Below are 144,179 nucleotides of genomic sequence, written 5' to 3' on the forward strand. Positions count from 1 at the left end.
CTCAATCAGTCTTTGTCATTCTTAGCTTGGGAGAAAGCTAAAGACTTTTTTTTACCCATTGTCAGAACTTTTAAACCACTGTGCATGGCCAGGAATCAAACCCATGCTTCTGCAGCAACCCACCACGGCAGCTGGGCTCTTAACCCACAATGCCACAGCGGGAACTCCAGAAAGCTAGTGACTTTTACAAGGTATAAGAGGAAGATCATGGGCTCTGGAGCCACACAAGCCTGTGTATGACTCAGTTAGCTCTGTGATTCCTCTCTGGTTACTTCTCCATCTCTAAAATCTGGATAAGCATCCATACGGAGTGAGGTAAGTCAGAAAGAGAAAGACAAATACCACATGATATCTTATATCTGGAATCTAATATATGGCACAAATGAACCTTTCCACAGAAAAGAAAATCATGGACTTGGAGAATAGACTTGTGGTTGCCAAGGAGGAGGGGGAGGGAGTGGGATGGGTGGGGTGCCTGGGGTTAATAGATGCAGACTCTTGCCTTTGGAATGGATTAGCAATGAGATCCTGCTGTGTAGCACTGGGAACTATGTCTGGTGGCTTATGATGGAGCATGATAATGTGAGAAGAAAGAATGTATACATGTATGTGTGACTGGGTCACCTTGCTGTACAGTAGAAAATTGACAGAACACTGTAAACCAGCTATAATGGGGAAAAATCATTATATATTATAAAAAAATAAAAGATTAAAAATAAGTAGATTAATTAATTAGAAAAATATTCCTATATACTCTTCAGTGAGGTAATAGATGTAAAGCTTCAGGCACAAGATAGACATTCCAATAAATGTTAGTTTCTCTTCACTGGAAAAGCCATAGAATAAATGGAAGAGGGGGGAAATGGGGACAATAATAGGGACATGGTTTTATAGGATGCTGTGCACATTATGGATTAGCGGAGGAGTGGCTTGGAGCCAACTCGCAAGGTAGGACTTCCTTCCTTGATGGTGCTCTTCCTTCCCCGCCATACCCTTGGGTGTCCTTGTGCTGGCCACTGTCCTGCAAGTGAGACAAGGAATTAGAACCGGTGAATGTTCTCCCTATCTTCAGGACCCTCAGGAATCTGCCTAGACAATCTCCCAGGATCGGACACTGCGTGAGTGTCCCTGGGCTTGCTTCGTTGCCCACCTGCATGCCTCCGTGAGATGGTGTCCGCTGTCAAGGTCATCACCTCAGCCTCTAGAGTCAGACAGATTTGGGTTATGGTTCCTGCCTGGACACACTGATATGTAACCCAGAGGAAGTTATGTAATTACAACTGAAAAATAGAAATGACGATAGCCCCTTTCACAGAGGGTAGAGGTGAAAAGCTAAGAAAATGGACTGGGAGTCCCAGTGGCTGGTCTTCCCTAACTGCTAGATCAAAGCTGACTCCGATGGTTTTGAGAATCATCAATTTCTCTGTCGAAGGGCAGATATGGGGCTGTGGCTGATGCTCACGTGGTTGGGTGGGAGGAATCCCCGTAGGTGCCTTCCTCTGTTTTTCTAAGAAAGAGGGAGGAAGATGGGCAGCACATCCAGTGTGAAGGCATCTGGAGCTTGACCCACGCTGAGTGGCTGCATGAGCATAGAGACCTTCTACTGGCTTTAGCTATGAGCTCACATTAACTTACCAGGCAGTGGAATGTCACGCACAGAGAAAGAAAACTGGCTCCGGAAAGACCTGGCCCCCTTCTTAGCCCTTGCCCTTATTCTCTGTGGAATTTTGGGCCAATTGTTTTACCTCTGGGAACCCCCGTTTTCTTATCTGCAAAGTAGAATCATAATATTTCCCTGTGAAGCTTATTCATAGGTAAATACGACTGTGGACAGAACCAACGGCAGAGGCTTTTGTTTATTTCAATCCATCAACAAATATGTATTATGCTCCCACTCTGTGCCAGGCATCATGCTATGCTCTTTGAGAAACAGCAGGGAAGAAGTCCCCTGCTCTCGTCGGATTTGAAATTACTAGATGTAATAAATAAGTTCGGAGTATGTGAAAGTGTCCTCTTCTCCTTTCATCACTTGATATGGGAATGCTTTATAATTTTTGTGACTTTGGCCCCTTAAAGTCTATAGTCTGACCTCTAGGTTAATTTCAAGTTCAGGGTGCCTTATGCAAGCAGATTATTTTAAAGCCAGGAAGTCAAAACTGCGGTTTCTAGCTTGAGGGAGTTCTGAAGTGGGAGGAGGCACAGAGAGTGTTGCAAAGAGGGTTCTTTTGTGGGAGCACTTGGGAAGCTTCCAAATTTCCAGTAAGAAATGAATTCACCTTTATTGAAAGAAGGAAATAGTACTTTCCCCACAAAGGAGGAAGAAGTGGCTGTCTTCTCTGGTTTTGCTTACCTGCACTCCCTCTCTGGCTGGAGGGTGTCTAGGTGAGGAACAAAAGTGAGCAACATGGGTCTAGCCCTAGAGAACTTCCTAGGTAAAAGAAAACAGAAGGTGGAAAAGTGTGTCCTACTGCAAGGAATGAACAAGAATCCAAAAGAGGGCACGTGGCATGGCACATGTTGTGTGCAGTATGGGTCGGAGGTTAGAGCGAAGAGCTGGACTAGTACTTCTTGTACCTAAATTCCAAACATGGCAGAGATGGCTGGAGGTCACTACCCCTCTGTCTGCCCTCTGTATTTCCCAGAGTCCCCTGCGGTTAAGTTGGCGCTCATGTCACCAAGATCTGGCCAGTGACAGATTCCATTCCTGAGGCACTAGCTCCTGTTCTCAACCTTGAGGATTCAGCAGGAAACACAGCCGATGTACATTTCTGCCCTCATGGTGCTTATGTGTTCTGGCAGTGTGGGGCAGACAAGACACATACACCATGAGCGAACAAGTAAAATATAGAAAATGTATGAATCCATAAAATATGTAGTTCATGTATAATTTACTAAATATATATAAACATGAATGTTTATAACTAATTGCCCAAAGAGAAATAAAATGATACATATGTTATACACATGCTATATATATGCGTGTGTGAATATATGTTACAAAAGATAATGACATCTGCTAATCCAAAAATAAGAGCGATAAGAAGGAGCATAAGCACTGGGAGAACAGCTTTAAAGAGGACGTCCGTGGAGTTCCCATCGTGGCGCAGCAGAAACTAATCCAACTAGGAAACACTGGGTTGCGGGTTCGATCCCTGGCCTCTCTCAGTGGGTTAAGGATCTGGTGTTGCCATGAGCTGTGGTGTAGTTTGCAGACATGTCTTAGATCCTTTGTTGCTGTGGCTCTGGTGTAGGCCAGCGGCTGTAGCTCCTGTTAGATCCCTAGCCTTGGAACCTCCATATTCTGTGGGTACAGCCCTAAAAAGCAATAAATAAATAAATAAATAGATAATAAAAAAATGAAGAGGGTGTCCATGAAGCCTTGTAGGGAAAGTGAAATCCAAGGTGCAGGATTGAGAGGGCACTGGCTGTGCAGATAACTGAGGAAAGACCGTTCCATGGTTTTCATGGATGCAGGGTAGCTGGTGGCCAGGGCAGAGGGTATAATATAAAGAGGGAAGAGGCCAGCAGCGGGGGAGGGCACAAATCTGGGCCCCCTGTGGCCTCCAGGGCCACTTCAAGGGTACTGTTTGTAGTCAGAGGGGAACGGGGAAGTCATCTCAGGAGGACTGAGCTACGACCTATCTCGTGTAACCTGAGCATCACTCAGGCTGCTGCTTTGAGGACACACTGAAAGGAGCTTGAGGGCAGAAGCAGAGAGACCAGTGCGGAGGCTTTTCCAGTGTGTCAGTTGATCGATAAGGCTGAGTGGACTGGGGGGTGGGAGTGGAGGTGGGGGGTGGGGGGCGACATGATCAGATCTGGATGTGTTTTGAAGGTAAAGCCGGTAGGATTTGCGGATGAACAAAATGTGAGGAGTGAGAACAGGAAAGAGGCAAGGGTGGCTCAGAAGCTTTGGCCCGAGCGGGGGAAGCAGGGCGTTCGTGTCCCTGAGACGGGAAAGATTAGAGGAGGAGGATGCCCTCCGGGACATTAAGGACTCAAGTTATGGATCCAGCGTTTTGGGTGAAGGTGCCCAGAGAATATGAACACTCCGAAGTCAGCAGCGACGGAGGTCATTCAATACTTGAAATAGTGCCTGCAGGCCTAAGACTGAATGGGCTCCCTTTTCTCATCTTTCTTCATTCAAGGTGGTTGAATCCCATGTGCCATGCTGGAAAGGCAATGAGTCAGCTTGAAGAACAGGAATGTGTAACTTGACAATGACCTTTGAGGCAGCCCACCTCTTGGGGGAAATTGTCTGAACTTCCCAGCAGAACCCAGAGTGTGAAAACAAACATGCAGAGACCAGAACCAAAAGACTCTGTAGGGATTTTATGAAGTGAAAAAAATCAGATAAATTATTTACTAGATCGGTAACCACAAGCGGAAGGTACACCTTGGTGTCCTGCTATGGGCATGCATAATAATAGGCATGAATGTTGCTGATGATTCACCCACTATCCCAATCACAGGTCACCAGGAAACTTGGAGGCTATTTTAATGCCCATCTTAGTTCTGAGGTACTTCCAGTAAAATGAAACAGAATTCCTTCTGCACTGAAAGCTGAAAGCCACTTGAAAGGTTAACATAGAAACCACACCAGGAAATGCATGCATAGGTCAGGCAGAATATATAAATGAATTTAAACGGCCAGGTGGTGGAGGTCATGACAGGGTGTTGGGGCCGAGAGTGAATGCTCAGCTGAGTGTTAATAGGCAGAAATAGAGCCCCAATTTCTGCAAATTTTCAAGAGTCTGGATATCTGGATTTTATGTAGAAATGATTTCAGTATGGGCATGTGGTTTATTTTACTAAGTACTGTGTACATGAAGCAAAGCCCATCTTCTGTCTAGTTGGAACTCATTGGAAACACATTCTTCTCTCGCTGGTTGCCTGTTTCTGCACAAACATTCACTGAGGAACTACTGTGTTCTTGGTGGATACAAGTGAAACAGAACTGCTTGTGGAGTGATTGATTCCCGCCTGGTTGGGGAGGGGACTGATCAACCTCTGGTAGGATGCTCTGGGTCTGTGAAAGATGGGAGGAAAAACTATCTTTGTAGGAACAAGCTCCTCAGGACTTCATGGGGGACGTGGGATTTACACTAAACCAGACTTGAGAGATGAAGGAATTGGCAAGGTCTTAGAAGTCAGCCAAACTGTTGCTTTTGATTAGTTTATTTTATTATTATTATTTTTTTGGTGTTAAAGTGGAGTTGATTTACAATGTTGTGCCAATTTCTGCTCTACAGCAAAGTGACCCAGGCACACACAGATATACATTCTTTACAAATACTATCTTCCATCATGTTCTATCCCAAGATATTGGATATAGCTCATGTGCTATACAGTAGGATCTCATTGCTTATATCCATTCTAAATGTTTGCATCTACTAATCCCAAACTCCCAGCCCATTCCACTGCCTCTCTGCTCCCTCTTGGTAACCCCACGTTTGTTCTCCATGTCTGCGTGAGTTTTGTAGGTAAGTTCATTTGTGCCATATTTTAGATTCCATATGTAAGTAATATATGGCTTTTGCCTTTGTCTTTCTGAGTTATTTCACTTAGTATGAGGATTTCTAGTTGCATCCATGTTGCTGCGAATAGCATTATTTCATTCTTTTTTATGGCTGAGTAGTATTCCATTGTATGCATGTACACCTGTTCTTAATCCATTCATCTGTTGATGGGCATTTAGGTTGTTTCCATGCCTCGGCTATTGTGAATGGTGCTGCAATGAATATAGTGGTGCATGGGTCTTTTTTATAACCACTATGGAAAACAGTATGGAGGTTCCTTAGAAAAGTAAATATAGAAGTACCTTATGATCCAGCAGCCCCACTGCTAGGCATATATCCAGACAAAATGGTTAATTTATTCTTAATGACTAAATTGTAGTAATCTATTGTTAATGAGAGTAGCCGTTATGAATAATGCTATTATGAACCAATGTGTATGAACTTAGATATAGACATTTTCTTTTTTTCTTGGGTCTATACCTAGAAGGGAATTGTTGGGTGGTATGGTAACTATGTTTAATAGTTTGAGGAACTGCCAAATGATTTTCAAAGTAGCTGCACTGTTTTACATTCCCAGCAGCATTCTATGAGGGTTCCAGTTCCTCCAGATCCATACCAACACTTGTTACCATGTCTTATTGACTATAGTTAGCCATTGGGTGTGTAGTGGTATTTATTGACTTGATTAGCATCTTTAGTAATTGTTGACCTAAAACAAAAAAGACTGCCAATTATTTCTGAAGCAAAAATGGCTTTATTCAGGATCAGCAAAGAATTGCACCATGGGACCTGCAAACATGGTAAGCCACATGTAAGTTCCCTGCAACAAGGAGAGGAAAACTCATCTAAAGTGTGAAGAAGGAAGGTGGGAGGCCAGTAGCAAAGTGTGCATTAGAGGAATTGAGAGTTTGAACTAGAGTGGCTTTTCATTGGCTGAGCTATGACAGTCTCTTATTGGCTGAGCTCTTGCCAGGCCAGAAGAAAATCTTTTTCCTTTCTGCTGGGCTTTGCTATCCCTGTAGCCTGGGAGAGCGCCATCTCCTGGCCTCTTGACTCTATTTTAATTGAGGTTTCTGTATTCATTTTTACATGACATAATGTAAATAATATTTTCATGTAGTTACTGGATATTTGTACATACTCTTTGGAGAAGTAACTGTGTCCTTTCCCATTTTAAAATTCTCTCTCTTTTTTTTTTTTTGGTCTTTTCCTTATTGAGTTATAGGAGTTTTTTGGGTTTTGTTTGTGTTTGTTTTTGGGGGGTTGCACATGTGGCATGCAGATATTCCTGGGCCACGGATGAACTTGAGCCACAGTAGCGACATTGCCAAATCCTTAACCACTAGACCACCAGGCATTCTTCATATATTTTACTTAAGAATTCCTTATCAGACATGGCTTATAAATATTCTCTTCCATTCTGTAGGTCATCTTTTTGCTTCTTGACGGTATTATTTGAACACTTAAAAACACAAGTTTTTAATTTTGATACACAAATTGTTTCTTTATTTACTGCTCTTGTTTTTGGTGTAGTATCTAAAACATCATAGCTTAACTTAAAGTCATAAGGAGTTAGACTTTCACTTTAGTCTAATAATTTTATGGTTGTGGCCCTTTCATTTAGGCTTATAATTAATTTTGCATTAATTTTTGGGCGTGTTGTGAGGTATTAGTCTAACTTTATTCCTTCGCATGTGTCCTAGAAATATCATTGAAAAGATTGTTCTTTCTTCATTAATTTTTTGTACCTATGTTGAAAATCAATTAAGTGTAAATGTATGGATTTATTTTTGGATTCCCAACTCCATTCCATTGTACTATATGTTTATCCTAAGCCTGCACTACACTGTATAGATTACCTTAGCTTTGTATTAAGTTTTCAAATCAGAAATTGTTAATCCTCCAACTTTGTGGGTTTTTTTGTTTGTTTGTTTTGTTTTGTTTTTTGTGGCTGCACCTGCTGCCTATGGAAGTTCCCAGGCTAGGGGTCGAATCAGAGCTGCAGCTGCTGGCCCACACCACAGCCACAGCAAGGCTGCATATAAGCCACATCTGCAACATATACCACAGTTTTACAGCATTTCTGCATCCTTAACCCACTGAGTGAGGCCAGGGGTAGAACCCACATCCTCACAGACACTATGTGAGTGCTTAACCCACTGAGCCACAATGGGAACGTCCAACTTTGTTCTTTAAGTTTGCTTTCTCTATTCTTATTATCTTGTAATTTCATATGAATTTTAGGGTAGGCTTGTCAATGTCTCCAGGAAAAAACAAAAACAAAAAAATAAGGCAGCTGAGATTGTGATAGAAATTGTATTGAATATATAGACCACATTAGGAGTATTGCCATTTTAACAATATTCAGTCTTCTGTTTCATGACAATGGATGTTCTTTCATTGATTAAACTATTCTTTAATTTCTTTCAAATTTTTTTAGATGTGGTTGTTAGTACCTAAGTCTTACACACAAGGTTCAATTTGTACCTAAGTGTTTTATTATTTTCGATGCTGTTGTGAATTGAATTGTTTTCTTTATTTGGGGAATGATCATTGTTAATGTGAAGAAATACAGTTAATGCGTGTATACCAGTCTTGTATCCTGCAGCTTTTGTGATGTTGTTTACTAGTTCTGATACTGTTTTCAGCAATTTTGTAGGATTTTTCCATACACAAGCTTTTGTCATCTATAAGTAACGATCATTTTAGTTTTTCCTTTCAAATTTGGGTGCCATCTATAAGTAACGATCATTTTAGTTTTTCCTTTCAAATTTGGGTGCCACACTTTTTATATTTTTGATTCATTACCCTAGCCATAACCTCTGCATGATGTTGGACCGATGAAAGCAGGCATACTTATTTTTGTCTTATTTCACATCTTAAGGGGAACATATTCAGTCTCTCCCCATTAAATATGATGTTATTTGAGGGTTTTTCTTAGATACCATTGAGTAAATTCCCTTCTCTTCCTGGTTGGTTGAGTGTTTTTATCATGAAAGGGGTATCTAATTGCTCAGCATCCGTTATTAACAAAGGATAATGTTCTTTATAGTCACTTTATCTTTTCTTCCAGGGTTAGTGAGTAATAATTGACATAACAGCACTGTATGAATTTAAGGTCTACGGCATAATGATTTGACTTACATACATCATGAAATAATGACCGCAGTGAATTTAGTGAACATCCTTCATTTCATATAGATACAAGACAAAATAAATAGGAAAAATATGTTTTTCCTTGTGATGAGCATTCTTAAGATTTAGTCTCAACTTTTGTATATAACATACAGCAATGATAATTATACATAACATGTTGTTTATTACATATAAGGACCTGTTACTAATTTACCTTATAACAGGAATTTTATACTTTCGGACTGCCTTTATCGAAATCCCCTTCCCCAAACCCCTGTCTCTGGTAACAACAAATCTGCCCTCCTTTTATAGGAGCTTTATTGTTTGTTTTCAAAGTATAATTGATATACAATGCTATGTTGGTTTCTGTTCTCCATTTCAAATTGATCACCACAGTGAGTCTAGTTATCCTGTCCCTGTGCACAAATATTGCCTAATTATTGATTACATTTACCACATTGTGCATTTCATACCCATGACTCACTAGCCACTTTAGACTTTAAGAATTTTAGTAGAAATAATACTGATAATTCCTGTAACAAATACCAGTTGCATGTCCTGATTCTTTTTCCCAGTTGCATTCCTCTCATCATCCCCTGGACCAGAAACAGCATACCATGAATTTGTTGCATTGCTCCCTGCTCATATCTCTATATTGTCACATTGTATGTACACGAACAGAATATATAGTGTTTTTGCCTGTATTTTGATGTTTATAATGTAGCATATCATTGCACGCAACATTTAATTTTCTATCCATTATCATATATTTGTATATCTTCTAGGCTGATACAAAGAGGGATTAAGTCCTGTATAGTTTTCTCTTACATGAATATTCTTTTTTTTTTGTCTTCTGTCTTTTGTCTTTTTAGGGCTGTGGTTCCCAGGCTAGGGGTCTAATTGGAGCTGTTGCTGCCAGCTTACATCAGAGCCACAGCAATGACAGATCCCAGCCGTGTCTGTGACCTACACCGCAATTCACGGCAACACCGGATCCTTAACTCACTGAGAGAGGCCAGGGATTGAACGTGCAACCTCATGCTCTCTAGTCAGATTCTTTTCCGCTGCACCACAGCAGGAACTCCCATGAATATTCTTTATTTTATTTATTTATATCCCCACTGACGGGCATTCAGCTTTCACTCTTGTTGCTTTTAGAAGCAAAGTTGCAGCAATCTTTTGGTCTATGTCATTTTATGCATATGAGATGAGTTTCTAGAATATATATGCGGATGAGGAAAAATAGAATTTGTGAAGACTGTGTATTTTCAAACTTACTAAATATTACCAGATTATTCTCAAAAGTGTTTGTACAATTTTGCCCTTTGCATGAGAATGCTCTTTTCACACTCCTTTACCTGAACCTGGAGTTGCAAGACTGACATCTTGGAAGATGTGCCTTAGAGGTGCTCATGATCTAGAGAGTTAGAAATTTCTGCTCTGATGGAAATTTTCTTAATCGACACTAAGATAGTAGGCACTAGTCACACATGCTATTGAGCCATGGAGATGTGGGACTGAAGAAGAGCCTTTTTAGTTTTAATTTAAATTTAACTAGGAGTTCCCATTGTGGCTCAGTGGTAACAAACACGACTAGTAACCACGAGGATGCGGGTTTGATCCCTGGCCTCGCTCAGTGGGTTAAGGATCCGGCGGTGCTGTGAGCTATGGTATAAGTCACAGACTCGGCTTGGATCTGGCATTGATGTGGCTGTGGCATAGGCTGGCAGTTTCAGCTACGATTCAGTCCCTAGCCTGGGAATTTCCATATGCCACTGGTGTAGCCCTAAAAGGACAAAAAAGGAAAAAATTAAATTTAACTTTAAGTATGTATAGCCACATGAAGTTAGGGGGAGCCAGATTGGATGGCAGAACTATAGATGGAAAGAAAAGATCTCCCAGCACCAGTAATAGCTGACAAGTGTTGACTGGGACACACATTAAAAGCTGCAAATGTTTGGAGGGAGGAGAGATGGCTGTAGGGATTTGGAGGTAATTGGGAAGGTGGGGTTTGTAGTAGAAGTAAGGTTTGTATTGGGAGAGAAGTCCTGGCAAACCAGTCTAGTGGGGAGGTGAGTTATTATTAAAAATGACAGTTATAGCAACAATATGCAATATGTGTAATAGTTTGTAGTACAAGATTAAGTGAAAAAAATTTTTAAAAATTGTTGTTATATTTAAAAACTTCTAAGATGTTTAATACAGAGCAAGAATTACACACACACACACACACACACACACACACACACACACATATATACATACAGGTGATGTGTTAGAATGGAGACTTTAAAAATTACTGTTTATTATCTTCAAACAGTCTTTGATTCTCTATAATAGTTTCTTCTTTTTTAAAGATTAGTTGTTTCGTGGCATTATAAGAACAAATCATTTAACAAAACGTTAAGAACAAGATTTATCCATAGTAATAAGTTCATTTTCTTGAGTTGAAAAAATCTAAACTTAATCTAAACTTGAACAGCAGAACTTCTACATGGAGAGTCACACAAGTGGAGAGGTTGCTGAAAATTCTTGACTCCAAATGTCTCCTTCAGCAAAATCTTCTTATGGCACATTATGGATTGATTATTCTAAGCTACATGCTGTGATCTTAGTCAATACAAAGCTTGAATTATTTGGGAAACAGGTTTTGTTCTTACAGGAGCAGAAGACAGCCTCTTGTTCTCTTCCAAGTAAAAAGACAAACAAACAAACAAACAAACAAAAACTTTTAAAAACAAAACAGAAACATCTGATAGAAAACATTCACATTATGGTTTTACTTTAACTTTTCCCTTCTCCTTCGTTTTTGCATATTCAAAGGGAAGTGGAGATTTGGTGCAAAATTCCAGTTGACTTGAGGAAAAATAGACTCAATTCCTTGATGGTTTTAGTGGAAATGTTTTGGGCCTCCAGCTGTTGTTTTGATTAATCAAAAAAAAAAAAAAACCGAGAGAGAGAGAATGGATTTTTAAATTAAAATCTCAAACTTGCAGAAAAATTGTAAATGTAGAAGAAAGAACTTTGACTGAATGCTATTGACCTGATGTGTCATTCCCCTGAATACTTAGTATTTGTTTCCTCTAAACAGGAATATTCTTCTACATAACCGTTAATAATGTCATCAAAAGCAGGAAAGTAACCTTGATACATTATTAACATCTATTCCTCAAATTTCATTCAAGTTTTTCAAATGTCCCAATAATGTTCTTTTTAGTGAGAGGGTACAATTCAGAATCACATGTTACCCCTAGAATAATTCATTCTTTCCTAAAAGTTCATGCTCTTGACACTTTTGAAGATTGCAGGCCAGTTATTTTTAGTCTGCCTCAATTTGGCTTTGTCTAGTATTGCTTCATGTTAGTTTCACATTGCACATTTTTTAGCAGGTGCATCTCAGAACTGATGTTGTGTTTTTCTCACTTCGTCTGTGACAGCTTGCATTCTTCGAGATGGCTCCGTAGAGATCCTCGCCCCAGATGCTGTTTTTTTTTATTGTTGTTGTTGTTGTTTAACTTCTAATGCCATGTTTGTTTGTTTTTATTGAAGTATAGCTGATTTACAAAGTATAGTGTTAGTGTCAGGTGTATAGCATAATGATTCGGTTATATATATATTATATATTGTTAGTTATATGATGTATATAACAGCACAATAATTCTGTTATATATATTATATATATATAATATATTCAGTTATATTATATATGAAACTGAATTCTCTCTCCAAATATATATGGAACTCTCTCTCCACATATATATTCTTTTTCAGATTCTTTTCCCTTATAATTTATTGCAAATATTGCACAGTTTCCTGACCTTGTTGGTTATCTCTTTTATTAGTTTGTATCTATCAATTTGTATGTGTTAATTTAATAATAATTTATTCCTCCCTTCCCTTTCCCCTTTGGTAACCATAAGAACCAGAGGTTTGTTTTCTGTGTCTGTCAGTCTATTTCTGTTATGTAAATAAGTTCATTTATATTGTTATTTCCTTTTTTTTAAGATTCTATGTATAAGTGATATCATATGGCATGTGTCCTTCTCTATCTGGCTTTCTCTAACAATTTGCTGTTGAATCTTCTCCTGAGAGGCAGAATTAAGTCCTCTTTCCTTCTTTCCTTGGTATGTAGGCCTGGGTCAGTGAAGGGGCTGATATGTATCTTCTGAAATTATTAGGTCATAAAAAGCACTTCAGCTTCCTGTTAGTCAGATGGGGTTGTTCGCTCTTGGAACTTGGTCTCCATGCTCTGGGGAAGCAGACAGACCATACCCAGTGGCCATGTGTGGGTGTTCTGTCTGAAAGCCACAGGTAAGATGCCAGCTGGCAGTGAGCTTTCAGTTCCAATGTCTCAATAATGTCCTTTATAGTCAAGGAAGTCTTCACTTAATTCCAGCCTTCTGCTTTTGAATCATCTCCAACCTTCCTTTGTTCTCTGCTGAAGCTTCAGACATAATGGAACAGAGTCAAGTCATGGCTCCAAAGCTCTCTTCTGGGCCCTCATGGCTCTGCCCGACTGGGTCTGGATGCCAGTGCTGTTCCGCCCCACCTCATGGCTTTGGGGTTGAAGAGTTTGGAAAAGGAAAGGGAAGGGAAGAAGCTGAGAAACAAAAATTGGGAGTTGATAAGTCATATTCATATTCTGGCATTGGCATCTATAAAAAGTCATCCTTGGCTTCCTGCTAAACCAGACCTCCTCTGTACAGTGCAGCTGATGATGGCAGTGACTCCCACGTGAGGCTGGTGGGAATTCTGCATCCTAGCATCTGCCCTTTCCTCGCCCTACACTCCCACCTACACTTCCACCTACGCTGACACTGATAGACCTGCTCCTAGAAGGCAGGAGGTTTTTATTTATCTCTGTATACCTTGTGCCTAGCTCATCTTAAGCATTCTATAAATTGCATATAAGGAAAGAGTCAATTGTATTTAAAAATCTTTACGGAGTTCCCGTCGTGGCGCAGTGGTTAATGAATCCGACTAGGAACCATGAGGTTGCGGGTTCGGTCCCTGCCCTTGCTCAGTGGGTTAACGACCCGGCGTTGCCGTGAGCTGTGGTGTAGGTTTCAGACGTGGCTCGGATCCCGCGTTGCTGTGGCTCTGGCGTAGGTCAGTGGCTACAGCTCCGATTCAACCCCTAGCCTGGGAACCTCCATATGCCGCGGGAGTGGCCCAATAAAAGGCAAAACGTCAAAAAACAAAATCTTTACAAATTGTAATATGCCATAGAAGCGACAGCCATGACTAAGGAATAAAGATTTTTAACTCTCTGAAAGTTTCGAGTATTTATTAACATATGGTATTAATTATAAACTTATTTTTGAAACTTAACATGACTTGTAACACGATTCCTTATATATGACAGGTGCTCAATAAATGTGAATAATTGGATAAATGGATGTAGGAATGGATAAGTAAATGATAAGTGGATGTTTATAAAAGAGGATATTCTGGGCTGATTTAATTTTTTTTAGACCTTGTCCAGTTGGAAACCCCTAAGAGTTTCATAGGAATTAAATGCTGAAAGTACTTGGCCAGCCACACAGCATAGAACTACTGAGAGATTTGGCAATTCTTTAGTTGAATGGATTGTTTAGATGTCATAAATGTAGAGTTTAGACTCAGAACGATTACTTAGGATGAGAAACCAAATGTGATTATTATATTGGTAATATGTGCAACTGTTTTGAAATATATTACAGGAAAAAGTCCAAATTTCCAAGCATGGTGTTCAAAGTGCTTCCCTGTCTGGTTACAACTTATATCTCCAGCTTCATCTGGCTTTTCCTATTTTGTCCCTTCCCTTCGATTTTATATGTGGTTAAGAGTTGAACATTTCTCTTTTCTTGGTATTTGTCTTCTGTTGCAAAGTGGAGAGAATAACTTTCCTGAATCTCTTATTGCTGAGACTCAAATGATACAAAACATAACAATCTGTAAATGTAATTTCATCTATTAAATATTTACTGATTATCTAATGCATGCTGTAAACTGCTGAGCACTGGGGATAAATACCTTGTAACCCCCATCCTCACAGTGAAATGAGGAACCAAAGCATCTGAATGATCATTCCCAATAAAATGCTGTAAGTGCTCTCAATCTGCGCTGTAGATATTGTTGACACACAGTTGGTTGTTATTTTATTCAACAAGCATTTAGTGAGGGCCCACTAGGAGCTCCTCTAGTTGCTGATCTTAACATAGTACAAAAGATGCAGTCTCTGTTTTTCATAGAATTTATTTATTTTAGTACCCTGACCAGACAATAAATAAACAAGGGATAAATGAGGCAGTGGTACTTGGAGACAAATGCTACAAAGAAAAATAAAGAACAGCAAAGGGACAGTCTATGGACCACTTTGCTTGTCTTAGGGCAGAATGGCTTCTTTGAGAAGGAAATCTTTGAGAATCAGAGACTTGTAGATCATAAGGAAGAGGCAGAAAGGACAAGGATCGATAAGGTCCCGAGGCAAGAAAGTGCTCGTGAATTACAGGAACAGCTGTAAGTCCAGTAATCAGAATAGACTGAATGGGGAATGTGATATTAAACGGAAGTTGGGGATGCTGGTGGGGTCCTAACCATGTATGACCTTGTGTATACGGATAAAACTTAAATTCTGTTCACAGTGTGAGTGAGGGTTGTTTATTAGAGTTTGGAGTAGGGAGAGTGATCTAATTCCTCTAAATGATCTAATTTATCTATTAAAATAAAAACATAGAAAAAGTGATTCCATTACAAATATATATTAATAACCTGTAATGGAAAAGAATCTAAAGAGAATATCCGTATTTTTTTTTCAGATAGTTTTCCATTTTAGGTTATTGCAATATATTCACTATCCTTCCCTGTGCTATTCAGTTGATCCTTGTTGTTTGTTTATTTTATATATAGTGCTATGTATCTGCTAATCCAAATTCCTAATTTAACCCTCCCCTCCTTTCCCCTTTGGTAACTTAAGTTTGTTTACTGTGTCTGTGAGCTTATTTCTGTTTAGCAAATAAGTTCTTTTGATCATATTTTTTAGATTCCCCTTATATGTGATATCATATGATATTTGCCTTTGTCTGACATACTTCACTTAGTATAATAACCTCTAGGTCCGTCCATGTTGTTGCAAAAGCCATCTTTTCATTCTTTTTTATGGCCGAGTAATATTCCATGTGTGTGTGTGCATGTGTATTTGTGTGCATGTGTGTCTGTTGATGGACATTTAGTTTCTTCTACACATTGTAAATCAACTATACTTCAATTTAAAAAATTAAAACAAATACATTTAAAATAATAAAAGAAAATATAAACAGGAGAAGAGCAAGAATGGAAGACATTGTTTTGCTAGTGGTGAAGTTGTTGAGAAGTGGTCCAGTTCAGAGTGTGTGCTGTCAGTAACTGGAGAGACTGGCTACTTGATTCAATGTAGGAGTTAAGAAAAGCAATCAAGGTTTTTGACCGGATTAATTTGCCGTCAGGTAGGTACTTGAAGATATGGGTGTGGAACTTGGGTATCTGTCTGGGCTAAAGACAAAAATATGATAATTATGGGCACATATATGATATTTAAAAGTATGGGACTGCTTACTTAGGAAGAGTGTATGGTTAGACAAGAGGGTAGGGGCAAGGGCCGAGTCCAGAACACACCAGTATTTACAGGTGGTGGAGGAGGAGCGGACAGCAAATTAGTCTGGAGAGAACAGACTGCTTTCTCAGAAGACAGGAGAAAATCAAGAGACCGTGGTTTCCGAGCACCAAGTGAGTATGTGTTTCAGGAAAGATGAGTGATCAAGCACGTCTCTTTCTCCTGAGATTCTAAGACGAGGATTGAGTTTGCACCAGGCTCTGCTAGCCTGGGGGTTGCTGATCACTCTGAAAACTACGGTTTCATTGTAGTGGTGAGAATGAAATTCTCATTAAAGTGGATTCAAGAGTTCCCATCATGGCACAGTGGAAACGAATCAGACTAGTAACCATGAGGTTGTGGGTTCGATCCCTGGCCTCGTTCAGTGGCTTAAGGATCTGGTGTTACCATAAGCTGTGGTGTAGGTTGCAGATGTGGTTTGAATCCTGCATTGCTGTGGCTGTGGAATAGGCTGGCAGCAGTAGCTCCGATTAGACCCTTAGTCTGGGAACCCCCATATGCCTTGGGTGTAGCCACTAAAGGCAAAAAAGTAAAAACTTTTTTTAAAAAGTGGATTCGAAACGAAGTAGAAGGTGAGGAAGAGGTAAAAGTGAGGCTGGGCAGGTGAGTCCCTGGCTCGGGTCATTGGATCCATCAACAGCTGTACTGGAATCAACAAAAATGGTGACCAGGAGGAACGATGGTGAGAAAGATGGTGACCACATGTCACACTCTTCAAGGAGTGAAGAAGAATGACTGGCTTACAGCTGATACCTTCCACCAAGAGAGGCAGGGTTAATCTAATCTAATAACATGCATATCAGGGGAGCTCTGGTGGATGTTTTGACAGACAGGAAGAGTGACAACTTAAAGCAGTACGAGAAGTGAAAAGAACATCTATTCTACATTTGTGCCTTGCGGAACATGGGCTGTTGGAGAAAAAAAAAAGGAAAAAAAAAAAAAGCTATTACTTTTGTGACCTGCAAGGGAAGCTCAGGACAATAGGTGCAGTAAGAGCCCATGAATCCAGGGGCAACCAGAGAGGGCTTCATGGAAGAGGTGATTCTTTTCTTTCTTTCTTTCTTTCTTTTTTTTTTTTTTTTGTCTTTTGTCTTTTTAGGGCTGCACCCACGGCATGTGGAGGTTCCCAGGTTAGGGGTCTAACCGGAGCTGTAGCTGCCGGCCTACACCACAGCCACAGCAATGCCAGATCCGAGCCGCATCTGTCACTATACCACAGCTCACGGCAACGCCAGATCCTTAATCCCCTGAGCAGCGAGGCCAAGGATCGAACTTGCAACCTCGTGGTTCCTAGTTGGATTCGTTTCTGCTACACCACGATGGGAACTCGGAGGAGGTGATTCTTGAAGTAAACATTGAAGGGTAGATAGGGGCTTGTCAGGCAGGTGACAGAGGAAGGGCACTTCATGGGAAGAAAAGCAGGTGAATAAACTCTGGACTGATATACAACAGAGGGTGTTTCAGTCTATCAGCAGTTTACCCTGTGTAAAGAATTTAGAACATGATGGAAGATAGTATGAGACAAAGAATGTATATACATGTATTTCTGGGTCACTACGTCATACAGTGGAAATTGACACAACTCTGTAAATCAACCAGACTTTAATAAAAGTAAAATAAAAATTAAAAAAGACTTAACTAAGACAAAACCATAAATAAGGATTGGAATACAGACTATACAGCCATGCAGGTAGATAAGAGGCCTTTAAACACACTTTGAGAAGTATTTAAGGTATAAAGTACTATTTTTGCAGGATTCATGTCTGTAAATACTAGATAGTAAGTAACTGGATTTTAATAATTAAGTCAGTGAATAAATCCAGCTCATATCAAGCAAGCCCATACTACTTGCTAGGCCCAGAATCATAGGCACACGCTAACATGTGTGCTTCTAGCACCAAGCCCAGGGTAGGTGTTGCCAGCATTCCGACCTCACAGGGGTGGAAGCAGACACAGGGACAGCACTTCTTTTGCCCACATTTCTGCAAGGAGTAAATTGTGGACATGGGCTGTCAACTCAGTGATGCTGACCATAGCTATTTTCTTTTGTGTGTGTGTTTGTTTGTTTTTTTAAGGGCTGCACCTGCAGCATATGGAAGTTCCCAGGTTTAGGGGTTGAATCAATCCCATCATGACGGCAATGCCAGATTCTTAACCCACTGAGTGATGCCAGGGATCGAACCCTCATCCTCACAGATACAATGTTGGGTCCTTAACCTGCTGAACCACATTGGGAACTCCTAAGGCTGGGTTTTATCTGCTTTGGAGCATGAATGGGTCAGTAGTAAATTGATGTTAAAAGCATTTTCAACTAGAAATGGAAAGATCCTGGTTCCAGTTTTAAGTGTTTTGTCGTTGTTGCTGTTGTTTTGTTTTGCTTTTCTTTATACGGCTGTACCTGCAGCATTTGGAAGTTCCTGAGCTAGGCATAGAATCTGAGCCACAGCTGAGGCCTACACCACAGCCACAGCAACACTGGATCCAAGCCACATCTGCAACCTATACTGCAGCTTGGGGATCCTTTACTAACTGAGCAAGGCCAGGGATTGAACCCGTATCCTCACAAACACTGTGTCAGGTCCTTAACCCAGTGAGCCACAACAGGAACTCCTGAATTTATGTGTTTTACTCACAAGCATGAAGGTGGTACTTGCCCCCCTCAAGAAATCAGGAAATGAGTGCATTCATCCTAGGCTAGCATTTCCAGTACTTAGTCTGTGGAACAGGAATGGACCCTTGAGATGCTACCAGGTCTTTGCTGAAAACTATTCCAAAGTCAAATAGTTTGGAGAGACAGCATTCTCTATCCCATTCTTAGATATTCACAGTGTTCCTGAGGGTGTTAAAGGCTCTGAGAAGTTCTGCTGCAAAGAAGCCAGTTTACCTTTAATCCAGTGCTACTCAAACATGTGTGTTCTTATCATTTACTATTAGGAAAATCAGTTGTCAAACCAACAGAAATGAACGAGGGATCTATAGTGTGATCGATATGAGGCACTTGTAGGAGGGAAGGAAAATGAGCAATAGAGAAATGCTGACAGTGGCTCTTGAATTCAGAGGAGAGAAACTGACCATTGCCTAGAATTTGCTATTGTGTATCAGACACCTTACATATGTAGCCTTAATTCATGGGAATGTCAAACTGGTTGATGAATGTTCTCGTCCTTATTTAGAAACAGGCTCAAGGGGGTCAAGGGGCATGTCTGAGGTTGTCTCTCTCCCAACGTGGAAGAGAGGACCTTGTCACCTGAGACTCTTGGCTACAAAAGCCAGGCTTTGGCCACTCTATCATGGTGACTCTCCACAAGTGGTCATGGAAACAACATTCATAATTACAATAATCTCTCCCCTTTCTGTATACCAGGGGTCAGCAATCTTTTTCTACAAAGGGCCAGATGGCAAATATTTTAGACACAAGGTCTCTGTTACAGCTGCTCCACGCTGCCCCGGTGGTACGAAAGCAGCCATCGGTAAAAGGAAAGTGAGTGGGCGTGGCTGTGTTCCAATGAAGACCCTTTGTGAAAATAGGTGGCTGGTCAGATTTTTTCCATGGGCTGTAGTTTGTTGACCTTGGATAGAACGTTTGCAGATCGTAAAGCGCTCAGGCCATGAGTTTATATAAGCTTCCCAGTCACTGTAGAAAGAAGGCACCGTTATTCCTTTTGATAGATCAAGGGATCGTGGGGACAAACATACATCTAGACCACAGTGCCTCGGTCTTGAGAGATAGATGGAATTCTAAGTGGTAAATAGGATAACACTCAAGGTTAAGGCCCAAGGGTGATGTGCACTTCATAACTACCGCGTTCCTTGGAATTTTCTTGGCTGTGACAGTGTTAATAAATGTGATGACACAAATGACATGTTAAAACTTTCATAGGAGAACTGAATACCTCCATGACGTTTTTTTGAGGGGTGGGGAACACCTGCAGCCTATGGAAGTTCCCAGGCTAGGGGTCGAGTTGGAGCTACAGCTGCCAGCTTACACCACAGCCACAGCAATGCAGGATCTGAATCACATCTTTGACCTGCACCACAGCTCAGGGCAAGGCCAGATCCTTGACCCACTGAGTGAGGCCAGGGATGGAACCCACATCCTCGTGGATCCTAGTCAGGTTCATTGCTGCTGAGCCATGATGGGAACTCCCCTCCATGGGCATTTTATTTCTAAAGCACTTTCTAAATACCTCCAGATCTTTTCTGTAGGCAAAAGGGATGCATACTTTGAGAAATAATTAAATCTCTCTCATTCAAATGACTTTTTTTTTTTTTGTAGCATTAATGTTTTGCATGGGTTTTCAGACCACAGTCTTAGTGTTTTTGAATATGACTCACCACTTAAAAAAATGATACCAATGAAATTAGTTACAAAACAGAAATAGGCCTATAGACATAGAAAACAAAGGGATGGTTACCAAAGTGGAAAGCAGGGGAGGGATAAAATTGGAAGTTGGGATTAAAATATACAGAATACTGTATATAAAAATAGATAACCAACAAGGACCTACTGTATAGCAGAGGAAACTGCACTCAATATCTTGTAATAGTCTAAACGGAAAAAAAATCTTAAAAAGTGTGTGTGTGTGTGTGTGTTTAATAGAACAACTTTGCTGTACATCTGAAATTGACAAAATATTGGAAATTGACTATGTTTCAGTTAAACTTTTTTTTGGCTTGGCTTTTTATTCCCACTACAGTATCTTTCCAAAAGCAGAGTTTTTAATTTTAGTGAAGTTCAGTTTATCAATTTTTCTTTCTTTCTTTTTTTTTTTTTTTTTTTTTTTGCTTTTTAGGGCTAGGGGTCTAATCGGAGCTAAAGCAACCGGCCTACACCACAGCCACAGCACATGGGATCTGAGCCACGTCTGTGACCTACACCCAAGTTCCCAGCAATGCTGGATCCTTATCCCACTGAGCAAGGCCAGGGATCAAACCCGCATCCTCATGGATACTAGTTGGGTTTGGTAACCTCTGAGTCACAACAGGAACTCCTCAATTAAATTTTTAAATAGCTAATCCAGCATAAAAAGGAGTCATCAAAATAATAAACAATAGAATCATTTAATAGGGTAACTCTTCACTTGAACCTTAGGTGTCTTCTAGTTGCCCCTATCTTGAGGTTAGTTGAGAGAACAAGATGTTAGTAAAAGCATTTTTACACTTGGGGGAATATTTTAGTTCTTCACTCCAAAAGCACATTACTTTGATGTGCACATTTAACGCACATAGTAATATTTCCTCTAGGGACCTAAGTTTGTGTGTGGGGGGTGGGGGTGTCTGTGTTAGAATAAGGAGTTATGACAGTAGGTCGAAGATACACAAAATCCTTATATAATGAAGAAGATAGATAACAAAAATTCTAAGCACCAAAAATATGAACCCCAAATCCTAGTAACACTTGAGCCGTTCTGGTCAAATACAAATCATCTCTCTAAATAGGACCTACCCTTTTCAATATCCGTAATCACTATTTTCCTCCAAGATTTACTTGAGGCTGAATTTATCCTGTTTTAGACATGACCAGTTCCTTTAGATAGAATTCCACAGAATGTGTTTGTTGTTAGAAATGTCTGTGTGGAAAATGAACCCCCTCGCAGATAGATATTGATGAGCTTTTGATGGAAGGTTGTCTTGGCCTTTCAACAAAACTCTGGCATCTGTGTCTCCACCAACCCATAGGGCAGCTGTCCCCCACAGTGGCTATTGACCACTTGAATTGTAGCTGCTTCAGACTAAGATGTGATGTAAGTATGAAAAAAACACATTGGATTTAGAAAACTTAGTACACAGAATATGAAATATCTTATTTGTAACTTTTACACTGATTACATGTTGAAATGGTGACATTTTGAGTCTGTTGGATTTTAGAAATCCACTTGTTTTCACTTTTTTTTAGAAAAATGTGTCTGCTAGTAAATTTAAAACCACATGTGTGGCTTGCATTTTATATTTCTATTGGACGCTGCAGGTTTAGACCAATTGCTGCTTCAAGGAGCTCACGGTCCCGCTGGGAGAAGGCTTTTTAATATGTGAAAAAGCTAATGAGTATGGCTATGCGTGGACATATACCAAGCTGCATGTAATATTTTTGGGGAGGGGGCAATTTTTTTTTTGGTCTTTTTAAAAAAAATTACAGTAGAGTTGATTTACAATGTTTCTTCAATCTCTGTTGTGCAGCAAAGTGACCCAGCCACCAGAGTTCCCCGTACTGTACAGTAGGACCCCATTGCCCATCCATGCAAAACGTAACAGTTCGCATCCACCAACAGCAAACTCCTCATCCATCTGCCCACCCCGGCAACCACAAGCTAAAAGACATCTTCGACCCAATGAAGGTTAGGATTACAAAGCACTAGAAAATGCATTCTTTTGTTTGTTTTATTTTTTCGCCAAAGTTTTCAAGATTCCTCTATTTTCTATGCAGAAAGCTAGTGTTATTTGCCTTTCTCTCTGATATACTCTTAGGATAATCATAACAATTCTAGCGATTTAAAATATTTTAAAAATATCTGCTAAGTACTTATCACTGGAAAAGGCACTTGACCTTCAATGTCTTATTCTAAATGAAAATTGTAAACTCCTCTGTTAGAAGTCATAACTCCTTGAGATTTGGATGCTGTTTTGTGACATAGAAGGCCCTAGAAATAATTAATTATAGTGCTTAGTTAATATTTGTTGGCTAGACAGATGAATGAATAGTATATATAAACAAGCTTCTCAAACTTGGAGGCATGTATAATGGAATGATTGTGTGTGTGTGTTGTGGGAGCGGGGGTTACTCCACAACCTGCCTGGGAAACACAAGATCAAGGGCAAGAGATACCCACATTTTTCTGGAAAGCATAAATTTTACCTAATGGTAGGTGATTTAAAAGAAGAGCCAGTCAAAATCAAAAGGCAATATCAAAAGAAAAATGGAAGTGGTGTAGGGGAGACTGTTAAAATCTCATAAATTTTTAAGACAGAACAAATAAGGAGAGCTTCAAAGGAATGCCCTCTTCTTTGCAGACTTTTCAAGGCTAAATTCTCAGCCTGTGACACCTTCACTCCTCATCCACCAGCTGGTTCCCATTCATGCTTCAGTGGAAGTGTTTGCCTGGAACTGCCCAAAGGGAGATGTTACCATCCTTATTACTAGAAAACCGACTGGTGGCAGGCACGGCAGGGAGCCTGGGCTCCGGCCACGATAGCCCACACTCCATGGGGCTTATCAAGAGAGCAGTGACCAAAGCCTCTTCTTTAGGGGGTGTGATGGGATAGAGAGTTAATTTCTACATTTCTGCTGCAAAGGCAATAACAATCACCTTGATGTCATGGTGCAAAACCCTGAATCGCCAAGACTGATCTTAAATTCCCAATATTCTCACATTCTTCTTTTGAGAGCCTCGCCATCTCCCTAGGCACCACCAAGATGCCCTCCTGAGAGAATGTTCTCCTTTTCATTCAAGTGTCATCTCGTATGTGTGTCTTGTAAAAAAACCTAGGGTCAGCTGTTTGGTTCAGCGAGAGGAAGATATATAAGTTAATTTCCCTCAGCGGTGGCCATGGGGGGGCTTTAGCACTCCTGGCTTCTTTTCCTTCCCGACTCCTTCTTCTCTGTGGGAGGAGGGGCTGCCTCTCTGGCAGGCGAGTGTGGCAGAAGGTGCTTAGTAATCACACAGAGCCCACCCTCCACATGCATGCTGGTCTGCTCCCAGTCATGACGTGCAGGTGAAGGCTGGACTGGCCCTTCTGTGCCCGTGGCTGTGTGCATCTGTCTAGTTCAGGGAGAAGCGTTAGCGAGCTCCCCTGGCTGCTGCTCTGAGTCCATGTCCTCCAACCCTGGCTTAAGAAGCAATAAAGCATTCCATTGTATATACCTACCACCTCTTCTTAATCCACTCGTCTGTTGATGGACATTTAGGTTGTTTCCATGTCTTGGTTGTGAATAGTGCTGCAGTGAACATAGGGGTGCATGGATCTTTCTGAAGTATAGTTTTGTCTGGATCTACAAAAGAGAAACAGATCCTCAGTCATAAAGAACAGAAATGGTTCCCAAGTAGGGGGGATGGACTGGGATGTGGGGGTTAGTAGATGCTAACTATTATATTTAGAATGGATAAACAAGAAGGTTCTACTCCAGAGCACAGAGAACTATATCCAATGTCCTGGCACATCCTCTGATGGAAAAGAATATTAGAAAGGAATATATAGATATGGATATATATATTGCTGAGCCATTTCGCTCTACAGGAGAAATGGTCACAACCATGGTAAATCAGTAAAAAATAATAATAATAATTACATGGTTTAAAAAATGTCTTACCATGGAATTTGTCACAGTTTCCTAGTATATTTAGTTGTTTAAAATAGTTGTCTATCAATATATACATATTTTTAAAAAAACGGAAGAAGCGATAAGGTGGATTATTTGGACTTTTGTCTGATTCCTGTGTATTTCCCATGCTTATCTCCCAGCTCAGGAAGGAGAGAGGGATTGGCAGTGGTGAGCTGGCTTCCAGGTCTCCAGCGGAGATGGCGTCAGGGAGCAGCAAAGAGGAGGGAAGAGAGAATCGTAAATCAGAAAACTGGGTTCACGACAAACCCCTACTTTGCTTCTGCCTGAGGCCTTTGGCTACTGTTTTTCTGGCCTCTTTTGTGGCAGGGGTGTCCTTGGGACTGCCAGCTGGAACACACCCAAGTTTCCATGGAGCCCCGGTCTCTAGGTCAGAACTACTAGGCTGCTCTTCCAGATGGAATTTTCTGTCATGGGTTTGATTTGCCCACATGATTCACACCAGGAAGGAGCACCCCTCCTGCAGAAATCACATCCATGTGGCAGGAGCGGGTGGGGGAAACCCACAAGGTGATTACTGCAAGAGGCTTTGGCTTGGACCAAAGCAAAGACAGAGACAGGGACAGAGACAAGTGAGAGTCTTTCTATCTCTTAAAAGATCACCTTGAAGCTATCTTGAAATGGTGCTTTTGTGCCCACTTTTCTTCTCTTCCCACCAAAATGAATCACCAAGCCTTTTAAAGTAAAAAGTTTGATGTTAGTGCCAGGAGGAGAAGGGAGCAAAGACCGGAGACTTGTATTTAAAATGGAGTGGCTTGAGGGAGTTCCCATCATGGCTCAGTAGTTGATGAACCTGACTAGGAACGATGAGGTTGTGGGTTCGATCCCTGGCCTTGCTCAGTGGGTTAAGGATCCAGCATTGCCGTGAGCTGTGGCGTAGATTGCAGACGCCTCGTATCCCACGTTGCTCTGGCTGTGCTGTAGGCCGGCGGCTACAGCTCCGATTCGACCCCTAGCCTGGGAACCTCCATAAGCTGCAGGAGCGGCCCTGGAAAAGATGAACATAAACAAATAAATAAATAAAATGGAGTGGCTTGAAGGGCATCCCGCTATCCACTCTGTGAAAACCTTAAGGGCCATAAGCATTGGTTTTATTATCTTACATTTTGCAAAACCCTCAGTGGTTAGAAACCGTTTCTAAGATTATGGGTCCGTGGTGGAGAGATAAATGTACACAAGCAGAAGTACAGACCCATTGGCTAGCAGCCACCGTATGATAACAGGGGAGGACGACTTGATACTGTGTGAATGGAGCCTTCAGAAGGTTACTGGAGACCATCAGCATTGGCTCAGTCTTGGGTAGTAGCCTGACCTGAGGTTCCTCCAAGAGGACAGTCAGGGCCAACAAAGGAATTAGGTCACCTAGTTCCAAACTGAAGCCTCCTCGATGTTGCATCTCTGCCAATCATACTTCCAAAAGAAACTAAAATGTAGAGGTCATACTTTGCATTAAGCTTTCTACTGAGTTTCCGTATTTTTTAGCATGATGCTGAAAATCATTTTGCAATTCTTGATGATGATATTTGTATAATTTAATGTTCAGCTAAAGATTTCGGCGAAGTATGAATGCATAAAAAGTTCAGCAAATGAACATGGAAGATGTAAACAAATCTTAACTTGAAAATAATCAGGTTAGAGAATCTCTTTACTGGTACATTTTGTTCATTTACTAGAAGTCTTTTATTAAGTGCAGTCACAATTTCTATTTGGATATAAATGATGCCCTTACATCTAAGGATTCAAATAGAATTTATGAAATGGGTAATGTTCCAAATTATGGCATTAAACTATCAGAAGAACATGTGCCTTGATTTTTCTGCAAAACTCCCCTCTATTGATCACATTCTCTTCTTGTCTATCATTCCATTTTTCCTCCTTTTTAAAATCATTCTGCAGTAAAATGGACTTATTTAGGTGTACAGTTCTCTATATTTTAACACATGTATAGATTTATTTAATCACCAGCAAATCAGAATTCAAAATAATTCTATCATCTGGAGAACTGCTGTTGCCCTTTTAGAGTCACTGTCTCCCATCCCCTAGTATCCAGCAACCACTGACCTGTCCCTCTCTCTTATTTTCTAGGTTGACAACTAGTATGAGTTGTGTCTAAAAAGTCTATTCACAACAGTCTGGAAGGAAAGGATATAAACTAGAAATCCACATCACGAAACTCCTAAAACAGGTTAATTTTGCAAATCTTCGACCAGCTTTTCTCGACTGGATATGCCCTTTCCCTGTTTCTCCCAAGGATACTCCTAGTGCCATTCTAGGTGTGCTGGAGAGCGGTTACTTTACTATGTATGATGGATGACTCAGGTTGTCAGGGCTTACTTCCCTTGCAGAGCCAACGGCAAGAACCCGCAAGAGTCATTATTAAACAGTTAGGAACTTAACCTAAAATAATTCTTTGCAGGTCTAATATGCAGGCAAAGATTTATATAAAAGGAGCTTCATGGAAGACTTTAAAGTGGAAAGAACCCACATGTCCAACAAAAGGGCAGGGCATGCCGTTAGTAAAAGATGATACTTACAGATGATAAAATAATTTGCGCCTATTAAAATAAAGTCTTAAAATATCACATGGGATAAAATGTGCTCACGATATACTGTGAAGTGAAGGATGCATGTAGTTTCATGGAGTAAAAGCAGCAGCACTGTCTGTGCATGAGAAATGTATGGATAGCGGTCATCCTCTAAGAGGGGGCTTATGCTTATTATTCTGTTTTTTATATCATTCGTTTATTTTCAAATGTTATGTAATGAACCATTGTTATCTTCATTATCAGGGAGAAATTAATAAGTAACATTCTGTCATTTTTGAGTATTCCCATGGGTATGTAAAGGTCTCTTTAACGTGTTGACTTGTCTAGTTGTCAGCCACCACTTAGTCAACTGGATGCTAATCCAGCTGTTGCTATGAAGGTATTTTGTAGATGTGATTAACGTCCATAATCACTTGAGTTTAAGTAAGAGACGTTTCCCTTAATTTGAATGGGTCTCACTAAATCAGTCCATGGGTCTTAAGAGCAAGGCTGAGGCTTCCCTGAAGAAGAAATTCTACTTGTAGGGTATCTCCAACTCCTGCCTGAATGTTCCAGCCTGCCCTGGTCACCTGTCCTACAGATTTTGGACTTGGTTAGCCTGCCCCAACAATCACATGAGCCTAGTCCCTGCAATAAATGATCTCCTAGTATATATTTCTCCTACTGCATTCCTTGCAGTAAATAATATTCTAGTATATATTTCTCCAACTGCTTCTGATTGTCTGGTTGCACCCTGACTGATATAATGGTTTAGGGAGTGTGCCAAGCATTCGACATGCAATCACTTGGGTGTTATATACTATTATTCCCTGTGGTGTTTGGAGTTCCCCCAGGAGTTTCCCCTGAGGAGACAAGTAGTTTATTGAAAAGGTGATCCCAGGAAGTACAAATGGGGAGAGGGGAAGGAAGACATGGAAAGGAAGTCAAGCAAGTTAGCCCTGTGGGCAGCTAGATAATGCAGCTGGGGAATTCTGGAATACAGGGGAAATTGCTTCAGAGTTATTTCAGGGGTACGTGTGAATGACGACACTTATCCACCAACTCTCCAGCCCTTGTTGGTAAGGAGGCTCCTGGGGACATTCACTCCGCTGCACTCAGGGCTTGCTCTGCCCCTGAGTTCATAAACTCCTAGCTCAGAACAAAAGACCCAGTTGCAATGAGGGTCTCTGTAGGTCTTCTTCCTTAAGGGCAGAGGATGAACAGAAGTGTTCGAGGAGGGGGGCGGTGGTTGATGACACCTCCTGCATTCTCCCCATCTTTACAGATGAGGAAACAGACCGAGCATTAATTAATTTCCATAAAGTAAACTAGTTGGACTCAAAATAGATCTGTCTTCAGTATTTAGAACATATAACCAATAATAAGAAAAATTCAGTGCCCACAGTAACACCCAGTCCTGCAGAGAGTCAGATCAGCCATGACTGCTCATTTTTTGGGTCCTACTAATTTTTAGGAGAGTGGGCAATGCCTGCTTTCCCTTCAAATTAACTTGGTTTCTTATACTTTTGAGTCTTCAGCTTCTCTCCTCCTTGCTGAACACTTCAGGGTGTGCCTTGAGCATCTCAGCAGAGGTAGGAGATGCCTGAACTTCAAGTGTGGCCATCTGGGTTATGCTTCCCAGTGAGGAGCTGAGAAGATGTTGCACATATTTTATTGTTCTTTCCACTTACCAAGAAGTTGATTTTGCCGTGATTTTTCTCTAACATTAAGCTCAGGTCCATCATTCTGATAATGTCTAAGCAGATCTTTCATCACTTCCTGAGACATTTGCAGTACTTTTCTGAGTAATGCGTAAGGTACTATGTGGAAGGAAAGCGCTGAAGAGAAAGGAGATGACATTTATTACAGATCTACTGTGTGATCTGCACTGGGTGATGCACCTTAAGTATTTAGTCTTACTTAATAAGCTGAGTTTTGTCATTTCCATTATATAAGTAGAGGATTGGAAATTAGGGAGCTAGCACCTGCAGATAACAAGTGGCTGAGCTGAGATTCAAACCCACGACATTAACCTTCACTGCAAATCTTTCTATCAAAGCCACATAGTGCCTGTCCCAAAGGGATTTGATGACAGATGACAAACCAAGTTATATAAGACATACAAAACAATAGGGAAGGTGCCAGAAAGGTGAATTGTGTCATTGCCACAGGAATAATTCAAGCAAGATGTGTCATGGGTTTTCAACTAAGAAGTCTCAGGAATATCTTTGTAAAGAAAATGGAATTTAATCAGTGCCTATGAAGAAATTGAGCAAGATACATTTGGGCCAAGAGTGAGTGTGCAGCTGAGCCATGGTGGAGGCTTTTTTTTTCTTTTTCTTTTCTTTTTTTTTTGGGGGGGGGGTGGTGGTTCCAGGTGTGTGCACCGCCTTCTTGCCTTGTGGAGGTGTAATCCCAGCTCACATGGTGGTTCTTCTGTGAAGCTTTCTCTGATCTCCTAACAGAATTAGTATTGTTTCACCTGTGTTCCCAGAACATTCTCCCATAACTTGCAGCACAATAGTTCAGTGTGAGGGCTTTGAGGCTGAGGCAAATTTCCCAGATTGAAATCCAGACCCTCTCTCTTCCTAGCTGTGACCTTGGATGATTTGTCTAATAAATTCATGCTCCATTTTTCTCATATGAAAAGTGGATGATGATGATATTTGCTTCATAGGGATGTTATAAAGTTAGAATTTCTGTCTATCTATCTATCTATCTATCTATCTATCTATCTATCTATCTATCTACTGATCATCTATCTACCTAAACTTGGACCCGAGCTTGGCATAATCCTCTAGAGCAGTGGTTCCCCAGCTGGAAATGATTTTGTCTGTCAGCAGGCATTTGACAGATATTTTTGGAGACACTTTCAGTTGTCACAATGGGGAAGGGTTTTATTGTCATCTAGTGATTAGCAGCAAGAGATGCTGCTCAAGGGAACATCCTGAAATGTGCAGGAGAGCTCCTTTCCCACTCCCTCAACAAGGAATAACACGTTTGGTCCCAAATGTTACTGACAATGAGTTTGAGAGACACTGTCGTAAATGGTGGGTTGTGTAAACCAGGAGGATGCTGGCTGTATAGACATCTCCGCAGTCATAGCACCTCTTGGAGGACTTCAGCGATGTCTATTAAACAGATTTCCAGGAACTTGGCTATCCGCTGTCAGGGTGGCTGAGTAAAGCCACGAGCCACAGCGGAGGCAACAATCAAGCCTCTCATCACTCACTCTGATGATAACAAGGATCCCGATCAGAGCAGAGGCAGACTCTCCCTATTTTGTTTCTGCCCCCATGGAACAGCTCTCAGTCCAGATCAGGTGGATTGGCATGGATGGAGGCTTGTCTCACTGCAGGGAAAGCCCAGAACAAATGGCTCCTACAGTTTATGGACCAGAAGGTCAGGGAAGAGGTAGAAAAGGGGCAGCGGTTGGGGGCAGGTAGCTAAGAGTAGAAAAGCAATGAGCACAGAGTCAGAGTGGGGGCAAGCGTCTTCAAGCTTTCCCTCTCCTTCTCCATGAAGGAGATTTTGACAGACATGCTTGAATGGAACCCTGGCCCAAGGCCTGAGATGAAGATCTGGGAATTCAAATATGCAAAACGCCTAAAAGACGGACCCACATCTTTGGCTCCAACCTCACACTGCACCAGTTGTGCTCTATGTCTGATGTGGCGAGGGCAGCTTTCCTTTCTAAGACCTGCCAGGTAAAGCCTTTAGAATTGCATTTATTGTTTATATTTGTAGGGACTTTATTTTTTTTCCAGTTTTATTGAGGTCTGATTGACCAATAAAAGTTGAATATATTTAAGGTGCACAATGTGATGTTTTGATACACATATATATTGTGAAATGATACACAGTCAAGTTAAGGTATCCATCCCTCATATAGTTATTTTTTCTCTTTTGGTGACATCAGTTAAGGCTCACTCTCTCAGCATATTTCAAGTATGCGCTACAGTATTACCAACCAGAGCTGCTGTGCTGTGAGTCCAGACCTTGCCCATCCTCCATATCTGAAATTTTGTACACTTTTATCAACACTTCCCCATTTTCCCCTGGTAACCACCATTCAACTTTCCGCTCCTATGAGTTTAACAGCTTTATTGTTTATTTAATTTTTTTTTTTTTTTTTAGGGTTGCACCTGCGGCATATGGAAATTCCTGGGTTAGGGCTGGAACTGGAGCTGCAGCTGCAGGCCTTGACCGCAGCTACCACTGCGTCAGATCTGATTTGCATCTGTGACCTACGCTTCAGCTTATGGCAGCACCAGATCCAGGAATCAAACCTGCATCCTCAGGGACACTAGTCAGGTCCTTAACCCACTGAGCTACAACAGGAACTCTTAGTTTAACATTTTTTAGATTCCACATATAAGTGAGATGGGGTAGTATTTACTTTTGGTGTTTGGCTTATTTCACTTAGCATAATATTGTTGCAAATAACAAGGTTTGCCCTCAGCTAGCTTAGTCCAAAGAGCCCTTAAAATCAAAAGTTTTTGCCTGGGAGTTAAATTCCCTATGAATAAATTAATTCATGAGTAGAATTATGTATCTTGGAGGGCAATAAATGTAAACAAAGTATATATGAATAGGTATATACTTCCACCGAGCCTTCACAAATGGTAATAGCCAGTCTTTGTGGGTTTGTTAATTATTTTGGATAATACGAGGATAAAGCAATCAGCATACATTTTTACCATTACTATAAAATTTTCAAGCCAAACACTTTTATGCTTTTACCTGACCTAAGTTAGCACAGCAGGCTCATTTGAGACTGACTGTAGCAAAGGGGCCACCCATACCCACTTTTAGGGGGTAGAGTTTAATTATTTGTAACTAAACTCAAGCCTAGTAAGAACGCTGTATTAGTGTGAAAACACTAAAATAAAAATTTTGAAAGCTATAAACACCTTTTGAGGAGAGACTGCAGAGTTTAAGAGCGGGACTCTGGAGTTAGACTGGCCCAATGGGACTCTGATAACAGAGGCTTTGATATCTAAGCTGTGTGAAGATCTCTTGGCTTCCCTGTGTCTAATTTTTCTCACCTATAAAATGGGGATAATGATGATGATGATGATGATGATGATGATATGGCAGTTTGTGAAGATTCTATGTGTTAATGTCTTAGGAGAATAACTCACATAGCGTAAGCTCTATGCAAATGTTGACCCTTCTGAGATTGCTGTCATGTCCAGGAAGACTTCTGGCTGGAAGCCACTGTCAGGCTGAGACCTGAAGGTAAGGAAGTTAGTCTGGCAAAGCAGAGTGATGGACAGGCCAGGTACAGAGAGTGCAAGGTGCTTAGAACTTGCGACAAGAAAATGAATCCATAGGTTGGCTGTAGATTTCTGTGATGGGAGGGGAGGAGCCTGAGAAGAAGAGGGGTGATAAATCTTGTCTGTCAGAAGACTGTTCAGGATTCTCCCGGAAATTAGTACATGGTTACTAAGAGGGTCATGACCTTCCTGACTTTCTCTCACCTGCTCTGAACGCCCCAGGCTCTACCACTACAGCTGTACACTCGCTATTTGACACAAGCCTGCTTCCTCTCTTATCACTTGCAGCTTCTCTCCTCTGACAAAACTCAAATCTGCACCCCTGGTTACTTCTGCCACTAGCTACAAACATGTAGCTTTTTCCGTGCTATTTTGAGGCTGCTGTCCTAGGGATGCAACATGTAAGCCTTGGGGCAGGGGAAAATGAAGGCGTTCAGAGCTTCTCTGCACTAAAATATATATGTGGTTCTTCTTACACATGATTCAGAATTAAACTTTATTATTTTGAATTTTTGAAATAAAAAATAAATGCCAGGAGTTCCCATTGTGGCTCAGTGGTAACAAACTCGACTAGTATCCCTGAGGACACGGGTTCCATCCCTGGCTTTGCTGAGTGGGTTAGGGATCTGGCATTGCTCTGAGCTGTGGTATAGTTCTCAGATATGGCTAAGATCCCGAGTGGCTGTGGCTGTGGTGTAGGCTGGCAGCTACAGCTCCGATTCAACCCTTAGCCTGGGAACCTCCACATGCCTTTGGTGCAGCCCTGAAAAAAGCAAAAAAAGAAAAAAAAAAAATATATATATAAATGTCCACAGTTCTGGATAAGTTTATTTTTTATATTTATGTGTTTGATTACTTTTATTAAGATATAATTGACATATAATACTGTAGGTTTAAGGTATATCTGTCAATTTGATATACATTTATATGTATATAATGCCTATAATTGTATATAAATATATATTCATAGAATGAGCAATGTGGTGTTAGCTGACGCCTCTAACAAGTCACATAATTATAATCTCTTTTTTGTGGTCCGATCAGTTAAGATCTAGCCTCTTAGGCAATTTGAGGTTTATAACTCAGTATTGTTAGCAATAAGCACTCTGCTGGGCAGGTGATCTTCAGCTCTTAGTCATCTTCTAGTTGCAAGTTCATAACCTTGAAAGACATCCCCCCGACTCCCCACTCCCCACTCCCTAGCCCCTGGTGACTCCTTCCATGCACTCTGTGTTTCTATGACTTGGACTATTTATTTGTTTATTTATTTAGGGCCGCACCTGAGGGCATATGGAGATTTCCAGGTTAGGGGTCAAATCAGAGCTGTAGCTGCCGGCCCACACCACAGTCACAGCAGCACCAGATCCTTAACCCAGGAAGCGAGGCCAGGGATGGAACCCATATCCTCACGAATACTAGTTGGGTTCGTAACCCACGGAGCCACAACAGGAACTCCTTGGCCTTTTTTTTTTTTTTTTTTTTAATTTTTAAATTGTCCTTGTTGGCTGCCTCAGGGCATACGGAGTTCCTGGGCCAAGGGTCAGCTCCAGCAGTGGCAATGATGGGTCCTTTAAGCCAGTGTGCCAAGCCTGGGATCGAACCTGCGTCCAGGTGCTACAGAGATATCACCTATCACATTGTGTCACAGTGGGACCTCTGATTGGACTTTTTTAGATTCCACATACCTTATAGTATTCAATTTTGACTTATTTCACTTAATATAATGCCCTCAAGGCTCATTAAGGAAAAAAAACCACAAGCAAATGGAAAGATGTCCACTGTTCATGAATCTAGAAAAGATTATTGACCTTGAATTCCTATCCTCTCTTGTGCCTGTTTTGCTTGTTCCTTAAGCATGTATTTAGTTTTAACTGATAGAAAAATCCAGCCAGACTTTAAGAGTTTTTTTTTGGCCATACATGCGGAAGTTCCTGGTCCAGGGTTAGAACCTGTGCCAACAGCAGCAACCCAAGCCACTGCATTGAAGTGCTGGACTTAATCTTCTGTGCCAGAAAGGAACTCATATATATATATATATATATATATATATATATATATATATATATACACACACACACACATATATATATATATATTTTTTTTTTTTGGCCACCCCATATGGAAGTTCCTGGGCTAGGGATCAAATCCAAGCCTCAGCTGTGACCAAAACCATAGCTGTAGCAATGCCATATCCCTTTAATGATTTTTAAAATTCACCTCAAAAAGGTAATTGGACACTCCAGTCTCCAGCAGAGGAGCTTGTGGGTTGTATCTTGCAGAGTCGGTGGAAATGCAGTAGCAGAGGATGTGACGTGGAGTGAAGTATGACTCGCAGATATAATAAAGAGTATTATCCAATGGTCCCCACACACCTGGCAGCCTCTGCACCCGGATCGCCGACTTCCTGGGTGTTACCATAGCAATTGTCAACAGCCAGTCCTTCCATGTGTGTCCAGGGTCCCATCACCAAGTCAAGAAGATGCTCCAGAACTTCTCCGTTCTACAGAGTTGAATGGTCGCTCCATCCCTTCCACTCCCATCAGTGCATCTCATCTTCAAAACAAAGCAAAACCAAACCAGACCAAACCATTCTCCCGGCCATATTCTCCCCTAAGCGATACCAGCCGTTTTCCCTTTGCAGTGAAATCACTTGAGCACGTTGTCCTTACTTCCTGTGACAGTGCCTCTTCTCTTCCTCAGACTTCGCCTCACCCCTCCATCCTCCCGACGCCCTCAGCACCAGAACTGACCCAGTGATCGGTTCACGGTACTCATCTCTTTGACCTCTGAGCACCATTTGACAAAATCTCTCCCTCTTGCTGGAACATCTTATCTCACGTGGCCTCCGTCAGCCTTTCCTGGTTTCACTTCTGTCTCCCATAACTGTTCTTCCAGAGTTTACTTTGCTGAGGTCTCCCCCTCAACCGGTGGATCCTGCTCGTGGGTCCGTTCTTAAACAGGGTTCCTCCCTTCCCCATGCACTCCCCTGTTGCCCCCATCCAGTCTGATGGCTTTGAATGCCACCCGGATGTTTACGGTGATGACTTGTTTAAGCCCAGCCCCCAAGTCTAGACTCGTACATCCAACTGCCTACCTGGGACTTCTGCTTGGAGGTCTAATTGCCAGTGCATACTGATCATTACCACACCGGACCCCTGGTCTCTCCTTGGTGACTTGCAGTCTTCCGCATCTCAGCTGATGGCAGGTTCACCCTTCTCAGCCCAGTCTTCATGCCATTGCTTAGATCATTTCTCTCATATCCCACGTTTAAACCCCTGGGGGATGCTTTTGATCCTGTTGTCAAAAATACTTATATAAGCTATATGTAAAATATTATGTATTACATTACATAATTATATATGTATAAACATATAAGATAATGTATACATAACACACACACACACAAACGTCTAGAATCTGGTCCTCCCCTCCCCTCCATCCCACCCATTTTGAGTCACCATGCCCTCTTGCCAGAACTACTCTAATCGCCTCCTAACTGGTCCTCTTGCCTTTTTGTTCATCGTACTTCATTAATTTCATTTCATAGCCTGCCCCCCTACAGGTTATTCTCAACACTGCCAGAGGGATGCTTTTCACGATGACATCAACTCACTGTGGAAAACCCTCCAGTGGCCCCTCATTTTACGCAGAATAAAAGCCAGAGCCTTTACAGTGTCCAAAACTCTACATGACCTGACTTTCTTTGCTTTTCTGATCATATCTTCCTGCTATTTTTTTCACTGACTTGCTCCAGCCTCGTTGGCCTCGATGTTCCCCAAACTCACCAGGCAGTTTCTCATCTTTGCCTTATATCTTCCCACTGCTTGCACTGCACTGGGCCGAGGTATCCTCAGAGCTACATTCTCTCCCTTCCTAGTCTTGGCTCAAATGCCTCTTCTAGTGATCCTCCCGATCCCCTGTTTAAAATTGCATCTCCTGTCCTATTACCCAAACCAGCACCCCCTGCTCTCAGGACTCCTGTGGTGGCTGAGTAAAATCTCCCCAGAGGCTTATCATTGAGGGACTTTCAGGGAAGTGCTTCTTACCCAATGATTCTGCAAGAAAGTGTTTGCTGTCTTCAAACCCACTTTGGGGTATGGGGTATAGGATGACAAATTCAACAGCTTTTAGCTCATGCAAAAGGAATACGATGGCTGGGGAGCTCTTCGTACCTGTGAAGCGCTATCTAAATGCCTCATAATAACGATATTCAGAGCTGAGCATCCTTTTAAGAGCAGTTACTCTCCTCTTCCATTTCTCTCCCATCGTGTTACTCCTGAGTGGAAAAAATAAATAAAACCAAAACGTTAACTATCCACCAGAGAACAGGGTGTACAGCCTGCTGGTTGAAGAGAAAGATTGCTTTCAGGGGGTGGCAGGGCTGCCTCACTTTATAAACAGGCAGACATCTAAGGTTCACGTTTTTTCCTACCAGATTTCATCCTGGTAAAGCTTTCGACAATTTTCTACAAAGTAACTATTTCCGAACAATATATTAAATGCAAAGCCATGCAAGCTCTATCATCTACAGTCTTTTCCCTTTCTTACACGTAAATGGAATCACTTGAGATTTCATAGCCGAAAAATGACATGTATGTGTGTTGTGGCGTGTGTATGTGTGGGGTGTGTGTGTGTGTGTGTGTACCATTGACTTTTCAATCAATCGCCACCCTTCTCTTCATCTTACAGTCACCGTCATTGCGAGCTGATGAGGTCTTTAGGGGCTATTTTGTTCAACCCTACTTATTACAGAGGTGAGAAAATTGCCCTGAGCCATTAAATGACTTGCATAAGTTGATACAATGAATTCAAGGCAGTGTCAGTAGGTAGTCAACCACAGTCTCTTCCATATGAAAACCTTTTTTTTTTCTTTTTGCCTTTTCTAGGGCCACTCCCACGGCATATGGAGGTTCCCAGGCTAGGGGTCTAATCAGAGCAGTAGCCGCCGGCCTATGCCAGAGCCACAGCAACGTGGGATCCGAACTGCGTCTGCGACCTACGCCACTGCTCACGGCAACACCGGATCCTTAACCCACTGAGCAAGGCCAGGGATCAAACCTGCAACCTCATGGTTCCGAGTCGGATTTGTTAACCACTGAGCCGCGACTGGAACTCCAACATGAAAACATTTTAAGGTCCCTACCTTATCAGGTCTTTTGAGAAAAGGCTGGTGGGTTGTCTTATGACAGTCTCTTTGAAACAATGGCTGTGCCAAAGGGATAAATTGGTGGTAGAAACTGGCTTGAGTTCTGCTGCGGCTACACAATGCAGGAGTCAGGTCAGCATTCCACCCTCTGTGGCCATTGATCGCCGGTGTGGCTGGCTGCAGTTTTTTCCATCGCTGTCATTCTAAAAAGTCAACTGTTGTTCTAAGATTGCGTATTTGCCTGTGCTGGCTCTGTAGGATCTTATTCCTGATTAAAGGGCCTGTTGCTGCCAATTCTCAGGGAAGGCGGCTGGGACCAAAGGCTTGATAATCATTTTTTTTTTATGCATCAAAGAAGGCACAAGACTCTTGAAACCATAATCATTTCTATAAACATAGACAAGCCGTAAATTGTGATGGATACAAATTAAACTATGTTCCTCAGTAATTATATTTTAGAGATTGTGCACCACATACCCAAACACAATTTTAAACTCAGAAAACTGTAATTGCATGTTTAGTGCCTAGTGCTCTTTGTAGGTTTTGCTTTGCATGAGTTATTCTAAGGAAATTGACTTCCTGGGCACATCACAAGAAGGTTCATTAGGCCATTGGCATGACTTCCCTATATTCTTATTATTCACATCATGTCAATCATATTCTTCTGGAGGGGGAGGCAGGGCTTCAAGCCTTCGTGATACAGAATAACCACAGCCTCTCCAATGTCTCTCTAATCTGTTTACTTGTCTCTCTCATCACTGCCACTAACATTGTTGAGCCCTCCCGTATCTCCTTCCTGGAAGATTGTCACTGCCTCCAGTTGGTCCCCATGTCTGCCGTCTCATTCTTTATAGTGCTTTTATAGTAAAGTCAAATGGCTATGACCTTGAGTAAAAAAAATTACATCACAGCCTTACACACACACTCACACACCAGACAGAAAAGTTTCACATGGTGGTACTTATGGCTATAGCTTCCTCAGGGACTGCAAAGGCTTTTCTAAAAGTTTGGTAAGAGCATCAGAACACCTACAGAGACATCTGTGTGACAGCAAACAAGGTTGTGTATTGTGGTTTGAGATTCCTCAAAATCAGAGCCCTGCATTTCCTGCTGTGGCACAATGGAATTGATGGTGTCTCTGCTGCAGCAGAGTCATGGGTTCAATCCCTGGCCTGGTGCAATGGATTAAGGACCCAATGTCTCTGCAGCTATGGCTTAGGTCTCAATTCCAGCTTGGATCCAAATCCATGGCCTGAGAATTCCATATGCCTTGGGGTAAGAATTCCATATTCAAAAGAAACAAAGAAAGAAGGAGGGAAGGAAGAAAGAAAGCAGAGAGAAAGATAGATCAGAGTCCTAAACAAGGATTTGGGTCCTCCATGTATTTGGAAAATGGTCCCAGGAATCAAAAATGGGGGAAAATGAGGAAGTCAAAGAAGGAAGGGAGGAAGTTACATTAGTAAGCAGGTAAGAGCCATGGAATAGCACGACTCAATCTTGCTTGTAGCATCTGAGAACCTGGAACCCAAACCCTATAATCTAATGAGTTTGGTACATTTATTCCAGTAGCTCATCTTCCAAGCATTAACAGATTCTCCTGAGGATACTACCACCTCCCTCCTTCCATACTTCTTTTTGCTCCTTTGTGCTTAAAAGAAAATCACCTTGGTTACAGAAATAGCTCTCAGCTAAAAGCTGTAGGCTCAGAGCCACGGAGTTGCAGGTCCTCAAAGAGGGAAGATGCCCCCAGGAGGAAAACTCATCCTACAACCACAGGTGAGCACAGGCGGGCTAAGCAATGTGGGACTGGACATCAACCGTGTTGGTTACAGCATGGAAGCCATATTATCACAGCATCTGCCTTTCGGTCTATGGTGAGCTTCCACTCATAACCTGCAGAGGAAAAATGAACAAAGTTTTTCTGGATGCTTGACCCCAATTCCAAAATCATTTCTTGCTTAGCTTCTTTTGCTAAATACATAGTGAGTTGAGGCCATTTCAGACTTGGCATGTAGCCTGACTTTACTGCTGTCCAGTATCACCACTCTGATTTTCCTTTTTTTAAAAAAAAACCAGTAACTCCACTCTCCTCTACACTTCCTACTCAAGCTGTACTGAACTGGCTTCCTCGCCTAAATGTTCTGTCATGTCTCCAGCTTCTGATTTTTGCACCTGATTTTCCTTCTGCTTAGAATGTTCTTTCCTTCTCTTCTGCTAACTCCTGATAATCTTTTAGGTTTCAGCTCAAATAACATTTCCTCCAGGAAGCCTTCTTTGATTGCTCAGGTATGAATGAGTTTTCTCTCCCAGGCACTACTATAGTTTCCTGTATCTCTCCCATCATATTACTATCTGTTGGGCTCTGTTTAAATTGCTCATATCCTTGTTTGCCTGAAATACATTATGCTTGCACCATGACAGTAGCGGCCCCATTTATCTTACTTTTCACTGTCATTTCAGCACCCAAGACAGCTTATGTCTTGAGCAAGCTCAGTAAATACATAATAAATGAATAAATGAATCCTCAAGCCCTAGCTCTATACCCAGATGGGTGCACAGTATTTATTTAACAAATAAATACAAGGAACAGAGAAAGGACCCATACCTTTGAAGAAAGGAAGCTAGCAGGGATTCCACATTGAGATCAGCTCTATGATCACATATGTAGACACCAGAAAGCAGGGAGCTGTGATGTGTTCAATACATATTTGTTAGACTAGTAAAGAGGTTTGCCAAGGGAAATAATGAAAGGTTCGATTTTCTGTGTAGGCTGGAAACACATTATGGAGAGCTTTAAGTTCTGGGCAAAATTGTTGGACTGTGTTTTATACAAGTGGATGCGTCATCAGGGAGAATGGCTACTTGTCTTCAGGACGTGGTCCAAACTCATTGGGAGGCTGTGATGAGTCCTGCACGAACTGACGCCTGCTTTCCTCTCCCCCTCCCTTCCTTCCACTCCCCCTGCAGCACTTGACCATCAACACCCCTTTCCCGCTCAGTAACACCCACACGCCCACCCACCCCACGGATGAGTCTGTGACTCACATGAAATTACCTGAGCTGCTTTTGCACTTTCTGGTGACTATCCGTTAATACAGGTCGACCCTAGAAGGGGGTTAGTGGACAAAAAGGACAAATGGATTCAAGAGATGTGAGGGAAATACTAAAAAGTTGTCAAAACACAAAAGAGACCCTTTATTTTGCCTTTGGGAAATCTCCCTTCTTGGGCTGTAATTTCAGGGCTTCGTGGTACACCCATCTCTTTGCATCAGGTAGCACCCCAACTGAACATCAGAAGAAGCAGGAGAGCCTGGAGGGACCCTTGCTGAGTCCTCAGAGGACACCCTCTGCTGCAAAGCTGTTAGCTGAGCTGGCACACTCTGCGGAACAGATGAGCTTTTAAAAGATTCAAGTTTGGTTCAAAATTCACAACTCGTGAGTTCCAAATGGTGCTAAATTTGGCTGAATGCATCTTCCCCGAGCCGTGTGCCACCGAGCAAGACTTAGTGACTTCATCGAGTTAGAAAAACAAAGAGTCGTTATTGCTGCTCTGCAGAAATAAACTTGATGAGGACAAAAGGAGTGCATTGCAAATACGACAGCAGCAGACCCTTAATTTTGTGTATTTTCCACTCAAACAGCTTTCTCTGGCATCAACAACAAAGCCATTCGCTGAAAGAACACCGCCAGTTACAGGCTTACTTATAAGCAAAGTGGCACTAAGTGAGTTATCTTTCAGCTTTGTTGAACAAGCAAATTATATAGTAAATTAAATCACATTTTACTGTTCAGTTGGTGTGGTGCAAATTAAGACGTGCACTTTGATTCAACCTTGCTTCTCCTGCATATTTCATAGCCTGGATGCTCCAGTGTCAACACAGGATCATTTAGCAGAGGACTTGCGTCGATTCTGTTTCTTTGTTGTGTTTACGAGTTCATTGCAAGCAGCCCACTTGGAATAGTGTTGGCCTGATACCAAAATGCCATGCTTTGTTTGTACGGAATCTTTAGCTTCTGGTTAATTATTTAAGTGAATGATGTCTTCTTCCCTCTTTTGTGTGTGTGTGTGTGTGTGTGTGTGTCTTCCAAGAGACCAAACCAAAGTCTCCACACATGTACATGCATTATGGCTAAATCTAAAGGGTTATAAAAAGAAAGAATTCCTAGAGACAAGGAACTGATCTCCAGGGAAGTAGGCTAGCTAGATTCCTTCTGGCAATGTGATGGAAGGAAAAGTGATGATTCCCTGAGTGGGACAGACTTGGCTTGGAGTCTTGAGCAACACTTCAAGCCATGTGAAACTTGGCGTGTTCTTTGCCTTGAGGTTCCTTTCTTTAAAGGAGGTTATGGATGTTGCATGAAATGACGTATGTTCCAAATTCAGTGCAAAACAGGTGACCGAGAAATTCCACCGCTCCTCTCTCACCACGATCTTGTCTTAATGATGGCTTGAAGATTTGGAAACACCTGCTTTTGAGGGTCTTTCTTCTTCTCAGAATGCAGTCTGTTCCAGAACAGCAGGTGTAGTTCAATGGGCGTTATTATGACAAACAGAAGAAAGCAAAAGAAAAGATAACTGTTATTCCAGGCTTGTCAGCCTGAGGCCTAATGACACTCTTTATATATATATTTTTCAGTGAAAAGGTCACTTGGGTCAACCCACATTTTGACACTTCTGACAAATGGGTCAGTGGAGATGGGAACGTTACTTTATTTGAATGGATGTGTGGCAACATAAGTCTGCAACAAAACTGCTGCGCCAGGACGCTCTGTCACAAAAATAAGAACGAACTGACAAAACCTCGAACACCCGCTAGGTACAGCCAGACCCACTTGAGCGCTGTAGTCACCCTGATTTTTCTAAGTGTCCCACTTCTGGTGATTGGGAAAGACATTTAACTCCCTCCTCGAGTCTCTATATTTTGCAAACCATTTTCCTAGAGGTCAGCCTCTGCTACTTGAAATTTTTTTTAGGAAAAAAAAAATCTCCAGTATTCCTGGGTTTAGCTCCTGTTAAAGGATATGCCTTAGGCTTTATTTCATATTTTATTAGGTTACACAACATTATGTTTTTATTCTTTTTCAAGTCTCTTAACTTTTCTGAACTTGCTTTTCTTAGGTCGAAAAGAAAGCTGTTGAACGAGGTTTTCTGTGGCAAGAGACATCCAGTTAAAAGTGTCAAAGAGGAAAAGACAGGTTCCACATTTCCTTCCATATTTCGTTTCACATAGATTGAATCACTGCCAATGTTGAAAAAGCCTGCCTGTTCAGAGAAAGGGCACCCAGTAAAATTGTCAACATTTAACCATGTCACAGGCCTACGGACATGGGGATGCATGTGATTGGACCTGTGATATGGGTTGAATGTTTGTCATGGATGGTGGGGTGCCAGCATAGCCTTCAAACCTCACATGGCTTGGCAAGGTATACATATGCCAAAATTCACTCCAATAACCTTCCTTCTAAATATCTCCGTTCCGTCCATTCCTCTCTATTTCTGCCAGCCTTTAATCCAACCATGACGATGATCCCTCGGCCAGTCTGCTGTCATCTCCTTGGACCCTTTGTTAGTGGATTATACACAACCTGAGGAAGTTACAGGCTCTACATCTGATCCTGTAGCCTTTAAAAAAAAAATTCTGTATCCCTGTATCATCTTTCCTGTGTTGGAGGAAAAGTGCCAAAGCTCCTTGAACTGGTCCTCAACGGTCTCTCTCTGACATCTACCCACTCTGCAAGGCTCATTTCGTACCTCGATCCAAACTCCAGCCATGCTGGCCTTCCAGATCTCTGCCCTCTCCATGTTCTTTCCTGATGCGAAGTTCCTTCTAAATGCTAACTCTATGGGCCAAGTAAGGGAAATCTCCTCTGTCTCCTCTGCCATCCTCATTTCCAAATGAGGAAATTTCCTCTGTCTCCTCATCAATCTCATTCCCATCCATGTTTAGGGACTCAGCCCAGACTGTTCTTTGCCCGGGTACCATTTTTGAACTCTTGGACTGGGTCAGAACCCACATGTAGAAGGTCTTTTGGAACAATATACTTTTTATGTAGCATTTGCCCTGTTTCTTCTTCCCTTATCTAGGTAGCTATTTAATGAGGATCTATGTCACTCTTAAGCTCTATGAAGGCAAACTCAGGTGTGAGTTTGCCCTCAGTTGTATCTCAGCAGTCAGTGGCATGTGCACATCGCTCTCAGCAAGTATCTGCCGAAAGACGGATTAATGCACGAGGGTTGGAGAATAGAAAGAGAAAGAGGCACCACTGTGGTTCGGACGGGCACTGCAGCTGCCAGCCTACACAACAGCCACAGCTTTGACCCACTGAGAAAGGCCAGGGATCGAACCTGCATCCTCACAAGCACTATGTCAGGTTCCTAACCCACTGAACCACAAGGGGAACTTCCCCTTTCAGCTTTTCAATCTGATCGTTGTATCAATTCAAAATTTCATATTTTTATTTAGTTTTCCATTATCTCATTCTTATCTTATTGAATACATACTCTATGCCTGGAACTTCAAGCCTTAATTGGGGGTTATATTGCTTTTTGAATAATAGGTAGGAGTGCAAGACCTCTACCCTATAACCAGAATACAGCTTACTTTCCTCTGGTTCACCTCTGCCAGGTCTAATCAAAGCAACTTGTGCTTTGGGGATGCTCAAGACACTTTGTATTCATTTGAATGATGGTAACAACGACATTAAACATTATTGGCATTTAGCAAAAGTAAAATACTTGTTAGGCATTTTGCATATATTATGTTAGTTACACAAACGTCTATTGGGTAGCTACTGTCTTCTGGATATTGAGCACTATAGACTGAATGTCTGTACCCACCCCCCACCCCAATATATGTGGAAGCCCTAATCCTCAATGTGATGGTATTTGGAGGTGGGGCCTCCAGAAGGGTTTAGGTTCTAAGGTGGATCTTCCATGATTGGGATGAACGCCCTTATATGAAAAGATAATAGAAAGATGATTCCTCTCTCTACCATATAAGGATACAGCAGGAATGCAGCCTTCTGCAAACCAGGAAAGGGATGCTCATCAGGAGCCCAGTTGGCTGGTACCTTGATTTTGGACTTCCCAGCCTCCAGAACTTTTAGAAACAAATGGTGTTGTTTAAGCCACCCAGTCTCTGGTACTTTTTTTTACAGCAGCTTGAGCTGACCAAGACACTGGTCTTGCCATAATTAACACAACACAGAAGATGTACGCAAGGATTTTAATGGTTGCTAATGAGCTGATGGTCTGGTTTTACTCCTACGACAAGGCAGGGATATACATTTTGCCATCCCTCATCCCCAGCCCTTTGCTCATGACAGAACTGAGGCTCAGAGAAGTAAAACCTGTGGAATCAGGTCCCATAGGAATACATGACTGATCTGAGGTTTCGGTTCACATGTCCCTAACTGCAAAGTTCTTCTGTGTCAGGTTGCCTTATTTGGTCATTCATTCATCCACTTATTCATCTTTATGCCAATTCTATTCCTGCAGAAATTGATATTGCTTGTCATTTTTTCTCCCGTGTCAGTCAAACAGAGGAAAGTAGAGTAACAGAGAGGGTAACCAACCATTCCATTTTGCCTGGGTCTGAGGGATTTCCTGTTACATGTAAACCTTGTGCTAAAACCAGGAAAGTCCCAGACAAACCAAGACAACAAAAAATATGGGAGAACAAGGAGAAATGGGGAAGTAGAAAACTCAAGTGTTCCAGAGCAAAAGCGACTCGGAGTGCTTTCCTATAGCACACCTTAAAATAAATTTTATCCTGAAGGGCATAAGAAGGTTTTGTAATGTTATCAGTAGTATATCTATAGCCGAACATTCATCAAACTCAAAAGAGGAAATTGTTTCTTGCTCATGGGGAAATTCTAATTTATTGCCGTGGATGCTATTAACAGCAACAGAGGAAGAACCTCCCTTCCTCATTCCCATCCTGAGTCTACCTGGCTACTCTGAGGTCTAAGAATGCAGAGACGGATAGAACATATCGTTGTTGTTTCTGTGCTATTGCGAGGATAGACTGAAGGAGGGGGACTTGAGATTAAAAAAAAAAACAGAGGAAAGCTATTAAATAATAATATTTCAACATTTTACCAAAAAAACACAACTATTCCTTCATTCGATCTTCCCTACTTTCTTAGATACCATGATCTCAGTGCTATGAATACAGCATTAAGACATACCCCTGGACCCAAGTGCAGACCAAGGGATAGGAGAATTTAATGAATAATTACAAATTAGAGTGGTAGGTGCTAAAACAGAATCAGTGTTTATGGAGCAATTCCTATATTCAGAGCTCTGCATATTACATAATGCACAGCCTAACGCTGGTCCTAGAGGAATTGAAGTTAGCTGGGAAACAGCTTTATTTTCTTGTATGAAACAGAGAATGACACGCAACCATAAATAGTGAATAAATCAAGGTCCAGGACTTGTGTGTGAAATCAATGTATATCACACCGCATGTATCTGTATGAGTATGTGTGAGTGTCTTTCTTTGGAAGTATCAGGAAAGTATCCCTCAGGCTGGATGGTCCAGTAATGAAGTCAATGATTTCCTAAAGGGAGCTTAGAAGTTGGGAAGATTCCAGGCTTGGAAGGTCAGGACTCACCAGTGATTGTTTCAGATGTCATCCTATTTCAGCTTCCGCCTCAGGTTGGTTCTCCTCATGGTTACAACATAGCTGCCATTTCTACCTGTTCCAGGAAAAAGAGACTCTCTTCTGTAAGTTTCTGAAAGCTACCATAACATAGGACAGACAGTCCAGTAGGTGGTTTTTACAAAACATAAGTGTATTGTGTCAGCAGGGTCAGGCGCCTTCTGAAATTGATAGGAGAACCCTTCCTGGCCTTTTGCTTTCTTCTAATGGTGTCCCAGGAATTTTGGTGTCCCTTGGCTTGCAGCCACATAACTTCAACCTCTGCCATCTTTGAGACCTGGTGACCTCCCTTGGGGCCATTTCTTCACATGTCTATCTTCCAAGAAGGACACCAGTTATATGGGATTCAGGGTTCACCTTCCTCCAGTATGACCCTATCTTAACTAATTACATCTGAAGGACCCTATTTCCAAATAAAGGCATATTCTGAGGTCACTGGGGTGGGGACTTTAACGTGTCCTTTGGGGAGCATGATTCAACCAGTAGCATTTTCAACTCTAGAACATGCATTCTTCCCTTCCATTTGATGAGGTTATTAGATCAGTAATGCTCACCAAGGAGTATGATGCATCCACAGCTTCAGGTTAATTGGGATCCACCTCTGAAACTGTAGATGGCAGAAGCTTTGAATAATACAGGGTTCTGTTAGAAAGGAAAAGGAGAAGAGGGAAATGGATGTTGAATAGATAATCAGAGTTATTATAATACATAAAATAATGTATATATGTATGAAAGTATAATTTGTTATAATAAGTGGATTTTGAGGAAAGTGCCAAAAGACTTGAAAGTCATTAGGAATAAAGGAAATGAACAATTACCAGGGTATGTGTCAAACTATGTGCTACACATTTACACATGTGTTAGGATTTAATTCTGCAAAAGCCCTGTGAGGCAGATGCAATATTTATCTTTTTTACTTACAAATAATTCAGGGCTTTAAGAGGCAAATGTCTTCTCTAAGTAACCTGCATAGATAGTCAGTGTCAAAATCAGGATTAGAACTCATGGTTATTGTATTGTCTTTTTTAAAACTTAATCTCATTAGAGTATTGTGGACTTACACTTTTGTATTAGTTTCAGGTACAGGCAAAATGAATCAGTTATAAATATATCCATTATTTTTTCCTCAATACGTTACTATAAACTATTGAGTAGATATTCTTCTGCTATATAGTAGGTTCTTATTAATCATGTTTTATACAGCAGTGTGTATATAGTATTCTCACCATCCCAAATCTTTCCTCTCCTCAAAGGTTTCACCTGTGGTAACCATTAGGTTGGTTTTGACATCTGTGAATTTTTCTGTTGTATAAATAAGTTCTTTTGTATCATTTTTATTAGATTCCACATATAAGTGACATCATAGGATATTTGTCATTCTCTAACTTCCTTTGTTCAATGTGATAATCTCTAGGTCCATCCATGTTGCCGGAAGTATATTCTTTTCTTCTTTTTTATGGCTGACTAATATTCCATTGTATGTGTGTACCTCATCTGCTTTATCCATTCCTCTGTTGATGGGCATTTAGGTTGCTTCCATGTCTTGGCTATTGTACATAGCGCTGCAATGAACACTGGGGTGCATGTATCTTTTTGGATTGTGGTTTTCTCTGGATAGATACCCAGGAGTGCAGTTGCTGAATCACGATGGCCTTTGTTCTGTGATGCCTCGCAATGCAGTAAAAGGAATGTTTGAATTTTCGGTGGACTTGGAGTGATTTTGCTTTTACTTTTCATTTTACTTTTAAATCAACTATATGTGGAAAAGAGGGAATAGAAATATGAAGTGTCTCTATTCTTTCCCGCATTTGGGATAACTGGGCTCAGAGGCTACATCAGTCAAGAACTGTGAAATGTCTGAGATTTTACTCTACTTGCAAATGACCAAGTTAGTCGGCCACAGTTTCATGGAAACTTACAGAAGACACACAACTCCTGAGTCAGAGGCAAAAAAGATGCTGTGTTAGGCACAGCAATTCCAATAGCCAGGGTAACATTTTTCCACTTGCTTCCTTAGCTCCATTTCCCAAACGGTGACAGGATGAGAGGAAATTGCTGCCTGACTAGATGATAGACTGTGTTCTAGAAAAGAAACCTTGGGTTTGGAAAACCTCTGTTTAAAAACAGAGGGAACTATTAGAAACTCTGATCAATCTTTGTTATAGAAAATGATATCATTTTTACTCCTTGGGCCAGTAAACAGATGAAGACACTATCTTTCATCCAAGGCTGTTTTTATACAAATAGCCGTGAAATGATAGTCTGGAACAAAAGTACTATTCATGCCTTTGCTCAGAAGATGTTCAGAAATGTGAAAAACCCAGGGACGATGTCACCCAATGGATTAGGTCTTCCTGGATTTTTTTTTTTTTGTCGTCATATAATGTGTTTACTTTTGGAAGTCTAATAACCCCATGGCAAGTTCATGTCCTCCAAATCTTTCTAGTACATCTAATAGGGAGTGATGTCTTGATTTTGCTTAGTGACCAGAAAAGCTTTCCCAGGACCTTTGATATGTAGTTGTTTGAATTAAAAATCAATATGCTGTTACCTTTTTAATTTTTTGTATAAAAATGTGTCTATCAAAACACTGAAGCATGCTACTTTCCCCTTGTATTCAAAAAGCTAAAGTGGCGATAAGTCCACAAATAACAAGTGCTGGAGGGGATGTGGAGAAAAGGGAACCCTCCCTCACTGTTGGTGGGAATGTAAGCTGGTACAGCCACTATGGAGAACAGTATGGAGGTACCTTAGAAATCTATACATAGAACTACCATATGACCCAGCAATCCCACTCTTGGGCATATATCCAGACAAAAATTTCCTTGAAAAAGACACATGCACCCGCATGTTCATTGCAGCAATATTCACAATAGCCAAGACATGGAAACAACCCAAATGTCCATTGACAGATGATTGGATTAGGAAGATGTGGTACATATACACAATGGAATACTACTCAGCCATAAAAAAACGACATAATGCCATTTACAGCAACACAGATGGAACTAGAGACTCTGATACTGAGTAAAATAAGTCAGAAAGGGAATGACAAATACCACATGATATCACTTATAACTGGAATCTAACATACAGCACAAATGAACATTTCCACAGAAAATAAAATCATAGACTTGGAGAATAGACTTGTGGCTGCCCGGGGGGGAGAGGGAGGGAGTGGGAGGGATCAGGAATTTGGGGTTTGCTCTTGGAATGTATTTACAATGAGATCCTACTGTGTAGCATTGAGAACTATGTCTGGATACTTACATCGCAACATAACAATGGGAGGAAAAAGTATGTACACATGTATATGTAACTTGGTCCCCATGCTGTACAGTGGGGGAAAAAAAAAAAAAGCTAAAGTGGGAGTTCCCATCATGGCTCAGCAGTTAACAAACCCTACTAGTAACCATGAGGTTGCGGGTTCTATCCCTAGCCTCGATCAGTGGGTTAAGGATCCAGCCCTGCCATGAGCTGTGGTGTAGATTGCAGATGCGGCTCACACCCTGTGTTGCAGTGGCTCAGGTGTAGGTCGGCAGCTGTAGCTCTGATTAGACCCCTAGCCTGGGAACCTCCATATGCCACAAGTGTGGCCCCAAAAAGACAAAAAAAAAAAAGCTAAAGTGTCACTGTAATGAATGTGTTGGTCTTTCTTCTGGCACGTAATTGATGTCTATGGGTTGAAAGAATGAATAAATGAATGGATGAACTGATGACTCCTCGCTCACAACTGAATCTAATTCAGTGTTTTCCCTCAGGTTGAGTTTTTTCCAGCTACCTTGAATCTTTATACATTATATCACGTGTGAGGCAATTTCCTTTAGTAAATTTAGTAATCTTTGTAATTTTAAATTTAGGGAATATGATAATTAGGAAAATTTAGTAATTCGACTTTAGTATAAACAATGTAATGTATATGCGTATGCCCAAATTAGCTGTAATCTACACTCGGTGGCAGTGAAATTGCTGTGGAACTGGATCAGGAACAAAGAGCAGATAGCCGTGATTTACAAGGGCTTCACATATCATTATCAACATTTATACAGAAGAATCCAGTAATTAGCATGAGATAAGGCAGGAATGATTTTTCATTGGTAAACTGAGTCATGTTCAAAATGTAAAACTGACTAGAAAGGCATTATGAGCTGCAGTGTCCTTGTATACACGAGGGCTAAAATTCCAGCAGCCCAGCAACTTCACGGTGAGTCATCTTCATAACATTTCTGCCACCCAGTGCCCTTGGCACTTCCATATATCGAAGGCCTGTCTTGCTTGATGTGACCAGAGAGAGGGTTCAATCCTCTTTCAAATCATTGATTCATTAACTTCTGAATAATCTCTCTCTCCTTTTTTTTTTTTTTAAAGTGCCTATTACTTTACCTAAATAGACCAAGTGAGGGCTGCATAAAAAGATGTTGGGCCACTTTTTTGCCTCACTAATAATTTTTCTTTTTTTTGTCTTCTTAGCATTGCACCTACAGCATATGGAAATTCCTAGGCTAGGGTCAACTTGGAGCTGCAGTTGCCCGCCTACACCACAGCCATAGCAGCACAGGATCTGAGCCGCATCTGAGACCTACCCCACAGCTTATGGGAAAGCCAGATCCTTAACCCACTGAGAAAGGCCAGGGATCGAACCCACATCCTCATGGATACTAGCCAGATTCGTTCCCCCTGAGCCACAACGGGAAGTCCTCCTTAGTGATAAGTTTTTTAATGTTTCGAGGAATTTATCTAAAGTTTATTTCTATTGTAACATACTTCATCGTTGTCACAATGTTAAGAAGGGGATATATATCTCCCACCTCTTTCTAACTGCAGGGGGCTACTATCACTTAGCACATTTACATATTTAGCAATATTTGCTCTCGAATTAGGATAATCACTAAATGGGACATTTGCAATTACATCTCCATTCAGTCTCTCTCTCTCTCTGCCATTCATATGATGCTAGCCAAATTGTTCCCATGCCACTCGTGTATACACAGGCTTAAGGAATACTGGACTTTAACCATTCTCATGGACATGTATCTATAAAGTTCTGGCAAGAGCGTCCTGCCGACTACAAAGCAACTAGAGGAAGATTTCTATTTGTCCTTCCAAGCTCCTCTCTCTGGACTACTGCTATTTTGTTTTCTTTCTGATAGTTATACATTCATTCATTTACTTTTCCCCAAATATTTTAATGTCCTGTATAAAATAAACATACAAGTCCAGGAATATAAGAGCTGACTCTGGAGTAATAAAGAAGATATATTTGAGACACATGCATGCACACACACAGAAAGAGAAATGGAAATAGTACTAGACATAGACAGATTCAGAGACTAAGAAGGAAGAATAATTACCCAACAGTAGGCTACCATTTGTTTGCCATATATAGTTTACGTCATTGTTTTCAGTCAGGAAAAAAAAAAAAAATTCCCATCTTAAGAGAATGATCTTCCAGCTCTACCCCTAGCCTGGCGTTATCTTGAAATTTGTGTAACATACCAAAGATGACGTCTGAAGCCTCAAGGACTAGCCTATAGTTTTGAGATACTTGCTTATTTTACAGGTTCCAAATAATTTTCCAGTTTAAAACTTAAACTCAGCAAGCTATGGTTTTTAAGAGACACCTAGAGCAAAACAAGATTTTAGAAGAGGGACAAGGGGAGTTCCCGCCATGGCTCAGCAGAAACAAATCTGACTAGCATCCATGAGGATGCGTGTTTGATCCTTGGCCTTGCTCGGTGAGTTAGGGATCCGGTTTGCCATGAGCTGCGGTGTAGGTCGCAGATGCAGCTTGGATCCTGCATTGCTGTGGCTGTGGTGTAGGCCATCAGGTACAGCTCTGATTAGATCCCTAGCTGGGGAACTAGGGCCTAAAAAGACAAACAAATAAAAATAAACTAAAAAAAATAAAAGATAGACAAAACCCATTTGCCAATAAATCTCCAGGGCCGGATTATCTATCAGCAAAGCCACACCTCCTGCTTGTCCCTGAGACCCCATGATCCAGCTTGAAAATTGCAGCCCCTTACTTGGTCTCTCTAGAGCCTTCATTTGCCTCTTGGAGGCCTGATGTCTTCTTGTAACCTCGTCCTGACTGCTGGGCATTCACGGCCAACTGCCGAAGAAGGCAGCACACATAAGTGGGGATTCCGTTGGAGTGGATGTATGTAGGAGACAATTTTTTTGAGATTTCCCTGATTTATAGGAGGTCAAATGGGTGACTGGCATTTTTCTGGAATAGTCTCCAAATCTATATCTTCACTCAGCTTCTGCTCTTGAGAAATGGTGAGATTTGGAGCAATGATCTATTCTGCCAAATTTTATTGAGCACTCAGATGCCAGACCTTATGTTTCTGAAACTCAAGAAACATAGAGCTATAGACTTGAAAAGATCTGGTCGTGCTACTTCTGGTTTAAAATGGCAGTCGATGGGAATATTTACTTCTTTTGCCTCTTTTTGAAATTTATTATCTATAGCAACAAAAATTGAGAACTGAAGCCAGTAAGAGACATGACCCCTACCTCAAAATAATCTTGTGAAGAATACGTGCCCAACATAGAAATGTGTAGACATGCTGTAAACTGACATTAGCCGTCTCAAGCTTTGGGCAGAGTATTGATTTCTTTCAAAATAAGTTTAGAATTGGTGTATGCACGCTGCAGTATGTGAAATGACTGGTCAGTGGAGACCTGCTATATAGCACAGGGACCTCTACCCAATATTGTGTGATAACCTATATGGGAAGAGAATTTGAAAAACTGTGAATGCGTGTACATGCGTAGCTGGATCTCTTTGTTGTACAGCAGAAATGATCACAGCTTTGTAAATCAATTATACTTCAATAAAACTTTAAAAATGGAAAACAAAGAAGCAAAAAACAAAATGCGTGTCACAGTCTTGAAAGGCCTGTCCAAGGAATCTGTGATTAGACTAATGAGATGGAAAAGGATCAGGACACCAAGGAGGAAATGGAAATATTGTAATTGAAGCCAAATCTCATTGTGGAGATTAATAAGAGAGGTGTCTTGGATGGTGGGAGACATATCCACACCCCACCCACACTCAATCACACACACACACAGACACACACACACACACACACACCCCACATCATTATTGTTTAAGACCATCAGGGGTAAATGAACCACGGACACTCTTGTACGCACTCATGTTTATTTAAATCTCTTGAACTGCAAATGGTTTTATATGTGTAAGATTGAACCAAAAAAGCCATATTACTATGATCTGAATGTTCGTGACCCCCGCCCCCAAATCAGATGTTGAAATTCTAATGCCCAATGTGGTAGTATTAGGAGGGGGGGCTTTGGAGGTGCTTAGGTCACAAGGGTAGAGATGAGGGAGTGGGATTTGTGCTCTTGGAAAAGAGGCCCCACAGAGCCCCTTGTCCCTTCCACCTGTAAGGACGCAAGGGGACATCTTTGGCCAGGAAGGGGGTCCTCACTCCGTAACACAGGCGCCCTGATCTCAGACCTGCAGAATTGTGAGAAATAAACGTGTATTATTTATAAGACCCCAGGTTATGGTATTTTGTTATAGCAGCCCAAGTGAAGTAAAAAAAATATGAAACAGAGACTATATGTATCCTACAAAGCCTAAACTATTTACTATCTCTACATTAAAGTTGCTAACTCCTAATCTATTAGCCAAGGCACACTGACGAAGGTATGTCTAGTCTGAATGAGAGGAAAAGGAGCAATAATTCTAGAGTCCCAACACAAGACTTATAATTAGGGGGGATTTATCTAAAGAAAGAACATGACTAGAGACGTAATCAAACAGGCTAAGGAAATTACAGAAAATGAAGTGGAAAATAGCTGTGCTAAATATTAGCGAAAACATTACAGACCAGGAAATTAAGCAAAGATTAACATATATATTATTATAAACATATTATTTAGGAGTTCCCCTTATGGCTCAGTATGTTAAGAACACGACACAGTGTCTTTGAGGATGTGGATTCCATCCCTGGCCTTGCTCCGTGGGTAAAGGACCCAGTGTTGCCACAAGCTGCAGCATAGGTCTCAGAGGTGGCTTGGATCTGGTGTCGTTGTGGCTGTAATGCAGACCTGAAGATGTGGCTCTGATTCAACCCCTAGCCTGGCGTGGCCCTAAAAAGAAAAAACAAATACATATATACATATATTATTTAGCACTTTTTATATTTACTAATTCATGTAATTCTCACAACAACCCTATGAAGTTGGTACTAATATTATTCTTCTTTGGCAGATGCGGGAAGCTGAGGCACAGTGAGGTTGAGTACTTCTCCAAGGTCATCTGTTGAGTAAGTAAAGAATCACAGGCATGACCCCATTCTCTAAATCACTCCATGATATGGCCTAGAATAATGACAAAAATATCCAATTATAGACTAAATTAAAAAAACTATTTAAAGGTTATGATCAACACATCGAAAAGGATCCCTGTATCTTCGATTTGCCCAAGGGGATAGATCCGGGATAGATAAAGGAACCTGTGTGGTCAAATCATCTGGCCGACCTCAAACTCTTAAACAATTTTGAATGTTAGAGGCTGGTAGCCTGTATACATGAAATGAAGAAAAGAAACTGCATCCCCATTGAGAACTATGTCTAGATACTCATTGCAACAGAACAAAGGTTGGGGAAAAAAAATGTATACACGTAAGGATAACTTGATCCCCTTGCTGTACAGTGGGAAAAAAATAAATTAAAAAAGAAAAAAAGAAAATTGACAGAACACTGTAAACCAGCTGTAATGAGAAAATAAAATCATTATATATATATATATATATATATATATATATATATAAAGAAACTGCATCCCCATAATTTTTCAAGAATAAAGGCAACAGGGAGTTCCCATCGTGGCGCAGTGGAAACGGATCTGACTGAAAACCATGATGTTGCAGGTTCGATCCCTGGCCTTGCCCAGTGGGTTGGGGATTTGGCATTGCCATGAGCTGTGGCATTGCCGTGAGCTGTGGTGTAGGTCGCAGACACATCTCAGATCTGGCATTGCTGTGGCAGTGGCATAGGCTGGCAGCTGTAGCTCAAATTAGACCCCTAGCCTGGGAACCTCCATGTGCCACAGGTGCGGCCCTAAAAAAAAAAAAAAAAAAAAGCGAATAAAGGCAACAGACAGACGATCTCAATCATTAAAAAAAATAAGGACTATAAGGCCTGTGTCCCCCCTTGTTGAAAAATACTTGATGACAACATCTGGTCAAACAAGAGACATTTCAATGCAGAACCCTCCAAAGATCACATGACCAAGGACTGCTGGTGAAATAAAATTCATTTGAATGGAAAACTCTGTCTAAACACAAATGAGAATGTCGGATACAGGAGAGCATGTCAATTGTTTAGACCTCATGAATGTAAAAATAGCATAACTAATAGAGTTCAGAAAATCTTACTGTTATAAGAAGCAGGAACAATTTGAAGTTAAAATACAGTAAAAATACCACATTAGTTTGCCAAGACTTCTATAGCAATATACCACACCCTGGGTGGCTTGAACAATGGACATTTATTTTCTCACAGTTTTAGAGGCTGGTAGCTTAAGATTAGGGTGTCGGCAAGTTTGATTACTTCTGAGGCCTCTCTCCTTGGCTGGCAGACACCTTCTTGCTATGTCTTCATTGGTCTCTCCTCTGTGTACATTCTCCCTGGTAGGTTCAAATTTCCTTTTCTTAGAACGACACCAGTCAGCTTGAATTAGGGCCCTTCCTAAAGGCCTAATTTTAATGTAATCGCTTCTTTAGGAGTCCCGTCTCCAAATAGAATCACATTCTGAGGTACCATGGATAAGGGTTTCGACGGATAAATTTTGAGCTGACGCAATTTAGCCCATTACAAATATTCTATTCTCTTATACAACTACAATTTATTTTATTTAGATACATTAGAATACATAAAGATACACAGGTGCATATATATATATATATATGTAACTATAGATTTTATATATATACATATATATTTATACACACATATATTTAAAACAATGTGATCATCCAGGAATTATAAATAGTTAATATACAAAAAACTTTCTAAAATTTAAGGATTCCTTTAGTTTCATGAATTTATTTATATTTTACTAAATACAGGTAAGTTAAAAATAAAAATTTCATTAGAATATAATTAGGTGATATAAACATCATTTTTGACAAAATTATTTTTTCACCCTTGTTTCTACAGCATGCATAGAGAGGTGGCTAAAATCATGTTCACTACTTGTTGATGGAGAGTATCTTCAAAACAACTACGTTTGCGCTATTTGGGAAGATTTGGGGTTGCCATTTTTACTATGTTTGCTTGAGCTTTTATTCTGAGAAAAACGACATTATAATAAAAGCAATGGTGTGTCTAAGAGGTATCTTAAGGACATAGACTATTGAGAAAGCAAAAAAAAAAAAAATCACAGTTTTCCTTGGATAGTCAGAGTGGGCTTTCTTGTGGAAATTAATCAGATTTGGATATTAAGAGTTGAGTAGGAATCGTGGAAGGAGGAAATCTTAGGCTAAATAATTCCATTTTTCTAGGCCAAAAAAAAAAAAAAAACCTCGAACATCATACTTTTTGGGATGTAGATGACCTGCTCAGTATATTCAGAAAGGTGCTGGAAGTTGATGTTAGAAAGTTTGCATATGCTACCGTAAGGAGTTTGCATTTCTGCTGATCACAATGGGATCCTCAATGGAAGGTTTTGAAGACAGGATGCCAATTTTAAAAAATAATGCACTAGAGGGTGAAGATTTTGGTTCTCCCTTCAGTCTCTGTCACAGCTACTTAACTCTGCCACTGCAGCATGAAAGTAGCCATGGACTTTGCCTAAAAGAATAGGTGTGGCTGTGTGTCAGCCGCACAGTCATCACATTTTTTTTTTTATTTACAAAAAGCTACAGCAACATCATTTGTCTTGGGATCATAATTTGTCAAGTACTGGGGTAAAGAAAGGCATTGTGATGGTTAGAGATGTGTTGTAAATGGATGGTTCTGAAACTTTGTGAGGAGGATGGATTTAAGGAGAAACCGGAAGTACCAAAGGTTGGCCAGACCAGGTACACATCCCCATTCAAGTTCAAAGCCTAGTCCATTACTAATGAAACCATGTATTTGTCTCCCTGCTCAGACTTGAGGTCTTTCAGGTCAGAGACTGTATCTCATTCATTATTGTTATCCTTGTGTGCTCTTATTTGGGGCTTTGTACTTGAAAGACACTCATGAATATTTATATATTTAATGAATAAGTAAATGAATGAATAAATTGGTTACTGATTGGATAAACAGAGAAGAGAAGCCAGACATTTCGTAGCTCACTGTTTTCCAAACTTCAGAGTTTTTTTGCTACCATTTTTATCATTTTAGTCATCTCCAAGTACTCCTTATATTTATGTAATAAATGTGTAATACCTTTTATATAATACTTTTATGTAATACTTTCATTTAAATTCTTCTCTCTTAAGCAGTTTTAGAGTATTTATTTTAAAGTAAGTTTTAAGATACTATAATGCCTGGAAAAGCAGCATTGCTTGCTGTATTTGGAAAACAAAACTATACCTAGATAAAAAATTTTAAATGACTCAGTTCCACCTAAATGAATCTTCTGTATCGCCATGTCAAAAATATTGATTTAATGTAATACCCTTGCTTTAAATGCTGGAAATGTTGGTCCAAAAAAGCTCATGGCTAACTCAAGGGCACAGAGCCAAAGAGCAACAGACCTGAGTCCAGAAGCCCAGCCTTCCTGACGCAGTGTCCTTCTGCATCAATCAGGCTTCAGGGCAAGGAATTGAAAACACTCATAGCAAAAAGGGACATAATGAACAGACATTGGCAGTTACAGAATTGCTGGATTCTCCTCTGAGAATGATGGTAAGTACACTGCAGAAAATAGCTATGTACCTTTCCTGTTGCTGCTGTGATGAATTACCACAAATGCTGTGCCTTAAAAGAGCGTGACCTTATTACCTTATAGTTGTGGATGTCAGAAGTTTAAAGATGGGTCTAACTGGGCTAAAATCAAAGCGCTGTCAGGTCCGCATTCTCTTTGGAGTCTAGGAAGAATCTGTTTCCTTGAGGTTGGTTTTTTTTTTCTCTCAAGCATCTAGAAGCTGCTCCCATTCCTTGCCCCACATAGCCTCACATAATTCTAGCTGCTGCTTCCTCTGTCACATCTTCTCTGAACCTCAATGTCCTATCTCCCCCTTTTCATTTTAGGAGTACCCTTTAGGATTATATTGGGCCCATCTCCATAATCCAGGATAACCTCCCTATCTCAAAATCCTTCATTTTATCACATCCACGAAATCCCTTCGCGACATAAGGTTAAATGCAGTCTCAAGTTCCGGGATTTAAAACATGAACATTTAGAATGGGGGACATTATTTGGCTGGCTACACTGACTCCCCAAGGTAGACTGTCCTCTTAAAATAAATTGGGACGTGTTCTTCATCTGCTCTTTTCCAAAACAGTTTGTATAAAATTGGCATTTTTTTCTTTCATAAATGTTTAATAGAATTCTCAAGCAAAGACCTCTGGGTGTGGATTTTGCTTCTCAATTTCTTCGACATATATATGGGTATTGAGATTTTTAATTATTCTTGTAGTCATTTTAGTTATTTGGGTTTTTAAAGAAATGTGTCTATTTTTACCCAAGTTGTTGCATTTATTAATTTAGGTTTGCTCATGATATTATTTCATCATATTTTAGTATCTGAGAACCTCCAGTAATATCCATTCTTTCATTCCTGATATTAGTATTTGTAGGCTTTTTTTTCCTTTTTTTTCTCTCCTCTGATTTGTTTAGCTGTGTCTATCAAATTTATTGATCTTTTCAAATAAATAAATTTTGCTTTTGCTGATGTTCTCAATTTACTTCAGCTTTTGTTTTTATGCATTTCCTCTCATATCATAGCCATTTCCTTTTTCTACGTACTTTAGGTTTATTTTACTTTTCTTTTTAAACTTTGACATATGGGGATTAAGATAATTAATCGTAACCCTCTTTTTTCCTAATATATTTATTTAAAGCTGCAACTTTTCTTCCAGGTATTATTATAGCTTTTATAACTGCCTCTTAAACATTTTGCTATGTTGTGTATTCACTATGACTCAGTATAATTATTTAAAGGTTTTTTTGTTTGTTTGTTTGTTTGTTTTATGGCTGCACCTATTGCATATGGAAGTTCCTGGGCTAGGAGTTGAGTCAGAGGTGCAGCTGCCAGCCTATGCCACAGCCATGGCAATGCCAGATCTGAGCCACATCTATGACCTATGCCACAGCTTGCAGTAACACCTGATCTTTAACCCACTGAGTGAGGTCAGAGATCGAATCTGCATTCTCACAGAGACTATGTCTGTTCTTAATCCACTGAGCCACAACAGGAACTCCTATTTAAGTAATGTAATAATTGCTTAATTACTTAACTTTTAAAGAACTATAGAACTATATCCAAACACTGTTCTAAACCCTTGGAATGCATCAATCTGAAAAGCAGAGAAAATATTTTCTCTTACGGCAATTACATCTAGTAAAATGATTCAGAGAATTGGAAAAAAAATAAAATTATGTTAAGTTAGAAAGTACTATGGAAAAAAAATAGAGGAGTATTAGAGTTTTAGGGAGAATTATAGATTGCTGTGTTAAAACAGACATCACCTTGAGTTTAACTGATAAATTAACACTTAAGCTGGACTTGAGATGAAGGCATTAGGCTTGCAGTTCTCTGAGTAAGGGTATTCCAAGCAGAGAGAAAAAAATAAGTGCAAAATTCTGTAAAGCTGAAACATTCCTCTTGTGTGTGAGGAGCAACAGGAGGCCAGTAAGGCTAGGGTAGAGTTAACCCCTAGTCATCCCGCTTATCTTATTAATTCAGCGGAAACAAACTCTAGTTACCTGAGTTCTGTGGGTAAGATCAGATTTCCTGATTATATGTTCTTACAGTTCTTGTACCTTCCTCATGGCATTTGCCCCGATTTGTAACCAGATATTCATGTAGTTATTTGGTTACATTCTGTATATTCTACTGCATTGCGTGCACAATGAGAACAAAGACTAAGGTTTTATGCTGCAGAGCTCCGAGGGTAGGACAGGACTTGGACTTTGTACAGACTCAACAAATATTTGTCTTCTTGTGGACTTAATGGTTGAATGGAGGGGCTGCTGAATGCATGCTTTGCTAGACAAATCTCTCCTCCCAGCTCCTTCCAAATGCATGGAGTTTTCTATTCATGAGTTTTTTATCTATGAATGATCTTCTGGACCCTTCCACCTTCTAGTTTGGAATAAAAAAAGAAATGAGAGATTTTGAAGACTGGCAATACACACCTGGATTACAAGAGACATTAACGGATCCTAGGGGGGAAATATATCATCTGAGGTAGTATTGTTTTATGATAACATATATGTTTTAAAATAAATATGATAAACTACATCAAATATATTTATAAACATAAATTCTTAATGTATGTGACAGTCTGTCTTAAACAAATACCAGGCCCTATGTAAGTAACCCAAAGGTCACACGTGGTTTCCTGATGTTTGAGTACTTAGCATCAACACTGGGCCTCTCAGCAACCTCAGGACATGCAGTGTATCCAAAGGTTTCTGGTCTGAATTATACATCTTAGCTTGTATTTTCACTCTACAATTAAATGCTAATTGCCAATTAAGTTTTAATACTAAAATAATCTGTTCTTTTGTAACTGTTACTAAAAGACAGTTTAAATCAAAAGTAAGTACGCATTACTTTGCATGAAATGCTTTTTTTTTTTTTTGCCTTTTCTAAGGCTGCTTCCCACGGCATATGGAGGTTCCCAGGCTAGGGGTCTAATCAGAGCTGTAGCCGCTGGCCTATGCCAGAGCCACAGCAACACCAGATCCGAACTGCGTCTGCAACCTACACCACAGCTCACGGCAACGCTGGATCTTTAACCCACTGAGCAAGGCCAGGAAATTGAACCCGCAACCTCATGTTTACTAGCTGCGATGGGAACTCCATGAAATGCTTTTTGTGTTCCATGAATAAAATATAATTTTAAAAAGGTCCCCAGTATCATGCATCATTGGGAAATGCCAGTCCTATTCACCTTTAGATGAAGAAAGCGAGGCCCATAGAATTTAGCGCCTTCGTTCACCCGGTGCGCTCCTTCCTCTGTAAGTTTCACATTTTCTCTTTAGCACTATGTGTTGTACACGCCTGTTTAAAAATCTCTATCTCTCACCTTGTTATTAGTCATACCAGGGCAGGAAGTGGGCAAAAGATTTGCTTTGTCTTATAGAGCCTGGGATTGTCTGAGTCCTTAAAGATTTTGCAGCGTAGTTATGCCTGAAATAGGATTAAACCTAAGGTACTAGAGTTTTACTCAATCATTCCTCCTCTTTTTATCGCTTGAACTTTAACTTCTGAAAATTACTTTCAATATTTTTCTCATTGGCCTGTCAAAATATATTATGGCTATATACACATATGTACAACTACTAAAATTGTACCATGGGTAAACATATTCAAGGATATATGTATGTGTGTGTACACATATATGTATATATACATACACACACACACATGCACACACACGTATATCCACAGAAGCACACAGTTACCAGTTTTAGGATGACATGCTGTTCAGCCATGGATTATTTCCTTAAGATAAACTTAGAGGAATAGAAAAAAATTAGGTCAAGAGAGAAAAATTTAAAAATATACATGTTTTTAATACATATCTCCATAGTTATTAGACTATCTGTTTCCTTCAATTTCCAATATAGGATTGTATCATTCTTTTTAAAAAATCAATATAGATTTCTAAGAAAAGAAATCTCACTTTTGTATTTTTGATTTACCAAGAAATTGAATTCCTTCTAGAGCCATTGCTTTTCTCTTTCTGTGCTCAGATCCTTTTCCTATTTGTCTACCTGAGCGTTGGCGGGGGGGGGGGGGGGGGGGGGGGGGGGCATTTATCTATTTAGTTAAATTTTGTATAACTTCCTTATATTTTATCTTTATATTTTAAGGATATTTCTCTGCCCTAGAGCCTTCAAATGTGTTTCCATGTTAGACTTGTAGATTTTTGCAAAAGGAAATATGTTCGTCTAAGGCTCTGTGGCAGTTCACCACCCACGGATTCTGCCAATAAGAGGAAATAAATGTACTAAATAACAATTCAATAGCAGCGTTAAAGAAATCTCCAAAAATTTGTTTACAGTTAAATGATTGTCTAGTTTGGCAATAACCTAGTGGAAAGTCACTATATTGCATTTGAAAACATGTTTTGCCATTTGTTATGTCGTCTTAGGAAAATTTATTTTCTCTCTTGAGCCTCCGTTTCTCTGTTATAGAGAGTCTGGACTCAGTTATTCATAATGTCTGTCCCAGCTTTGACTTTCTATTTGTCTGTGATTTTCAGCTCCACATAGAATGATCTCACTCCCTCCATCAATCAACCAGACCTTCCGTCTGTACAGTGCATTCCAAGAATATTCACTGAACACTGCGCTCTGCGTGGTTTTAGATGTTGGAGTTAAAGCAATAACAAGACAGAAAAAGTTCGGCCCTGTGGCCCTTATCGAGGGAAGGAAGACAGCAAGCAGGCAAACTGGTGACTCTGTACCAAGGACCATGACACGGAGAGTGGCAAGGATGCTACTCCAAGGGGTGGACTTGAATGTCTCTGATGATGACAGTATTTATTTATTTTCTTTCATTTCATGGCCACACCTGCAGCATGTGGAACTTCCTGGGCTAGGAGTCAAATCAGACCTGCCACAGCCACAGCCACAGCAACACCAGATCCGAGCTGCATCTGTGACCTACTACTCTACAGCTGGGGGCAGCTCAGGATCCTGAACCCACTGGGTGAGGCCTGGATCGAACCCGCCTCCTCACAGAGAAAACATCAGGTCCTTAACCCACCGAGCCACAGTGGGAACGCCCAGCATCATTTATTTTTTTTAACCTCTGGCTCTCCTTATAACCTGAGAGAGGAATCTGTTTGTTGTGGGGCAGGAGAGATTTTAGATTCACTTTAGACGTGTTTTAATAAAACCACCTGCATCTATTCAGTGAAATTTCCCGTATCGAGCCCATCCCTCGGCCCATCTCGTTTCTCTCTACTTTGTACAGCATTTCCTTGATTATACCTGGTTGCAAAGGAATGATCCCCCACTTCACGTTCTCTCTCTCCTTTGCTAAAGGTCTCTCTGGTTGGGAGGGAGGCACTGAGAAATGTCACAGGCTTGGGTCCACAGCTGGGCTGAACTTTTTTATTTCACCTCCTGCCCTCTGGCCCCGCCTGCCAGCTGACTGGTCTCGTTGTTGTCTCCCTGCTCACAGAGCCAGGCCAAATCCTTTCACCTTCTGTGCCTTTGGGTGTGGCTCCAAGACAGAGTCCACTCTGATGAAATGCAGAGGAAGTGCAGTGGGGGCGCCTCCATGCCTGGTCCCTGCAAAACCTCCTCACCCATCTCCTTTCATGTTCTTTTTCAGTTCCATCCAGGCAAGGCTCTGGTTCCAATTGTGAGAACTGCCATCCTCTTGATCCCGTGAAACAACGTATGGAGCAAACATATATCCTCACTCCTCCACCTCCAACTCTGACCATGACCATGACCTAGAACTCCCTCGAATCATTTTATTCTGTGGAGGCATTGCATTTGGGGTGTATTTGTTACAAACTTTAGTCTCGGCCACCTTGACTAATATTTCCCATCAGTGGCTGTCAAATGGTGTATCCTGCATGAAGCAGACATTCAATGAAGATTTTGTTTGATGACTCAAAATTGGGAAGAGCATCTAGAGCAACAGCATTAAGAATTCTATGTATGTTTTCCAGCTCCATGTATGTATGTATGTATACATGTTGTGTCATTCCTTATTCCTTCTGTCTTTTTTTTTTGCAATTTCTTGGGCCGCTCCCACGGCATATGGAGGTTCCCAGGCTAGGGGTCGAATCAGAGCCATAGCCACTGGCCTACACCAGAGCCACAGCAACTTGGGATCCGAGCCGCGTCTGCAACCTACACCACAGCTCACGGCAACGCCGGATCCTTCACCCACTGAGCAAGGCCAGGAATCAAACCCACAACCTCATGGTTCCTAGTCGGATTCGTTAACCACTGAGCCGACAGGAACGCCTCCTTGTTCCTTTGTGTCTTAATGTTTCTGCTAAGAAGATCCTACCAAAGATTGTGATGATTAAGGGCTGGTGGGGATGATACCCTGAGAAGAAAAAAAAAATCTGCTTCCTCCTGGGCACGTTGGCAATGTACTGGCTTCTCTATCATTTTTAATCTCAACTGTTATTTACTCATTCTCCTAGGTAACGCCTTTCAAAGTATTTACTCGTATTTCCTCACCCATTTCCCATATTTACTCTCTTAGCTGAAGTATTATATTTGAATTTTATCCAGATCTGTTACTGATTCTATCTTCGCCTATTTTATTTCTTAACATCCTAGTATATTATCTGGGCAATCAATCAACACCACTTCTCTCACCCTCCAGAGGTCAGTTAAACAGTCAAGTTCCTGTCAGAAATCATACACGATGTGATATGGGTCTGCTCTGCTTTTTCTGACATGATAAGAATTAGAATCTATTCCACAAGGATTCATGGCACATTCTCCAGTCTTTAGCTTCAAAATACTGAACTATTTCTTCATTTTGAATAATCCTTTAATTTATTCAATCTATTGACCCAGAGCTATAGACATTAGTAAAACAATATTTTACACCAGGACACTCATGATGAGGAGGAAGACACAAATATTAATTACATTATTGAATGTTCAGCTCACACTCGCTTTGTTTGGATTTCACCTTCTACCCTTTTGAAATGAGGAATTTTTTTTCTTTCTATCCAATCATTGGAATTTCGTCAAGTTGAAATGAGACTTCTAATTATTCTTTGTAATCAAGAAGGGTATTTGAATGGTAGTGTTTTTTTGTTTTTTGTTTTCTTTTTGCCATTTCTTGGGCCGCTCCAGCGGCATCCGGAGGTCCCCAGGCTAGGGGTCTAATCAGAGCCGTAGCTGGCAGCCTACGCCTGAGCCACAGCAACGCAGGATCCAATGAATGGTAGTTCTTGAATTTATTTATTTATTTGCCTGTTTATTTATGTATTTATTTTGTCTTTTTAGGTCACACCCTTGGCATATGGAGGTTCCCAGGCCAGAGGTCCAATCAGAGCTGTAGCTGCTCGCCTACACAACAGCCACAGCAATGCCGGATCATTAACCCACTGAGTGAGGCCAGGGAATGAACCCGCATCCTCGTGGATGCTAGTGGGGTTCATTATCACTGAGCCATGATGGGAACTCCTTGAATTTATTTTTATTTAGCAATTTGCTTATTTACTGATTTACTTACTTCTTCCCTGTAAGCTGCAGTGTAACCTCAGCCTGGGGTCACTATCCTCAGTCCTGAGTGACAGCCCGTCTTCGCACTTCTAGATGCATGGACTTGAGTAAATTATTGAGATACTTTGGGCTTCTGTTTCTTAAGTCGTTCAGAAATCCCGAACCTCCATTACCTCCTAAGTAAACTGCGTCCCACGGGCTGATTCTAAAGCTACTGAGTGGCTATGGTGAAATAATGGATCGAACTGCAACTTGGGAATCTTCCATTGCCAAGAAGAGCTTCAGGTTTTAATACAGCACATGTTTACTCCAAAAGAGCATAGATATATCCTGGGGCAAACAACTGATCACATCCCATGACTTGTAAAAAAATTGTAATGATTGTGTCTTGCCTTTTTCTCAAGAATAAAAGGAATTGGAAGATTTCTAGTAGAGCATTTACCTAGATTAAATTTACTGCTGTAAATTGGGATGGTGGAAATAGGAGACATAAGAAATAGATGGTATGGAGTCAAAATGTGTGTGTGTGTGTGTGTGTGTGTGTGTGTGTGTGTGTTTGGATGACTATCTAACCAGGAATGTTTGGAAAAGATGAAGAGGAAAGGAAAAATTGATGACAGAAATTAAAAGACACATAGACTCCAAATGAACAGACTGGCTTCTTGAGATTCATTTCGTTTTCAAGCAGCCTGATGTCCTCGTTAAGGAAGTATAAGCTGTCAGAGGGAAATGACACATCTTTTTAAAACAGTGAAGAGATGAAAAAAGAAAAAAAAAAGCCAGATGATTTTCATTTTCCTGGAAATGGAAATGATTGTCCTTCACATCGGGAGTCAGGAAAACTTGTTTGGAGAGTAGCTTTACTTTCATCTCAACACGCTCAAATTCCCCCCAGGGATTAAGCTCTGAGGCCCTGAAGACCAGAACGTGGTTCAGAGAGGTTGTGGAGGGAAAGGAACACACACAGGATGCCCTGATCCTCTCCAGGCAAGAGCACTCTTCCTCCAACCGCACTGCTCAGCCCCGGGGGGGGATCGTACCTCGGAGCGCGCCTTCTTTGAGATCATGAATGTTGTCATCTGCTCGAGGAAACCCGGGTCCTCTTCCTCGAACCTTCTCGCCGACTTCACTCCCCCTTTCCCAGTTTTTGTTTATTGCTAACGCTATTCATTGACCAAATCTACCCAGCTCTCTGGGGGTTAGATTCCTGACGTGTAAAGTTCAAGGCTGTGTCGGCTCCTGTTTCTGTTCATTTCCTTGGATGAGAAACATTTACATACAATAGGCATTGGAGAAATGACCCTTCTGACTCAGGGATCCTCAGACTCTAACCAGTATTTTGGGAAAGTCAGCGAGTCTACCAGACTCCATAAAATGCCATTCTCAAGATTCCAGCGCATCTGGCTCACTCTTCTCGCAGGATAGGTCTGTTACCTCTTCTGAGCTGTCATTTTCTCATTTTTGAAGTTATGGGATTCAGTGCGTGCTTCTCAATGTCCCTTTGGCTTTAAGATTGTCTGGACATGATGCCCAAGGAGGAAGGTTCTACCATCCCTTTTCTTTCTTTTCTTTCTTTCTTTCTCTTTCTTTTCTTTCTTTCTTTCTTTCTTTCTTTCTTTCTTTCTTTCTTTCTTTTTCTTTCTTTTTCTATTTCTTTCTTTCTTTCTTTTCTTTCTTTCTTTTTTTTCTTTTCTTTTTCTTTCTTTCTTCTTCTTTCTTTCTTTCTTTCTTTTTTCTTTCTTTCTTTCTTTCTCTCTCTCTCTTCTTTCTCTCTCTCTCTCTCTCTCTCTCTCTCTCTCTCTTTCTTTCTTTCTTTTCCTCCTTTCTTCCTTTCTTTAACATTTGGGGATCATCTTTCGTCATTTTCTCTGCTCTCTCATCTTCATACTGATTTTCATCAAACCCAGCGGTACAGGAAACAAGTGCCCGTTTCTCTCATTCTCTGGGCATTTCCATCTCCCTCCAAGTGCCCCCGTTTACGTCCCTGCACCATAACGTCATCTACCAACGTCGTGAACAGTTTCTCACTCTCCTTCCAACGCTGAGCGTCTGTGCCTTGCTTTTCATAGCAACACCAGTATTAGAGAAAAACTAATGATGTCTGTTTACTGTGACATTTTTGAAATATTTTCTGTTGCTGAGCATCTTTGAAGTGGAATGGCTAAAGAGCACACTGGACTTTTTGCCTGATAAGCTGTAGAACCAGAATTGGCCTTTTTTTTTTTTTTTTTTTTGTCTTTTGTCTTTTTAGGGCTGCACCCATGGCATATGGAGGTTCCCGCTGGAGCTGGAGCTGCCAGCCTAGACTACAGCTACAACAAAGCAGAATCCTTAACCCACTGAGTGAGGTCAGGGATGGAACCTGTGTCCTCATGGATACCAGTCAGGTTCATTAACCACTGAGCCACAGTGGAAACTCCTATCATCCCTTTTCTATTTCTCTAGTCTTTTCCAACTTTGATGTCTGCATCCTAGAACTTGAATGGATGCTTCCAGCTTTACCAGATGTGTTTCCTGACCAATCCAGCTGTCCCTTTGATGATCACTACCTATGCCTTTTATTGAACTTGTTCTGAGCAGGCTCTTCTTCATAGAATGATTAGCTGCTAGTGCTTCAGTGGCGAGGTCAACTGAGAGATGTAATTTTCTCACCCACTTTTAAGAACTGCAGAACAAGACCTAGAGAGAGATTGCCTCTCCTTCAAAACACCGTACATAATTCAGTACCATATATTTTTTTTATGTTTTTAGTATTCGTCTTCCCTGTGTGGCTGTCAGAAACGTGAAAACGTATTTTACTTGTTTTAACATCAGTATCTCTGTGACTGGCCTCTGGAATGTTCCTGGTCCACAGTAAACATTATTTATTTGTTTAGATTAGAGTTAATTTATAGTCTCTGTGTGTGTGTGCATATATATATGTGTGTGTATATATGTATATATATGTATATAACCAACAAGGACCCACTGTATAGCACAGGGAACTACACTCAATATTTTGTAATGCCCTATAAGGGAAAATAGGGTATTTCTTTTTCTCATACCACCTTCCATCATGTTCTACCTCAAGCTTAGACATAGTTCCCTGTGCTGTACGGAAGAAATATCATTTAATTATTTATATACTTTTCTTTTCTTTCCTTTTTTTTTTTTTAATGGCAGCACCAGTAGCATATGGAAGTTCCCAGGCTACAAGTGGAATTGGAGCTGCAGCTGCCAGCCTACACCACAGCCACACCAACATGGGATCCGAGCTCACATCTGCAACCCACACCATAGCTTGTAGCCATATGGGATCCTTAACCCACTGAGCAAGACCAGGGGTCAGACCTGCATCCTCACAGACACTGTCGTCGGGTTCTTAACCCACTGGGCCATAAGGGGAACTCCCGCAGTAAATATTTACTAAGTTAGTGAAAAGATTGGATACTATGATCAGAACCACTAGGCCTGAGTCTCACAATAACCAGTGCCCTCAAATTTAGATCTTTGTTGTCTAATTTAGATCTTGGTTGTTGTCTCTAAATGAAATTACACCTGCAGGAACATATAAACTTACAGAATTGGGGGAAACCACTCGTAAAAAGTTAAGGTCATGTCCCACTTTCTGACCACGCCTGCTATAGTGGCCTAACAAATTCTTTTTATAAACCTTATCGTAAGATCCTTATTATAGTAGTATTTTCTTTTGTAAAATGAGTTAATATTAAATAGATATGTTGTCGAGAATTTGTTTCATCTTTATTTTTATTTATTTATTTTTAAATTAACATATAGCTGATTTACAATGCTGTGTTAGTTTCAGTGGGTACAGCACTGTGATTCAGGTTTATATATTATATAAATTTATATATCTATAATATATATATTACATATTCTTTTTTATGTTATTTTTCCTTATAGGATATTAAAAAATAGTGCGTATAGTTCCCTGTGCTGTAGAGTAGGTCCTTGTTAGTTGTCTGTCTTGTGTATAGTACTGAGTGTGTATGTTTATCTTAACCTCCTCCTTTTAATATATCAAGAGCATCAAAAATTAAGGCTGCCTGGGTGTGTCTCAGCCTTGGAGAGACTCAATGAGTGAGTGAGTGACTAAATGACAAAAGTGACTTTCTCCCTCACTCAGAACCAGGCTGCCTACCTGGGCCTCCTGAGCCCTCCAGATTCTGAGTATCTTGAGGGCGTGAGCTAAGACACTCCCATCTCTGAGCCTCTGTGTTTGGTTTTCACTGCGTGACTCGCTCCTTCATCCTTCTTAACCTGGATAACGCTCTGGTCGTTGGGCAGGTTTCAGCTGAGACATCGCCCTTCCAGGAACCCCTCCCTGACTGATGCATGTTTCTTCCTTCTGACTTAGGTGCTTCCTGAGGGCAGGGACCTTTGCCTCTTTTGTTCATTCCTTCATCCCGGTGTCTGACACAGTGAATACCTGCGGTAAAGTTCCCAGGTTGTTGAATTACTTAATTCTGTGCAAGAAACGAACCATTATAGAGCGGGCCATGGTCCGTCCTTGTTCAGTGTTCTCTGCCGCTACCTGAGGGGGACTCTTGCCCTTTGTCTAGGCTGCTCCCAGATCAAAAAGGGAGGAGAGGGACAGGAATGACAGTGAACTCCCCTCTTTCCAGTCAACTGTGTTATTCCGGACACAGTGACGAAGGTGGGAAAAGCTTTCCTGACTTAAATGCGTTTAACTGGATTTGGGCTCCACGGCTGGATTATCAATCTCATCCCTTAGAATTTACTTACTTATTTATTTATTTACTGTCTGCATTTGCTTTTCCTATTGCTCTGGTATGGCTAGCTGAGGTCATTCAGGGCAAACTGTCATATGGGCCCTAAAGCCTTTTCATCATTCACTGACCTTTCATTTAGACTTCTCTTGAGGCTTTTTTTTTTGGTTTTTTTAGGGCCAAACCCTTAGTATATGGAGGTTCACAGGCAAGGGGTTGAATTGGAGTTTCAACTGCCAGCCTACACCATAGCCTCATCAACACTGGATCTGACCCATGTCTGTGACCTATACCACAGCTCACAGCAACGCCAGATCCTGAATCCACTGATCGAGGCCTGGGATCGAACTACATCCTCATAGATACTAGTCAGATTAGTTTCCACTGAACCACGATGGGAACTCCAGCCTCTCTTGATTCTTTACCCAACTCTGCAAAACACACTCATATGTTTGGTCAATAACCAATTCAACACATATTTATTGAGCACCTACTGTATGCTAAGCACTATTTTAGTGCTGGTGTTACAATAGCAAACAAGATTTTTAAAAAAGAATCTTTGCCTTCATGGAGCATTTCAGTGCCTAGTTTAACTCAATATTTTGTAAATACGTGTATAGTTAGTTATTTCACTCGATGTAGCAATTATCACTGGGGTCTGTTACTATCCTTGTTTTCATGTCAGCTGAAAAATGTTCCCAATTTTCATCAGGTAGGGAGTGATCCTCTGTTTCAGCAGTAAACAGAGGATCACTCCTCAACCCTAGGGATTAAATTAGGATTGGACTCAACCTGCCCTTTTTGATCCTATCTCCCTGGTACATGACTGGTTTGGAAAGGGGCATTTATCCAACTCTAGCCAGTGGGAGGTGTTCTTTCTCAAAATGGGACAGGATGCATGAATGTTTGTGTTTCCCCATCTAGACCTTGTCATTCCATGTGACATCTGCAACTGGAACTGCCATCTTGGGACAATGAGGACAAGCCACTCTGAAGATATCAGAACAGAAGGAAAAAAAAAAAAAAAAGAATCTGTGTTCTTGTGATGACCTTTGGCTGCTAACTTTATTTAGCCTGGGGTTCCCACACTGCCACCTTCTTGTCCTGTGAGAGCGTAGTTTTCCCAGCTTTCGTTTGGTTTCCTGTTGGTTATCTCCCAAACTGACCTCATGAGGTACTGTGTAACAAAGACCTGTTTTTATTGTACTCAGTCTGGTGTAACTCAGTGGTCAGAACACTTTTTTTGTAAAGGGACACATAGGAGAGACTTTTGGCTTTGTGGACCTTATGGTCCCTCCCACAGCTCGTCCATACTTCTGCTGTAGATCACATTGCAACTGGGTAGGCATGACTGTGTCCCAGTAAACTTATTTACCAAAATAGGACCTGCGCTGGATACGCCCTACAGACTATAGTTTCGGAGCATCTGGTATCATGCAAAGCCCAAGGATACCATCATTGTGTGAATACGTGAAATTTTCCTGAAACCCATTTCTTTTACTCCTGCTATGTCTTACGGTATATATTTAAGCATATGAATTGTGTATATTTGGTTGTCCATATCCATCTTTCCCATTAACATGAGGGAATACTGTTGCTTCTCTGATCTATTGCTATACCCATTGCCTGGAAGAGTGATGAATGACTCAGTCAATATATGTGTGATTGACTTAGTTATACTACTATTTCTGCAAAGGAAGAGTGACCTTGTCATATACATTCCACCATAGCACCTGGATAGGACTCTAACACAAAACATGCTCCATGCAAGTCAATGGTTTGCAGAATGAATCCAGTTTCCTTCAGCCTACTGCCACAATGTTCAAATCCCAACCATATGCCATCCAGGTAAATACTATTAGTGAGTACATTAACTGTACTAGTTCTTTAGTCGTGTGTGTGTGTGTGTGTGATTGGTCTATCTCTCTATAGAGTTGACACTGAAGAATGAAAGGGTAGGGATGCCAATAACTTCCAGCACAGTCAGAAATCACTGCATGACTGTAGTCAGTCCTCCAAATCCACAGATCAGCATCTGCCTCTCCATATCCATGGATTCAACCATAAGGCTCATGTAATAATGTAGTACCATATTTATTGAAAAAATAATCTATGTTAAGTGCACCCATGCAGTTCAAACCCATGTTGTTCAAAGGTCAACTGGATACATGATGTAATTTGTATGATGCAAATATACAAGGTATGTATATGCCTTGGAGACCAAGGATGATTTTGTGATTTTTGTATTTCAATTAGTATCTTCAAACTGCCTGGAATTCATTAAGTGCCTCCTGAAGTTCAGTTTACTGTCCCATTTAACAGTGGGTCCACACATTTGATTAATTTATAAACTGAGAGATGACTTCAAAGGAAATAACTCTTAATTGAGCACCTGCTGTGGGCCCAGACTTCTAATTATGGACATTTTAAACCTATCACAGTCTACACCCTAGGTATTCTGGTTAGTAGGCCTTTACCCATAGGGAGAATAGAATCCTATAGAGGTTAAGTCACAGGAGTGGGAATTGGGATCCAGATTCTGGCCTTTCTTTTTAAAGCATGAGCTCTTTGCTGAAGACTATACTTAAAGATGACCAAGCTAACTTCCCAATACCTGGGTTTCAAGGAAGGGCACTCATAAATAACTGGTTTCTTATACTTCTCCCTTTGTTGCTCTCTTTGCTCAGGGTTTTTTTTAGAACTCCTCATTTAGTTTCATCCGGGCCTTTCATGGTGCTTCTCATCAGACCTTTGAGAGACAGATCCCAAGTAGGACACAGGATTGATAAACTTCCATTATTTTTTTTTTTTCAGTGAGTGCACAATCCAAGCAGGAAGCTTACTAGCCAAAATAAACTATATGCGGCACAAAAAACCCATGAAAAACTCTTTTGCAGAGCAAAGGAAGGTCAGTGTCTTTCTAAGCACTAATTCTTGGGTTATGGGACATTTTCTAATTCTAGATCTTTTCTGTGAGTTTTATGGATGGAGTGAGGGGATTCAAGGGGTTCTGTTTACACCTGGATCATGAGAGAAAGCTGACAAACATAGGTGCCCACTTAAATGTAGGTACAGGATTCAGATGTAGTCGGGTGTACCTTCATTCAAACATGAGCCGCCCCTGGTCCTATCAGAGACCAGGCTTCTGCCTTGTTGCTGGGGTCCTTTTTCTTTTTCTTTTCGGGGGCTTTTCTTCCTCAGTGAGATTGTCTCCTGTCTTCCTTCATCATGATTTTTTCCTGTTTACCGAATTATTAATATAGTCTCTCTCTCTTGTTTCAAAGAACCAAATACTCCCTAAACAGTCTTTGCCTCGCAACCCCGTCCAACGACTGCCCTATTTTTCTGCTTTGTTTGTCTTAAAGCAAAGGTCTTCAACAATGAATTTATTTGCTGAATTCATTTTCTCACTTCCTGGTCCCCTCTTATCTTGCCACCACTGTCGTCTGAAGCGGCTCTTGTAAAGGTCATTTACAATCGCCTTCCTGCCAGATCCAAAGGTCAGTTCTCCAGCTCTCTTTGTAGTCAGCCTCTCAGCAGCATGGACACACTTAACCTGTCTTTCTTTAAAACAGCCTTCACTTGGCCTTCAGCATCCCACACTCTCTTGCTTCTCTTCCTCCATCAGTGGGCACTTTTCTGTCCCCTTTGCTTGGTCAACTCTCCTCTCTATCTAGGTTTCCTCTCTGGGAGATCTTATCCAAGCCCAGAGCTTTACAGACCTACCACGTGCCAATGACTTGATCGCTGAACTTTTCCTTGGACTTCAGGTTCAACATCTTCTCTTGGCCTCTAGTAAGATTGCCAACCTTACCTTGTACCAAATAAATATAGGTCCAAAACAAAACTCTTGACTCTTCCATTTCAAAAATGTCTCCTCCTAGAGTTCTTGTCATGCCTCAGTGATAATGAGCCTGACTGGTATCCATGAGGATGCAAGTTTGATCCCTGGCCTCACTCAGTGGGTTAAGGATCCAGCATTGCCATGAGCTGTGGTGTAGGTTGCACACAGGGCTCAGATCTGGCATTGCTGTGGCTGTGGTGTAGGCTGGCAGGTGCAGCTCCAATTCGACTCCTACCCTGAGAACTTCCATATACAAGTGCAGCCCTAGAAAGACCAAACAAACAAACGAACAACTCCCCCCAAAAGAAAAACACAAAACTCCTCTCATCTTCCTCATCTTGATCAATACAAACATCATTTATTTACTTTCTCTTCCTTTTTCATTTCGTGTTGTTACATATCTATATGCAAAAGTTGTTGGCTTCCCATTTAATATATAGTGCAAATGTGAGCATTTTCCCACCTCTTTGGCAAACACTCAAGCCCCTCCAATCTGTCAAGATTTATCCCAGCCTTGGGAACATTGAATTTTCTCTTGGTCCTTGAATTCTAATGGCACAAACCTCCCTAGAGCTCATGCCCTTGCCTCATTCAAAGGTTCCATGTCCTTAGAGACCTCCTTTGACAGCTGTTTCAAAGACGGATTCCACCAATGTGACCTCCTGTCACTCCAGTTTATTTTCCTTCATAGCACTTATGTCCATCGGCAATTATATTTATTTATTTACCTTCTGTTTCCTGTCTCTCCTAGTAGGAGGTAAGAGCTGTAAGGACAGGGACATTGCCTTTGTTGGGTTATTTATTCTTTCCATTCACACGGGATCTTATAGAATTATCTGCACAGCTATTCTGCCAGTGCCGAAAAGTGGACCTGGCGTAGGTGAGATGTACAATAAATACTGGTTTGAACTAAGGAATTTTTTTGGCACTGAGCTCTTATATTTGCATTTTGCTTTTGAGCTTTCTAAGTTGTTCTTTCATGTGTTTGTTATATAATGGTAATGGTTAACCTTTATTACTTGCTTAAGGAATGTCAAGCCTTGTGCTGAGGACTTTAATCAGCATTATCTGATATGTAGCACAGACCATCTTACTCCAGGAAGAAGTAACACCACCTAGTTCAAGGAAATGGGGACTGTATGATGTGTTACTTCTTCCACCTGGTATTGTTGATACAGGAAAGCCCTTAGGAGACTTCCATGGCCAGCATGGCCTTATGAGTTCTGTCTGTGCACCTCAAAGAGCTGAGTGACTGATGCATCCATTCTGATGCTTGTGAGCTGTTGATCTGCAGCCCAGGTTGCCTGCTGCCTGGCCTGAGCCAGGTGCTCAGTTCTGATGCTCTTTTTCTACCCAGGGTCTCTCCAGGTGAGTGGAGTCAGCTCAGAGAGCTGGGAACCACAATAAGAGGCATCTCTGTCCTATTCGTAGGTATTTTTTTTTTAACAAATGGAATTGGGTTTATTACTGTTTGATAAGTAAGGAAATTATCAACTCACTCTGGGAAATTCCACTTATATGAATTATGAAGCAAGAGGAATTCTAATTTAGAACAGTTTTAGCCACAGACCCTAAAGCTTAAGCAAGGAGGCTAATATACTTCCTTCAATTTCAATAGATTATTCCATTTTGTAACTTTCTCCAACATAATTATTTTCATCATGTTAAGTCATATACTCTGAAATACAGAGGTGAAAATTCTCACAGCTTAAACATTGGAAGTTTCTTATAAGCAAAGACCAGTCATGAATACAAGTGAAGTGTTTTGGGAACATACAGTAAGTGCCCCAATGTATCAGACCATTAACCTATCAGCAGTATGTTGTTTCTGACACAAACACCCAGAAGTCTACCATGGTGCCCATGGCTGTTCTTTGAGGTGTTATCCTCAGAAAATATAACACTCGAGAAGTCATCATAAACATCAGCCTCCCTTAAAAAGAAATAAGCAATAAAAAGTAAATGAATTTAAACTCTTTGAAAACTACTATTGCTATTTCATTTTTTATTATTATCATTATTATTAAGGCATAGTTGATTTATAATGTTTTGTCAAGATCTGCTGTACAGCAAAGTGACCCAATCACACACATTTCCCTGTGCTGTGCAGTAGGATCCCACTGCCCATCCACTCCAAATATAAGTTGGCATCCCCAAACCCCTAAAATGCCCATCCGTCCCACTCCCTCCCCTTTCCCCTGGGAACCCCAAGTATGCAAATAATTTGGAAGAAAGTTCAGATGGCAGCTTTAGAGGAGCTTCAGACTCTTTGTTTAACCTTTCCCCTAAGTGGACAGGTGCCTTCACAGGTATGACTTCAGTCATCTTATTTAAACGTGGCGGCGTCTCTGTGACTTGGGTATGAGTATCTCTGATTCACAGGTGAAAGACACCATGACATGTTCAAAGCCGTGAAGTGATGGTGGTGGGAGCCAGGCCTCAAGTATCTTCCTTGGCTTCATCCTTCCCTCCTTCCACCAGGCACGCATGCGCAGGCACACGCACGCAGAGACATGTGCTCACGCTGCGTGCGAACTTTTCTCTAGCCATCATGGCCACTTCTAAGGTCTTTATTTTTTTATTTATTTATTTTTAAATGACACAACGATTTGATTTTGTTTTTGAAGCCGCTCTACCTCCATGCCAGTGTTATTCACGGTAACTTGGTTTTATCACTTTAGCCGTGCAATGTACACCAATGTGAATGTCTGTGCTTGTGTTATGCAATATTACTCAGTTTAAACTTAAAGCACCTCCATGCCTGCCTCAGACCTTGGTCTTCACTGTCCTCTCATTTCCTCTCCTGGGACGCGAGCCCTCCTCCTCCGCGTTCTGTCTCTGGCACCTCCTCTGACCCCCAGAATCTCTGCGTTTCACAGAACCTTGCATTTTCACTATTCAAACCCGATCAGTCAGATCTCTTTTTCTTATAAAAGATGGCAATCCAATTCCAAAATGTTTTAAGAGAAAGATTCTGGGTTTTCTGGCTTCAGGCACTGCTGGATCCAGGGTCTCAAATTATAGCCCAAGGTTCCTCCTCTCTCTTTCCCTTTATAGCAATGCTTCCCTCTGTGAATGGGCTCCCTTCTCAGACAGGCTATCTCTGTGCAGAAGGAAAGAGGGCAACCAGCAGTCCTAGGTCTCTGCAGCTTAAAGTCCTAGAGGAATCCCAACAGATTCTGGGGAAAAGCAGTATGTGCATGCAAAAACATAGATTATCATACCTAGTGTAGTCAGACAGGGAAAAACAAATATCATATGATACCCCTTATAAATGCAATCTCAAAAAAAAACAAAAAAATGAAATTATTTGCAGAACAGAAACAGACTCACAGACTTCGAAAAGCTTATGGCCATCAAAGAGAACAGGTGTGGGGAAGGATGGACAGCATATGCACACTGAGGTTTGTGGAATGATTGGCCAATGGGGACCTGCTATGGAGCACAGGGAACTCTACCCAACATTTTGTGATCATCTGCACGGGAAAAAAGTCTGAAAGAGAATGGATGTGTTTACATGTATAACTGAATCACTTTGTGGTATGGTGGAAATGATCACAACATCGTAAATCAACTATACTTCAATAAAAACTTTAAAAAAGAGAAGAAAAAATAGGAAACCAAACATATTCTGGTTCTTTTACTCATGGATGGATTCTAGGGGCTAGGGCTAGACGAGACCCTCCCAAACTTCATGGAATGATAAAGGTTATAGGAAAGAGATTCTAAACATCCCTATATGCCCACAGTAAACATTTATCTCACATTTTTGTTATTTTCTTTTTTTTAATGTCTGTCTTAACATTTTAAGGAAAAGGTCTGGCTCACTTCTATGTTGTAAATCCCTAACACACTGCCTGAGACACATTGGGAACGTAATAAGTATTGCAAAATGAATAGATTAAATCAATTATGACAAGGTGCCACGTTGAGTTCTCTTAATTATAAGACTCCGGTAATGAACTGGCCTGACAGAAACTGGGTCCCCGATTCCCACCCATCTACCTGCCAAACCAGCCCTGCCTCTCCTGCTTGCTTGGGAAGTTACCTGACGCCTATTGGCTGACCCTCCTGTTGAGACTTGCTTCAGTTACCTAATGCTGATTTTAATTCACCCTACTTTCCTGCCCAGCCAGGCTTCCTCCGTTTTTTTTGTTTGTTTGTTTGTTTTTGTTTTTGTTTTTGTTTTCCTTTTTATGGCGGTACCCATGGCATATGGACGTTCCCAGGCTAGGGGTCAAATCAGAGCTACAGCTGCTGGCCTATGCCACAGTAACGCCAGATCCAAGCTACATCTATGGCCTATGGTGAAGCTTGTGGCAACACTGGATTCTCAACCCACTGAGGGAGTCCAGAGCTCGAACCCACATCCTCATGGATACTAGTTGGGTTCGTTATTGCTGAGCCGCAAGGGGAACTCCCCTCTGACCGTTCCTGAAAGTTGGAGCCCTTGCCTTCTAGACCCAGTGTGCCTATCCTAGTCTCTGGGTATAAGGAGAGAAGACAGCGAAAAAGCAAAAAACAACAAACACTAACAATGCTTTGCCCTTTATAGTTTAGAGACGTTTTCTACAACCAGTGTCTCACTTTATCTTAACTGGATTAAAGTCGATGTACAAAGCTGTGCTAGTTTCAGGTATACAATTTCAGATTCTTTTCCATTACCAGTTTATTTTTAAATGTTTATTGTGAATAGTTGGGATTTTAGAGATGAGGAAACTGAGACCAGACTGTCTTATTTTCAGTGCTTTTGCCTTGGCAGGTAATTCTGCCTCTATTCAGCAGCAGCCTCTGAGATGCCTAGAGCAGAAAGATTAAATGAGACTTTAATGATCAGAGGAAAATATTCCTTTTCCCCCTTTCTAACAACCATCTGGTGAGGCAAATATTGTTTATTTATTCAAGATAATGAAATTGAGAGATGGAGAGAAGACAGCTGCTTTCGGGATAGGCCAGACCTCACCCTTGGCTTTAAATTGTAATTTGCCAAACTGCTCTCCTTGAGTTTCTATGGCCCAAGCCTTGTCTCCTCTTGGCCTGGACCCATCACCCTTTGATAGACAGCCTCTCAAGTCCTGGTCACTGCCTTCAGCATATCCCAAGGTCTTCTGGTTTCAGGGGTGTATTCTGATGACACAGAGGTGACCTCAGATGTGGATGAAGCATGACTGACACATTCTCTAAATATCTGGAGATGACTTGGCTGGTGCCTCACTGAAAATAAAGCTGGTTAGGTGTGTTAGGAGGGCTTGTACCTGTGCCTACAAGCCTCAGCCTGCCAAGGTCGGTACTCTAGGTGGCCTTGGGGATCTTTTAACACATGTAGGCCTTTTGTTAGGGGTGGGCTTCTCTCCATCAGACTCCTGGGAAAATCAATGGAAGCTTCTTCATGGTGAGCAGAAGATATAGACTTCTCAGAATTACAGTTTCTGGGTAGGGGGCTAAGACCAGCCAGTGCATCCTCTGGGGTGAACCTTGACTGCAGAAAACTCAGGAGGAGTTCCCCCTATAGCACAACAGAATGGGTGGTGTCTCTGCAGAGCCAGGATGCAGGTTCAAGCCCTAGCCCACCATAGTGTGTTAAAGAATCTGACATTGTAGCAGGCATAGGTTGCAACTGCATCTAGGATCTGATCCCTAGCCTGGAAACTCCATATGCCATGAGGTGGCCAAAAATGAAAACCAAAAACTCAAGAAAATTTGAGATATTTAGCCATACAGCCCACCTATGAAGTGGCCAAACAGGGGTCTGGCCAAACCCAGATCTTTCCAACACTAAGATCTCTGCTTTTGGCCAGATACAGTGCTTATTAACCTGAGATCTTTGGGAAATGAAAGCCACACATTGAATTCAGGCGGACTCACTAATTAAATATTCTTTATATGCACTGGAAAACTTGAGTTCATTACCTACCGTATGTAAAACCACATCTGTTTAGTGGGGGTGAGGGCGGGGTGGGGGGGGGTGACAAGTTCTGCTATTGTTTCTCTGAGCAGCCTTAGGCTGAGTGTAGATATTATTCCCTGTGGTCAGAACAATGTTAGCTATTTTTCTAAGAAGGACCTAGTTGACCCTGCAGCCTGTAATTTCCTGACTCTCCAACCCAGCGGCTCTGGGCCATTCAGGCAAACCCCAGGTGGCCCCAGGGCAGAAGGACAGATGCCCGCCTGCTTGGATTCATGTCCGTCCAAGCAGGAATTGTGGAGGGGCCGGCGCCAAGAATCAAGGAAGAGGAGGAAAAAGTCTTTCTTCCGTGTTCAGCGTGTTTTCCAGAGTGTGTCGGTTATTCAGTCCATGGGAATGTGCTGCCGGCCTGGTGTGTGCACTTACTGCGAGTGGGGCTGGGGTGAGGGGAAGGGCACCAGCAGGATCTGCCTCAGGTTCGTGTTCGGGCGAGGCTGGGCAGTTATGAAAAGTATATCTGGCTTGGAGTCAGGAAGTCACTGAGTTCATGTGTTTGCTTCTTCCATGAAAACTCTGGGCTTTGATTCCTGGTGGAACTGACATGGAGACATGGCATGGTCTTGGACAATGGAGATAAAAATGTCAAGTTTTCAGGCTCATTGGATAATGAGACAGGAAACCAATGAGTAGCACAGGGAACTCTACTCAATACTCCATAATAAACTATATGGGAAAATAATATAAAAAAGAATGGATTTATGAATATGCATAACCGAGTCACTTTGCTATACACCTGATACTAATGCAATTATAAATCAACTGTAGTTCCATATAAAATTAAAATTAAAATTAAAAACTTGGGTGATCTTATTACCTTTACCAATATTTGAATAGACAACACAAGACCCTTTGGGAAGACAAGATGGACCTGCCTGAAATCAGAAAGACCAGCATGAGATGATGCTGAATTTGGACAAATGTGCGTGGCATAAACTCCTGGTCCTAAAGCAAAAGGTGAGGCTCAAAACAACTAAAGAAATCAAGGAAAACTTCAGGGCAATTGCGAATTTTAAGAGCGAAGAGAAGGCATCTGATGACTATATTTTCAGAAATGTGTTAAGTAAATGCACATGTAATAAATCATACAGTCTTCATAAAACTTGTGCAGTGAGTTTCGCTGTACTTAACCTTAGGGCCACAAGTTCAAAGAGGTAAAATCTAGGTTTTCAACAGTATGAGTCACAGATCTTTCATCAGAATCATCCGGGATGCTTGTTAAGAGAAAATTTGAATCCTGCAGTCCTGCTGAATCAGACTCTCTTGGGATGAAAGGAAGTTGCATCTTTACAGATTCCCTGGGTGATTCTTACACACAATACAGTGAGAGAACCCACAGTTTGAATTATTACCTGAACACTGGAAATTATCTGAGTACCCCAAACAATATATATGCGTGTGTCCCACCCTCAGAGATAATGATTAAACTATCATTAAATCCATGTGTCTGGACACTGGGATTTATAAAGGCACTGAAAGAACATTCTGATAATCAGCCTGATTTGAAATTCACGCTGAGAGTCCACCTACATTTGTGATAGTTATTATTCTAGCACAGGTTATGGTGCCAGATAAAATACAGTACACTCATTGAATTTTGAGTTTCAGATGAAAAATGAATAAAAATGATATTAATTATATCATTAAAAATGATACAACGTTTACTATCTGTTGCAATGATTGGCCTGAACAAATTCATGTGCAAAAATTATTTGGCAAACCTGGCAACTTTAAGCCGTTTGGCATCTCTAATGTCAAAGTTCATTGTCTATTAACTGTGCTGCGGTGTCTCCCTCGCTCAGTTCTGAAGGATCTGTGAAATTCAGATGGGCACACGCATGACCAAAGCCATCATCCCATTAACAGTAATTTAATATCAATAGGCAAATACTGCTTGGACATTATATAAAGTGAGAAGCCCTTAACAAATCAGGCTTTATCTCCTGTATGCATTTTCTATTTGCTGCTAGAACAAATTATTATAAGCTTTGGGTTACATGCGTATTATCTTATGGTTCAGAAGTCTGACACAGGACTCCCTGAAGTAAAAGCAAGAGGATTCTAGGAGAGAATCTGTTTCTTTGTCCTTTCCAGATTCTAGAGAACACCCACCTTCCTGAGCTCCTGACCTTTTGTTTCTTCAAAGGTAACAATGTTACAACTTTTTGTTTTCCTTTGACCCCTCTCTGAGAAAGGCTCTTCCCTTTTAAGGAACAGACTTGGTTCACGTGGGTAATCCAGGCTACCACCCTGCCCCAAGATCCTGATCCATTAACATCTTCCAAGACCTTTTGCCTTGGAAAGAAATCTATTAAGGAGTTCCCATTGTGACTCAGCTGGTTGAGGGCCCGATGTCCCCCTCAGGATGTGGATTAGATCCTTGGCCTCCCTCAATGGGTTAAAGATCTGGTGTTACCACAAGCTCCGGTGTCGCTTGCAGATGCAGCTTGAATCCAGTGTTGCCATGGCTTTGACGTAGGCCTGTATCCAAAGCTCTGATTCAGTCCTAGCCCAGGAACTTCCATATGCTGCAGGTGCAGCTGTAAAAAATATATATATATATATATATATATTCATAGGTCTAAGCATTAGGGCATGACTAAATTTGAGGGGTGTATATTATCCTGCCTACCACACTTCCTACTTTATTTATTTTATAAATTACATCTTTAGAAAAATAGATTCTCTGAAAGCAATGCAATATTTATAATATGACAATATAATAAAGCATAACATTATATAAATATCCTTGTAGAATACACTATATGGTTTGCCAAGGCGCTGCTAAACTTTTTTTATTTTTTAGCAGACTCAGTGGGGAAAGGGTGTAAAGTGAATGTGGCAAGGATGGTTATTTATTCTAGTCACAAACACTCATATAAGGCTTCCTTTGTGCCAGATGCTATTCCAAGCTCTTCAAGGTGTTCATTCATCTACTCCTTATGTAACTGCACAATAAACTGAAGGCTGTATTATTATTCCCATTTTTACAGAGGAGAAATAAGGTCCAGAGAAGTTATTTATTTATTTATTTTTGTCTTTTTGACCTTTTAGGGAGGCACATGGAGGTTCCCAGGCTAGGGGGTCTAATTGGAGCTGTTGCCGCCAGCCTATGCCAGAGCCACAGTAATGCCAGATCTGAGCTTTGTCTGCGACCTACATCACACCTCTTGGCAACGCCACATCCTTAACCCACTGAATGAGGCCAGGGATCGAACCTGCAACCTCACGGTTCCTAGTCGGATTCGTTTCCGCTGCACCATAACGGGAACTCCCAGAGAAGTTTATTAACTTCTCCAAATTCACCAATCTGTATGTACCACCCAAAGTGGTAGAACTAAATCCGCAAAGAATATTTCAAATAGTCTTCTCTCCTTTGATCTTTTTTTCACGCTCACTGTATCCGGCGACAAAGGGAAGGGGATTCAAGGGGTACCCAACTACAGGGCGACATTTAGAAATTTGCACAACCTTTAGTATGAAAAACCGGAAACAGTTTTTCTTAAAAGAACCTATTTCGTAAGGGGGAATATGAAGCTGAAGCGGTGTCAGGAGTTGGTTTAGTCTAAATAGTTTAGGACTTGCGTTAGGTGATCAGACTATCATCCATGAAACTCAGCGAGTCTGAGCTACAAATAACGCAGGGTCATGGAAGGCTCAGGTGTGACCTGGTCCCAGGTCCCAGGTACTTGTAAGCTCAAAAAAAAAAAAAATTCCTAGGGGTTGTGAGATTCCTCTTTAGCGGGGTCGATGTTGTTTGGAAAGATAGTAAAGCTAAAATCTGAATATTAACCCAAGCTTTTCGCTTAAGAAATGCCCAGTAGAAGTTCAGCAAAGGAATTGCCTTTCTCAGCAGTCTCTATGCAAGTGCAATATACATCCCCAGTGCCTATTTGTGTTTCCACTTATTGAACTGAGCACTTTTAGGCAAGCCAACAAAAAACCCCTTTCGGATCACGTGTTCCAAGTCAAATGTATCCTCTCCAGCATCATTCTTATTGGAAACACACTGACACAAAGAAAAGGAAAGCAGAAAAACAAACACCCCTGGATCTGTGTCCCCTTGCCAAGGCCTCTTCATCAAAACAGAAGCACCTAGAATTCATTTGGGTAAGCAAGAATAACAATAACAACGAGTAATGAGTTCTATAATTAAAATTAAGGCATTGCTTCTCTTTCTGCTTCACTGCTATTGTTTGACTGTCTGGGGTACATTCTCTTCACCCCTCTGGCTTCACTCTCTACTCTTATCTGTTCTGCTAGGTACCCTGGGAACCAGTCTTGTGTGGATGGCATCAATCAGCTCCCTATCTTCTGGCTTCTCATTGGACTTGGTCAATAGGATGCACCAGAATAAGAAAATGGAGGGAAAAGGAAAGCGAGATGAAGGGTGTTTATTCTTGTGGTCCTCTCTCTGCTTGGCAAAGGACCCTGTTCCTCTTTGAAACACAGCAACTCTGCTGGAAATCCATCCCTACAGCTTCAGCCTTTACTGAGGGCCTGTAACTGCCCTCTCCCCTTCACCTTATCTGGGGCCTGAAGTGCCTATTCTAATCTAGAGTTATTCTAGATGTGAGAGATGGAGTAGAGAATGGGGAAAACCCTCCTTCACTGAGTTTATAATCTAATGGAAAAGAGCCAGGCAATACATAAAAACTAGTAAAATAAAATATGGTAGTGGCCAAGGCTATGAGTAAAAACAAAGCAAGGAATGTGGGCTAGTGAGTGCTGGGGCGCGGTAGGTGTGACTATTTTCAAAATATGTTCAGGGAATTCGTGGATAGCATTTGAGTAGCAACCTGAAGGAGGTGAAAAGCAGCCGTGAAAACATGGGAAAGAGCAATAGTCCTGGCAGAAGGAAAAGTATATGTAAACCCCAAAACAAGAGCACTCTCAGTGTACCCAGAAAACATCAAGGGGCAGGAGTTCCCATTGTGGCTCAGTGGGTTAAGCACCTAGCATCGTCTCCATGAGGATGCAGGTCTGATCCCTGGATTCACTGAGTGGGTTAAGTATCTGGCATTGCCATGAGCTGTGACATAGGTTGCAGTGGCACCTTGGATCTGGCGTTTCAGTGGCTGTGGTGTAGGCCTCAGCTGTAGCTCTGAGTTGATGCCTAGCCGGGGAACCTCCATATGGTGCACGTGTGGCCTTAAAACAAACAAACAAACAAAACCCATCAAGGGGTCATTGTAGCTGGAAAAGAGAGGAGGGGAGACTTGAGGTCATGAGGGCTGTTTATATAGGGACTTAGAGATTACTGCAAGGAACCTGGCTTTTATTTTGAATGATGGGAAACTCTTAGAGGATTTGTGCTGAGGAATTGTGTGCTCTGGTTTACCTTTTTAAATATCCTTTCTCACGTTTATCTACAGGGCATTCTTGGTTCTTGTGGGTGGCGGGGAGGAGAATAATTAGGAGTTATTGCAATCATCCAGAGAAAAATGGGCTGAAACTGGATGTATGAAGAAGGAAGAACCAACTGAATTTTTTTTAATATTAGTCAGGATTCTCCAGGGAAATAGGACCAATAGGATCTATCTATCTATCTATCTATCTATCTATCTATCTATCTATCTATCTATCTATCCATCCATATCTATCATCTATCTATCTATCTTTCTATCTATCTATCAATCAAGAGATTTCATGAATTGGCTCTCAATAAATTATGGAGGCTGGAAGTCCCATGATCTGTAACCTTCAAATTAGAGGCTCAGAAGAGTCGGTAGGACAGTTCCAATCTGAGTCTGAGGGGCTAAAATTTAGGAGAACCAATGGAGAAAGTTCCAGTCCAAATATAGGGAAAGACTGATGTCCCAGCTGAAAACCAGTCAGGCAGAGAGTATCTAAAGGGTAAGAGGAAAGAGTTAAAGATGACTCTGAAATTTTTGTCCTGGCCAACTGGGAAAATTCTCTATGCACCGGGCATCAGTGGGGGTGGCCGGAACACAGCAGGGAGTAAGTTTTAGACAGGTCAGGTAAAAATGCCTCTCTAGCCTCCAAGGGGCAATGTCAAGCAGGCAGTTGGACCTTCAAGTCCAGGGTCCCAGGGAGAGGTCCTGACTAGAGGTGCACATTTGAAATTTGTCAGAGCCCGGAGGGTGTAGGAAAGCCTGCATCTGCATGTTATCCCATCTTCAAGTGTAGATAAAGACAGTGCAAAATCTGAGGATCGTTTAGATGTCCTGAGAGCGAGGTGGGATGAGCCGAGTCAACCGTAAAGAAACTGCTCAGAAGGAAGCCAAGCGTGTCATGTCCTGGGACTCAAGGGAATAATGACCAGCGGGAAGGAGGAATCTAACGTCTTAAGCTGCTGCTAAGTCAAGCCAGATGGAATGCACGTTGTGCCTTACTTTAGCAATAGGGAGAACCGTGGGGAAAGAAACAGGAGTAACATCCTTGGGGCAGCGAGGAGATCAACATGATGAGTCGAGTTCAAGAGGGAAGAGGAGGGAAGAAGCCAGAATGAATGTTGCCAACCCATGGAAAATGTAACTGCAAATGAAGACAAAGAAGCAGCGTGTGGCTGGAGGTTAAGATGGGGAATCAAGTGAGAGTTTTGAATGGAGAAAAATAGATCATATATAATTTTAATCAGGCTTCTTCAGCATAAAGGAAAAAAATAGATGATGCATAGAAGAAAGGGAACAATTGCTGGTCACACTCCTGTGTCGACAAAATGAGGAAATATTAACATTTGGGCAGGAGAGCCTCTGGCTCACTGAACCTGGTCCCAGGAAAATCAGGATTGAATTATTTAGAGCCTTCTCAGCAGATTAATGTAGGTCAATGATAAAAGATGATTCATAACCACTTTTGATGTATATACAGCCATGCGGGAAAATTTTTGCTGAGTGAAAAGTAAAATATGCAAATGCATAACTCAATGGTACCAGAGAAACGCTAGGGCTAGGGGGCTTTGTTCTGGTTTGACAAGGATCATCAAATCAGGAAACTCCTTCTCCACTTCGAGCTGCAATCTGTTCTGTATTCATCACCCACTGAGTCCTGTTCTTCCTTCAGAGTCCTCGTGGTGGCACTTTCTGTATTTTGTGAAAATATTCCTGTGCTCCCAAGTTATCTACTTCAGGTTAATCATCTGATGCTTTTCCAAATATTATTTATTTTCATTTCAGACCCTCCACAACTTCAGTCACTCTCCTTTTACTATGCTTCTGCTTGCCAACATCACTGTTGATCTAATTCTTGAAGGTAACACCAGGATCTGAGTTTGACCAGCTTGCATTCGATATAGCTCTCATTGTTATTTTATTTCCTGGTCACCTCATGTCCATATGTTCTTTAATGTTGCACTAGTGTACTTGATACCCATTTTTAGGCTAAAAGCTCATATTACTCATCTCAGAGCCATAGTCACCTGCTGAAACATTACCCTAAGGACTGTACCTGCATTATCTCATCTAACTCTCCCAATCTCCCTGCAGCCTGTGAAGAGTTAACATCATTTTACAAAGAGAAAACAGAGACTCGACAAGTCTAAGGGATGTGCCCAACTCCTACAGCTGGTAATCAACCTGGACAGATCCCAGGCCAGTCCAGAAACTTGGCTTATGCCACTGCTCCAGGCTGCCCCCAAACTGAATGACTAGTGGAGAAAACATGCAAAATGTGCAATAGGGGAGACAAAGCTAATTCTGCGTTATAGGACCACGCTTATTTCAGAAATCCTTGAGGGAGCAGCTCATGACTTCTCACCGGTGGATGTAGCATTTTCCGCAGAAGAATGAGAGCTGGAGTGAACCAGGAAGTGGCCTCATTAGAAGGAAGTGTCTGGTTAGTTGGTTAGTTAGTTAGTCATTACTTTCCTCCTACAGCCCACGGACAACACCCTGGCACCAATGAGCCACCTTCCTGCCCAAGGCTGTGTGTGAGAAACGGAACTCAAGAGCTTCAAGTCGCTACTCATGGGAATGGTTTTGGTCTCAGATAGCTGTGAAAAGCCAGATTTTTAAAATGGCATTTCCTGGATGGATTTTCCTAAATTGATAGATAAACTTAATAGTACTATTTTCAGTGTATGAAAGAAAAAAGAAAGTTATATAAGCAAGTGATCACAGGATGTCCAAACAGAGGTAGTGGAAAATGAATAAGGTATTACTAAAGTCATCATAACAAAAGAAAATTGCATCTTAGCCTAAAAACAGATCCTCAAACATTTGGAATTTCAAAGATAATAATTTCTGCTATACCCAGTGGACTTCCTGGTATCCATTCCATCCCAAATCCATTTGACCCCTAAGCTCTATCTGGCAGCCAGCTCTCCTCACTTTTCCCATCCTTAATCCCATCTGATAGCCTCACCAAGGCTGCAGTGAAGCTGAAAGGAACACTATGAAAACCACACCAGGTTATCTCTTGCATCAAAACAGCTTTGTCAAAATGGCAATGGGACAATGTCCTGTTCTGGGAGGAGGGTGCAGTTCAATTCAGACCTGTGGACCAGAGCACTGGGAGCTGGGTGGAGACTCCAACAGGGTTTAAGATGCTCACTAGGGAAAGCTGAAAGCAAGTCATAGGGCACAGGCCCCCAGATAAATGCCAGGAGTGCAAACACTGCAACCAAAGTCACTTGGCAGGGAGGGGGTGATATTGCGTCTCAATCTTACTCAGCTTAATCACAAGACAAGTGAGAAAGGCTATGATGGAGCATGATAATGTGAGAAAAAAAGAAAATATATATGTATGTGTAACTGGGTCACCTTGCTCTACAGTAGAAAATTGACAGAGCACTGTACACCAGCTATAATGGAAAAAATAAAAATCATAAAATTAAAAAAAAAAAAAGAAAGACAGATGCTTGAGAGAGGAGTTGAGGGAAGCGAAACTTGATATTTTTATCCATGTCACTCTGACTCTTTCCCACCTCACCATCCAAGCCAACCCCCCGGGAGGCTAAACATTCCCTGCAAGGGTCCTGCATAGGGTTGTTTCTGCATTTTAGCTCAAAGAAGTGCCCTTTCCCTTTCTATATCAGTCAACACGAACCTCAAACAAAAGTCACATTCATCTTGAGTCCTTCTCAGAGCCCACAAAGCAGATTTTCAACTGCACTGCAACCACTGGTACCAAACTCCTCCTCCATCATGGGGTTTTGGGGGTGCCTCCAGTATGGGTCAAAATTGGATTTCGGAATGATCCTGAGATGTCACCAGGCATATGTCACTTCATATGTAGATTAATTTTACAAGCCTTTGCCCTTGCTGCGCTTCCGTTTCCTTGTCTTTAAAATAAGAGCTGGATTAGATGATGCATGTTGAGTGCTCAGGGTAGTGCTTGGTACAAGGAGCACAGATGGAATTTGTACCAAATATGAGCCCCTTGTCCTCATCCTCCCCCCACCTCCCTTATGTACTTTGGTCCGCCCTCAGATCAGGGGACTCTCTGCACTTCGATGTGCTCCCTTAAAGCTATGCCAGTACCTGTTTAAAAAGGGTACATATAATTCAGCAGACCTGAGTGTAATGTGATACTGCAAATTTCACATGTATAACAGTTTAACTCTTTTGTTGGAAGGAATTTAATGAGTGTGGGTGATCTGGGCCATTTCCATTAGCTAAGACTGCCATAACAAAGTACCTACACACTGAGTGGCTTAATCACTTAAGTGGCTTATGCTCTTACCGTTTGGAAAGTTATAAGTTCAAGATCAAGGTATCAACAGGATTGGTCTCTTCTGAGGCTTCCATCCTTGCCTTGTAGATGGCTATCTTTTCCCTGTTTCTGGACAAGACCTTTCTTCTGCATGTGGCTGTGCCCCAATCTCATCTTCTTAGTAGGGCTCCAGTCATGTTAGATTAAAGCCCACCCACATAACCTCATTTTAACTCTATTACCTGTTTAATGGTATTTTCTCCACATAGAGTGTCATTCTAGAGGTCACTACAGGTGAGGACTTCAATAAATAAATTTGGAGAGAAACAATTCAGCCCACAACATAGACTGTTGTCAAAACATATAAGGCTGGGGTTTTTTTGTTTCTTTGTTTCTGGGTCGGCAGTAACAAGAGAGCATCAAAAACAACTCAACATTCTTGCAGCTCCCTGAGGCTTGGCAGGGGATGGAGAGTGAGGGTGGACACCTCTGTGTGAGACCAGACATGCCTGGGAAACTCAGTGGCTGAAAGGCATCTAGGAAGCAGGAGACACAGGAAACAGGGAGACAGCTATCCTACCGACACAGTGGGCCGGAAAACAGTCAGCTGAGTCATGGGAGGTGTTCCAATCTGGCCTCCTGGGGAGGCACTGAGTTTGGTGGGGAACGTGGGAGGTCCACACTCAGACAAAAATCAGTTCCTGCCTTGCCGCTGTCTCTTACTGAATACTACAGTTCCTCAACCTTAGGAAGATTTTTTTTTTTTTCCCTTCTGTAAAATGAGCTAATGATATACTTCCTAACAGGACTGTCATGAAGTTAAGGAACATTATATATTGAAAGTCTTTTTTATAGTTCTGCACACAATTCTAAGCACTTAGTGAATGAGAATTATGATGATGGTTGTTAATAAATTTTTATTCTTATTACTAGAATTAACGCAATTGCTCTTATTTACAGAATGGGAATGAGAAGCTTGCTTTTCTCCATATCACATGAACTTACAGTTTTACTGTCATGGTTCATACTCTTTCAGGTTCTCTTGGGGAACCAGTGTCTTCAGAAATGATGGCACATGTCAGTGGGTGGAGATTGATAGCCATGAGGAGATATTTACGCCAGGATATTAGCAAATCCTACTTAATCATGGCTCCTCTGCCCACCTTGCTGTTAAAGGTTGTCAGCTCTTCACAGAGATGGGAAATACACCCATGAGCTCTCATCTCATCAACTCCCAATGCCCCAGGGGTTTTTCTGAACTTTGCAGCAACCACTATTTCTCTTCCCATAATTCCGCCAATCCCTACTTGGATCCCATTGTCTGACTCCGACTCCTGGTTTCTACTTGGATTCTGAAGGTCTGTCATCTCTTTGGGATCAATGACTTCACTGAGTGAAGAGACAGCCCTGGATATTTGTTCTCCCTTCAGGAATCTGCTGTGCGGCTTATTGTTCTCAACAGCCTGTGAGAAAGTAACTGTTATGGACTAGATATTTGTGTCCCCACCCCCAATTCACATGAAGGCTTAACCCTCAATGTAATAGAACATCCTTTGGAGATAGAGCCTTTGGGAGGTAGCTCTATGTAGAGGAGGTCATGAGGGTGCCTCATGGCAGATTAACGTTCTCATGAGAGGAGGGGGAGGATACCAGAACTCGCTCTCTCTACCATGCGAGGACTCATTGAGAGGGGGCTGTGCACGCCATCCTCGCCAAAAACCCCAACCAAGATGGCACTCTGATCTTGAACTTTCCAGCTTCTGGAACTGAGAGAAAATACATTTCTGTTGGTTCAGCTATCCAGTCTCTGGCATTTTGTTTTAGCAGTCCCAAGCTCACAAGACATTGATCCTCCACCCCAGTCTGTCGAGGGGCCCAGGGCTCCAGTTGTGTTGGTCTGGAGTCTTAATCACTTGGGAGACAATTCAGTGAGGAAACAGTTGCTGAAGTCCACGGAAGACATGGTCGTTTGCTGTTTAGAGAGGAGGTGGTTAGCAATGGATGCATTTAGGATGTATTTTGAGGTTAGAATAGACAAGCTTTGCTGGTGGATTGGAATGTGGCCTGAGAGAAAAGAGTCATAGCTCCAAGCTGCAGCCTAGCTCTTCCTGGGGCATCGGTATTTCCCATGATTAAATTCAGGTAGACACCACATCCCTTCCAGCCGAGAGCAGTTGTACCACAATCGCCCAATTGCAGAGAAGAGAATGCCATGTAGTTCAAAATCATGGAGTTTTTTAGTGGGCAGATTACCCACTTATTTTCCTTACCCTGACAATGAAGAAATCATCTATAACTAAAACGTTATGATATTAATGATAACATTTGCAAAGCTGCTGACATGGTGTCTGGCTCAGAGAAGGTGCTGGGGAAATCAAATCTACTTTTTTGAGAACAACTGCATAAATATAAAACCCAGCAAATCTGGAGGTGAATCTATTTACAGTTTTTCTTCCTAGAACTGAGGCTATAAGCAGCCTAACGGTAGAATAAAAACCGCAAATAAGTCCTAGATAGGTACTACCACATTTCTCACAGGTCTAATAGCTGCAGGTCCAAGCTGTGATGAGGCGCTGATGTAGGCAAAGAAGGAGAGGTTACAGGAAGGAAAGGTGCACAACATTTTCTGGAAACCAAATACTTAAAGGAGAAAAAAAAACCTGTGCTCTTTGATAGAGGTCAGACATGAAATTTCAAGGTTAATTAGTTATACGTAATTGAAAATCAGACTACTGAAAAAGTAAAAACTCTTAATACCAACTTGTGAAGCACTTATGATTTCAATTAGCTGTTTAAAAAATGTTAAAACTAGAATATTCCGTGGAGACCATCTAGGCATTTCTAAGGTGTCCGCAGATGAAACATTTCCACCAGTCTGGGTGGAACAATTCATTATCCTGGAGAGCTGCTTACATTGCAGAATGGTTAGTAGACCTAGCCTCACCTATTAAATGCCAAGGCGACACTAAAATCACCTCCCCCTTTCTACCTGCCCTTTGGGCTCAATAACACACCTACCTGAGGATCCTGCTCTCTGTGACTCTTATTTTTCAGAAGGGGTAAAAAAATTCAGAAAAGAAACTTGTGTTATTCAAGTTCAAACAGATATTTCCTCTTGCTCTTTAATCTTGGGCCACGAAGCTTCCCACTTTCACTATTATGTCAAGTAATAGTAAGTACATTAAATTATTAAGTCCTTTGATCAAATTGAATTTCCCTTTCAAAATCAGGAGTTTGAATTGGAAAGAAACTTGAAATCCATCAGCTTTGACCTCCTAAAGTGCAGGGGAAAGGCTAACTTGATGGATCAAATTCAGGCTCTGGGAGAACGGTGGTAACTCTAGCCATACCTCATCAATGAGGCTGGCTTCTGATAACGTGTTAATGTTGCAGCCGACATTGAGGCTGGAGAAATACAATGTCCTGGGTAACGGTAGGATTCTCTTCCAGAGGACAAGGTTGGTAAAAGCTGTGTAAGTGGGGATGCGGTCAGGAGGAAGGGCAGTATTTTGCACAGAAAGAAGTGCAGTGGATACCAAACTGATATCCAAAGGCTGAAAAGATGAACTTGAGGGCAGCATCTCTGGTATTCAAACATGTATTCAATGGCAGGATATTGGCGGGAGAAATTATGGTTGCTACCATTGTTTGATTCCTTACTGTGTACTAGAAACATCATCTTTCTAGTGTGTGCCCTCCCCACTCTGTCCATTTTACAGCTCTCTTTTTGAAATGAGTCCATTGAGGTTCCGGGAAGCTCGGTAAATAGTCCTAAGTCACACAGATGGTGTCAGCAGTATTGGGGTTCAGCAGATAAAGTATGCTATTCTTTCTAAATGTCATTCTTTGTGACACCTGTTAAGGATACACAGACAAACAAGAAAAGACCCTTGCTTTTGAGGGCTTCAGCCCACTGGGAAGGGCTCCTGGGAAGCAGACATTTGCGCTGTGGGTTGAGAGGGTGCACTGAATGGTGGGGGCTGGTTTTGGATGGACGGAGAATTCAGGACCGTTTTCCTCCAGGACTCCTGCATTAGCTGAGGCTTGAAGGATGAGCAGACATTTGTCAGAGGAAGGGGAAGTTAGGGCTGTGAAGAGTTGGTACCGGGAAGGAACGGACCTCCTTTCGATGGGCAAAGACCCAGCAGCCAGAAACAAGGCTCCTTTGTGCAACTACAGCTTTGAAGCCTAAAGTGTGAGCCTCTTATTTCGGCAGGAGCTTAGAGAAATTTTCCCCTGCCCAGGTGACTCTAGGATAAACAGCCTCTCAGAACAAAGGAGACACAAGCAGAGTGTCTGAATAGAAGGAACCAGGGCCTTAGGGTCAGACACCTTGGTTGTGAATCACCTTTGCTCCTTGAGTAGCTGGGAGCTAGAGCTGAGATGGGAAGCCGGCATAGGAGTGCATTCTTGTCCAAGATTTGCTCAGTTCCCCCTTCCTAGGCATCTTCTGCCCTTTAATTTTTTTCTTCTTCTTTTTTTTCCCTGCTCTCTCTCACTTCCACCCACTTTCTGGCAACCTTGTTCTCATTCTTGAATCTGTTTGTCCATTCTGTCCTCCTCTGAGGGTTTAAGCACTGGATCTGCCACTTGCTGTGTGAGGCTGGAAAGCCACTTAATTTCTCTGGGCCTCACGTCCTCCTATGCAAAACCGAAGTTCTCTCTCACGAAGTGTGGAAGATCACATCGGGGATGTGAAAGCTTGTTGCAAAGAGTAAGGGGACCCTCCACTATTTGCATGCTCAATATCCTAATCCTGACTTCATAGTCAAGGATAAGGATACATCTTAGAGTTCCTAAGTTGTGTGGCTTCCTGTGTGTAACTGAAAAGTTACAGTTATTTGCATTTAAATACACGTTTAAATCCCTCCCCGTCCAAAAGCGGTAATAACTACCCCAAATGAATTATACATTTTCTAATTTTAAAAGGCCGTTTTATGGAAATGAGGTTATTTGTGCTGCATGGTATGTTCTTGTTGTATCAATGCAAATGCCAAAGGGTGTGATTTATCCAGACGACACCACCCACGGGAGGAAAATCCAGGGGCCTGTTTTGCATCACATTTTAAACACTCTATAAATGTATGACCTGTGAAGCCCCTCGTGGAGAGGGAGGAAAAATAACCACCGTGGGCATTTCATGTATTTTTTTTTTTTTTTCTGCTGAGCTTAGTGACAACAATTTGCTCTAGTTAACCATCATGGAATGCGTGATAAATCCGGAAGAAATGTGATCTCATTTTCAAAGATTCAATGGGACCTGATTTGTATGTACAGTCCAATATAACTTTGTGAATGTGTGTCTTATGCTGTGTTTATAGCCACTGTTCTCCAGATCTGAGTGTGTAAATCCAATTTACATGTTCAATTACGTCCATTTGAAGAACACTCTGTAATAAAAGCTGCCGTGTAAGTTTTTGGAGTCAGTGACAAGGACCATCTCTTGGAGTCATGGCAGGAAGGGATGGTTGTCATCACTGGAGTGTATGTGACTCTGAGGCTGGTAAGAAAATGCCTACAAAGCCTGAAGTTACTCCTTGACCTCAGTCACACACGCTGCATCTGTGGGCTGGTGGAAGAGGTTGGGGTGGGAGCAGGGCTGTAATAGAAAGGTTTCCTGAAAACTTTCTCCTTATTCACTGATGAATAATGCCCTTTCAGATGTAAAATAATTCCCAGGGAAGGAAAAAAGCCTACAGAAAAATACAAAATGCTAATGATGCTTTTCCCATGAAGTGTAAATAAGCAAAGATTTTTTTTTTTTAAAGAAATAAAGAAAAGGGAGGAAAAACAAAACCAACTTCCTCTGGGAACCATCTTATAATATATCTTGTGTGACATTTAGAAGTTGCCTCAACTCTTGGGGTTTTGCATTTTTTAATGGTAAAATGAGGAAGTTTTACTGGTGGTACCCAAAGCATGGCAAGGGAGCCCTTTTCTTTCTGAATGAGAGGTGGAATCCCTATGAATAAAATGAAGAGAACCAGTATGTTAGTTGTCCAATTTACTTAATAACATGGATAATGCTTGCTTAATTTAATGTCCATCAACAGGAGGAAAGAGGTACTTCTAACAAATGCAACGGCTAGAAATGTGCACAATTTTAGACAAATTGTCATAAAAACTAGACAGGACAACATGAAGTCAAAATTTTGTTCTTACTTCTTGGCTCAAATAAGAATCTTTTGACCTGCTCATTCAAGTGACTTTTTTTTTTTTTTTTTTTGCTATTTCTTGGGCCGCTCCCTTGGCATATGGAGGTTCCCAGGCTAGGGGTCGAATCGGAGCTGTAGCCTCTGGCCTACACCAGAGCCACAGCAACGCGGGATCCTAGCCGCTTCTGCAACCTACACCACAGCTCACAGCAACGCCGGATCCTTAACCCACTGAGCAAGGCCAGGAATCAAACCTGCAACCTCATGGTTCCTAGTCGGATTCATTAACCACTGCACCACGACGGGAACTGCCAAGTGACTTTTTATTTTATTTTATTTTTATTGAAGGATAATTGTTTCAAAATATTGCGTTAATTTCTGCTGTACCGCAAAATGATTCAGTTATACATATACACACGCCTATTCTATTTCAGATTCTTTTTCCAAGTAGGTTATCACAGAATACTGAGTAGAGTTCCCTGTATTATGAATCAGGTCCCCACTGACCAAAAATTCCATATACAATAGTGTGCCTATGCCAATTCCAAACTCCCAGTCCATCCCGCCCCATGCCTTTCCCCTTTGGTAACCATAAGTTTGTTTTTAAGCCTGTGAGTCAGTTTCTGTCTTGTAAAAGGACAAGGTCACCCCAAAGCAGGGATGTGAAGTAGGCATGGGGTTGGGATGGAGGGGAACAGGATGGCTGATAGAAAGAAACACACAGATAAAGAGGGCGGGACCCTCAACTGACACTCTGCAATATGAAAAGAGTGGGAAGATAAACAAGTCTCACAGAGCGCCTGAGAAGTAGACAGTTTGGGTTTTTTTGTTTGTTTTATTTTTAGGGTTGTATCCATGACACATGGACGTTCCCAAGCTAGGGGTTGAATGGGAGCGGCCGCGGATGGCCTATGCCAGAGCCACAGCAACTCAAGATCTGAGCTGTGTCTGTGACCTACACCACAGCTCACTGCAACACTGGACCCTTAATGCCCTGCTTGAGGCCAGACCAGGAACCTGCATCCTCATGGACACTAGTCGAGTTTGTTATGGCTGAGCCATGACAGGGACTCCAATTCTGATATTTTCACAGTTAGTTCCTCACAGTGTGAATCCAAGCACCTTCTTAAGGTAAAATTATCATCTTTTAATCATGCGTTTCCTCTCTCACCCTCTACCCCCCCTTATGACTGAAGTGGTACTTTTCTAGTTGGTGGTTGTAGCCACAATGCCTTCTCTCAGCAGCTTCTCTTAACTAGACAAGTGCAGCCCTTTTCCTGATGGGCCCGCTCTACAGAATGGCTCTGGAAACAGTCTTGGAAACTCAGCCTAGCCTGACCAATGCAATGGTCATAAATTCTCAGAAAAGGAATTACTGGGTAAGGCAAGGTTGATGCAATGTTCTTCTTAGCCGTGCTTGGTCCCTAGTATTTATTGCCTTCTAATAGATGGTATGTTTATGTATTTATTATGTCAGATTTATATTGTCTCTTCTACCCTGCTGGAATATAACACCCTGAGATCAAGTTTCACTCTTAAATTCTAAGAACGTAGAATAATGCCTGGTACATAACAGGCAGACAATAGATTCTTGTTCTGTGATGGAAGGACACATATAGAACACTGGTCCTTGTCTTTCTCTCTGAACTAAATGGTGGCTTCTGTTTCCTCTTTGAAATTTGCGAGTCTCCTCATGGAAACTGATGGTCAAGAAGATGAATAAAAAAGGTCATAAAAGTTGATGTCGAATTTCTCTGCCATATTGAGTAAACTGATGAATGTCTGCAATTCTCAAGGCCTGTTGGAAGGAGCTTAAATTAAACGGTGAATGATTAGTCAGACATAACTTGTGTAGACTTGCCAATAAATGAGCGAGAAAATTCTCTTCTGTACAAATGGTGACTTTTCCACTCTGAGATTTGACCAGGTGCACATTAATATAATTCTGTCATAAATTACTACTTTCCTTCCCTTCCTTCTTTCAAGTACATACTTCATTTTACTTTATTTGAATGAAGATTCTTTTTTCAAACAATTTAGGAGAATACAACCAAAATAAGGCACTCAAAATATTTGCAAGATTAGCAAGCCAATTAGAAGAAACTAGAAATATGGGTACTTAACTGTTGACAGATTCCACTGTCCTCCAGTGGCATAGTAAGAAGAACACTGCATTTTATTCACTTATTAGTTAGGCAAGGTAATTAAATTATGTGGGACACAGGTTCTTATCTGCAAAATGGTGGCAGTATTAGCCTGTCAAGTTACTGCGTGGGATAAATGAGGATGCATATATGAAACATCTGGTCCACAATGTATAGTTTAAAAAGAGTGCTGGTGAATACTACTTCTGGATTTGAGTATCAAATACTTGTCATTCAATTTGACCCTTATCATGCGCCTCATGAATCTGACTGATATGGTTGCTCTACCCATGAGGTGCCCCTCAATGTTGTATCAAATCATATTCAAGTTAACCATCCTAATCCCTACTCTCACCTCCACCACTGTTTCTCTTGCATATTTCTGAAAACTTAAAATCTTGTGTTTTTTTTATTTTTGTGTGTGTAGAGTGTCAATCATTTGGAAAAAAAAAAGAAGTCCTGTTGGCACCCATCCAAGCTTAGCAGGCGAGAGCTTTGTGATCCTTTGGTGATGCCTGGCCCTGGCCCAGCATAGGTGGTGATGAAGGGTTGCAGAACATTGGCTAGGCTAGACTAGGATGAGACAGATGTAAAGAAGAGGGGAGAGACCCCATGCAGAGAGCTCTCAACTGAGGAGAATTTGAAAACAATTGCGCAAAGTCAAGAAAGCCTGTTGCTTTCAGGGCGATGAGAGACCCGTTTGATTATGGAGAGGCACTAGGCTGGGGAGAAACTGATTGTACCTTTGGAGGAGTGGGAAAGGGGTAGATTTATGGGGCTTGTGAATATGAGATAAAGAGGACGATGTTAGCTGAAAATAGAAAGGTCCATTTTTAAATCACTCTCTGAATGGAATAAGAAGACAGAGGAAAGCTCATCTTTTGCTTGAGACAGTCTATAAAGGCTCAGAGGGGAGGAATGGGTATTGACAAAATTAATGAGTTCTCTCCCCATCAGCCCCTTGGCTCGGCGACTCAGACAAGGAACCTCATGTGTCCCAGGGAATTGAGGCCTGAGGACTAAGAAGAGACACTCTGACCTTGTCAAAAGGCATTTCTGTCTAAATCAGGGCTTGGCTATTTATCTTGTGAGATAATCTCTGTTCAGGGTATGAACATTTCTTTCTTTGTGAATGTTATAGTGACTATGTCCTTTCAGAGGCAACTCCCCAAAGATGTCATCCTCTGAACTGAGAAAGGGCTGTTTTCACACACAGGGCTGCTAAGTTCTGAGACTGTCTAGAAGAACTTAAAGAAAGGCTCTTGAGAGCCTCAGAGTCCTCTGTCAATTAAAATGACAACCTATTCTCTCAAACCATAGTCTCAAACAAACAATGGCTGGTTTGTTTGAACCTCACAAAAGATGGGCTATCTTTCCCAGGGTAAAAATCACTTCGATTTTAGGATGCAATAATAATTGTTCTTTCTAGCTTCAGACAGAAGCTTGTTTTCAAGTTTTGGCAGCATACCACAGACATCTATTCAGACATTAGCCTACAAACCTCACCATACTGGATTTTTAAGTTTAAAATTAAAAACATAAACAAAAGCAAACACACAAATAAACAAAAGCAAGAATAAAAAACAAAACAAAACCAAGCCCCTTGGTATTGGTGTTAGCATTTTTATTTTATAGACTAGGGCCAGACCTTGGAGTGGTTTAGAGTTTATCTCCAGAAGTAAATAAATATAAAATCAATGTTACTTAATCCTAATCTTATTTTCTGATTTTATAATTTAGAGCAAATACCTTTACTTCCTGTTCTCAGAACACTTTTGGGGATTGACTTTTCTTCTTTCCTTAGCAAAAACTATACTTGGTGCCTGGAAAACTCTTCATTCTCTGTCTCTCTAGTCTGACCTGTAACTCAAGGGGAATCCAGGTCCTCAGCTTCTAAAAATGGTCTTGGTTTACTCAGGAGAACAGGGTCTCTTCTCCTCAAGATTCTTAAGATTCACTGGGAAGCTTTCATTTCCTACTTTTTATATCCAATGATTTAGATGTGTCCAAACAAATTATAAGCAATTCCCAAACAGGGACCAGGCAGCACCAACTCTTATAGACCGAGTTGCATTTTGCCCCCCACCCCCAAATTCCTATGTTAAAGTCTCAGCGCTCCTGTCTTGGCTGAGTGGTAACAAACCCAAGTAATATCCATGAGGACACGGGTTCGAGCCCTGGTCTCACTCAGTGGGTTAAGAGTCCAGTGTTGCCATAAGCTGTGGTGTAAGTCTTGGACACTGATCTGATCCACGTTGCTGTGGCTGTGGTGTAGACCAGGAGCTATAGCTGTGAAGTCCCCTAACCTGGGAACTTCCATATGCCATGGGAGAAGCTGTAGAAAAAAAAAGACAGACACAAAAAAATCTTAACCACCAGTACCAGGGAATGCAAATTTATTCAAAAACAGGGTCATTAAAGATGTAATTAGTGGAGTTCCCTTCATGGCTCAGTGGTTAACCGACCTGACTAGTCTCTGTGAGGACTTCGATTTGATCCCTGGCCTTTCTCAGTGAGTTAAGGATCCAGCGTTGCCGTGAGCTGTGGTGTAGGTCACAGACATGGCTTGGATTTGGCGTTGCTGTGGCTATAGTGTAGGCCAGCAGCTATAAGCTCCGATTTGACCTCAGCCTGGGAACATCCATATGCTGTGGGTGCAGCCCTAAAAAGACAAAAGACCAAAAAAAAAAAAATAATAATAATGTAATTAGCTAAGTTAAGAGGATGTCATGGTGGAGTAAGGTCAGCCCCTAATTCAACAAACTGATTGGTGTCCTTATAAAAAGGAGACGTTTGGAAACAGACATGCACAGCAGAAGAATATCATTTGAACACAAAGGAAAACATCAGAATGATGAGGCTATAAGCTAAGCAGTACCAAATATTGCCGGAAACTAAGGGAGAGAGATGGAAAAATCATGGTTCTCAGAAGGAATCAATTCCACAAGCTCCTTAATCTTGGACTTCTGGCCTCTGGAACTAAAAGACAATCAAGTTCTAACTTTGAAGCCACTTTCTTGTCTACTTTGTGACTACAGCCCTAGCCAGCTGACCTATCCTGAAAGTCTTGCAAATTATGACTTTGTGTGATATTAAGATTCAGCAAAACTGAATATCCTAATAAAATCTGTGCAGAAATCAAGTACGTGTCACTTTCTCTGAACCTTAATAGCATTCACCTAAAATTACATCAGCAGCAATGCTTCGTTTACTTTCTTTACTTTTTGTTAGCATTGAGTAAGATCACACATGTCAAGACATTTTCTAAGCTGTGAACAACAAAAAAAAAATGTTAGCTATAACTATTTTTGTAGACAGCCAATGCATTCTGTTGACGAGCTGAATAAAGGGGTATGAAATACGTTTGGTGTGAAAATATATTTATTTATTTATTTTTATTTTTGGCTCTTTAGGGCTGCACGCACAGCATATGGAAGTTCCCGGGCTTGGGCTCGAATCGGAGCCGCAGTGGCCAGTCTACACCACAGCAACAGCAATGCAGGATTCTAGCCTCCTCTGTGACCTACACCACAGCTTACTGGCAATGCCGGATCCTTAACCCACTGAGCGAGGCCAGGAATGGAACCCGCATCCTCATGGATACTAGCTGGGTTCATTATCACTGAGCTACAATGGGAGCTCCTCGAAACTATATTTAAATACTATCATTAATAATGACCCCCCAAAACACTGATCCTGAGTACATTCCCCTAGTGAAGGCTGTATTATGCAAATACATAAAAGTACAGTGTCTAAAAGGGCTTAAAAATCTTACTTATTTAGATCTCATGCTCTAAATGTTGATGCCCACAAGTATGGTCCTCTGCTCAGCTTCACGAATGTCACTGAGGCACTTGCTCGAAATGCAGAACCCCGGGCCCCCCCCAGATTGCTGAATCAGAATCTGTATCTAAGAAGATCTCCAGGGGATTCGTGTGCATCTTATAATTTGAGAACTGCTTTAAAACACATCTCCCATGTAACGCATACTCCTAGAACATAAAAAAATGCAGAAATCAGTAAACATTCTTTCAACCGTGATGTGCAATACTGGAAAACACCCAAGCTTTAGCAAGTGCCAGATCTGATTTTTAATCTCATATACATGGCGTGGTTATTTAACAGAGCAGGCCTCAAAGAAGCTGATTTACCTGGAGACTCCTCTTTCTCTTAGCCTGTAAAAGGGACTAACAGTACTAGAAACGACTGGAGATAATGCATGTAAACTATTAGGCATATATCAGGTACTCAAAATATCCCAGGAATGCCAGGTTGCTGACAAGTGCCCTTTCTGGCACTTCATTTCTGATTAGTTAATCATCTGAGAGAAAGCAATCGGATTTTCCAGGGGGCCAGGGATCTCAAAGGGAAGAATGAGTTTCCATTTGTGGACCTCCTCCTGGAGGAGGTACTTTGTGACTTAAAGAGCCAGAGGGATTTGATGCTCGCTGTGACTGTACCAATAACTTCCAGGGCTCTCTCCTCCTTTTCAAAGATGGCATATGTTGCACCAACATTTCCTCTGTCTCAAATGTCATGACACCACCAGCAAAAGGCAGCACTCGCCCAGAGATCTCCATGGGAAATGCCTCTTGGGGATGCAACCAGGGCAGGCATCATTGAGCAGAAGCACTTCATCCCTGCAGAGACTGTTGTCACTTGATTTTATGATTTTGATCTTTTGAGCATCTTTTCAATGCCAACTAAAGTCAATCCATTCTTCTGGGAGAAGCCATCAGAGCATCGGTAATGAGCTGTGCAAGGAGGCTCTGTCATCGGGATAAACTCTGGGGAAATAGAGGCACTTTGTTTCCGAAGCTCACGTGGTGTGACACGCTCACTGTGTGAAATGTTAATATTTTGCTTCGTGCTTGTCTCCCAGTGCCACTGCCAGCACTCAGCTTTTGGGGAGTTCGCTGTACATTTTATGAAAACTGCATGGAGCCAAGCCAGATGTCAGTGTGCGAATCAGAGCACTTCTCTAGAATTCGTGACTGCTCACTTCATTCTTTAGCAACTCCATAGAAACTAAAATTTGTATGTTTGAAGAGAAGGGTGTTTGCTTTCTTGTCCTCAGTCAGATGATAATATCACAAGGCGAGAAGAGGCTGGTGGCCGTCACTCACTCCTTCCTCTCACTACCTGCAGCGAAACTCTCCATCACGGCAATTACCTCCTTAGAGTCCATTCACTCCCCGCTTCCCCCAAATGTACGTGGTTTCAGTTGTCGCCATGAATCCAGAGGCATTGGTCTATTCGATTCTGCTGCTTTCAAGACTCAGCAATTCTCTGGGTATTTTTCATTCTTTTTCCCTTTTTAATTTTTCAATATTTCACTGAAATAAAGATAATTTCTATCTTTGGACTATCCTATGAAGAAATAAAGATAATCCCCATCATGGACGATCATATAAAGAAAAACATTCATTTATATATAAATTAAAAGCAAATAGATCATTTATTTATTTAATATTTAGAACCTGCATAATATAATTATATATGAATTCTAGAGCATACGAATATTATATACAATATTTATATTTTATAATACAGACACTGTATATAAGTATACATAATCATATCTATTCTATAATATAGAAATATAAATGGTTTTAAAATTACATTGTATATTACATATAAGACATCTATATAAATTTATTATTTACTTACATATTATAGACTAAAATATAAAGCAAGACATGGTATATGGCAAATATTTGGTTCTCTCCTTGTCTACTCCACCCTTTATAAGGATGTTTTAATGAACTCTCAATATGGGGTACACATTACCCTCATTATTTTGGAGAAATGCTCAGATATGGAATGAATACTTGAGTGAAGGGGGAGGTAGATTGGATTGGAGATGCTGAGGCCAAAAGAGTAGGAAAATCCTCAACGAGAGAGAGAGCTGGTCCATGAGCAGGCCAAGAGGAGAAAAGCAGAAGGAACTATAGCTCTTTTTCTTTAACTGTTAGGAATTGCCATCCAACAACAAAGCAAATACTATGACAACTGGAAACAGGCAGTCATCAAACTTACCGCGGTGGAGGGAATGGGAGGGAGCTATTGCAATAAGAAGCATCCTCTAAGGATGCGGATCCACGAATTTGTAAAGTTCTTTGGCAGTTTAAAACCAACTTCAGATATATAAGGAAGCGTACTGATGTCTGCACGTCACTTGAAAATGGATCCCAAAACAAGATGGATTGGTGAAGCCAGTGATGAATAGTTAAGCAGACATGTAATGCAGCAAATGTAGTAACATGCTAGTCATAAACTCTCCTGTGGGTTTACGGGCATTTACTATAAAGTTCTTTCAGCTTTGCCATACATGCGAAAAGGTCACAATAAAAGTTGGGATAGAATGACTTCACAGACTTGAACTTACACAATCCACTCTGCAATCTTGGGAGCTAGTTTATCTTCCTAATTTCCTTCTTGTGGAAATCAGGGCTCCAGTGACACATGCACCAGTCCATGGGACAAATCTGGAACACGGTGAGGTGGAAGGGTTGAAATGCTGACTTCAAGTTGGTTTCCAGCAGTATAATCTTGCACAGTGCCAGCATGGGTGCTGTGAGCTTCAGTTTTCTCATCTCTCAGAAGGTCAAGTATGGCAGTTCCCGCTGTGGCTCAGCAGGTTACAAAACTGACTAGTATCCATGAGGATGAAGGTTTGATCCTCGGCCTCACTCAGTGGGTTAAGGATCCAGCGTTGCTGTGACCTGTGGTGTAAGTCACAGACGTGGCTTGCATCTGACATGCCTGTGGTATTGGCCGGCAGCTGCAGCTCTGATTTGACACACAGCCTGGGAACTTGCAGATGTCATGGGTACAGTCCTAAAGAGAAAAAAAAAAAGTCAATTAATGCAAATAATGATTATCTCATAAGGTTGTTGTGACAATTAAACAAGATAATCTATCTAAACAGATAAACTACACCTTACTTTAAAAACCAGAAGTGAATCTGGTCCGTGCATTCTCAAAGTAGCGAAAAGCAGAGCAAGAAGAGATGAAGCTCAGTGAGAAGTGACCCGAGAAGCTAATCTTCTTAGATTTTTGCATTTCCAGGGAAAATACTGACTACACTTCCTTTTAGAATCATCTATTCCGCAGATAGAAGACCCTTTGTATTGATTTTTACTGTGCGATGGAGGGACTAACAATGCCATTTTTGGCTTTTTTTTTTTTTTGGCCACATTTGCATTTTTTCTGTTCTCCTAATCTGCACATTTAGCATGTTACAATTAAGTAGGAGAGGCAGGTTTTTTCTTCCTCCGTTTTCGTCTTTGTTTAATCTCTTCTCCGTGATTTTTAATAAAAATGTTAATTAAGATCTACCCCAGGACTGACCTCCTGGTGCTTTATTACTCAGCACTCTAGGCTTCCTCCTCACCTGCCCCTCCAAGCACCGCTGCCTGCCCCTAAATGTGAGGGAACATCCAGCTTTTATCAAGGATTTTGTTTCCCTTCTTAGTCAAGTCTTGATGCCAATGGCTTGAATTCCGTTTATAGTAAACGGGGGGGAAAAAATCTGTCCTAAAGTTGCAGCACTAGCTCAAATTGCTCACTTAGCCTACAACTGCGTCATCTGTTAAATTGCCTTCAATTTGCTAAATATGCAGGCTATTTCTATTTCTCTCTCTCCATAGCGTGTTTCCCCTTCACTCCTTAGCCGACCATGTCTTTCCCTCCCACCGTTCAGCCTCCCCGCTCCTTCATCACCTTCAAGTCTCACGCAGAGGCTCTTAGAATTACCTGGGGAGCTGAATGAACAGGGTTAAGTCAGGGGCTCTCCCGCTGGACTGTGCATTCAAGTATTTTCGGGAGATGCATAAATTGGGACGATCCACTATCAGACACTCTGATTACATTTATCTGGGTGGTGGTCATATTTTAGTCATTTGAAAAGATTTCCAGAAGGTTTTCAAGAACAGGCAGGATCGATAGCCACTGAGTAGGTGAATCAAAGCTCCTAGAAGTGAGGGTAGAGCACGAAACAGCATCTCTAACAAGCATCCTTCGCCCTAGCATGTTGCATGTCTAAAATACCTGATGTGAACTGGCCTTGACTGTTTCTACGCTGCAGAAAATAACACGGTCTACATGAGTGTTGTGGTGAGGATTAATTCGTTTAAAAGCCATGCCGGTCACTTAGAATATGCTTGGGTGGTACCCTTTTTTATTGCTATTATTGCTTATGACTTAAACCTTCTTCCTTTACCTAGGGAAAATATTCAAAAGAGGCTGATCAATCCAGAGTTATAATTAGACAATTACATAACAAGCCCTTGAATTCAGAACTTTGGCCGTAGAATCCACTTCTATTTCCACTACCCCATGCAATTTGTTTGCTTTAAATAGGAAGTTGCTATATAAAGCAACCCACTGACTCTGGCTATTATGAGGAACTGCCAGCAAGGAGGAAGGACATTTCAATACAAATGCAAAGTGTCACATCTTTCGTGTCTCTGCGCCTGAGCTCGTTCTATGATTGGTGTGGCTTTCTCTGTTTAGTCTAACTATCTTCTCAGGTTCATTTCAAATGCCATCTCTACATGGCCTCTTTTCTGGTGTTCCAGTCAATGTCCCTTTTTTATATGATCCAAAGCACACTCTAAATTATTACAGCTCTTAGAAACATGTATCGCATATTTTATCTCCCTCACTTCCCTTTCTTGGCGGGGATCTTGCTTCATAAAATTTACATCTTAGGAACGCAAACCACTTATTGGCGCTGTGCCCAAAACATAGTAGATGGATGATTGGCACATTTTTGTTGAATGAATAAGTGAATGGATAAATGGCTGCTTGGATAGATGTAAGAATAAATGAATAAATGCATCTTTGTTCCTCAGTTTGGGCTCAGATTATACAAACTCAGTTCCCTAAAGTCATGAGGAAGAGACTTTCAGAGACCCCAGCTACTCTTATAAACTGTACTGGTCTGTGGTTTTTCCAACAACTGATTCCACCTACTTAGATGACCGTTTACTTAGGGAGTGAAACGTTAGCGCCCCTTAGAATTGCTGAGAGGGCCAGCTGGACAGAAGCAGAGTTCAGATTTTACACAAGTCAGAGGCACTCTTTGGGGTTCATCTCTGAAGCGATTTTGCTGGAGAAGATCAGTGCTTTTCAAGCTACAATAATGTAGACTTTGAAACTGCATGAGGTGAAATAAGGTTTTTCACTGAAAAAAAGATACACGTTCTCAACCATAGAAAAATGCTAAGGTAAGAGATTTTTTTCATTTATGAAAGTTTTACTAAAGTCTAGGTGATTTACAAGGTTGTGATCATTTCTGCTGTACAATAAAGCGATTCAGTTATACATGTACACACATCCATTCTCTTTCAGATTCTCTTTCCCACATAGATGATCACAGAATACTGGGTCGAGTTCTCTGCACTCTGCAGCAGGTTCCCCCTGGTTGATCATTCCATATAAAGACAGGGACTCTGGAACCTGATTACCTCAGTTCCCAAGTCTTTCCTTTGTCCTCTTTATGGAAAAAGAACAGGGAGATCAAATTTTAAAATCCCTTGCCTATGCTTCAGTAAATGCTTTCTAGGTCATCCTTAATTTAGACCTTCTCACTCACCTAGACTAGCTGATATTTGAGGGAGGGCTCTAGAGAAAGAGAGACCATTTTTAGGCAAAATCTACATTTTTTTCCCTGGTAAAGACACACACACACACACACACACACACACACACCCCACATACTCACACAAATGTCTTAAGCAATTGACGTATGCTACTACTTGTCTATACATACTTAGTACTTCCTTGTTTTAAGTTTCATGTTTATTCACTCTCTGAACAAAACGTCTTAAATCTCAGAGGTTCTGGTATCTGTCTTCCTCCCAAAAAATAAAAGAGAGAAAGCCTCTCCGAACTAGATAACCTGTGAGATGCCCTCAGGCATTAACTATGCTTTGTGTAATTTTCAGTTTAGCCTTAAATAAACTTCCAGTTTTCATTAAGCATTCCTATTTTTAATCACTTGAAATGTGCATTGTGTCTTCTGTAACTTCAGCCGAGATGTTGGAGATAACTAAGATTAGACTTGCCAAAGTTATTTTTCAAATTCAAACAAATATATGTAACTTTGGCCATTTATCCAACAGATAAAGGGTTTAACACATCTATCCTCCAATTTAGAGCACGTGTATTGAATACACCAAAATTTCCCTTCTAGTATGGCAAAGGGGGCATAATAGAGCCATACACATGAATTGTTTACAAGAAAAATCTTGGCTGTAAATTCCAGTTTTGTCATTTTGATGGTTATCTGATCTTGGACAATGAACACTGGCTATGTCATCTAAACCCACGTATAACTCATTCATGACTCTAACTCATGGTGCTCTCCCAAGAAAAAATGAAATCTGCAGAATGCATAAAACATTGTGAATTTATTATATTCTTCATTGTCCCTCCTCTCTGGAATAGGACAGGATCTCCCAAAATAACGTTCAGGATGTGATGCCCAGAGAAATGCCCAAAGAAATGTTTTATCTTTTTTTTCCTGCTGTTTTCCTATGCTTAATTTTGGGGCTTATTTCAAGAAATTTTATGTGATCTTATTGGTGATTCTCTCCCTCGGTTTTTCATTCAACATACGTTTTCTTTTAGCATCTACTAAGTGTCCAGCATGGTGTTACAAACTGTGGATATGGAGGGCAACAGGTGTGTCTCTGGCCTTTGGCAGAGTATGGGGTGGTGGAGGGGAGACCAAATCACCCCAAGAGTCCTAGAGGCACTTGGTAAGCAGATAATAAGGATATGCTTTGGGTAATTCAGTCCTAGAGAAGGGGTTCTATTATTTCTGTTTGCTGTGGTTGTACTGAAGTAGAAAATAAATCATAGATTTGTCATAAAATATGCAAGTTAAGCCTCTTAAATTACTCTATGTCTGGTAAAGTGTGATGATACTTAGAGGTGAACAGCTTAGGGAACGTTACCTACAATATCTTTTCAAGCTTAATAAGAGTATTGCATATATAGAGATGATTCTACTTGAAGAAAAAAAAAAACCCAGAAAATTCCACAAGTATTTCACTATTAAAAATATATATACACATGCATATATATATATACATGCATATGATATATATGTATTATTTATTTTATATCCTACTTTGTTATTATATCACCTGCACCTGTTTCTGAAAAAGGCACAATTGGGGGAAATACTGTTATAAAGCAGGTAAGGCATTTCTTGTTGTTTAAACAAAACTACCCCCCCCACACAACTAGTAAAGCTGAATGAAATATTTCACTAAGTTCTTAAAGCTATCTAAAGCTGACAAGATTTTAATGGATTATCAAGATCAACCCAGGGATAACGGGGAACCCATCCAACCGGCTGAGACACCTCCCAAGCCACTTTGCTCCTAACCTTGGCAATCCCTGAATAGCAAGAGCATCTTTTTCTATAGACTTTGGAGTGTGGGGCACAGCATTCAAAACTCAGGTCTGAACAAGTAGGGGGCTGAGCAGGAGACCCTCCTCTCTGAACCTGAGACCCAGGGCTGTGCCCCAAAATGAAGACGGTTGGACAGTGGGTCACTTTCCAGAAAGTTATAGTCTGAGATCCTTCCTAAGAAGGGAGCAGAAATTAATGAAATATACAAAAAGCAGGTAGTGGAGGGTGAGTAAAGTTGTAAATCAGCAAAGACACATACAATCATCTAAACTCTGGTGAGATTAATTAAGGAAACAGATGGCACAGATAACTAATATTGGGGATGAAATAAGTCCTTAAGGACAAATGGGCACTAAAAAATGATAAGCTTTATGAATTCTTTTAGAGCAATATGGTTGAAAATTAGGAGGAATTAGACACATGTCCAGGAAAAGTGACTCTCCTGACATCAACTGCCCAGATGTCAGAATTGTCCTGCACCTGACACAGATGGTTAAGTATCAAGTGAGAATCCTGTCTTTCAGAAAAGTGCAAGTCTAGAAGGCTTCTCTAGTAAGTTCTACCAACCATTCAGGGAAGAAATATTTCCATCCAATTCTGCATAGGTCTGGAGGTCTGTAATTTAACTGTCTGTATGATCATGGGTAACTTACCCAAACACTTTATTTTTTTTTAATGATTTTTATTTTTTCCATTGTAGCTGATTTACAGTATTCTGTCAATTTTCTACTGTGCAGCAAAGTTACCCAGTCTCTCTCTTTCTCTCTCACACACACACATATTCTTTTTCTCACATTATCCTCCATCACGTTCCATCACAAGTGACTGGATACAGTTCCCTGTGCTACACAGCAGGATCCCATTGCTAATCCACTCCAAAGGCAGTAGTTTGCATCTATTAACCCCCAATTCCCCGTCCATCCCACTTCCTCCCCCTCCCCCTTGGCAACCACGAGTCTGTTCTCCATGTCCATGAGTCTCTTTTCTGTGGAAAGGTGCATTTGGGCTGTATATTAGATTCCAGATATAAGTGATATCATACGGTATCTGTCTTTCTCTTTCTGACTTACTTCACTTAGTATGAGAGTCTCTCAAAAATATGCCAGGCTTCATGAATTTGTGCGTCATCCTTGCACAGGGACCATGCTAATCCGAGTCTTTATCTTCCCAATTTTAGTATGTGTCCTGCTGAAGTGAGCACCCAAAACACTTTAGAATACAATTAGTTATACTTTATACATATATATGTGGCATATAGATTATTAAATATATTTAATATATAATACATAAATATGTACATAACATATAATACATATTAAAATATATTTTAATGGTGGCTCAGTGGACTAAGGATCCAGCTTTGCCATTGCTATTGCTCTGGTAGCTGTGGCATGGGTCCTATCCCTGGCCTGGGAAATTTCACATGCCACAAGAGCAGCCAAAAAGAATTTTTAAAAAAGAAATATTTATACATAGTCATATGATGTATTTATTTCTTATGCATTTATCTATATAAAATTAAAACAAATATATATTCACATACCAAGATAGAAAAGCAATAAACTAACAATTTACAGCAATGTGAAAAAGGCATACTATAGCATGATCAAATTGTTTTTATATCAGGATCATAAGTTCATTTCGGCATTAGAAAACTGATCAATTTAATTCACCAAATTTACTAAATAACAGGAAAAGTCATATCTATATATATATATATATATATATATATATATATATATATATATATATATATAGTTTTTTTTTTTTTGGTCTTTTTGCCATTTCTTGGGCCGCTCCCACAGCACATGGGGCTTCCCAGGCTAGGGGTCGAAGCAGAGCTGTAGCCACTGGCCTACACCAGAGCCACAGCAACTCGGGATCCGAGCCGCGTTTGCGACCTACACCACGGCTCACGGTAACGCCGGATCATTAACCCACTGAGCAAGGGCAGGGATCGAACCCGCAACCTCATAGTTCCTAGTCGGATTTGTTAGCCACTGCGCCACGACAGGAGCTCCTAATTTTTATAGATATGATATAGACATAAATTAAAAGTGTTTCATCAAGTTGAAATCCACTCACGGCAAAAAAAATTTTGAAAAACTAAGAATAGTATGGAATTTCTTCCATCTGACCAAACCTACAGCACATGTATTCAGTTAGTAAGATCTCCCCTGGGGGTAAAATAATATAATAATATTTAAAAAAATTAAAAAGCAAAAATATTCAGAAGAAAAAACGAACTTGTATTATTTACATATTATGAATATGTATGTAGAAAATCCAAACTCTCTACAGTTAATTATTCTAATTATTAATAAATATTTTAGCAACATTTCTGAATATAATATCAATTTGTAATAAGAGCATAAGAAAAATAATTAAAATTAAAATAAAGCATTTACAAGATTAATAAATCTGAAAAGAGTTAATCCTCTAGATTAACTCTCAGGAATTAAGAGTCTGAATTCTGCGGTGAAGACCTCACTGCACTGGCCTTGAGGACACTTTTGGAAGCCCTGCGTACCTCTGACTTCCTGGTGGTGATTAAAGCAGCCACTGCTAAAACCATCAATGACCACTTGTCCTTATTCTCTTCTCTATCTGCTCCCTCACTTCCCTTTCTGTATCATTTCCCAACTATGTCCCTGAATCCTCATCCTTTTCTAAGCCTCTGTTTTGGTGGAAATGCCAGAACATCCGAGCACCAGGAAAGACATACAAGATGAAAACTAGAAACCAAATCAGTATTTTCCAACAGCGAGAGCATATGAAACTGGGGTACATTTATTTAAGGCAATGCCACGCAGCCAAAAAGCCAAGAATGTCCCAACCCTGTGAATCTTGTAAACATTATTTTGAGAAATAGAGGCAGGCCGTTAAAAAAAATAAAAACAAAAGAAAATCCATAGGGTGATGTTTCACCTACATGACGTTAGAAACCAGACAAACCTAAACTTTATTTTTAGGGACGTATATAGGCAGGAAAACTGTAAAGAAAATCAGAAAGTGATGACATAGACGCTAGAATAGCGCACACTCCCAGGGAGAAAAGGGTGACCAGACAGGAAACAAACACCTTGGGCCTTTGTGATGGTGGCCGTCAGCTACTGAATAATGACTTCATGGTTAGAATTACTGATCAAATTGTACTATCATTTAATGGTATTTTTCTACATGCATTATATTTTACAATAGAATTGATTCACAAATACATGAAGAGTTAGGGAAGCCAAGGAAGGGAAAAGGAGGCAATATATAATTTCTAGTTGTTCTAGATGAGAGTCACATTTGGAAGTATTTAGACCAACTGGGCAACCAAGGATTTTACGGTTTTTGAAATGGCTGCAATGTCTTTAAAACTGAATCCATGTGAGGTTTCCAGTCATTTCGAGTTACTGTTAGGTGAGTGTAATGATTTCCATTTAACGGGAGAGGAAATTAAGTCATTGAGAGGTTATCTAATAGCCCAAAGGACAAATAGCTAGAATTGAGAAAGAAGGAATGAAAACTCAAAATAACTCCAGTACATAACTTTTCAAGCCTATCTGGGTGACACCAAATTTGTATCCTATGGACAAACACTGAGATCCTGCTGTGTAGCACAGGGAACTACATCTAGTCACTTGTGATGGAGGATAATGTTTGAAAAACTGTGTGTATGTGTGTGAGAGACTGGGTCACTTTGCTGAACAGTAGAAAGTTGACAGAACACTGCAAACCAACTATAATGTAAAAAATAAAAATCATTTAAAAAGAAAGAAAGAAAGACTCTCAAGTCTGCCTTGGTTGTCACCACTTCCCTCTCCCCCTCTCACAGGTAACATGAGATTGCAAAGTAAGGCCTACCCGTGAGTCTTAGAGGAAAAATTCTTGTGATATGCCACACCCACAAGTAGGAGGTCCACTCTCAACTCCCAGTAAGCCTAGCAAATGGGATTATTCCCTAGGAATCAGCCACAGAGGAAGATCAATTACCATCCCTCCAGTCAAGAAGTTTTCCAAGCATCTTTTTCCTTGGAGCTTTCTAAAAACCACCACCATCGGCTGAATGGTCGTAAGGGTTTCCAAACAGAAGTCTCAACACAAGCTTGGATTCATGGTTTTGTGTGACAGAGACACACAGCCTTAGATTTTACAATAGGCATGTGGCCAGGAGACTGGAAGACCAGATACTTGTGCTGACTCTTTGCTGCTTAATGGATTTGCCTATAAACCACAAACGAGTTAAACTGTGTAGTAAGTTTTTCTATAGTCACAAATATGTTTAGAATAGAAGGAATGTGGAGGGGTTGCTAGATAGCTAAAGTCAAAATACATCAGTGGGATGAGACTTGAGATGCTACATTTATAAAGGCTTCGCAGGAGATTCTGACCACAGCCAGATTGGAAATCCCTATCCCTGCTTACTCTCATACATCTTTCCATCAACACCTTTTCTCTGCCCAGTGAGGTCCTCGACCACTTTGCAGCTCCTCTGTCCTTGGCATTGAGCCTCTAATGATCTCTCCTGCTCCTATCTTGACCTCCTTAGAGAACCTGTCTCTAGCTAGCCTTAATCCACCTTGGCGGGGCCCCTTTCCGGTTTGCCTATTACCTATCCGAAAAGAAAATTCTGTTTTTCTGGAAGAAATCTTATCAAGAAGTGGATGTACTATGCTTACACTCAACGGTCTATTTCAAATGGGGCCAACAAATACTGGATTCTACGGAGGATATAGGAATTGCTCCAGCTGGTATGTGGGATATTTGGAACTCAAACCCAGGCCTGTACAATTCCAAAGCTGGACTATTTGCATTATGATTGACAGATAAAGATCAAGATATCTATCTATTCCCAAATGTTAAGGTTAAGAAGGAGGCCCTATAAATTCCCCCAGTGGGTAAGCAGGGCGACATGAAAGATATTTAACCACTGCAATGACAGGAACTGTGACTGAGCAGAATGGACACTGGCTGAGAATAGCTAACTTGTCCTTAGCATCATGAGCCCATTCAGTGTCAGCCCTGTATATAAATATTTTTGTTTAAACAAGAAATTATAAAATGTGGATTGGGTGTTGACCCTGCATGTAAGTACTTTGTCTAAAGAAGAAACTATAAAAAGTTCATGTACATGCAAAAAAAAATCATGTGGTATTAGAACAATTGATAGTATTAATTTTCCTTTCTTTCAGTCCTTATTTTTATTCTGTTATAATGTTACATAAATCAATTTTCCACTTGGCTTTTGAAGTTTCGTGTGTACCTTGGTTGATTTGATCATGTGCCTTGGGATTCAAGATCAAAAAATCAAGGAAGCTATTTATCTAATGAAACACAATTTGTCTGTTCCTATTTTGGAATTAATTTCATGGATTCACACGCTCTTGATTGTTAGCTCTAAGAGGTCAAAAAAGAAGGAATGGGGCAGAGAAACCAAGGACTCAAGTTCCCAGTTAACTCACTAAACAGTGAGGCGACCCGGCCTCAACGCCGGATCTGCTGACTTGCCAGTTTCCTGCTGGTTTCACACCGAGATCATGCTTTGTTTTACTTCTTTATTTTTCCAGCCTCGTCCTTAATTTTCAAACTAATCTAGAGCACTTTCCCCTCACAATTTCTAGACAATGGCAATTTTAAATGTCTTTATTTTTCCTCGGTAAGAATCTATCTGCATCTGAAATGCGGATCCCGGAGAAAAAAATATATGACATCATTAGTTATCTCTGCATTATGCAGATCTTCCACTGCTGGAGAATTCTGCTCACCAAGGGAAATAATCAAACGACTCATTAACAGAAAATAAATAATGAATACAAAGTAAGACAAATTCACATGCGTTAGAGAAAAATTTAGAAAAATTAGTTTTGAGGTTCCAGATACTGTTTTTCATCGATGAAATGACAACTGGGCCTTCAAGTCAGAACCATGGCTCTGTATAGAGAAATGATTCCCTAGAGACCACGTGGATTCTAACAAAATTAATAGTGGCAGCAATGGGCTTGAACAATACTATTGTGATGTAACAACCCAGACTGGTCATGTCCTGGAGTTTCTGTATGGGAGGCCATGAAGCCCTTAGGCTTTTCCCGACCTCCTCAGCCTGGTTTAGGCGTCCTACCTTCCTGCCTCGGTAGCCCAGCACTTGGCCCTGCTTGGTTCTTCCAGCCCTGTAATTAACACACTCACAGGCTTGCTTCTACCCCATGGGGGACTTGAACACAAGAGAGACATGTCACGAATCTTTGCGGCAGAGTGTCTCATACATATTCGGTGCTCAGTAAACATGTGTTGAGTAAAGAATCAGAACAGTAAAAAGTCAATAGTCACTCAGGCCTCCACTTCAAAGGCACCATCCTTTGGAAAGTCCTCATCTCATCTCAGTACCTGAAGCCACTGAAGTAGGTGTTTTCTTTCCTGATTATTCATTATAACAAGGATAGAAAGCTGGAATTACAGAATGATCATACTCAAAGGGGCTGCATGCGATCAAACCCAAACATTTTTTTAAATTTATTTTTATTTGTTTATTTTATTCTTCATAAGGCTAGGGGTTGAATCAGAGCTGTGGCTGCCAGCATGCCGCAGCCACAGCCACATGGGATCTGAGCCATGTCTGCGACCTACACCACCGCTCATGGCAATGAGAATCCTTAACACACTGAGCGAGGCCAGGGATCGAACCTGAGCCACAGCAGGAACACCCCCAACATTTTTTTAAAGCCTAAACCACAGATAGAGAGAGAAGTGACTGATTCCCATACATCACTGGAGCATTCAGCCACCAATGAGCCAAAGGTACCCCTGGGTTTTTCAATTATACAAAGCAAAATTTTCCTTTGGGCTTAAACCAGTTTGAACTGTGTTTATGTTCCATCATTTACAACTCAAAGAATCTTTCTTAACATAAAGAAGTATCAAGGATGGTAACCCGGCCAACAGTTAGGTATTTTTCTCTTTGCAGAGTTGAGCTTTGTGCAGTACAGAACTCACTACTGAATGGACTGTAGACATGCCTGGGATAAAGAAAGCAACAAGGGTCTCTGTATCTTGAGGCTCCTTGCCTGGCAGGGAATTCAGCCCTGAATGTGGCCATAATACAATAAACTAACAGCATGAGACAGTGCTTCATAAACTTAAGTCACCAATATTCCATCTCGGAGATTTTTTTGGGACGTATTCACCAGTAGATCTTATAATTACTTGCTTGTTAAATTTTTATACTATTGTAATCATGCAGCATTTATGAATAATACATGCTGTCATTCAGGGGACACGTATCATTTCAATTGTATTAAAATAACTATAATGGGTAGAGAAATAAAAACATGGCCCATCCACGTGTTAACTAAAATCTTGTTACCTCTGCCAGTGATAGGCACCTTAAACTCTGAAAAATTAATATGCAATATGCACATATAATGTTTTACAGGAGAACAAGAGAAGGAGAGAGGGCCCCCTGAGCAGATTCACATTTTGGAAGTATCACTTTGGCAGAAGAGGGACAGGCAGTTTGAGGGAATGAGTGTGAGGCTGCAATTCCTCTTAAAATGCTACTGAAAAATGCCTGTGAGAATCATCCATGGTACTTCGAAGATGGCATTGGTGGGAATGGATCCAGAGATGTTTAAGGGCTGGAATCATCAAGTCTTGGTGCCTGCTCTGAGTGAAGTGAACACACACTAAGAGTTTAGTTGATTAGGCTAATGCTAGCATGCCATTTAGTAGAGCAGGAGATCAGATGGAAGAGGAAGCATAGGGATGAATTGTTTCTGGGAAAAAAGCACTTCATCGATTTATGGTTGAGCAGGCGGAAGGTCTTACAGACAATATAAACCGGATTCCTGAAAACTCTGTTTGCAAAACCAAAACTTGTGCTCCAATATGGATGGTAACAGGAAAGAATCAGGAATTCCAAATAGCAAGAAAAAGCCTTCGTAACTCTGTATGGTGACAGATGTTAGTGGAACTTATTTTAGTGACTATTTCACAATAAATACACAGATTGAATCATTATGCTGTACATCTGAAACAAATACAATGTTTTATGTCAATTACACCTTAATGACTTAAAATTCCCTTCTCTGATGCCCACCAACCCAGTTTATTTCCCCTTCCCCAAGGTTAATGACCAGTATGAACTTGTATGCCTTTCAAGTTCATCCTTTAAAAAATTTGATTATGCAGTATTTAAGTATAAAATCTTTATGAAGGATAATATTATAAATACATGTGCATGTCACCACCGCTTAAAAAACAAAACTCTCCTTCCCAGGAAGGCATAACCCCTCGTTGTGAGCTGTGATTTTCTATCCTTTTTCAGAACAACTATTGTTCAGCTTTCTACATTGTTTAGAACTTTAAATGTCATCCTAAACTGTAATCTATAGCTTGCCTTTTTCACTCAAAATTTTGTCCCCGAGATTAATTCACTGCATTCATATAGATGTAATTAGTTGTTTTACTGCTACATAGTCCTTTTTGTGTCTTCCACAATTTTTGCTGTTTTCGTATTGATGGGTAGTAGAGTTTATTATTAACATTATTATTTTTTATTGAGTTTTATCGGAGTATAGGGGGCTTACAAGGTTGTGTTAGTTTCAGGTGCACAGCAAAGTGAATCAGCCGTGCATACATATACATATCCATTAGTGGTCAGATTCTGATCCTATACAGACTATCGCAGAGTGTTGAATAGATCTCCCCAGGCTATATAGTAGGCCCCTGTTACTGATCGATTTCAGATAAGGATGCTCTTGCATATATCTCTTCAGACACAGCAAGCAAAGTTTATCTAGGATGAAATTGCTGAGTCACGGTATCCTTGCATCTTAAAACTTTACAGTTAGTAAGGAATTGCTCTCCAAAGCAGTTGTACTAATTGACACTCTTCCCAAGAGAAAATGAGCTTTCCTCTTGTTCCATAGCCCTCCCCAAACTTGCAATTGTTAAATTTTAAATGTTTTGCCCATCTAAGGGGTGTTAAAATGGTCATTTCCTTGTGAATTTTAGCTTTCTTCTCCCCAGATTACTCATGCCTTGGATCATCTTTGCTGCATTTTTTTTTTTTTTTGGCTGGTATGTTTTCATTTTTTCAGAACAACATCTATTCATGTCTTTGGCCATTTTTCTACTAGGTAGCTTGTTTTGTTTTTCTTACTGATTCCAGGAATTATTAAATGAATCCCCAAATGTGAAATCTTAGTGGAAACATTTATATGGGAATCAAGAGAGTCCTTTGGAAAGATGAACACAAAAATATTAGAAATGATTGGCCAGTGGGGACCTGCCGTAGAGCACAGAAAACTCTACCCAGTATTCTCTGATAATCAGTGTGGGAAAAGAATCTGAGAGAGAATAGATGTGTGTTTATGTACAACTGGGTCACTTTTTGGTATAGCAGAAATTATCCCAGCCTTGTAAATTAACTATACTTTAATAAAACTTTTAAAAACATTTAAAAACTAAAAAAGTACTAGAATAAATATTGTTCGGTATCTCGGGTGTATAGCTCTACACACCTATGGAGGCAAGTTTACACATTGTGACAAAACACACATTGCTTCCATGTATTTCTGGTGTTAATAACAAGTCCCTTACCCTCATTAAATCATCAGCCACATTTCCTTATTTTGTTTTTTCATCAGTCTCCATCTCCTGCTCCATGGCCCCAGCCTGCTCCAAGCTGGTCCTTGCCAAACTCTTTATCAGAGCAGATACATCAAATGCTCAGTATGTATCCTTATGGTGGCTTTTAACCCAACAGCTCAGGCAAGAATGTTCTGGGTGTGGGGGCAAGGTTCCTATCTGCATTATTATCGTCACCAAAATTAAAACCTCTGTCATTTTATTGAGCACCTACAATGTGTCAGATGATGTACTGCACAAGAGGCATTAGACGAAAAAAGATGTTTAATTCCAATTTATAGATCATTGATCTGAAACCCGGAAAGGTCAGAGAGTCTCTCTGTGCTCCCAGGCAGGGTCTGGACTTGTACCCAGCCCTTTCTGACATTTAACACGATGCTGCCCACCACAAAGAGTAGATCTATGGGATGCAGTTGCTACCATGTATCCTAGTCAGATACGATATTTTTTCAATCATTCTGCCTGCGATTTCTCTGAGCTATTTTTTAAAGGACTGAAAAATCCTGCTTTGCTGGCTCGATCTTCATGGGGTGTATTTTCAATGTTGTGTCTGTTTAGCTGAGGCTGTGCTCCAACCATCCCACAACGAGACATGTGAATCAAAAGTCCTTTTTATTGATCTTCCAAGACAGAGGGCTGGAAAGATGTTCCTTCTGGTCTGATCTCTGCTGGAGTCTCACGTATCGGTGGTCGGCTGAGGGACAAGCTGGTTTCTGGACGTTGGATAGTCTCATGGGTGTTTCTGGCAGCGGGCTGTACTAATGTGGCTTCCACAGGCTAGCTGGGGCTCTTTCATATGGTAATCTTAGGATTCCAAGAACAGCAAGTGGGCAAGCCCTACCCACAAGTGCTTTTAAACTTCTGGCTAATACCCTATTCGCCAAAGCAAGTCACAGGGCCACCTTATTTTCACAGGATGGACAAATACAAACACTTCACTCTGTCCCATAGCAAAGCAGATGGCATTTAAGCATGGGGAGATATTGGAGCCATTTGCAAACTATGACAGTTATGATTTGCTATTTTTGTTTGTTTGTTTTATTTGCTGTTTTGCACTTTCCGGAAATCATGAAGTGGTGACAATCTTTCAAGTGAACATGCCTTCTGCAAATGTTCAAAGATTGCTTTCTACAGATGTCTTCTGTGGGGTGTCACAAACCCCTCTGGCTTCACTTAGAAAAAGAACATTTTCAGGTCTTAGTGTTGATGGGAAATCTCTAATTATTCATGAGCCATTTGTTTCTCATGTCACCTCAAATGTCCCACCCCTCCATCCCATCTCCTGCAGAATATCACAACTGGGCTCAAAATCTCTCTGCTGCTTATTGTACTGTGATTCTGTTGTTTTATTGACTTAAACTCACTTAGGTGGATACTACCTTAGAGGTGGTGTTAATACCTTCACTAAAGCTCCAGGAATGATTTTAAAATAATAGCCTCTGAACAGGGTGTATATTTTTAATTAAGATACTTTCTTGATTATTCTGGAATTCCAGCCTCTGTACCTCCTTATTAACCAGAACCTCGTGCTTCATTGATGTAAGAAAAACAAATGGACACACACACACACACACACACACACCTACTATATAACTTCCAAATTATGCCATAAAATTGATACATATTTCATCTACTTACAAGGAAATGGCATGTGAGAAAATTGTTTATATAAATTGATTTTGATGCAAAGATACTGGTTTACCCATAAGTGGCTGAGCAAACCTATCTGAACTAAATGAATGTAATCTAAAAAAAGCTCCCAGGCTAGGGGTCGAATCAGAGCTACAGCTGCCGGCCTACACCACAGCCACAGCAATGTGGGATCCGAGCAGCATCTGCCACCCACACCACAGCTCATGGCATTGCATGATCCTCAACCCACTGAGCGAGGCCAGGGATTGAACCCAAGTCCTCATGGATACTAGTTGGGTTTGTTAACCACTGAGCCACGATGGGAACTCCCAATTTTAAGCTCTTAAATTCACCTGTACAAACCTCTTTGGGCACGTATCGCCCACCAGACACTGGGATCCCCGGTGCTGTGGAAACTGAATCTGACATTAATGGGATTTTTACAAAGACAAAAAAAAAAAAAAAAAGAAGTGATTTTTTTTTCCAAATAAATTTAAACATCTAAGTTTCAGTCCTCGGACTGGAGTGCTTTCTTTCGAATAGCTTCACAGTGAATACCTGATCCTGCTTTCCTTTAAGACTTTCATCCAGAGACTTGGTAATGGGTCAAAACTTGGGCTTGAAAATAGACATGTGTTCGCGTGCAGTCACACCCCTTCCTTCTTCCCACGTAAACCAAAGCGAGTGGGTGGGAAAGGACTGGGTCCCAAGTAACCAGTATCACATTCCTTGCATTGAGTTCTGACTTATCATTGGAGTCAAGCCTGTGAGTGAACAGATAACCCCCCATTCCACCTTTTAGTTTTACCTAGCACGAATATTTTCCTGTTCATTAACCATTCATGAGCATATTCTTCAAAGCGCACTGATAATTCATACACAAATAGATGTTCAGGAGTCTGTAGCTGCCAATGTTTAGCATGGTCTGAGAGGGAAACAGACTTGGGTGGTTCAAAAACGGAAGTTAAAAAATATCTCCTGTGTGAAAGAACCCTGGATGAAAGAAGGATTGGAGTTTAGCTTTCTAGTAATAATATCAGCGTGAAGATGCTCTCTTTGCCTCAGTTTGAAGAAGACAAAATTGACTAATTCCCACAGTAGCTGATATACACATATATAAATATGGATCTATATACATTCATATGCATATATACATCACTGTACATAATTTCATAAATTTTGATAAATTTGGCCAGTTAATATCCTCTGTGTATGCTTCATGAAAACAAACAATCAACACAAACAACAGAAAAGAATTCTCACCCTATCATCAAAGCAGCGTCTTTCTGCTCTTTTATGAGGAGGCTGGGAACAAAGCTGGGAATATGGAGAGAAAACATACCTACATGCACAACTCAAAAACCACTGCTCTTTTTTTGCCAAAAGCAGTCATTTAATAACTTCAATTAAACTTTCACTGAACTTCAGATGAATACCTTCCTGAAGGCCTTTTCCTAAAGGAACCCCACATGGTAGCATAAAGCAGCTTTTGTCTTCCTTTTTTCTTCCCCCTCCCTCTTTCTCGCTCTCCCCCCTTCCTCCCTCCCATCCTCCTTCTCTCACCCTCTCTGTCTTCTGACTTCTTCCAGCAAAAGAGCAAATCAAGCAATTGGCATTCAGTGAAAAAGGAACCACCTTCCCTGCAACAGGCGACTCTATTTCTCAAAACAATTATTTTTGTAATTACTTTTTTTTAAGGGGGGAACCTATAGTCTCAGTAACAACAATTGCATTGGAAAACTAATTATAGACCCTTATTCCTTCAGTAATTTAAGCTGTGGGCTGTATTCATAAAGTTATTTTCTACCAGAAAAAAGCAAAAAATGCTTCTAGTGGCATGCTTCATTTTCAGGGCAATAAATATGGAAAGATTGACTTCTAATTTCTTCCAGAATGCAATGAATTTAGATGCTCTAAAGAGTTGCACTGGATGCATTCTTATAAAAATGAGGAGAATATGAGGAATTTCCCCAGCTCCCTGGTATTGACATAAGGCTCAGAAGCGGGCGGGGGGGAGGGGGAGGGAAATAAATGTCATTGACACCTCCTTGGAGGAATTCCACACAATGTGCTGGGTCCAGGCTGCAGAGGGATGAAATCCATGCCCCCAGAATGGAGAGATGCTCAAAAGGACATCTTGTACTTGCTCAAATATTTCCATTGACACCATCTATGAACTGCAGGATCATTCCTCTTGTAATTTAAAAAATACATAGTTCCAGTCGAGTGTCAGATCAGGCATCACTGTGTCTGTGCATAGGCTGCAGCTGCAGCTCCGACTTGACCCCTATCTCGGGAACTTCCATATGCCTCAGGTGTGGCCCTAAAAAGAAAAATCATTCGATCAATCAATCATTCAATCAATCAATCAATCAATCTCTGAGGACTTCCCTGGTGGCTCAATGGGTTAAGGATCCAGTATTGCCACTGCAGTGGCTCAGGTCACTGCTGTGGGGAGGGTTTGATTGCTGGCTGTGTAGCTTCCACATGCCAGGGACACAGCCAAAAAAAAAAAAAAAGTCTGTGCCACTACAGGTAAACTCTGCACCTGTACCCATTCATTATTAAAATGTGCTTCATCAAATTAGTCTTTTTTTTCAAATGATATGTAGTTCCCTGAATTGAGCCTTCTGCCTCTATGACAGAATAAAATATTTCTACAATGATCGCACTGTGGGAGCATGATTAACTGGGTGCATTGATAAATTCTGAGCAAAACAATGACTGCTTTCCTAATACAGGTGTTTCTTCTTTCTTTTAAGCATTTACTGAGGATGCTTTATGTACAAGCCAAAAATGGATCTTTTAATCAACTTATTAAACAGATATCTTATTCAATTCTACTGGAATGATTATTATGTATGACAATGAGGAAGCTGCTATTTCTTGTTTATAATTGCCCACGAATTTGAGATGCATCTCATTTTTTGAACTTTTTTTTTCTTTTTAGGGCCACAACTGAGGCATATGGACGTTCCGGAGACAGGGGTCGAGTCGGAGCTGCAGCTGCAGCCTATGCACAGCCACAGCAACGCGGGATCCAAGCCTTATCTGAGACCTACAGCACAGCTCACAGCAATGCCGGATCCTTCACCCACCAATAGAGGCCAGGGATCAAACCCACATCCCCATGGATACTAGTTGGGTTCTTAACCCACTGAGCCATAATGGCAACCCCTGGATATTTTTAAGACAGTTTTCAAGAGCAGTTTTGGGTTTATAATAACATTGAGAGGAGGGTGCAGAGATTTCCCATAGACCCCCTACCCCCACATATGCACAACCTCCTTCGTTATCAACGTCTCTCACCAGACTGGTACATTTTTTTTTTTTAAAACCAAGGATGACACATCATCATCACCCAAAGTCACTAGTGTTCCTTAGGGTTCACTCTTGCTAGTGTACATCCCCTGGGTTTTGACAAATTTATAACGGCATATATCTGTTATTATGACATATTATCTTACGGAGCGTTTTTACTACATTAAAAATCTTCTGTGCTCTGCTTATTCACCTCTTCATCCCTCATCCTGGCAACCACTGATCTTTTGTTGTTTCTCTCGTGCTGCCTGCCTTTTTCAGAATGTCGTGTGCTGCCTGCCTTTTTCAGAATGTCGTATAGTTGGAATCATACAATGTGGAATGTTTTCAAATTGGCTTCTTATCACTTAGTGATGTATTTAAGGTCCCTCCCTGTCTTTTCCTATCTTGATAGCCAATTTCTTTTTATCGCTAATAGTATCTCACGGTCTACATGTAATACAGTTTAATTATCTATTCACCTACTGAAGGGCATCTTAACTTGCTGCCAAGTTTTAGCGATTATGAATAAAGCTGCTATAAACATCTGAGTGCAGGTTTTCCCGAGGACATAAGTTTTATCTCCTTTGGGTAAATACCAGGAGCTGGACTGTATGGTAAGATTTATGTTTTGTATTGTGAGACACCACCGGATTATCTTTCAAAGCATCTGTAATATTTTTCATTCCCACTAGCAACGCAGAAGAGTTCAGGTTACTCTACATCCTCACCAGCATTTGATGTTGTCGTTATTCTAGATTTTATGCATTCTAATAGGTATATAGTGGTATTTTTTCTTTTTTTTCTTTTTTCTTTTGGTTTGCTTGTTTTGCATTTCTTTGATGATGTATTATGTGGAACATCTTTTCATATGCTTATTTGCTGTATATATTTACTGTATATCCCCCCCACCCTTGCTTTGTTAGGGTAAATTTTTAATTTTTAATTTTTTTTGCTTTTTAGGACCATACCCACGGTATATGGAAGTTCCCAGGCTAGGGTTGAATTGGAGCTACAGGTGCTGGCTTACACCACAGGAAGAGCAACGTGGGATCCAAGCTGCATCTGTGACCTACACCATAGCTCACTGCAACCCCAGATCCCTGACCCACTGAGCGAGGCCAGGGATCGAACCCACATCTTCATAGATACTAGTCTGATTTGTTTCCACTTCACCACAATGGGAACTCCCTAGACCCATCCTTTTAATCAAGGTGTTCAATAACTCCTTTTAATTTCTATAATGGAGTTGTCACAAACTAAGACACTTTATTTTGCAGCCTAGGAAATTCAGGTGCAGAGAGGTTAAGAAATGTCTTCTGGTTATCCAAACCAGAATTAAAATTCCTTCCTGAGAAGGCTTGGCACCCATGCTCAATGGCTTTCATCCCACTGGCTTCTGGAACAGATGCTGGGATTTACTAGCGACAATTAACACCTGGTGCCTCTGCATTACCCACCTCATGTCAGTTCATCCCATGGCTGCTCTTCGACAGCCTCATAGATTCTATTCATCGCCTGACCGCCTTACCCGATAACTGTTGGATTAATTCTGACTATGAAGGGAGGAATCTGTGATACTTCTCTCCCTCTCTTCTGTGGGCAAGTGCTGATATTATCACTCCATCAGGCTGATTAGGTTCAGGGCCTTCTTTTCAAGTTGATGTCATTTTGCTTTCCAAGTGCTCAGTGCCTACAGTCATCCCAACCTAGACAAAAGGGCCTTGTTACTTATGGACACATTTCCCCTTCAAACCTGTTACATGGTGTTGTTTTGCAAGTTCAACTGAAAGCTCAGTTCTGGATGTCCAGCCACATTCAGGAAGCCAGGTGGGGTGATAGACCGAAGCTTGAAAACACAGAAGAGAGACGGAGCTTGAATACTGGATCTGCCAATAAAGAACCATGTCACCACGGGGAAATTATTTCATGTTCCTGAGCCTCAGGGAAAGATCACAATAGTTATATTTTCATGCAACTTGAAGAATTCGAGGAAAGCCTGCGTGGAGAATGCCTGGCTTTTTCTCTGACAATGTTACCGGCCTTCCTTCTATGCCATGGCCAGGACGGTGGAACCTCTGCCCCAGATAGATCTTGCCCAGCCACTTCCAGCGGTTTTCATTTCCAACTGGAAAAGCATTGCTTTCTATCAGGCAATTAGTTTACAGAATAGCCCCACTCTTCCCATGACGATTTATCCCATCCCCTTCGGAAAAGGAAGTATTTTTAGCCTAAAGCAGAACAGCTACAGATGAATGCATTAGTGGCCTATGTACAATATGAAAGTCACATCCTAACCAAATTCCTCCCTCTGGCATGAGGAGAGGAACTTTGAGAGTTCTACGGTGCTGCCAATGGAAAAGGAGGTCGCAGATTCTTGAATTAAAAGACTGAACTCAGAGCTGAGTGGTGAAGGAGTGAACAAAGCGGGTATCCTTTAAAGTTTAAGTCAGGAAACAAGAGGAGGAAATCTGAATTGCTCAGAAAAATGAATAATAGGACAAAAGCATTTAAAGAGGCCCAGGTGTGGAGTCAGGTAATTTGAGGCAGATGGCTGATAAGGGGAGAGGTATAAATACTTCAGGGAAGAGACTTTCGCCGCGTGTTCATATCTGTATGTGCCAGCATCTAGAAAAGTGTACCCAGAGTGTGATAGCGTCCCCAGAGTCACTGGATGACTAAAGCGGTGAATTGTCTGAGGTGGTAGCTTCTTGGTATATTTCTGGAAAGACGAGAACACAAAAATGGCCCAGACAGCGACTTCTGCCAAAGCAGCCGATATCCTCATGTTGGTTGCCTTTACCAAAAAACGGCCCTCCTGCCCAAGGGCAAAAGGATCTTCCTATCAGGGCTCATAGGAATCTGACACTTCATTAACTCTGCTCCCCACCTTGGAGCTGGTGTTTCTATTGCTGGAGGCTTTCTTCCTTTCAGATTTTCCAACCCCCTTGGACAAAAGCGATACCTCTTTCTTAAAACTGCCCCCTCAGTATTTCATGTCTCCACCATCTCATCCTGGCCACTCGTGTACACACACACACACACACACACACACACACACACACCCAACCCTGGTCTGGAAATTATCTCTGATAAGGAGGGATATGTGATCTCTGTGCTCTCTATTCAATTTTCCCGTACATCTAAAATTGCTCTAACAAAATAGATTTAAAAATACTACCCAAATAATTCTAAATAAAGAAATAAACAAATTGCGAGCCATCATGCCTTTATGGTCTGAGGTTTGAATAAATTGGTCCCTGGCGAATGTACATTGAAATGCCATTACATTCATTACCATCTTACATGTTTAAAAAAGCCAAAAAAAAAAAAAAATTCTCATGAAATACTGCTCACCAGGTATAAATACCATTACATTCGGTCCATGTTGAAGAAATGGATATTATATTTATTATATGTTTCTCTGGTTATGAGTCATTTCTGACACTCAATTAGCAATGATCTTGTCTTACTTCCTGAACCTAAGGGCTGTGTTTCTGCTGGAGTCCATTTCTCGGCATCCTGTATGCAGTCCCAGCTAAACGTTCTTCCTTCATTATTGACTCATTAAGGAATGGGGCTCCTCGATCTAGGCAAGCTTCTGCACTCATTGCTCCTCTTTACCTTGGCCCCCCTGTTTGTTCTTAATACTGAAATTGACAGCACTAACAGCCTGAACCTACCCAGAACCCAGACTGGGGATTTGAACCCAGCCTAAACCCAGATTGGGACTTGAACCCACGGTTTTCAAGTAGAATCCCTCACCCTGTGTCTGGACTCACTGAGGTTCAGGTTCTTCATGTCTCTGCGCAGAAGGAATTCAGTGAGAGAAAAAGTGATAGGCAAGAAGTAGACTTACTAAGATAGGATGCTTGTGAGAGATGCAAGCAGGTAGGGGTGGAAGTTCTGCCCTGAGGATGCAGGGGGCTACAGTTTTACCCTCCAAGGGCAGTGGGGGTTGGAAAAGCCCTCCTCTTCCTTTCTGGGAGTGGTAGCTCCTCCTTAGTATCCTGTAGGGTTTGTATTCAGATCAGCGGAAGGGTGGTCCTCAAACTCCTGCCTTAGGTCTGAATCTGAAAGCAGGCCTCATCCCACCCCCCACCCACTGACCAAGGCAATTCTCAAGCCTCCACTAGTCAAGCAAGGCTGCCTTGTGCTGATCGCTTTCTTGAGCAGTTATTACCCTACAGTGATCTCCCAGTGTCCCCTGAGTTTCCCTCTCGGTCTGCTTCTTTTTTGGGACTTCTACAACTACCTGTGCCTACTCCATCCCTAGCAAGACGAGGGCAAGAAAACAAAGTGTTGGCATAAAGCTTTGTGATTACCTCAGAATGGCTGGGAGAAGGGTGGACAAAGGAGTGGAAAAAACAGGTAACTTCTGATTGCGGGCCCTCTCCATCCATCCGTGACTGCAGGCCAGGCAGGGTTTTCCTCTAAGCCTCATTCTCCTGGTCTATGAAATGGGCCATTATTTAAGCAGACACAGCATCCTGCTCATGGCACATTAGGTAATTCCTAATTCTTTCTCTTCACCATCCCTTTAGCTGACTCAAGGGCTCTAAATCGTGCACATGGACTCTTGCCAAACCATTTAAATAGGTGTATTTTGATTCTGCCTTTCAATTTAAACTGTTCTTTCTGACCGAACAAGCCCCAGAGTTGAAGGTTTGCTATTTATAAACAACATGACTCTCCTTTTTTTTTTTTTTTCCAGAGACTCTATTTTTAGCTTTAGCAAAATCACCAAGATTTTGGGTCTGTTGAAATAAATTCATGTGGCAGAGATTTTTTTTTTTTTTTTGACTAAAAAGTGAGATTCAAAACCATTTCTTAAAGAATGAAACTTTGCACTTTAAAATTTTCCTTAAGCAGAAACATAGATAACTAGGTTATCTACTATGATGTTAGAGCCGAGAGGAATTTAAGAGATTATCTGGTCCACCTCCTCTATTAAGGATGTGAAAATTGAGTACCAGAGAGAGGCAACGTTCAAGGTCACACAGCTATTAGAACTGAGAGTAACAGCAAAGTGCCTTAGTCTTTTTTTAACCAAAAAAAAAAGTAAAAATTGAATGACTATAAATACTCGTGAGATATTTTTGATAAGTCAGGAGTAAATGCATAAGGTCCACTACTGCCCTTGTCCCTGTTAAGAGAAGTTTCTTAAAATTAAAACCTCTGAATGAGCCCTGTTTTCCTAAAAATATAGCTTTAAAGTAGATGTTAAGTTGGAATACATAAATATGGTGTTTCTTTGAAATTGCGTTCCTGTGGGGTCAGAGACATAATAGCATAAGGGTTCTAGGCATATTAGACGTCCCTTTACAGATATTCTTTGTTCTTATAAGTAAATGCTGGATTCAAGCACAGACCCTTTTGGATCTACACTGCCACAAATACACCCTCTCAAGTTGCCTTCCTCTCTGTATTTTTTTTTTTTTTTCTATTCTCTCCTCAGCAAAACATTTTACCATTATTTGAATGGGGCGGTCTAAGACGTGAGTTTGAGTTTAGGGGGAAGAAAGCCTCTCTAGTTTTAAACTAGAGGAGACCAGGTCTCCTCATGGTTCATCCGAACTCACCCTCAACTCTGTTGCTTGAGACAAAGACTCAGCTATTAGTACAGTGTTACCTGCCTTTTACTTGCCTTTATATTCTCCCTGATGACCTGCTAGAGAGGAGAAGTGGCTGACTGAGGCAGGACATTCTTGTCCCCAGGTCCCTAGACTAACACCTACTACCATCTTAAGCTTCCCAAATTTACATTGCATCCTTTTAAATCTCTAATAGAATTTAATAAGGGGCACCTGCAATGTACCAGATACTACTTGAGGGGCACTATCCCCCTTATTTCTTTTTTTTTTTTTTGTCTTTTTGCCATTTCTTGGGCTGCTCCCACGGCATGTGGAGGTTCCCAGGCTAGGGGTCGAATCGGAGCTGTAGCCACTGGCCTACGCCAGAGCCACAGCAACGCGGGACCCGAGCCGCGTCTGCGACCTACACCACAGCTCACGGCAACGCCGGATCGTTAACCCACCGAGCAAGGGCAGGGACCGAAGCCGCAACCTCATGGTTCCTAGTCGGATTCGTTAACCACTGCGCCACGACGGGAACTCACCTTATTTCTTTTTTAAAGATTTTCCTTGTTGTTTATCTTTTTAAAGTTTTATTGATGTATAATTTAGAAGGTTGTGACAATTTCTGCTGTACAACAAAGTGACCCTGTCATACATATACACATATCTATCCTCTCTGAGATTCTTTTCCCACATAGATTATCACAGAATACAGGGTAGAGTTCTCTTATTTCTAATCTTCAATAACATTGCAAGAAAATAAACTCTGGGATTGAAGATCAAATCTGTCACTTTTTGTTACTTTCTAATGCTAATGGATGGAAATAAGCTGGCACTGAACAAAATGATACATTGTATTCCTCATTCAACTAACACCACCAAAGGCAACCCCAACCACAGAGCTTCAAGGAATGTTATTTACAGTTGGCTCTCCATATCCCTAGATGGGGAGCTCATATATGTGGAGTGCTGACTACACGAGCCATCTTATATAAGGGTCTTGAGCATCCACAGATTTTTGGTATCTGCAGGGGTCCTGGAACCAATGGGATACCAAGAAATGACTCTATTTTATAGCTGTGGAAATTGAGGCTTGGGGCAATTATATTTGGTTCTAAGTTTCCAGCGGTTTAGTTGTAACATAATGGAGTCTAACTCGAGGATTGCATTTTCATATATAACTCTTCCCATAACAGCAAGAGTCTATATTTGGCTTGAGAAATGATTGATGTTCCCTTTGCGAAAATGCTTTTTAAAGATACACACATTTGTTCCTGGGTGTGCCTGAAGTTCTGGGAATGCACTTCAAATAGAGCAATCAAGTGAAGCCACGGAGAGCCAGCTCCAGGGTAACCAGGAAGTTATTAAGATTCTCCATCCTGACCTTGGTATGGTTGGGAATAAATAGAAGCTTTCTTTGGAGTCTCCTGGAAAAAAAAAAAAAAATCAAAAGGCAGGGCTGTGATAAGGTGTCATGCATTCCAAAGTTTTCCTGATCAGATGGGAAGTTCAAGAACAGGCTAATGAAAACCCAGTCACTACCAAGGCATGTGATTTAAGAAAGGACCAGCTGCTGTCCACAGGAGTGATTTTTTTTTTTAAGTCAGCTATTTAAAATAAGTGGAATCAAATACTCTTTGCTCTACCTAGAGTGTCATTACTATCTTTTCTGTGTTGAAAATACATTTATTTGTTAAAGGACCCAGGTAAAAAGTAGCTTCTGTGAAAGATTTATTCGTTCCCCAGTTACTCTTTTCCTTATATAATACATATTACTCTCTATTATAAGTATGAAAATTAAGCTATCATAATCTGCCTGTATTCATTTGAGTTCTATTAGGGAAATAGCCACACTGTCAGTACAATGAAAATGGGATATATATTATAGGGATTAAGCCATATTTAATTGTGGGAGATTGAGATGAGGTCTAAAGAAGTTACCTCAACGTCTGGTAGTTAAGTCCTAAAGTTGCTGAAGGTCAGCAGAGTCAGCAGTCAGGAAACAAACAAACAAACAAACAAACAAAAACCTAGAAGTAAACTTGAGAACAGCTGGACAAACCAAACCTTATAAAGAAAACTGGAATCTATGAGAACAAATGGGAACCTACAGATGGCTCCAATCTCAACAGTGCAGGTGAGCTACAGAAGTTGATGTCCTTTGTCACAGGTCTGGAGGCTCATTTAGTCTAAGATTTGGAAAAAAAAAAAAAAAACTATCCAGAAATCTAGCAGGAGATGAAGGATCTGCAATTTTAGCACAAAATTAAGCTACTCGTTTTGTCCCATTCTAGCAATGAAGTCAGCATATCGGCAATAAAATGTAAAATTTTTTGTCACCTGAAACCAGCATTTGGAAAGTAGTAACTGCGGTTTCGCTTGTACATTCCAAGCCATGCTTATTTGTTTTTCTTGTGTTAAACCCTCCTCTGGATTCTTACAGAGAAGAGAATTCTGGAAAGGCCCATCTTCATTAAGTTGATGCAGTATAAACCCATCCTAGCCTGTAATCTCTCCAAGGGGATGCCGCATGTCCTATTCATTTTTGTAAGGCCTTAAATTTCATAACATGGTGTTTAGAACATAGGAACTTATGAAAAAAAAATTTAAAATATGAACCCTTAAATTCTTTGCAATGGGGCCTATGCACCTTCTATTTAAATCCGGGCTATGTTACTAATAACCAAAAGAGTATGACATGAATGGCACATAAGAGTTTCCAGGCTCTGAGGCTAAGGTAAAGGTACCTTCCACATGCTCTTTCTTGGAAAACTTGCTCTTAGAACTCAGCCATGCATGAAGGAACCCCAAGCTACCTGATGAGACCAGACTCCAACAATTAACTTCATCTGAAGTCCCAGCCTACATCTACCGCTAGACTTGTGAGTGTGGAGACCTTTGCAAGGACTTGAAATGGAGATACTTTCAAATGACATTGTCCGAGAGATCTCGGAATCAATATAGAGAATTCTGCATGGCATATTTATAGTTGAGCCTAGTCAATATACAGAATTCTAGAGAGAATAATAAAATCATGCTATTTAAGTCACACACTTTAGTTTGATTTGTTAGAAATACATAGATATTGGACATAGCTTTTAGAATCAAATGGACAGTCCTGATATTAGAAAATATGTGTGGCAATTAACCCTGGGATTAAGAAATGAGAAGAAGCTAGAAGGACCTTGAGGGGACTGCCAGTAAAAGCCTAAAATACCTCAAGAAATCTTTCAGTAAGGGTTTAGAGACAAGTAAGAATGATGTTTTTAGAAGCTGGAAGAAAGAGAAATTGTGTAGTGGATAATGCAGGCACATATAGCAATGTATTAATTAGGAAACACAGCTGATGATCTCAAAGATTTTAAGCCAGTGTGTTGGTAAAACGTAAGTGGAGAGAAATGAGCTAAACAACAAACAGTTAAATGTAAAGAAGTAAGGACTTGCTTCTCTCCACATTTAAGCTGTTTCCCATTCTTAGCCTCTCCAGACAGCAAATGAGCCTACAATTAAGAATGGCTTTGGACAAAGACCAAATACAGGGCAGGCTGTTCTCTGACCAGAGAGTAATCTAAGCAGTGTCTCATAAAAAATCTTCCAACAAATAGCACTTATCCAAGGATTTGTAAGATAACACCTTGCAGAGTATCTCTATTAAACGACTGGGCTTCTGATAATACTCAGGCTATTTTCCAACAGCAGCTTCACAGGACGCCTGAAGTAGAAAAGAGCTCTTCTAACAGAAATGCATGACTTAGTTTATTCTAATGGAGGAAAACTATGTCAGGTGCAATGAGAAATTCACAAATATTTTAAAATAAGTTTTTTAATGGAAGCACCAACATTTAGGACTCAAGGAAATAGAGGCAATGCCAAAACAAAAGGGTGTTAGGATACAGGTTAAGAAGATGGGTTAGTTGTAAAGTCAGTCTTCTTATGGAAAAGGATGAATGACTTGGAGAAAGAGGCCATGAACCAAGTACTGAACCAAAGGCTATGAGGACCACTCCCAGAGAAGAGCAAAGAACAGTACTTGAGAATCAAGGAACACTTGTCTAGCTAAATTTCAGAACTGCTATGGGCCAGTGACTTCCCTATGTACTTTGTTTCACACCCTTGAGCTAAAGGATAATCAGTAGATGTTATCTTGTACAAAATAACAGGGGATATGGAGGTCAGACAAGTTGTCTTTTTAGCTTACATGTTTTTAGATTGAGAGAATCCAGAATCCAAGGATCTGTACTTAAGGCGCCACACTCAAGGAGGCAATTTAAATGAAAAGATTTGGATCTTAAGGCTGGACTAATGACATGATGTGGTAACACTGTTAGGTCTTGGGAGTGAGTGAATGTATTTTGAATCTGAGAGTAATGTTCATAACTGAAGTTGGATACCAAACTGTGGAGGGAGGTTTAAATAAAATCCCTGACATATTTAATTGAATAGGATTTTGTAATTGCTCTTCTAATAGATTATAACAAAAGGGACACTTTTCCAGTTTTCAGGTCCAGGCTGTAAGAAACTGGATACTTCTACTTCCTTCTCTTGGCTTGTTGCTCTTGGAGCCCATGCACCACATTGTAAGGAAGCTCAGGGAACACAGCAAGCCTACGGGTAGGTGTTCCTGCAGACAGGCCAGGCTGTGATCGCAACCCATGTCCAACATCCACCACCAGAAATGTGAGTGAGGAAGCCTTCAGTATAACTCCTATCCCACCCATTGTCTAGTGTAACCACTAAGCTGAGACTAGTCAAGCACTGAAAGTATGAGAAAGAATTTAAAAATAATTACTTTTTAAGCTTTAAGTTCTGGGAATATTTTTCATATAATAGTAGATAGCTGGGATGGTATTTAATAATATTGATTGATGAATAATAATGAATGCAGGAAGGATTTTTTTTTCTTTTTAAGGCCACACTTGGAGCCTATGAATGTTGCCAAACTAGGGGTCAAATCAGAGCTATAGCTGCAGGCCTGCACCACAAACACAGCAACACTGGATCCAAGCCAGATCTGTGACCTATACCACAGCTTGTGACAATGCTGGATCCTTAACCCAATGAATGAGGACAGGGATTGAACCCACATCCTCATGGACACTATGTTTTGTTCTTAACACACTGAGCCACTATGGGATCTCCAAGTTTTTTTGTTTGTTTGTTTTGGTTTTTTTTTTTTTTTATTACTGATCATATTTTGTGGCATGCTTAAGTATTTGAAATAATTACCTAGTGAAGAATTTGCATATTTAAGAGTTCAAGGTACTACTTTTCTAGGACATAGGGTTGCTTACTTTAATTTTCCATTTCAGTCTTTTTTCTACTCTGTGATGGAGAAATAGTACTCATCATGAAATAAACACTGATTAGGAATTTTATCTGTCATTATCATCACAGAAATATGGACTAGTCCTCTTTCTCAGTGCTGAAAATGTAATTTGAATGAAGTAGGGAGCATATGATGAGTGAATATTTGGATTAACCACTAAATTAATATATATGCAAATAATTCATATTGTTCAATTCCCATGTTTTCTTTTTAGTTTAAATCAAAGGAAGACAGTGAATGTCTACTATATGCCTTCCCTCTTCCCATGATGTGGCATTTAAAATATGACTCTTCTCTTAAGGATTTGATTGTCTAGTTAGGGGTCAAGATCAATAAACATGAAATAGGTTCATACAGCATCATGCACAGGAAGACAAACTGGACTCAGGATTAAGAAACTTTTGTCCTAAATCACAGGTTGACATTGTTTTTTTCTGTAATAAGTCAGCTAGTAAATAATTTAAGCTTTGTAGGCCATAGCGTCTCTGTTGCAACTGTTCAACTCGACTAATGTAGAGTGAATACAGCCACAGACAACATGTAAATGAATGAACATGCTGTGTTCCATTAAAACTTTTTGAGGACAAGCAGGGGCCAGCTGGTTTTCACTTGCTCACTTCTGTTTCAGACCTTGCCTTGCCATTGGTTAGTTGTGGGACCAAGGAAAAGTCGTGCAGCAGCCCTGAGCTTTATTTTCCTCGTCTATAAAATGCAGATAACAGTAGCAGCCTCCCCAAGTCACCAGAGTGAGGAGATGCTACAGGAATATCTGTGGACGTTGACATCTCTGCCGTGCTGCCGAGATGTTAAGTTAGTTATCATTATTATGTGTGTGTGTGTGTGTGTGTGTGTGTGTGTGTGTTTTGTTTTTTCCCCTAGTCTCCTGGCTCTACTCTCTTAGCTATCTTCTACAACTCTCTTGGGAAACTGCAGGCGTTCCTTTTCACCGTGGGCTAGAGAGACGGTTGTTGGGCCTGTCTCAAGCCCTCTTGAGCCTTGATACTACAAGCAATCATCTTTACTCCATGGCTCCGGATATGTTATTTCTTAAGTTGTTCTCCCCTGACCCTACAATCTAAATTTGCTGTCATTGCTTTCTTCAATATACTCTGCTTCATTCTCTTTATCACAATCTGAAATTATCTTGTTCTTTTATAATGTTGTCTCATCAATATCTGACAGCCCCATTAGGATAACAATTTATTTTATTTTCTGATCTTGTTTAGTAGTATCTCCTTAGCACTCAGAGATGCACTTGTCATTTATCATGATTCAATACACATTTGCTGAATGAGTTGAATGAATGAAATGTGCAATATTATCTTCCCTTATATCCAAGGGTAGAATTGCTGTCATGTACTGGTCTGACCATATAATACATTTTCAGAATCTGGACCAGAAATTTGATTTTTCTATCGTTCGGCAAAATGCAGATGTCTGTTACAACATGTAAGATTTTATGAAGATGTCGACAAAGATTAATCGAGAAGGTCACAACTGGAGAGTGAGAACTGTATCCTGTGGCTTGGACTTGAGCATAATCATATGCGACACATTTTCTGTAGCATATTGTGGAATTCTGATACTACTTTGTATTTCTTTCCTTAGCTCGGCATGACTTTGGGAATTGCCTTTTCTCTCCTTTGAATAGATGTTTCTCCTTCCATCATTGTAAGTATGTTTATTTATTTCCATGTGCTCTGGGCGTCTCTGCGCTTGAGACGGTCACCTGTTTATCGCAGGGCCCTTCATTACACTGGTTACAGAGCGTGTCCCAGTTCTGCTTACTTGGTTGTCAGAGCTCGTTTGACAAGAGTGTGCTTTGTCACATCTACAGAGCTCGTGCGCCAGCACGGTCTTTACCAAATGCTTGAGGTGCTGAGGTTGTCAACCCCTCTGTGTGTTTCTTGCTTTCTGGGCTTTGATTCTCTTGGGGAATGAAAGTGAAGTTCAAGGACCACTCTTATTTAATGGACGTATACTTGCCAAATTGAGTGTAGGTGAAAGCAGGTTGCCGTTGTCCTAGAAACACAGATACCATAGCATGATATAACACTCTTAAACACCCACTCTGGCTACAGCAGATCAGGATTTGACTCAGAATCCATTTCAGCCCCAGTAATAGGTGGGCATAAAAGCCTCAGCATTCATTACATGCTTACTGAACCTAACACGAGCTTCAGAAGAATGTGGGAAAATAACGACAAGGAGGAGTTTCGGGTCATCTTTCAAAAATATGTTTCAAAAAGCTGAATTTCTAAAGACTGAGTAGGTGCAGAGTTTCACAAAACACGGAAAAATCCGTGGCGTCTTTTCCACCCTTAAATGTTGATGATCCAGTGCAAAGTCAAGCGTTTGGGGTATCCATAGTTAATAGAATGGTGGTGGAGAGGCAATGAGTTTAATGCAGATTATACCTGAGCTCCATAGACTCAGGTAATGTAAGGAAAGCTGTTTTGTGTGTTTTCTGTGTGCCTTTTTTTTTTTTCTTTCCCCTCTTTGTCCTTAATTTAATCTGGCAGCGCTCTATGAAGGTGTGGTCAGAGAGAAAGCATGAGAGTTTGTTGGGGCTGGCTTGCCAAGTGATTTGAAAGCCTTCTCGGGGATTGTGAATGCTGTCTTGGAGGGTACCTGGTAGACACTGACAGGTTTTAGGCAGTAAATTACTTTGTCAAATTTACAATGTAAAGAATACTTCTGGCTATGGTGCAGGGGATGGATTGGAGTTTGCAGAGACTAAAGGCAAAGGAGAAGATTGATTCTAGCACCTACTTCCACTGTCTCTAAAAACCATAGTAACTGAAATGGTAACTGAAAAATCCTGTGAATTTCATAGTAACTGAAAAATCCTGTGAAGAGGTGAGGGGAGAGGCCAGGTTCTGGGGGAACCTTTTTTTTTTTTTTTTTCCTTTTTTTTAGGAAATGGCACATGGAAGTTCCCAGGCTGGGGGTTGAATCAGAGCTGCAGCTGTGACCTACATCACAGCTCATGGCACCGCTTGTTACTTAACCTATTGAGCATGGCCAGGGATCAAACCCGTATCTTCATGGATACTAGTCCGCTTCATTGCTGCTGAGCCACAATGGGAACTTTGGGAAACCTCTTCTTAACGGTTGGCTTTTGCGTGCCTCTCTTGACCTGGCCTCTGATTATTACACGGTGCTCCCCACCCCCAAACTCTGAAGCTCTAATGCCTCGAGGTGGGGAGGGGTATAGAAAAAGTTAACCTGATTACAATCTAGTTCTGATACAAAAAAAAAAAAAAAAAAAAGAAAGAAAAATCACCTTGAGTTGTTGCTTGGCCAGAGGAACTCAGTTTGGATAACTGCTGATTCTTTACCCTCGGATTACTAATACGACTCAGTGTGTGTAAGGGAAATGCAGAAGGCACACACCCTCTTCGCACGCAAGCCCTCTAACACTGGAAGTTAATTATGGAGCCTACTGGCCGGACAGTCGGAGCCAAGAAGGGGGACATTGACTTCTGCTACTTCCTCCAGTTGACTCTGTCCTTCTGGGATCCTGCACCCCCTTTCTACTAACAGTCACTGGAGTCTGCGAGAGAATAGGATGAGGGCAGGGCAGGAACTGAATCAAATTTCTCAGGGAAGCTGATATGCAGATGGAATTTACAGATGGGGGTATTCAGCTCAGAGAGAGGGTTGGGCTGTGGCATCAAACGTGGAAAGTCCTGAGTCACTTGCATTTGAATAATGACTGGAAGGCCCATCCCACAGTAGGCTACTTCCAAAAATGACATGACAGCCAAAAAATCAGAGATTTAGAAACCTCTGATTTCTAAACACCGTGGTCTTGCATAACGCACATATTTGATTTATACGTTCCAACTGTGCGTGCTGCCAAATAATGATTTTATAATATTGGTGATGCGGACGATGATGATAATGAAAGGAGGAAGACAGAATGTGGCAGTGAGAGGAGGGCAGGTCATTCTACCCCAACCCCCATCTCTCTGCTCCTCTGAATATTTCCTTAGTTGCATGTGACATGTGAGACAGGAATGTGCTGTTGCCTCGATTGAGTCTGATTCTCACATTAAATATTCATATTTTTCCCACCACATGTTCTGTAGAAAAAGTCAGCAATGTCTTCCGTGCTCGAGAGAGGAAGATGCGATCTGTCTGTGCGCTAGAGGGAGAGCTGGATGTGTCAGATGAGTGAGAAAGAATGGTGCTTGTCTTTAACTTTGGCTCTGCCCAAAGGATTGTGCAGAGTGTTTTGGACTTGATTTAAATTTAAGCATTGACTTCATATAATATCTCTTATATGTGGAATCCTGAAAAAAATGACACAGAGGAACTTATATTCAAAACAGAAATAGGAGTTCCTGTTGTGGCACAGTGGTTAACGAATCCGACTAGGAACCATGAGGTTGCGGGTTCGATCCCTGCCTTTGCTCAGTGGGTTAACGATCCAGCGTTGCCGTGAGCTGTGGTGTAGGATGCAGATGCGGCTCGATTCCCTAGTTGCTGTGGCTCTGGCGTAGGCCGGCAGCTAAGGCTCCGATTCGACCCCTAGCCTGGGAACCTCCATGTGCTGCGGGAGCGGCCCAAGAAATGGCCAAAAAAACCCCACAAAAAAAACAGAAATAGACCCACAGACATAGAAAACAAACTTATGGTTACCAAAGGGGAAAAGTGGGGGATAAATTGGGAGTTTGGGATTAACCTATACATTATATATTGGATATACACTAGTATATATAAAACAGATAACCAACAAGAACCTGCTGTATAGCACAGGGAACTATACTCAATATTTTATAATAACTTATAAGGGAAAAGAATCTGAAAAAGGAAAACATGTATTATGTATACATTACTGAACCTCTTTGCTGTACACTAGAAACTAACAAAACACTGTAAATCTACTATACTTCGATTTAAAAAAAATTAAGTGTTGACTTCAAAACGAACTGCAATGAAGACCAGATTAATAGCTTTCTCCACGTCTGTTACAAAGCTTTGGGATGCCCTTCATATCTCATATTATAATGGATTGCCATGAACTCGGAAACAGAGCAGATCATATTTTTCCCAATTTGCAGATGAGGAAAAAAACCTGTGATCAAGTTCTGACATTTAGCAATTGTCAAAACCTGATCCCAACCAAGTCTTCACAGAAGGATTTTTCCCTCCCTATTTGAGGATCTGCTCTTGGATGTTTCTCCAGTCCTGGAGGTTTCCTCCTCCATTTGAATGGTTCCTCTTGAGTTTCTATCTTCCAGTGGCATGCCAGTCCCTGCAAAACCCGTCTATAAGGCCCATAGATGCTGACTCTACTTAAATGCCTATTGAATAGTTCACAGTCATAAAACTGAGGCCTTATGCCAGAAACCAGTTCCATGAAGTCAGAGTGGCAAGGTTTAGCTGTACAAAGAGCTAAGCATCAGAACATCCAAGACTGTGGTCTTGACCCACATCTGCCTCTGATGAGCTTATATGATCCTGAGAAATTTATCTGCTTTAGTTTTCTTCCTGGTGCATGGGAAACTAAAGTCTCCTTGGCCTGGAAGAAAAAAAATGGATGTGATACCGAAATGAGAAAACCTATGGGCCCACTTTTCCTAAGTCTAAGTGTGAGGTGTTTTAAAGGGTAAAATCCAGGCATTCGTAAGGGGCAGCCCAGGCAGGGTCACCTTTGTCTCATCTGGACACAGTCTTTCCAGCCTACAGGGTGAGTCTCTCCCCACTTCCCTTTCTCAAAGTTCCATGTCCCAGAATCAGAAAGAAGCCACAAGTACACTCTCGCTGTTACCCAGGAGGACAGAGCTCCCTCCTGGGAACTATTCACCCTGACAAGTACCTTGCCATTCATTCCTTCATTGATTCACTCATCATACACTTGGTGAAAACTATTTTATGAAGAACTAGAGATATGGAATTGGAAAACAAGGTCTCTCCCTCAAAGAATGTGGTCCGGTAGGGAAAATCTGCATTGAAATAAGCTAATTCAGGAGTTCCTGCAGTGGGACAGTGGGTTAAGAATCTGACGACAGTGGCTCTGTTTACTGCAAGAACTTGGCTTTGATCCCCAGCCTGGTGCAGTGGATTCAAGAATCTGGCGTTGCTGCAGCTGCAATGTAGGTCACAATCTCTGGCCTAGGAACTTCCATATGCTGCAAGTGTGGCCATATAATAATATTTAAAAAAATAAACGAAATAAGCTACCTTAGAAGAGTTTAACATGTATTTGTGGGTGAGTCCCTGCACTTAAAAACAGACCTTGATGAGTTGATAGGACACAGCTAACCAAAATAACAAGGCCTCTTGGAGAAGGTGACCCTTCTATAAAATCAGCTGAAGAAATAGAATAGTCCAAGGAGTTCCCCTTGAGGCTCAGCAGATTACAAGCCCTACTAATACCCATGCAGATAAGGCTTGATCCTTAATCTCACTCAGTGGGTTAAGGATCCGGCACTGTCATGAGCTGTGGTGTAAGTCACAGACTTGGCTTGGATCCTGCTTTGCTGTGGCTGTGGCCTAGGCCAGCAGCTGTATCTCCAATTCTATCCCTAGGTTGAGAATTTCTATTTGCCACAATTGCGGCCCTAAAAAGCAAAAGAAAAAAATAAAATAAAAGAGAGAGAGAGAGAAAGAAAGAAAAGAATAATCCAGATAGTGCAGGAAAATGATTGCCAGGGGAACAAATTCCTACTGCCTCTTTAGGAGAGGTGGCCATGCCTTGGCAGCAGGTAGCAGTTTTCTGTGCACAGAATTCTCACAGGCTCCTCATTAGTATTGTATGCACTGTTTCCTAGAAGCAGAACAAAGGCACATTCTGGGAAAGTAACTTTACTGGATCACTCAGCTGGGGAATGGCCAAGATTCACAACCAGGTCTATCTGAAGTCCAAGGCCATGCCACGAACCACTACAATCAAAACTCCCAAGGAGAGGCTCCAACAGGGTCCTGTTCAGAATCACACAGTAAGAAACTAGTGAAGTTGCAAATCACACCGGGTTCTGTCTGGTTCCAAGCCTTGGGCCCTTGATTTGCCACTGTTCTGGAAACACATGTGCAAATGCCAGAATTTGGAAACAATCCCTTTGGAGATCATTCTATTAGCGTGCCAGGGTTGTGGTAACAAAGGGATACAAATCACCCAGGTGGCTTAGACCACGGAAATACATTGTCTCACCATTCTGGTGAGTCTGGAAGTCTGAGATCAAGGTGTCAGGAGGGTGGTTCCTTTGGTGAGCTACGAGGAAGAAATTAGTCCAAGCCTCCGTCCGGGCTCCTGTTGCTTTGCAGGAAACTTTTGGTGTTCCTAGGCTAGAGATGCATCTGCTTGATCTCTGCCTTCCTCTTATGATGTTCCCCTTCAGTGTGTGTGTGTGTCTCCGGGTCCAAATCTCTTCTTTGTATTTTTCTTTAAGAACACCAATCACGTTGGATGAGGCATCGCCCTTACTCCTGCATCAGCTCTCTTTAAATAATTATGCCTGTAACGACCCCATTTCCAAAGGCAGTCACATGTGGAGGTACCAGGGGTTAGCCCTTCCACACATACATACTGTAGGTACGTGAATCAAGCCTCCTCAACTCATCACGGTCCTCCAGCATTGCTGAGGTTCCCAATGCATGGGGACAAGTTGCAGGAAACATGTTAAGAGAGGGACCAAGGGATCATGGAGAGCTTATTATAATCTCACTAGGAGTTTGTTCTCTCTGAAGAGAGAAAACAGGGCACATAAGCAGCGTCGTTGCTGCTTCTTCCTCCAGAGTAAGTGTGGTATCTTCAAGCAGTAGAACAGCTTTGTTTATGCCCTTCCAGGGCAGTCAGGGGGCCTCGAGTGACAGCGACTGTGCATAATTGACTCAGCCAGGATCTGGCTGCTGGCATGCTCTCCCTCTTCACAGAGGATCCTCATGAGGACGCTGCTCCAGGAACCCGCTCTCCCGCCAGACCCAGCCCTGGGCCACCTGTGTCTCTTGCATCATTCATGAGCAGGTGTCCTTGCCTCAACTCACCAAACCCAAGTGTCTGGAGCAAGTGAGAACTCACTATATAAAAGTGGTGCGTAGCCTCCAGAAAGGCTCCTGTGAGAGACATCAATCAGGTTCAGGCTCTGGGGCAAAGAGAATTAATGAGCTTCCGTTGGAGTGACACCCCAGCTTTCTGCTGTCAAGATAGCACCCCGTTTTCCCCGTCAGCATCTGTCTCCCACAGAAGGCCTCACTTCCAAGCTGGATTTGAGTTCCTATCATTATCTTTGGAACAGACTCTCACAGTTCTCTTTCGCAGCCGGTTGCATACTGGGGCTAATTTTAGGTATTACCCGCTTTGGAGTTTATTTTGGCTTCCAGAAGTTTACATTTAGGTCTGTAAAAAAGCACAACCTGCAGAGCTGTGTGTGTGTGTGTGTGTGTGTGTGTGTGCGCTTGTGTGTGTGTGTGTCTGTGCATGTGAAACTCATCAAACTTCTTTAATAACTCTGAATATGACTTGTTTGGGCATATTTTCAATGGATGGCTAATTTTGTGCCAGAATTCAAATGGAAATTTAAACCAAAAGAGCTTGCAGATAAATAGCAGAGATTGCTTGCTTTTCACCCCATTTCTTCTGGTGGTAACTTTTCAATTGTGATTTTTTTTTTTAACCCTCCATATTTTTTTTTGCCAGACTTTGATTTCTAAAGCTTTATTTTTAGTCTTTGTAAGGAACAGCATTGATTGAGCATGCTGTGTTCTAATTTTGGTAGCAATTTTGTAGGTTAGCTCAGTTTCATAGAAATTAGAAAGCTGGGGCTCATGGAAGTGACTTATTTTATCCACGTAGCAGGGGGTGGCAGAGTGGATGACGCCAGGGTCTGTGCTTCTTCATCTCAAGGCTGGTGCTGTTTCCTTGGTGGGGCTCCAGGTCATGTGTGGTCTGCATTAAGGTCCTCCCTGGTGGATGCTTGTGAATGACCTGGGTGTGCACAGAGCAGAGGTGAGTAAACCCATATGGAAACTTCAGGACAGCCTCGGAGGTTAAAATAGACTCTTCAGCCCCACTGGACCACATCAAAATTTGTCAGGCAGTTTTCTCAAAACGATGGGGCTGGTAAGGCTGTAATTGCATTAGACATGAAGTCAGAAAGCCTGAATGTTAGCTGCTGTGGCTCTGTCATCATTTTTTTTTTTTTTCTTTTTATGGCCACTCCTGAGGCACACAGAAGTTCCCAGGCTAGGAGTTGAATCGGAGCTACAACTGCCAGCCCACAGC

General features: G+C 41.1%; 1 non-coding gene across 1 annotated transcript; it reads right to left on the reverse strand.

Moving 5' to 3' along the window:
- Positions 1–110,573: 110,573 nt before the first annotated feature.
- On the reverse strand, positions 110,574–110,681 carry LOC125110404 (U6 spliceosomal RNA). The gene has a single exon (XR_007130594.1). It is a non-coding gene; the product is annotated as a U6 spliceosomal RNA (small nuclear RNA).
- Between the last annotated feature and the right edge of the window lie 33,498 nt (positions 110,682–144,179).

This window comes from Phacochoerus africanus, chromosome 10 (genome assembly GCF_016906955.1).
Source record: "Phacochoerus africanus isolate WHEZ1 chromosome 10, ROS_Pafr_v1, whole genome shotgun sequence".
NCBI classification, from domain to species: Eukaryota; Metazoa; Chordata; class Mammalia; order Artiodactyla; family Suidae; genus Phacochoerus; species Phacochoerus africanus.